Source organism: Ursus arctos, unplaced genomic scaffold (assembly GCF_023065955.2).
Source record: "Ursus arctos isolate Adak ecotype North America unplaced genomic scaffold, UrsArc2.0 scaffold_32, whole genome shotgun sequence".
NCBI lineage: Eukaryota > Metazoa > Chordata > Mammalia > Carnivora > Ursidae > Ursus > Ursus arctos.
In genome coordinates, this window is record NW_026623008.1 from 22,886,139 (window position 1) to 23,013,084 (window position 126,946).

The 126,946-nt window shown below is 45.3% G+C and overlaps 3 protein-coding genes and 1 long non-coding RNA gene across 5 annotated transcripts; 2 read left to right on the plus strand and 2 right to left on the minus strand.

Annotated features, from left to right (window-relative positions):
- Positions 1-3,361: 3,361 nt before the first annotated feature.
- Positions 3,362-38,109, minus strand: SNRNP40 (small nuclear ribonucleoprotein U5 subunit 40). Its single transcript, XM_026516834.4, has 10 exons — positions 37,919-38,109; positions 35,161-35,290; positions 32,759-32,852; positions 31,282-31,447; positions 18,926-19,048; positions 12,265-12,385; positions 10,231-10,313; positions 8,581-8,642; positions 4,619-4,722; positions 3,362-3,890 (listed from the first exon to the last, which is right to left on the minus strand). The coding sequence occupies exons 1-10, from the start codon at positions 38,060-38,062 to the stop codon at positions 3,841-3,843; spliced, it is 1,077 nt and encodes a 358-aa protein (XP_026372619.1). The 5' UTR covers positions 38,063-38,109; the 3' UTR covers positions 3,362-3,840.
- Positions 38,110-38,287: 178 nt separating this feature from the next.
- On the plus strand, positions 38,288-90,966 carry ZCCHC17 (zinc finger CCHC-type containing 17). The gene is made up of 8 exons (XM_026516832.4): positions 38,288-38,381; positions 47,377-47,497; positions 53,944-54,001; positions 63,968-64,068; positions 65,456-65,547; positions 72,803-72,903; positions 74,900-75,045; positions 90,059-90,966. The coding sequence occupies exons 2-8, from the start codon at positions 47,432-47,434 to the stop codon at positions 90,218-90,220; spliced, it is 726 nt and encodes a 241-aa protein (XP_026372617.1). The 5' UTR covers positions 38,288-38,381; positions 47,377-47,431; the 3' UTR covers positions 90,221-90,966.
- Positions 90,967-91,689: 723 nt separating this feature from the next.
- On the minus strand, positions 91,690-99,063 carry FABP3 (fatty acid binding protein 3). 2 transcript variants are annotated; one of them, XM_026516833.4, is made up of 4 exons: positions 98,908-99,062; positions 95,340-95,512; positions 93,382-93,483; positions 91,690-91,986 (listed from the first exon to the last, which is right to left on the minus strand). In XM_026516833.4, exons 1-4 carry the CDS (start codon positions 98,978-98,980, stop codon positions 91,933-91,935), a joined length of 402 nt encoding a protein of 133 aa, XP_026372618.1. In that variant the 5' UTR covers positions 98,981-99,062; the 3' UTR covers positions 91,690-91,932. The 2 variants fall into 2 exon arrangements, with proteins under 2 accessions (XP_026372618.1, XP_057161237.1); XM_057305254.1 differs by having other exon boundaries at positions 91,690-93,483; positions 98,908-99,063.
- A 12,512-nt stretch (positions 99,064-111,575) lies between these two features.
- Positions 111,576-118,363, plus strand: LOC113268387 (uncharacterized). Its single transcript, XR_006411457.3, has 3 exons — positions 111,576-113,083; positions 115,510-115,722; positions 115,956-118,363. It is a non-coding gene; the product is annotated as an uncharacterized LOC113268387 (long non-coding RNA).
- The last annotated feature ends 8,583 nt before the right edge of the window (positions 118,364-126,946 follow it).

A 126,946-nucleotide genomic window follows, 5' to 3' on the forward strand; every position in this document is an offset into this window, starting at 1 on the left:
TGGTGATGGGGTAAGAGCTCCAGCTAGGTTCACATTCTGGCTTTCCTACCTACTAGCTGGTTATCTTGGGTGTTTCTTCTCTTTGAACCTGTTGCCCCGTTTGTGACAATCAAATGAGATAATGCATGTACAGCCCTAAGCCAGAAAGAACAGCTAAGTAAATACTTAGGGGCAGCTATTAACGAGTAAACAGAAGCCTCTGTGGCTCTCCTAGGAAAGGTTACAAGTCTCTGAGCCTGTGGAGCCGTGGCTTGCCAGCTTGCATCAGAATCACTTGCAGGGCTTGTAAAAACAAATCACCAAAGACTTCCTTCCCCCTAAATTTCCGGTGCAGTAGGTCTCAGGTGGGGCTCTAGAATGTGCATTTCTAGCGTATTCTGTCTCAGGTGATACTGCTGCCGCTGTCCCAGAGAGCACACTTCGAGAATCACTGTTCTGGAGCAGGGTTTCTCAAGAGCATCACTGACATTTCGGAGCACCTAATTCTTCGAGCGATTCTGGCTCCTAGCCACTAGACGCACGTAGCATCCCTCCCTCTGCTTGTGACAATCAGAAGTCTCCAGACATTGCCAAATGTCCGTTGGGGGGCAAAACTGCTGAGTTGAGAACAACTGATCTAGAGGATAAAAGTTAAAGAAGATCTAAGAGTCTAGGTGGGTGTCAGAGGCAAGTGAAGAAAAGAAGTTGAAGCCTAGAAGAAAGGGAGTTTGGGAGAGCTCAGGGCTTGATGCAGAGGGGGTGGGTCTGGGATACTGAGACAATTGACCAGAGGGCAGAGGGCAGGCTCAAAGCTCAGACTCGGCTTCATTTAGTCCCACAAGAATAGGGGCTGTCTTTTAAGTCTGGCCCCTTCTTTTGTCCTGGAACACAGCTGTCAAGCCCTAAAGTCTCTTGGAAAGAGCAAGCCCTAAAGTCTCTTGGAAAGAGCAATTCTGTCCTAACTCAAATGGCCTAATGGCCTTTCCCTACGGCTCCACTGGCTGCAGCCCCAAATTGCAGAGCTCTCTTTCTCGCACCTCAGTTTCCCGTCCACGCACTCCTGAGATATTAACCAGCAGCAGACTCCAGGTCTATTTAGTGAGAAGCAAATAACTGGAATTTTGCTGTGAAGAAGCAACTCTGATCAGATTCCTGACCTGTCCAAATCCCCCTCCCTCAGAGCTCAGCCCACAAGACTCAACCACCCAGTGGGAAAAAAAGATTTGGCTCTTTAAGTGCCAATGGTATTAAGTGCTAGAGACTGTGGAAGTCATAAAGGGAAATTAACTGAAAACCAGAGATGCCATTACTCATTCGGGAGCAATCTATCTCTCCCAAAGTGAGAATACAATTTGCACCCTCTGGGGATGTTTTATACTCAAATCTTTATTCCCCAGGCTGGGGCCGCTATTCCCTTCAAATTCTAAATGGTGCTGCTATTTCCTGGTAATGGCTTCTATCCAGCCTGTGAAGAAGGCACTTGGGAGGGGCAAAGAGGCTGAGGTTAGAGGAAAGCCCTTGCAGTTTCCAGGGCCTTGGTTCCTCCCAGTCACAGCCAACTTCCCAAGGGACTGGTAGGCTTTGAAAGCGCAGTGCTAGGGTTCAAGTCTTGTTCTCCCCTAAGCCAAGAGAGAGACGGGGGTGGGGAGGGGCCTGGTGCTTGAGAGGGATTCAGGAGTAACGTATGAGAGTGCTACAGGTGTGAAGAGTAGCTTGCAAACCATTTTTGGCCAAACCTGTTCTGGTTAAAGGCATAACCTTCTGTATAATTATTGCTCATGCCGGAAATCTGAGTCACCATTTCCTGTGAAGATCCCTCTATAGTTTGTGTATGTTTTAAAAAAATATTTATTTGACACAGAGAGAGATAGTGAGAGAGAGCATAAGCAGGGGGAGCGGCAGGCAGAGGGAGAGGGAGAAGCAGGCTCCCCACTGAGCAAGGAGCCTGATGTGGGACTCCATTCCAGGACCCTGGGATCATGACCTGAGCCGAAGGCAGAGCCACCCGGGAGGCCCTATAGTTTGTGTTTTAAAGGCTCTGAGCAGTTCTGCAGTAAAGAAACTGATTGTACTTTAACCTAGTTTTCCCCAAACTTATCTGAGCATGGGCTCTTCATATACCAATGTCCCTAACGTATTGGGGAAACTGTCCTGTGCAATATACTTTAGGAAACCTTAACCTATAGGATCTTGTACATGAAGGACAAACTCACCAGGATTTGGCTCCAACTTAACTCTGCAACTTTCCTGTCCCCCCCTCTGACCAAGCTGAAATTCTTTTAGTTCAGGAAATGCACTAAGCTTTCAAGCTTGGGCCTGCAGTTTCTTGGAATGCACATGTTCTTTGTCCACTTGGCAATGCCCTTACCCATTCTCTAAGTTCCAATCTGAGCATGATCCCATCACCTGTGAGACTTCCTGAACTCCGGTGGGCAAAATAAATTACTTTGTTTCCAGTGCACTTTATTCAAATTTCATTCACTCTATTAATAAAGTAATTGGTTTGACAGCTTTACCATCCTGTTGGTTCCTTCATTAAGGACTTAAATAAATCTTGGACGTGTGCTCACTTAAAACTATCCTCTCTCCCTTACAACTTGAGATAAACAAATGATTCGGGTTTGGGAGGTAAATGTATAAAACCAAACATGTTCCAAACGGGGTAGATGTGAAGACCTCTGGGTTGAGACAGGAGGTTCCGAGAAGACACACCCCGTGTCCCCGTGCCAGATGGGATTCGTCAGTGCCAGTGTGTGTGCTGGGCGCAGTCATCCAGTGATCCAGGGAGACAGTAACCTGTTTTGAGGGTAAAAAGCAACTAATAGCATTTCTTAATGTCCCTGTCAGTTTAGGTAAGACAGACAAGGAAGCAGAAGCACGAAAAAGACCCCGACGATGTCATGGTTCAGTTACACCACAACTTGCTCATCTTCCTTCTGAGTTAAGTTTGCCGCAGCATTCCAGCCGGCCGCTCCTACTGGCTGAGGCTGCTCCCCATCAAATGCCCACTTTAGGGACCCTGACTGCAGGGACCGCTGCTCAGAACAGTGCTTTTGGCAGGAGGCAGAGTAGAAACAGATCCTGTTCATTAAAGATCATGTCAAAGTATACAAAAACTAGGTTCTTTTAGACTTTATCACCTCTTGACTGCTACGTGTCTAGTAGGAGAGAAATTTTTATGGATAATTATTCTCTGGGAATAGATCTTCATGGGAGTAAATCTAAGAAGATGAAAAGGGGTGGGGGGAAGCCCTAAACATCCCTGTAAACAGCATCTTGGAAGTTTAAATGGATTGTATCCACCTGGCCACATCATGCCCAGTTCAGATTTATAGTGATCAACGTTCAAAGACAAGACAGCAATAAATCCAATCCACATGGCTCTTGTAAAAAGGCATCTATTTGGTTTTTTAATACAAAATGACTCAGAGAAACACAGAAAGAAAAATATCATACAAGCCAGTTATTGAATTAAAAAAAATCCCCACAAATAAATTTCAGTCACATTCCCTGTTTTCGGTCTGGATCAGGAAACAGGAAACTACAAACCAACCCATGTCTGTCTCTTTGAAGAAATCTTACTTTTAAAAAAAAGAAAAAAAAAAAAAAAAAAAAGAGGAAAAAACCCAAACAGTCCCTGAAATCTGGCCGGTGGTTTTTGGAGGCCACCATCAGCTTGCCTTAATCATCCTGGTGGAATGGGATACCAGTGGTTGCTGGAATACGGCCACCTCCTCCTTGCTCTTTGTTAGGAATGATCTTCATCCAAAGGGAGGCTGCTGGCCTGGGCACCGTTGGATGCCACTTATGCCGCCTGAGGTCTCAGGGTCAAGCAGCCGTCGGCTCTTCCATTCCGTATCTTCACTGAATCTCCCCCATATACAGTCTCTTGTCGCTGGATGCTGAGAGAACTGAGGTGAAGAGAATGGAGAAGATAACGGGAACTAATGAAGGCTCAAGGAGACTTGGTGCTCAAGGGCTCTTGTGTCAAGAGCCAATTTTGGTATAAAAGAGCAATTGGATTTAGCTTAAATTCCCCTCGTCTTCAACACTAGTCACAGGAAACTGTAGCCTGGCTTTTCAATCCAAGTCCTCTTGAAACCACAAGGGTGGCCTGTGCTATGGGAAATGCATTATCAGGGTCTAAACCCTGATGTCCCATGTCAGCCAAACCCTGTGAAAAAGACCTTCTCAGCCATTCTAGGGAAGAATCAATGTCTGTGCCAGTCATTTTGTAAATGTGTTTCTGGTTGTTATAGTTAGCCCTGGAGAGAGTTACATTCTCTCCTTAAATTCAAGGCCCCCTGTTTAATTAGCCAGTCAATAAAATGTTAAGTTGCAATTTATAGCTGAATATTAAGAAATATTATGTATCCAAATACATCACTGAAACACAGACTTGAAGCACGTAAACTCAAGAGAACTAGAAAGAGATTAACCAGTCTCCCTCTGCGATTAAGAAGAAAATGGAACATGTTTTTCCCATCACCATTTAAAACCATGAAGAGACTGTCAATAACAGCCATAAAGACTACATGGAAACACATACAACAGATACCCACCTCTGCCTTTGTATTTCCAGGGCCCCTTTAGGGAGATTCCCACAGTTTCCCTTTCCCCAAAGTCAGGACAGACTTACTGATGGGCTCATCGGGGTGGAAAGCCACTTCATTGATGGAGCCAGCGTGTCCGGGCAGCTTATACAAAATCCTCCGGCTTGTGGTATCCCACACGTACACAAATCTGCAAGGTATCATAAGGAGCAACGCTAAAGCTACCTAGAGCTGAGGGGAGGGTAGAGGCATGGCTTTTTAAGAGAAATGGAAGCAAAGATTTACTTATTTACCCCATATTTACCGAACCGTGTTCTGGCATTTAGAAACTAGAAATACAGATTCTGAATAAGGGACGGACCCTGCCCTTGAGTAGCTGAACAGAGATACAGGAGTAACTAAAACTATAAGCATTACTGGTATTTCAAGCAGAAGCTTTTGTGATGGGAAAGAACATGGAGAAGAAAGACAGTTTTTCCTACGGTCCCCACACAGAAATCTTCAAAGAGCACCTGATACTCAGCCAGGAGGTCTCACAGGTAACCCAACTCGCGGCGGGCTGGGGGCCTAGGCCGCAGATCCACTGGAGCTTGTACTGCCTTCAAATCACAGAGCCCAGAGAAGGGACAGAAAATTTCTGCGATATAACACAACCCAAATACATACTTGACCCAATCTTGCACTGAATTCATGGGAATCCCATGACCAGGCCAGCTAGTCTGAACTCATTTTACAGATACGAAAGCTAAGGTATAGTGACTCTTCCAAGGTGACAACAGTTCATCAGTGGCTCAGTGGCAGCACTAAAACAAGAACTCTGAATATATTCCAGGATTCGCCTTTCTCTTACCACCCTCAAACATCTTCTACTTCCCCTCACCCCTCAGAAGTTCTTTTGACTGTCAACGTTGCTTGGGTCACTTTGGGCTGAAGGGTAAAATAACGAGACACGATCTTCATATGACCACGCAAAAACAATCTGTTGGTAAATTTAAAGGGCTGGTGGTTTTCAAGCAAGTTATAAACATTATTCGCAATTTGTTTTGTTAAGTCAACACCTAAAAGGGTACAGTCACCAGTACGTGATTATAAAATGCCTGGTGCTGATGCGGCATTACACTTTTGGACTATCGCACCGTTTAGCTCTCAAGGACTAGACTCCATAGGAACGAAATAAAACTTCCAAGCAAGATGGAGGGAAGCAGGAAGCCCATCTGTCTCCAGACTCCTTGGCTCTGATGTTCATGCTCTCCCTATGGTCTTCTTTCTTGCTGTGCGCAAATAATGCTCTCACGAACCCAGCCCAGGATGATACGGCAGAGTAACAAAGTCTGAGCTCAGGAGTCCGAAAGACCCGGGCTCAAGTCTCAGGCACCCAGTTACTCATTAAGTAACCTTAGACGAGTCTGTAACTTCTCTTGAGCTCCTCTCTCCTTAATCGCGATGCTGGAGATCACACTGAGCCTGCAGCTTGGTTGGGAGGTATGGTGAGACGATGGATGCGAAGCATGTGGCACACAGAACGACAGCTGTTGTGATGACGAATACATTCATCCTCACAACAGCCGGACATGAAGACAATAGGCTGACTCACTCACTCATGGCAGACAGACTGACCAGTCTTCCCACAGTCCTGGATGGGAACTGTTGAAGGGTTTTGATTTTGAACATGAGGAGGGAGGTGATTTGCAAGTAGAGAGGGGAAACTTGCCAAATCCAGGCCAAGCTGAAAAACAATTTTCTGAGGATACATTTCCCAGGCACATAAAAGCCAGCCGAACCCCAGATCTCCAAGGGTTTACTTGAAGGCCTCACTCTCCATGGCCACCAATTAGATGCTAAATTTAGAGGGGTTCCTTGTCCTCCCCTTACTTGGCACGGCCACATTCAGCAGGAACCAGGTTCCTTATATAACAGAGCTGCCTGTTGACTTGGGGCTAATTGGCGAGGTGGCCTGTGAAACGTCGCCAACCCCAGCAGGGAGACACACAGCCTGTGCCCAGACCAGAGCCATGAGGCCCACATGTCAGGTTTAAAGGAACAGTGGGGAGGGAAAGAGGGAAGAGGACACTGAAAGTCAGAAAGGGCCAATGGCAGAAACAAACTGCTCAGAAGAAAAGCTTAGGCAAATATCATTTGAAAGCTTAACTACATAAAAAAGATATCTGCTGAAAATGATGTAAAAACACTTAGAACGGTTCTTACTCTTCCAGAATGCACCTTAGGCTGTGGGCCTGTTTCTTAAGGCCTTCCTTAGCAACCTGACTACTGAAAATTCCTTAGATTCCCTCCGTAAGGCAGCTTTCTACACCACAAGGATGTAAACCATCAATGTGGCACTGTTTGACCTGGACCCTTGACCCCCAGAAAACACCTTACTACTTGTCCTTTTATCCCAGCATTCAAATTGTCAGGGGAAAAAAAAAGTGGACTCTGGAATCTTCAGATATGTTCAGCATTGTTCACAAGCAACAAGGTGTGGGAACAGACCAAGGTGAGGTTTCTCTATGGCTGTGCTAGGGTCCCAAATAGAGGAGAAAACTCTGAAACATGCCGAGAGCCCAAGCTAGTCCAGGAAAGGCCTCATGTTTATAAGATGGTGCCTGTTTTAGAAGGGTAGTAGGAAACTCTCTAAGTGGAGAGAAAGATGGGGTTAAGCTAAAAAGGGTTAGGACGTCTCCCAGTGGAAGCTAAACCCAGAGTCTGACATCAGAGTGCCTTATCATTCTTCACCATTCTGCACCTGTGGGCATGGCACCTGCATCCCCACTTCTGACTCCCTCCCAAGGACAGGTCGCCATAGACAGACCGAATGCAGCAACATCAGACAGAAGAATTCTCTCCCTTCTCTTTTTTTTTTTTAAAGATTTTATTTATTTATTTGAGAGACAGCGTGACAGAGAGAGAGCAAGAGCAGAAGGGAGGGGCAGAAGGAGAGGGAGAAGCAGACTCTCCACTGAGCAGGGAGCCTGATACGGGGCTTGATCCCAGAATCCTGGGATCACGACCCAAGCAGAAGGTGGACACTTAGCTGACTGAGCCACCCAGGCGCCTCATCTCCCTTCTCTTTCTAATTCATCAGCAAATGGCTGAGCCAGTTTAAACTGACAACTAGGAAAGTATCACAGTCTCTGAATTCAGTTTGGGATTGGAAAATACCTAGCTCACATGCTGCCACAACCCACATCTAGCAATCATGGCGCTTTTCCTATTGTACCCACACCCTGCTCTGAACCATCCTGAACACGGGCAGCCATTACCAACAGCTGAGTTGATATGCAGGCTAAGGTGTGACTGTCATCCTCGAGCTAGGAATTCATTCATGTAATATTCACTAAGTGCTCAGAACAGGTCAAATACCGCTCTGGGTTCCAGATGACTAAGACTCATTCCCTGACCTCTGGCAGCAAAAAATTTAGTGAGGGTGCCCCACTGTTTGTCTTACTGTAAAATGTAATGAATGCTGGTAAAGGTTAGATGTGTAAGGTGTGACAACAGTGCAGAGTAGAGAGATAGTGCTACCCCGCAGGAAAGGGAGAGAGGGGGCCGGGGAAAGTTTACAGACAGAACACAGAGGTGATTTCTAGAGAGATACAAAAGTCTAGAGAATGGAGAAGAGGCGACAGGAGAGAGAAGCCTGGAGGCACAAGGGGTGTTAGGACAGGGAAAGTTCCATGTGAGTGAAGTCCTGTGGCAATGGTGGGAGAGGTGAGTACACAACACGTATGTGAATGAGCTGAAACACAGCAGAAGAATCTGATGAAGGAAACTGGGGCCGGGAGGAGTCTAGATTTTACTTTGATGGCAAAGGGAACCCAACAGAAGTGAAGAAAGTGTTTAACCTCCAGGTCAAAAATGTATCCACGGAGCAGAAATGATGTGCTTGTCTGATGTGATCTTCAAGCCCCGCACACTGCACACGGCCAGCCTCCTCTCTGAGGACAGCTATAACGGTGTCCGCTCCAGCTCACTATCGACACTTAATGCATTACACACGACAAGGTACCGCGGAGCCATCATTCTTCCCCTCGCACCCGGTAATCCTTACCTGTCAGCTGAACCAGCTGCTATCTTGCTTCCATCAGGTGACCAAGAGCATCTCAGAAGATTCTATAAAGATGAATAAGCAGGAATTCAATGAATACAATAATGTATCAAACCCCTCTTTATTAGACTATAAAATCACGAAAACTTTAAATTTCTGTCTTTCTTTTTTTTTGAGGGGAGGAAGGGGAAGAGGGAGAGAGAACATCTTAAGCAGGTTCCACGCCTAGTGCGCGGCCCACTGTAGGGCTTGATCCCACAACCCTGAGATCATCATCTGAGTCGAAATCAAGAGTCGGACGCTTAACCCACTGAGCCACCCAGGCGCCCTCAGACTTTAAATTCTGTGGCCTTTATTCTCTTTATTCTGTGGCATAAGAACCATACTTTATTTCATGTAACATACAAACCAACTGTAGAAAATGCTTAATTTACAGTAAATTAAGAGTAGGCCCGGCAACAAAATTTTATTCTGCCTAAAATGGAGGCTCCCTTTGCTCCATTTATTTTGATCCTCATTAATAATTTTATTTTGAAGGAAAATAAAAATAAAACCAAACTCAACAAAAAATAAGATTTGATTTATTAAAAAAAATTTTTTTTTAGATTTTATTTATTTGGGAGAGAGAGTGAGAGAGAGAGAAAGAGTGGGGAGAGGGGCAGAGAGAGAAGCAGACTCCCTGCAGAGCAGGGAGCCCAATGCAGAACTCGATCCCAGGACCCTGGGATCATGACCTGAGCCAAAGGCAGACACTTAACTGACTGAGCCACCCAGGCGCCCTAAGATTTGATTTATAAAGTGAAACTTAATCAAACAGACTCTCGAAAGAAAACCATACGTCTCTATTAACAAATTATCTGGAGGAGAAGCTGCTATCAAGAGCTGACCTAGGACTTGAGAGTACAGAAAAAATTTCTCTCAAACTTTGGGCCATGGTCCTTACTGAGGAGAGGAATGTATTCTCAGGGCCCTAAGAGCTGGTCACTGGGAAGGTAAGAGCCAGGAAGTCTGGGTTCCATATGGAACACTGACTCGAGGGTCAAAGTTTCTAAGGAACTAAAAGGATAAGATTATCTTGTTGAAGTCAGAAATCTTAAATTAATCTTAAAATCTTAAAAAAAAGAGGGTCCCATCACTATCTACCTATGTGACTGTCTTCATCCCTATGCTTCAATTAATTTTATTTCTGGCAAGAACAATTTTGATGGAGAAGAGTGTTAACTGGAATGCAGCCCCTTCTTCGCAGAGCTACTGCCCTCTTTTTTTTTTTAAAGATTTTATTTATTCGACAGAGATAGAGACAGCCAGCGAGAGAGGGAACACAAGCAGGGGGAGTGGGAGAGGAAGAAGCAGGCTCATAGCAGAAGAGCCTGATGTGGGGCTCGATCCCATAACGCCGGGATCACGCCCTGAGCCGAAGGCAGACGCTTAACAACTGAGCCACCCAGGCGCCCCTACTGCTCTCTATCCTTAGCAACCCCCCCCCGAAGTGAGATATAAGTGACATAGAATGTTGTTTTAGTTTAGGTGTACAACATAATGATTTGATGTATATAAATATTGGTCTTAGCACCATCTCAAATGTATCTTTGGGTCAAACAGACTCAAACAGACAGTAAAATAGACAGTAAAACTCCTCTATGCAGAACTCACCTTCTCAAAGTTGTGCACATTTCCTTGAAATATCTTCACACACCTCTCTTTGGGAGCAAATGGCCGGACATCCCAGACCCGCACTATAAACAGAGCAAAACAGTTATGGGCCAGAGGCCTCCTGAAAATCCAGCTGGAATCAGTGTCATGTCAATGACAAATGCTGTTTTTCCTGGGCGAACGAAGGCCAACACGGTTTATTATAAGGTAGATGGTAAGGCTCTTTTTTTTCGCCCTAAAGACATAAAATGCATTCAAATTCCATTAACGGGGTCTAAGGACACAGTGGAAAGTGGAGGGGGCAGGAAGGGGAAATGCCAAATGCATTGTTGGGGGTTTGCAACAGAAAGTAGCTGGGTGTGACATTAATTTCAACTAAACATTGGCAAATGATTCCTCTGCCAACCCAAAAAAGCCACATCTAACAAAGCCTTAATATGACAATCTAAAAACCACTGACTATTGTGACAATCTATAGGACTGTCACAATACTCAGGACTAATTTTGCTCATAGGGACACCTGACAGTCTAAACTTGAGCAAGGTCAAATATACTGAGTACTAATAATTAGAAAAAGGGAACTCTGATTCTCATTCTAGCTCTGTTACACGTATGGGTGGTATCAGGTAAAAAGTGAGGTTATGTTTTGCTCTCCTCCGTAAAATGAGAATACTACTTGTTTTTTTTCTTTTTTACAAGAATACTTTAAGGATCAAATAAGACGATACATGTGATAGGGCTCTAAAAGAGTGGAGGTAATAGACAAAAATAAGGATTTTGTAATTTTATTATATAGCCATAACAAAAAATTATTATTATTATTATTTTAAAGATTTTATTTATTTATTTGACAGAGATAGAGACAGCCAGCGAGAGAGGGAACACAAGCAGGGGGAGTGGGAGAGGAAGAAGCAGGCTCATAGCGGAGGAGCCTGATGTGGGGCTTGATCCCATAACGCCGGGATCACGCCCTGAGCCAAAGGCAGACGCTTAACCGCTGTGCCACCCAGGCGCCCCAAAAAATTCTTATTATTTTAATAACCATTTAGGGAACCTCATCTTTCCTTACTGTGAACAATGCTAGAACTAGTCAATGGTAAATACATGAAAATCAGGATATAAACACGCATGGTAAGCAGTGGCTATAGCTGTTGTTAATAAGTGCTATATCAATAGTGGAATTCAAGTGATGTCATTTTAACTGAGTGTAATAAACGTAACAGTCCTAGGATTCAGATAGGCAGAGAAACTGAAGATAGGTGTGAAAGTGCTATGGAGCTGAGAATACAGCCAGAAAGTAAGGGTGTTCATTCATTCAAGAACTACTTATTTGGCTCCTGCTGAGCGCTGGGCGCAGTCTTCATTACAAAATGTCAGTGAAAGCATTTCAGTTTCTGACAAGCCTATGAACTTGTACATCAGAGGGGGGGCATCTCTAAGCTCTCCCAATACTAAGCATATAATCTACCCTCCTTTTTGTTATAGTAAACCCATCCTCCCACGGGGCAACTCAAAAACAAGCAGAGAAGAGTCTGTTTGTGTGAATGCAGAATGTTGCAATGTTTTATGGGGCATTTCCCATCCCACCAGCGCTTTGGAGCGGGGAGGACACACTGGCAGAAAGAGTGCAACTATACCAACGGCTCTACTCATCATTCAAGTCCGGTGCTCTCTACAGTGCTCGAGAACTGCTTTGGATGGATCCCAACAAACTAATAATCACCAAGAATTTCTAGTACACTGCCTGGCTCCACAGCATACCAGAGCTGAAATAGGTCTTAAAAGCTATATGCAAAGATGCCTGGCGATTAGATGGCATATCTGGGACTAGAATCCTGGCTTCTTGACAATATCTTCTAAAGCTTTTTCTATTACAATGTGTTCTCCCAACTGCCCTGGCAGAAACCTGTGAACCACCCCGACTCTTTCCTTGGGTCCACATTTATCTCAGTACACATTTCTAGCACCCAATGCCCGCTTTCCGTGCGGTCCACAGTGTCTGGGCCCTTGGAGAGCTTTCCTTTCCATAGTTACCTGTATTGTCCATTGCATTGGACAAGAGATAAGAGCCTTCAGAACTTAAACTCAGGCCAGTCACTGAATCTGCATGGCCTCTCATGGTGTAGGTTAGCTTGTTTTGGCGCAAGTCCCAGACCTATAAAAACAAAAAGGTGCCCCCAGAAATCAAATTGAGAACAGCAAAGAAACATAGTTACTAACGAGTCAACTGCCTGGAGAAACTGGTATCCCTTCTCAATCTAGCTGTGGACCCAGTATTTAGCACAAAATAGAGGATTTCTGTCAAGAGGAAAAAAGACTCTTGTCTTTTTTTAAATTTCTTTTAGAGAGAGGGCATGAGTGGGGGTGAGGGAAAGGGAAAGAGAACCTTTTTCTTTTTTCTTTTTTAAGATTTTATTTATTTGACTGAGAGAGTGAGAGACAGAGCACAAGCAGGGGGTGTGACAGGCAGAGGGGAGAGGGAGAAGCAGGCTCCCCACTGAGCAGGGAGCCCCAAGCGGGACTCCATCCCAGGACCCTGGGATCATGACCTGAGCCGAAGGCAGATGATCAACCAACTGAGCCACCCAGGCGTCCCGGAAAGAGAGAATCTTAAGCAGACTCCACACCCAGTGCAGAACTGGAGCCTGACGTGGGGCTCAATCTCACGACCCTGAGATCACAATCTGAGCCAAAATCAAGAGTCGGATACTTAACCGAGCCATCCAGTTGCCCCTCTTGCTTTTCCAAAAAGGGAGTCAAACTTACTATGTCTGACTAAAGGGCTATAAACTTATATAACCTTTATATATATATATATATATATATATATATTATATATATATATATATATATATTATATATATATATATATATATATATATATAAAACTTATATAGTTCAGGGGCGCCTGGGTGGCACAGCGGTTAAGCATCTGCCTCCGGCTCAGGGCGTGATCCCGGCGTTATGGGATCAAGCCCCACATCAGGCTCCTCAGCTATGAGCCTGCTTCTTCCTCTCCCACTCCTCTTGCTTCTGTTCCCTCTCTCGCTGGCTGTCTCTATCTCTGTCGAATAAATAAATAAAATCTTTAAAAAAAAAAAACTTATATAGTTCATATATATAACCACATATAAATTATATATAATATAAACGTATTTATTATACATAATATATTTATAATATATAATTATATATTTATATATAATTTATATTATATAATTTATATATAATATATATAATATATGCTATACATATAATTTATATATAATAATATATATTATATATATAATAAAGTTTAACAAAAATTAAGAATTTGCAGGGGTTATTCTTAAATCATAACAAAATGTATTAGGAATTAAAAAACTAAGTAGCATTTAAAATGCTTAAACTGGGGCACCTGGGTGGCACAGCAGTTAAGCGTCTGCCTTTGGCTCAGGGCGTGATCCCAGGGTCTTGGGATCAAGCCCCACACCGGGCTCCTCCGCTGGGAGCCTGCTTCTTCCTCTCCCACTCCCCCTGCCTATGTTCCCTCTCTTGCTGGCTGTCTCTCTGTCAAATAAATAAATAAAATCTTTAAAAAAATAAAAAAAAATGCTTAAACTATGATTCTTAGCAATTATAACTAAACTATTAGAACTACAGAAAAACAAGTGAACACATGATTTGAAAAGGGCAATACAATTACACGTAAATATATATAACAAGATAATACACAGAAATACAGATGCTTAAAATTGTTCATTTAATGTTATATGTACACACACACACACTACGGAAAACATATTTATTAAAAAGAAAGATAAATTATAGATTCACTGTTGCCTGGGTGGGAAAGGTAAAAGAAATAGTTTGGCTAAAAATAACCTATTGTCAAACAGGGAAAATAAATGGTTAAGTTATGGCCCATAAACATACTGCAACACTATGGATCTCATGCTAGAGATAGTAGAGCATGGGCGCCTGGCTGGCTCAGTTGGCTAAGCGTCTGCGTCCTGGGATAGAGTCCCGCTTCAGGCTCCCTGCTCAGAAGGGAGTCTGCTTCTCTCTCTGCCCCTCTCGCTAGATAGTGGAGCAGAGTGGAAAGAGTGAGGATTTAGGGTCAGACTGACCAAGTCCTAAGAGTTATTGGGCCACTCACCCTCACTAAGCCTGTTTCTGATCTGTAAGATGGGGAAAACAATATTTACTTCCTATGGCTGTTGGGAAGATTACAAACAGAATGCTTAGCAGATGCCTGCTACACAGCAGGCCCTCAATAATTGGGAGCTACTGTTAAGCAACTCCTAAAAATAACTCTGAGGACCAAATGTAAAAATGTTTCAATAATAAGCTATTAAGCTAATAGGAAAATACAAAACAGTATTTATATTTACATAGACTGCAACTATGTAAAAAAAAAATTGAAGTCAATAGAAACGATCTGGAATGTCATATGGAAAAAGAACAGCAATTTTGTTAAGGTCATTGGTATAATACAGAATTTCCTCCAAATTTGATTTATTACTGCCGTGTAGTTTTTCTAAGTGAAAATTTTTATTTTGCTGCCTGTTTAAGTAAGGAACTTCTCTTATCTAGAAATGAGTTTGGTGTTGTATGTCAAAGCAATACATAAAGCAGACAACTCCACTTTCCAGGTCAATGACGCACTCATGTGTGGAACCCAACACACTTTATATACAATCATTTTTGTGTCAGGATGTTTGCTGCCTCAATAATCAGGAAAGCTTGAAATGGCTGTTTTTTGTTCAAGCTATTGTTCCTCCTCTTCAGAGAAGGCATTGTTGAAGTCTTAAGCTTTTTTCAGAGAGGATGCAACGTGCCATCCCTTATAGCACTTTCAGACCTTCCTTCTTGAGGCCTGCACACATTGTTTGTTCACGGCCAATGTGTATCTGGGATTTGTGGCAGAAAGAACTAATTTAAGCAAAATATTTTGTAAGTGCCCAAATCAGTTGTCCAGTGAATGTTTGGGCATCTGATTAATGGGCATCAACACCATGAGTTTACACGCTAGAAAAAGTATAGCAGAGTAGAAAGTTTTCCTAAGTTTTTGGAGTACGTGTACATTCTAAAAAAAAAAAAAAAATTCTGGGGCGTCTGGGTGGCTCAGTCGGTTGAGCCTTCGGTTTAGGTCATGATCTCAGGGTCCTGGGATTGAGCCCTGATCTTTGCTCTCTCTGCTCAGCAGGGAGTCTGCTTTTCCCTCTCACTCTGTGCTCTTGCTTGCTCTCTCTCAAATAAACAAATAAAATCTTTAAAATAAAAAAAAAAAGTTCCTGAAAACAGAGCACTGGCAGAAAAATTTGAATATGTGTAGACAGAACAGACTTTTTATTTATTTATTTACTCATTTACTTATTTATTTTTTTTGAGAGAGAGATTGTGCACACACAGGCTTGGGGGAAGGGTGGGGGGTAAGCAGATTCCCCACTAAGCAGGGAGACTGACATGAGGCTCAATCCCAGGACCCCAAGATCATGACCAGAGCTGAAGGCAGACGCTTAACTGACTGAGCCACCCAGGCGTTGCACATGTGACTCTTGACCTAGGGGTCAAGAGTTTGAGGCTTACATTGTGTGCAGAGATGACAAAAAGATAAATAAACTTAAAAAAAAAAAGAAAAAAGAAAAAAACAACATATAGGGTAAGTAGGAACTAATTCACCAAATTATGCAAAACTAGAATCCGGGAACTTTTCAAAGAAATATGAAGGTCATTCATTCATTCATTTTCTAAGTAGGCTCCACACCCAACATGGAGTCCAATGTGGGGCTTGGACTCATGACCCTAAGATCAAGACCTCAGTTGAGATCAGGAGTCAGATGCTCTAGTGACTGAGCCACCCAGATAGCCCTGAAGGACGTCATTTTAGAAAAAAGCTAGTGATATATGTAATTACTGTACTTACGAAACTTTATTTACACATTCTCTATATTTGAGACAAATTTGGCCTTTAGAACAAAGCTGAGATTAGCTATCTGCAGAAACTGCTTACCCTGAGAGAAGGTGTAACATACAGTGTGTGTCTGAGAGGACACGGAAAACCTTCAAATCCTAAAAAGGGATCGGGTAACCCTTAAGGACTATAGCATAATTAAATATACCTGTTTAGAGAAGACCCAGGAACAGTCTAGGATAAAGAATGTGGAATAAGGCATACTATGTCATAAGAAGGCCTTCTTAGCACAAGAGCATTATTCTCAAGCTAGTCTATCCTCATAGTGGAGATGAGGGCATCAAATTCTCAGACCTAAAATAAAAGAAGCCAGTCTCAAAAGGTTACATACTGTATGATTCCATTTGTATGATATTCTAGAAAAAGGAACTATAAGACAAAGAACAGATCAATGGTTGGAATGAGTTAGGAACAGAAAGAGGGTTTGACAGAGGTGAACATTAGAAAATTTGGGGGGCGAGGGAAATTGTTCTGTACCTTGTTTGTGGCAGCCACACAAATCTATGCGAGCATAAACCTTCACAGAACTGTACACTAAACAAACATTTTGCCATATGTAAACTTTAATAATTTTATTATTTTTTTAATGGGAATTCTTTCTTTTTTTCTTTAATGTAAGCTCTATGCCCAATGTGGGGGGGCTTGAACTCATGACTCCTAGATCAAGAGTCACAGGCTCCACCAACTGAGCCAGCCAGGCACCCCTAATAATAATTTTAAAAGTATGAAAATTATAATAGCTTAATGTCACTAACCTACTGTCATGTGTATAAGATGCCCTCTAGTGATTCTAAAGCTAATGGGCTCCTAAACTTCTCTCTGGGAAATAACTGCATTAGCTAGTAAGATGATCTAATTAAGTTCCCATGCCCGATTCCACATTCTCCATACAGTTATAAGGTAGAAAAGGGATGAGAAGTTAAATTTTGGAAGTAGTCAATTTTCAAGTATTATGGGACATCCAAGTGGGGGAATGCTGAGAGGCTGGTTGTATACAGGGGTCTGGAGCTGAAGATCTGCGCCGGAGACAGTCAGCATAGAGACGACAAAATCATGGAATTAGATGAGAACTATCCAGGGAAAAGGTATATATGAGAAAAGCACCTAGGAAAGGACCTTGGGAAGTGATGACATTTAAAGTATATATAAAGAGAATGACTTGCAGAGGTATTTGAGAATGATATGCCAGAGGGGTAGGAGAATATGTTGTCACAACTGTTTAGAAGAAAAGACAAGACTAAAAGGATCTACTGAATTTAGGAAAAGAGAGGAGGATCATTGGTGACCTTAAAGAGAAGGGTGTCAATGAAACAATGGAGGCAGAAGCCAGACTGCTGAGTGATCAGGAGACATGGAGTGGAGGAATGAAATGGGGTGAGGAACTGAAGACAGTGAGTGTAGAACAATCATCAGGGGGCTTTTCTCATAGGTATTAAGAGCAGGACTCTGAAACCAGAGTCTGGGTTTTGCTGGGTTTCTCTTACTTTAGTTTCTTCATCTGTAAAATGGCATTAATAGCATTTATTTCATAGGGTGCTGTGAAGCTTAAACGAGTAAGAGAAAGCTCAAAGAACAATGCCTGACACTGACAATAAGTGTCCGATGGTAATGATAACATTATTATGGTCATCACCACAAAAGAAGTCTAGCTGGGAAGGGGAAGACAGGGCAACAACACGAGGAAGTGAAATGAAAGGAAGACTCCCCCACCCCAATGCCAAGACCTGAGCACAATGGAGTGCTGACGAGAAGACAGCAGAAGAGCAGGCTGAAAACAGAGGATCTGGGAAACCAGAGGGCATGAGGGCCCAGACAGGACAAGGAGTTGAAATCCTTCCACTGAAGGGACTACCTTTAGACAAAAGCAAGGACATTTCATCCACAGTAGCAGCAAAGGAGGCAGGGAGGGAAAGGCACACAGCATGATTTTTAGGTAGGGACAACAGGAAGCTGAGTATTTACCCACCAGTTCTCACTCTAAAGGTAAAACAGAAAGTAAGGACATCTTTGAAACACTTAAGGAAGCCAATATGTAAAGACAGACACAAATTGTATAGCCCCCCCAAAACACTTCCCATCCACTGTCATTTGCTATGTCCAGAAACTCTGCTAATGCTCTAATGCATTAAGTTCATTTAATCCCCACTACAACCCCAGGAGGTAAACATTATTGTGGTTATTAAGAGGTTTAAAGAAGTTAAAGAACTTGCTTGTAGTCCTAAGAAACTAGAAAATGACAGAACTGGGATTAGAATCCAAGTCAATTAGTCAAAAGCGTGAGCTACACTGTGCTGCTGCATGGATCGCCGCCACTCTCACAACATTGCCGCCTTCCCTCTTTCTTGGCTGTGGTCCCTCCAAAACTTCCTTTCCGCAGTCTCAAAGAGAAAGACACACTGAGAGGTCAGAGTTGATTCAATGCTATCTCAGCAGGCCAACAGAGTGAGGGGAAAAAGGCTGCAAATGTCTTGAGGCAGGGAACGCACTCTTCATGTTCACAGACTCCACACGCAGGGCCTCACAGGAACTGTCTGGTCCCTGATGGCATTTATAGGAGCTGGAATGCAACCCTTGCCTTAGAAGTCAATGAGGACAGGACAGAAAGAAACAAGATTTAAGTTACTATCTTCCTTGTAGTTGCTATAAAGTGCAAAGCTATCTCAATCTCAGAAGTCTGAAAAGACTACCTCTGTGGGTGGAGGCAGGTGAAGGCAGGTGTAACACAAATGTTAAACATACCTTGATATCGTTGTCTATTCCACCAGAAATAATCTGATCACTTGTATCATTGAAGGTCACAGCTAACACCTGGTAGGTGTTCTGAAATGTCTGGATGGCTGCTTTCTTCCGGATGTCCCATAGCTGAAGCAGAGGAATAGGAGGGTCTACAGTCAAACATCATTGTTAAGAAGTAATTGCATAGTACATCCTGAAGTCTAAGGACTTTGTGCAGGTAAATACATTTTTAACAGGGATCCCGTTCAGAAACTTGTCTGGATATTCTAGGAACATGGTGAGAAGTGACTGTAATTTTGCCAATGTATCTGAAAGTTGGGAGAACAAAATACTTTGTCGTATTTTTAGATCCCTTTGTTAAAGTACGAATAATCATAGTTCATCAACATGCCCTTAGAATGGAAATCCTCTACTTGCTTAGTTCACATGTTCTTTGCACAGCAAGGATGTTAGACCAGTGTTTTCAAACTGTAGATCCTAGCTCATTAATGGGCCATGGCTTACATTAAAAAATATACAGAGAGAGGTTACATCAGCGAAAATGGCAGAGTAGGGAATGCTAAAAGGTTGTCCCTCTACAAAAGCAGAGAATTATGTGGCAAAAAACCCGGCAGAATCAACTTTATCAGAACTCTAGAAACTAATCAAAAGTTTATAACAACCAGGCAAATGCTTAATGAGGGAAAAAACCCTCCTGAGTCTTAGTTAAGAGAGTTTTGTAGCGTTTTAACTTACCCTGTCTCCATCTCCTACTCAGCAAGAGCTTTGAAGGCAATGGCCCACATTCCCTGTATAGGTTCCTAGTACCAGAGGAAGCATTCTCAAAGAATTGTGATTGTTTTTAACTGTCTGGTGGCTCCCTAAAGGATGAACTTAAAGGGTCTGACTTTATTTTGCCTAACCAGGGCAGAGGCATTTGTCTAAAACCTTTAAAGGCAAATAAATGATTAGCCTCTGCTGTCTGGGGCCAGGGATGACAGCTGGGGCAAACCACAGACAAACCAAAAAGCTTGGGAGGAAAGCTGGGGAATGACACAATTTGTAGAAAAAGGCCTTTGAAAAGCTGACATATTTCTAGGACCCTAGAAGGCCATTTGCATGCCTGTGTCTGGCACACGCTTGGAAAAGACCTGAGATGGCCCTAAGCTCTCCTCTCACTGACCTGCACGGGCTCTGCACAAAGTTGTAAACTGCCTGGTAAAGACAGACCCAACACACACGCACTCGCGCGCACACACACACACACACACAGTGAATCTGCAAAGACTGGGGAGAGGCTTTTTATTCACAAGTGATTAAGAAAATCTCTGCCAAATCATTAGTGAGCTACCAAGCTAATGAAATAGATATTTCAGTGGCTACACATGGCAAATAATACAGACTTTACAAAATCAGTTCAGAAAATTCACTCAATAGGGGCGCCTGGGTGGCTCAGTTGGTTGCGTAAGCCACTCCAGGTTTTGGCTTGGGTCATGATCTCAGGGTCCTGGGATTGTCAGGCTCTGCACTCAGCAGGGAGTCTGCTTAAGATTTTCTCTCTGCCTCTCCCTCTGCCTCTCTCCCTGCTCATGCTTTCTCTCTCCTCTGAGAATAAATCAATCTTTTTTTTCCTAAAGGTTTTATTTATTTATTTGACAGAGAGCCAGTGAAAGAGGGAACACAAGCAGGGAGAGTGGGAGAGGAAGAAACAGGCTCCCAGCAGGGTGCCTGATGTGGGGATCGATCCCAGGTCCCTGGGATCACGCCCTGAGCTGAAGGCAGACACTTAACAACTGAGCCACCCAGGCGCCCCGCGAATAAATAAATCTTAAAAAAAAAAAAGAAAAGAAAGAAAATTCACTAAACAAACAGCTACAACAAGCAACAACAACAAACCCTTGGAGAGAATCTAATTTCCAGAGTTACCACATTATAATATTCAAATGTTCAGTTTTTAACAAGAAATTATGAGGCACGAAAAGGAGCAAAAAAGTATGGCCCAGGGGTGCCTGGGTGGCTCAGTCGTTAAGTGTCTGCCTTCAGCTCAGGGCATGATCCCAGCCCCGCAACCAGCTCCTCCGCTGGGAAGCCTGCTTCGTCCTCTCCCACTCCCCCTGCTGTGTTCCCTCTCTCGCTGGCTATCTTTCTCTCTGTCAAATCAATAAATAAAACCTTCAAAAAAAAAGAAAAAGAAAAAGAAAAGCAGACTAAAAAAAAAGAAAAAGAAAAAGAAAAAAGTATGGCCCATACAGAAGAAAAAAGAAGTTAAGTCTTTTTAAAAAATGATGATGGGACAACTGGATAACCATACCCAAAATAATGAAGGCAGACGTTTATCTCATACCATATGGAAAAATGTACTCCATGTGGATCAAAGACCTAACTGTGAAAGTTAAAACTATGAAATTCTTAGAAGAAAACACAGGGGTAAATCTTCACGGCCTTGGATTTGGCAATGAATTACTAGATATGACACCAACAGCCCAAGTGACACAAAAACCCGTAGTTCAACAACAACGTTGGGAACAGCCCAAGAAATGGGCAAAGGCCCTGAATAAACATTTCTTTTCAGGTGGTATATGCATGAGAAAAGATGCTCAGCATCATAAATCATTTGGGAAATGCAAATCAAAACAATGATTAGAGATTGCTTCACACTCGCTAGGATGGTTATAATTAACAAAAAACCGAAAAACAAAAACAAAAACAAAAGAACCACAGAAACTAAGGACTGATGGTGAGGAAAAACTGGAGCCCTCAAGCATCACTGGTGGGAACATAAAATGATGTGGCTGATGTGGAAAAGCCTGGATGTTCCCCAAAAGGTAAAGTATAATTACCATATGACCTGGCAACCCTGCTCCCAAGAGAAATGAAACAAAAACCTGTGCACCCATCTTTGCAGCAGTGTTAGAAAGGAATGAAGTATTAATACATGTTACAACGGATGAAGCCTGAAAACATTAAGTGGAGTGAAAGAAACTGAACACAAAAAGGCCACTTATTATCTGATTCTATTTATATGAAATGTCCAGAAGAGGCGAGTACATAGAGACAGAAAGGAGATTAGCTGTTGCCAGGAGCTGGAAGGTAGGGAAAAGTACTGACTGCTAAATGGGTATGGGGTTCTTTTTTGCCCTCCTTACCTCTGTCAGTTCCCATCTCCCTACAATGGACTGCTCCCATCCTTTTCTAATTTTTATGGGGGGTTCTGGTCTTGGATCATGGTGATGAGCACACACATTGTGAATGTACTAAAAGCCACTGAACTGTACACCTTTTAAAATGGTTAAAACGGTAAATTTAACGTTATGTGAATTTTACCCCAATTAAAAAATATATAGAAGAAAATGTCCCATATAGAAAGGGCTGGTTCATAAACACAGATGTACTGAGGGGAGGATATTCTGGGTCATAGTATAAAATGTACTGCTTACTGCAAATTGTGATTTTAAAAATGTTTAAAAGTTACTACATTTAGGCCATCTAATGTAATCCCAACTTTTATGGATGAACAAACTAAAGCACAAAGAAGGAACTAACTTGATGAAAAACACCCAGCAGGTCAACGGCAAAACAAGGACTAGAATTTAGTACCATCCGATTCCATTACATTCATGTTGAATTTACTAAAATGTGTGTTAATTTCCTATAATTGCTAAATATATGCTTGTTTTAAAAAGTTAACATTTATTTTCAATGGGTGTTTGATTTATTAACAATAAAAGATAAAGATTAGCTACAATTCTAGAACTCTATACTCTAAACAACTAGGATCTATTTTTTTTTTAAATAAACTTACATAACATGGATCTACATTTTTTAAAAATATTTTTTTAAGTTTCTTTATTTTTAGTAATCTCTACACCCAACATGGGGCTCGAATTCATAACCTCAAGATCAAGAGTTGCATGCTCTTCCGAGGCGCCTGGATGGCACAGCGGTTAAGGGTCTGCGTTTGGTTCAGGGCGTGACCCTGGCGTTATGGGATCGAGCCCCACATCAGGCTTCTCCGCTATGAACCTGCTTCTTCCTCTCCCACTCCCCCTGCTTGTGTTCCCTCTCTCGCTGGCTGTCTCTATCTCTGTCAAATAAATAAATAAAATCTTTAAAAAAAAAAAAAAGAGTTGCATGCTCTTCCGATTGAGCCAGCCAGGTGCCCCTAAAAGATTCTATTTTTAAGTAATCTCTATACCCAATGTGGGGCTTGAACTTACAACCCCGAGATCAGGAGTTGCACGCTCCACTGACTAAGCCATTCAGGCACCCTCGAGTCAAATATTTTAGAATATTAGTTTCAGACAACCATCATTTTTAAAGATTATTTTACTTTGAAATACAAAAATGTTAGAAGTAAAAGAGAACATTTTTGCTGCCTGAATCATCTGAGAATTGCTGACCTAATGCTTTATCACTCCTAAATACTTAAGTGTGTTTGTCTTATAAAGATAAAAATAATAGGGGTGCTTGGGTGGCTCAGTTGGTTAATCGTCTGCCCCCGGCTCGGGTCATGATCTTGGGGTCCTGGGATTGAGCCCCGCATCTTGCTCCCTGCTCAGTGGGGTCTGCTTCTCCTTCTCCCTCTGCTGTTCCCCCTTTCCCTGCTCATGCTCTCTCTCTCTCAAATAAGTAAATAAAATCTTAAAAAGTATCTATATAATACAAAGAATATATATACATATATAAAATCCTATATAATCTTAACCGATCAGAATGAAAAAATTAACACCAACACATTATCACCATCCAATCCTCAGATCTCATTCAAGTTTCACCACTTGTCCCAGTATGTCTTTTATTGCAAAGAGATTCAGTTCAGAATCATGTGTTGAATTTACAGGTCATGTTTCTTTAGTCTCCTTCAGCCTGGAAGAGTGTCTCAGACTTTCCTTGACCTTGACGCTTCTCTAAATTACAGGACAGTTATTTTGTAGAATGTCCCTCAGTTTGGGTTTGTCTGATGTTTCCTCATGATTAGATTCAAGTTATGCCTCTTTGGCAGGGATCTCACTGCAGTGATGCTGCATTTTCATTGTATTTTATTGAGTGGCTCACGATTTTGATTTGTCCCATCATGGATAATGTTCAGTTTGATCATCTGATAAAGATGTTCTTTTGACAAGCATTCTTGCACAAGATGTTCCAAGTTCATCTTGTACTTTCCCTGCCCAGTCCTGAAATAAGGAGTCCTGGTTTCCTTAGTGGAAAATGGTGTTTAAAGACCAAGACGTGCATAGATGTGCTCATTGCTATCGGGGTATTATTCTTAAACCCTCTCAGTGGACAGCTGCTAATATATGCACACATAGGCACATACACATCTGTGAACATATTCACACTGAACAATATTCACACGGATACTCAGTTCAATGCCAACAACACAAGATGCATTTTAGTTCTCTCTCCTGTAGTGATAAATCCTTTCTCTGACAATGAGAAATCTGCCTTCCGTTATACTTATTATACTTAGCTGATCAAGCTTCCTGTATGTAATCGATGTCCAACAACCTTTTCTACTCTTCTCCTTCATGGAGGTTTTCCTTTCTCTGTTTGAACTGTGACTCCCATTCCCTATGTGGATCCCCACCTCACCCCACTTGGGCTATCCCTTTGTATGAATGCCCCCTTCACTCTGCTCTGGCTCTAATATCCCCCTCCAGGCTGCCTTTCCTCAGGAATGCTATCCTCAGCCTCAGACTCCCTACCTAAACTGCTCCCACCCCGCGTGGACACCCTCAGCTCAAGCTCTGACACTCATACTTTCTCCCCCACCAACGTGTAGATGACCCTTTTACCCTGCTATGGCACTGACTCTTGACGTTGGGCTGCTCCCTCCTCCAATTCCCCATACTGGGCTACCTACTCCGTGTCATGTGGATTCTATCCTTACTCTTGTCAGTCCCCATCTCCCTACGATGGAGCAGTTCATTGAGCCCTGGCACTCCACTCTGGGGCACAATGGCCCACCGTCACCTCTAACCCAAACACCTTCCCGGCTTTGGTCTACGTAATGGCACCAGGACAAAATTGTTTATAAAAGGGAACAATTTATATTCATACACACACACACACACACACACACACGTTTACATATGTAAAAGATATAATTATACACTTTAAACATATAGATAATATAAAAAATTATTTCCTTTAAAAAAGTTTTTTTAAAGATTTTATTTATTTATTTGAGAGACACAGAGAGAGAAAGCACGTGTGCACAAGCACGAGCAGGGGGCGGGGCAGAGGGAGAGGGAGAAGCAGGCTCCCCCCTAAGCAGGGAGCCTGACACGGTGCTTGATCCCAGGACCCCGGGATCATGACCTGAGCTGAAGGCAGACACTTAACTGACTGAGCTACCCAGGTACCCCTAAAAAATGATTTCCTAATTGCTTTATTAGAAAGAATGGATTGCTAAAAACAGTTTGAAAACTAATAGTATGGAGAATGCTCAGGATGCCACTTCTAGACTGAAAATGCAAGAATTACTAAAAGCTTCGTTTTCTGTTGAGAATTCTGATGAGTAAAATGCAACACGATGTTTTCCCCCTTAGATACGCAGAGGTTATTAAACTCCTACACTTACAAACCTAGAACAGGAAACAATTAACAAAGCATTCCAACGTGGCAAGTAACTAAAAGGCAAATATAAAAGGCTGTTCAACAAAGAATTAATTATAAGTAATATGTTAAAATTAAGAATAATGAACTGGTTAAAAAGCAGTCACCTTTAGGTGATGTGACATACTGCACATTAAAATAAATATTACCTTCAGTAATAAAATATTTATTTCAAATCATGTTTAATTAAGGGAGAAGAGAAGCAAGAAACTGAAAGAAGGATAGAAAAGAGACATACAGGGGCGCCTGGGTGGCTCAATTGGTTGAGTATCCGACTCTTGATTTCAGCTCAGGTTATGATCTCAGGGTGGTAAGATTCAGCCCCATGTAGGGCCCCACCCTCAGCAGGGAGTCTGCTTCTCTCCTTCTCCTTCTCCCTCTGCCCCCCCACCCTGCGAGCATGTGCGTGCTCTAATAAAAACAAAAAAACCCAAAAAAACAGACAGACTTTCACAATGGAGAGTAGCTGAAAAAAGAAAAGCCAAGTAAAGACAGAAAGATAAACATGAAGAAGGAGATAAAGAAGAAAAGATGAAAGAAAGTCAGAGAAAAGGTAAAGGCAGGAAAGCTGGAAATAAACATGAGTAAGTTCCTAGATGCTTATTATAGCAGGCCCTTGATGAATGTAAGTAAAATTCTTTAGGGTATTATCATTTCTTACTGCCTTTTGAAAGGCCAATGAGTAAATTAGTTACTGTTAAAGACTCTCCAACTATGGCACATGTAGGTTAAGAGCTCTGAGCTTTGGAACCATTCCTAAGCTGCAGACTCTTGTCCTAGCCAAACATCAAGGGGCCCCAACTGATTGGGTTTATTATAAAAATGATTTAGTAGGAAAAAATATGATTCAGTAGAAAAATATGCCAAAGCAGATGATTCAGTATGTCAGTGTCACCACCTTTAACTATGAAAAGAAAACAAATTCATTTAAAAAAGCAACAATCACAGGTTTAGTGTGGTTTCTCAGATGTACTACTTTGAGGTCCTTCCTGGTTTAACCATTAAAAGACTACCCAGAGGGGCACCTGGGTGGTTCAGTTGGTTAAGCATCTACCTTTGGCTCAGGTCATGATCCCAGGGTCCTGGGATCGAGCCCTGCGTCAGGCTCCTTGCTCAGCAGGGACCTTGCTCAGCAGGGAGCCTGTTTCTCCCTCTCCCTCTGCCTGCTGTTTCCTTGCTTGTGCTTTCTCTCTCTGTCAAATAAATAAATAAAATCTTAAAAAGAGTATCAGAATCCAAAATTAGAGCCAAAGAAAGAATAAAATGGTTGGTCCTACAAAGTAGTATGTCCTTATGTGCCCTTGAAATAAAAGTTACTATTTTTAGGCCTCATTTTCCTCATTTGAAAAGGAGGGTGCAATGGTGAGTATAGCATAATGTATAAATTTGCTGAATCACTATGCTGTATACCTTTATCTCATTTAACATGTATCAACCACACTCAAATAAAAATAATGATAAAAAAGTAAAATGAGGATGCTGGATGAGATCAATGGCTCCCAAATTGTTAGACCTGCTACATCAAATCATATGAGGAACAGGTTTAAGAATTCTGGTTCTTAAAAACACAATACCATTTACATTAGCACCCAAAAAAGAGAACTATTTAGGTATAAACTTAACAAAACATGTACAGGACTTACATGAGGAAAACTTCAAAACTCTGATGAATGAAATAAAAAAACCAGATAAATACAGAGATATTCCACGATCGTGCATAGGAAGACTCAATATTATTATTCTCAACTTTATAAATTCAATACAATTCCAACCAAAATTCTAGTAAGTGGTTTAATGGAAATCAACAAATTGATTCTAAAGTTCATATGGAGAGACAAAAGACCCAAGACTGCCAACACAATATTGAAGTAGAAGACCAAAGTTGGAGGACTGATGATACCTGACTCCAAGACACACCATAGGGGCGCCTGGCTGGCTCAGTCTTAAGAGCATGTGACTTGTGATCTCAGGGTTACATGTTCAAGCCCCAGGTTGGGTGCAGAGATTACTTAAATAAATGTAAGTAAATAAAGAAATATTAAAAAAAAAAAGACTTACTATACAGCTACAGTAATCAAGACAGATTACTAGACAAGATTACTAGAGAAAGACTCTATCAATGGAAGAGAAGAGAACAGAGAGCCCAGAAACAGACCCCCATAAATACAGTCAACTGATCTTTGACAAAGGAGCAAAGGCAATGGAGCAAATGAGTTTCTTCAACTAATGGCACTGGAACAACTGGACATCCACATACAAAAAACATGCATCTAGACACAGACCTTGCACCTTTCACAAAATTTCAGAAAATTAACTCAAAATGGATCACACACCTAAATGTAAAGTACAATTTTTAGAAGGTAACAGAAGAAGACACAGATGACCTTGGGTATGGCAATGACTTTTTAGATACAATAACAAAGGCACAATCCATGAAATAAATAATTGATAAACTGGACTTCATTGAAGTTAAAAACTTCTGCCTATGAAAGACAATGTCAAGAGAATGAGAAGATAAGCCACAAGATAGGGAGAAAATATTTGTATATCTGATAAGGGATTATTATCCAAAATGTACAAAGAACTCTTAAAACTCAACAGTAAGAAAACAACACTATTAAAAAATGAGATAAAGGGGCGCCTGGGTGACTCAGTTGGCTAATCGTCTGCCTTCGGCTTGAGTCATGATCTCAGGGTCCTGGGATCAAGCCCTACATTGGGCTCCCTGCTCAGTGGGGAGCCTGCTTCTCCCTCTCCCTCTGCCTGATGCTACTCCTGCTTGTGTGCTCTTTCTCTCTTTGCCAAATAAATAAATAAAATATCTATATATATATTTTAAAGATTTTTATTTATTTGACAGAGATAGAGACAGCCAGCGAGAGAGGGAACACAAGCAGGGGGAGTGGGAGAGGAAGAAGCAGGCTCATAGCGGAGGAGCCTAACGTGGGGCTCGATCCCATAACGCCGGGATCACGCCCTGAGCCAAAGCCAGACGCTTAACCTGCTATGCCACCCAGGCGCCCCGATAAATAAAATATTTTAAAAAATGCGCTAAAAATCTTAACAGACACCTCACCAAAGAAGATACATAGATGACAAAAAAACATATGAAGAAATGCTCCATATCATATGTCATTAGGAAAATGTAAAAAAAAATTTTTTTTAAGTGAAAAAAAATTTTTTTTAAAGATTTTATTTATTTGACAGAGAGAGACAGCACAAGTAGGCAGAGAGGCAGGCAGGGGGAGAGGGGGAAGTAGGCTCCCTGCTGAGCAGTGAGCCCAACGCAGGGGTCGATCCCAGGACTGAGCCAAAGGCAGACGCTGAACCGACTGAGCCCCCCAGGTACCCCAGGAAAATGTAAATTAAAGCAACAGTGAGGTACCACTACATACCCATTAGGGAAGCCAAAATCTGAAGCACTGACACCACCACATAATGATGTGGAGCATCAGGGATTCTCATTCACTGCTGGTGGGAATGCAAAATGGTAGAGCTACTTTGGAAGACAGATTTGTGTTTTTTTTTTTTTTTTTTAAAGATTTTATTTATTTATTCGACAGAGATAGAGAGAGCCAGTGAGAGGGGGAACACAAGCAGGGGGAGTGGGAGAGGAAGAAGCAGGCTCATAGCAGAGGAGCCTGATGCGGGGCTCGATCCCGTAACGCCGGGATCACGCCCTGAGCCGAAGGCAGACGCTTAACCGCTGTGCCACCCAGGCGCCCCTGTGGTTTCTTTTTTAAGACTTTATTTTAAGTAGGATCGCCTGGGTGGCTCAGCCGTTAAGCGTCTGCCTTCAGCTCGGGTCATGATCCCAGGGTCCTGGGATCGAGCCCTGCATCAGGCTCCCTGCTGGGCCTCTCCCTCTGCCTGCTGCTCCCCCTACTTGTGCTTGCGCGCTCTCTGCCAAATAGATAAATAGAATCTTAAAAAAAAAAAAAAAAGATTTTATTTTTAAATAATCTCTACAACCAATGTGGGGCTCAAACTTAAAACCCCGAGATCAAGAGTTGCACGTTCCATCAACTGAGCAGTCAGGCACCCAGACTGGCGGTTTCTCAAAAACTAAATTTGCTCTTACCATATGATCTAGCAATTGGGGTCCTCAGCATTTACTCAAGAGAGGTGAAAAACTTAAGTCCACACAAAACTCCCACATGGATGTTTATAGCAACTTTATTCATAATTGCCAACTCTGGGAAGCAACCGAGATGTCCTTTAGTAGGTGAAGGGATAAATAAATTGCGGTACATCCAGACAATGGAATATTATTTGGTACTAAAAACAAATGAGCTACCAAACCAGGAAAGACGTGGAAGAATCTTTTTTTTTTTTTTTTTTAAGGGGATAGGAATTTATTGAATACACTGTAAGATAGTGGTGGGCAGGAGAGCAGAGGAGAGACTGCAAGACATGGAAGAATCTTAAAATGCATATTACTCAGTAAAAGAAACGAATCTCAAAAAGGCAAAATTATGGAGACAGTAAAAAGATCAGCGATTGTCAGGGGTGGGAGAAATGAATAGAAGGAGCACAGAGGACTTTTAAGGCAGCAAAAATACTCTGTATGATACCACCGTGATGGATACATGTCATTATATGTTTGTCCCAAACCACAGAATGTGTAACACTAAACGGGAACGCTAATATCAACTATGGACTTGGGTGATTATGATGTATCATTGTAGGTTTATCAATTGTAAAAAATGTACCACTCTGGTGGGGGTCATGGGGGAGGCTGTGCATATGTGGGGGCAGTGGTATATGGGAAATCTCTGTATCTTCCTCTCAATTTTGCTGTGAACCTAAACTGCTCTAAAAAAGACTTAATTTAAAAACAATCCCATTCTAGACCTACTGAACTAGAATCTATTTTTGTTTTTTGTTTTAAGAGTTTATTTATTTATTTGTCAAAGACAGAAGGAGAGAGCAGAAGCAGGTAGAGCAGCAGGCAGAGGGAGAAGCAGGCTCCCTGCTGAGCAATGAGCCTGATGTGGGATTCGATCCCACGACCTTGGGATCATGCCCTGAGCTGAAGGCAGATGCTTAACCGACAGTCATCCAGGCATCCCAAGAATCTGGGTATTTTTAACAGGTTCTTCGGGTAGTCTGACATGAAGACAAGTTGGAAATCACTGGACTAAATGACCTTGTTACTAAACCATATACTGACCTTTTCATATAGTGACTAGACTTTAACAACAGCTTTGTAAGACAAATGTATTACTGTCACTATTCTAAAGACTGAGAGGATCAGAAAAGTGAACTGCCTGAGATCACATAATTAGGTAAACAGCTCACTCAAGAATCCAATTCAGATGGTCCATTTCATTCCAAGTCACAGTGGTTCAACATGGTTCTAACATTCTACAAGATACTTAAAAAGACCTCCGTTTTTGGGGGCACCTGGGTGGCCCAGTCAGTTGAGTGTCTGACTTTTGGTTTTGGCTCAGGTCATGGTCTCAGGGTTGTGAGACTGAGCCCTACATCAGGCTCCACATGCAGCATGGAGTCTGCTTGTTCCTCGCCCTCCCAATCTACTCCCGCCACAACTCACTCTCTCTAAAATTAAAAAAAAAAAAAAAAAAAAACCACACACACACACACAAAAACAACTAAAAAAAAAGTAAAATTAAAAGACCTCTGTTTCAGGAAATGACCGCTAAAACAAAGTTGTGGAGAGGAGGCTACACCACAGGTGGAAGGCAAAATAAGTTCACATTATGCAACCTCAGAAACTGCAACATACAGACAACACCCACCTTAACTGTCCCATCATCGCTGCCAGTGCAGACAAGCTGGGGACCCCTCCTGGCCGGATAACAGGAATTCACAAAGGAAGTATGTCCTTTCAGCCTTTTAACCCTTTCGCCTGTTTCACTATCCCACACTGCCACAGTTTTATCTGTGGATGCGGAGAAGAGCATACTACAAGAGGAAGAACAAAAAACAAGTGAAGACGAACAATAGCCATCCATCCTCCCCACTTGCCAAAATGTGCCAAACTCTTTAAGGCTACTGACATGTTGTACTCTTGACAATCTTGACACATGATGCAGGCATGCCGCATCCTACCTACCAAAATCCTACTGGTGCTCTAGACAGGGTTATGAGGTCTACCCCATAAAAATGTAAAAAAAAGTCTTTCTGTCAGTCCCCATGATATATTCCAACCTAATACAGTAGTTTTCTCAATCTTCCCTCCATTTTGATGGACAACGTTTTAGATACTTTCCCATCTGGAAATGTTTAATCATTCCCTGCTAAAGAGGGAAGACAGACTCGTAATTCCTGACCCAGTGACTCAGTAACTTTAACCCTTTCTCTAAAATTCAGTTTTTTTATTTCATCTCTGAAAAAAAAAATTTTTTTTAAAGTATTATTATTTAAGTAATCTCTACACCCAAAAAGGGGCTTAAACTCATGACCCCGAGCTCAAGAATCGCATGCTCCTTGGACTGAGCCAGCCAGGCGCCCCTGACAATGATTTCTAAGTTGTAATTGATTTTATAAGGCTTTCTTTACTCAAATATTAACAGGAAAAATGTATACAAGGCTACGTACCAGCTGATTCAGGGACCTTAGGATTTTAGAGGTCAGAGGTATAAAATAATGAACGTTTACTGAAATACTTAATGGGATTAATTAACTCTGTACAATTACATTTCTATATTACATACAGTTATTGTAAAATTACGTGATCATTAAAATGTTTATGATAAATGTATAAATGATACATTAGCTGAATAATGTTAAATGAAAAAAAGCAGCAGAAAAGATCATACATGAAACTCTAATGCACATGTAAAACCAAACAGCTTTAAGTAGGAAATAAACTTGAGAAAACCGTATCAAAATATTAACAGTGATTATCTTTGGATTGGTAGGAATATGGGCTACTTTTTTATTTATATGTTTTTGAGTTTCTCAAAAGAAATATTTTATTGCTTGTATAGTAAAAATTGCTGATTTCTGCATATAAAATTACATTTTATGTCTTAAAAAAGGAACAAATTTGGGCTGCTGCTGTTAGATGACAGAAATGTATTTACAAATGCATACATGGAACAAGAAATTGGGTTGACAGTGATAGGATAATAAAGTAGCTGCCCAAAATGAGGTCGTTTTTGACAGCAAAGTCTCCTGAGAAAGAAAACTAAAGGATGAAATGTGAAAGGATGCCAAGAAAAATTAGTATGAGAAGCAGCTGTCATTCCATTATGCAGACTACTTACTCACCTGCCATCAGTGTTATAATGCAGCTCCATCACAGCCCCACTGTGTCCCTTCAATGTGGCATAGTTATCACAGTCACCATAGACATTCCACAACACTGTTAGGAAGACAGGGGTTCTGTGATCATTACTACACAAAAGAAAACTCACCATTAACCATGGAAAAGGTACTTACAAATTTACCACAACAGTTTTGAGATTACACTCCCTTGGACACTATTGGCTCTACTGGCTGGACCAATTTTCCTGACATTAAAAACAAAAATAATGCAATATTTTCATATTTCATAAGGTTGACAAAAATTAGTTAATAGATACAATTTTGGGGGGCACCTGGGTGGCTCAGTCGGTTAAGCACCTGCCTTTGACTCAGGTCATGATCCTGGGGTCCTGAGATCAAACCCCACATCGGGCACTCTGCTCGGTGGGGAGTCTGCTTCTCCCTCTGCCCTTCCCCCTGTTTATGTTCTCTCTCTGTCAAATAAATAAATAAAATCTTTAAAAAAAATAGATGTAATTTTTCAAATCTTAAGCTTTTTGCTGTAATGTTAAAACAGTTGGTACTCACTACTACATGTTGGTTGAGTATGAAGAGACTGCAAAATGATGGCACTTACAGAAAACCCAGGAAGCTGGAACTAACTTGAAGGTCACATGGCAACGACTTTATACTACATTTACTCGTTCCATATATACCATATACCTACAACATGCCAGGTGCTAGGATAAAATGAGATAAACGAATAGACACAGTTCCTGTCCTCAGGGAACTTGGTCTAGCAAGGAATGAACTTTGATGAGTGTTATTAAGGAGCACCTGTATATGTAATAAGGTACATAGATATAGTAGTTATTTTTCTGTTGATAAACTGTTTGTTTGATGAAATAAACGTATCCATTCAACAATGTTCTGCAAAGACTACAAGTCTTCCAGATGCTTGGCCAGCATTAAGTTTAAGGATCACAGAACTAGAACACCTAAATCAAGACAGCCAAGACAGCTATCATCCACAGACTTATAAGCAAAGAGCTAAAGGACTCACTTCATCTCACAATGCAATAAACGATGCCAGAACGACTTTTCTAAAGTGATTTCTTCAACTTACTTCTCAAAAATGGGTATTGCCAACTAGCAGCTCAGAATCTTGATGCAGATTTTTAAAGATTTTATTTTTAAGCGATCTCTACACCCAGTGTGGGGCTTGAACTCATGACCCTGAGATCAAGAGTTACATGCTCCACCAACTAACTGAGCTAGCCAGGAGCCCCCCATTTTTTTTAATCTTTATTTTAAGTAGGCTCCACACCCAACATGGAGCTTGAACTCACAGTGCCAAGATCAAGGGTTGCATGCTCTACTAACTGAGCCTGCCAGGTGCCCTGAAATCTTTTTTTTTTTTTAAGATTTTATTTTTAAGTAATCTCTACACCCAACATGGGGCTTGAACCCACAACCCCAAGATCAAGAGTTGCATGCTCTACTGACTGAGCCAGCCAGGTGTCCCTTGGATGCAGATCCTAACGATCTACAGGTAGATTATCCAAGTGAGTTGCCACTTTGGGATCCCCAGCTCCCCTTTCTTTCCCATATGCTAGGATTCTATGAGTGGATCAAGAGGAAGGCCTCACATCTTTGGGAAAAGGAAAAGCTATCTTTCTCTTCATTACTTCCATTAATCCAGTATGCCTAGATCTCTTTTCTGGCTGAATAAGCTCAAGATTTGTCTCCATGATGAAGATATTCTCAAAGCAGGGCAACTCACTTTCCAACTAGTAACATAATCCCTTCTGTATTTACCATATAGACCTTGAGGTCTATACCCAAGATCATTCAACATTCTTATTACACCGTTTTAGCATGTTAGCTACGTAGTTTGTGATATGACCAATTCAGACTGATACCTTCTTTGGCACTAAAGGTTTTTTTTTTTTTTTTTAAGATTATTTATTTATTTATTTGACAGAGATAGACAGCCAGCGAGAGAGGGAACACAAGCAGGGGGAGTGGGAGAGGAAGAAGCAGGCTCCCAGGGGAGGAGCCTGATGTGGGACTCGATCCCGGAACGCCGGGATCAGGCCCTGAGCCGAAGGCAGACGCCTAACGACCACGCTACCCAGGTGCCCCCATGGCACTAAAGGTTTTAAAAAATAGGGGCGCCTGGGTGGCACAGTGGTTAAAGCGTCTGCCTTCGGCTCAGGGCGTGATCCCGGCGTTCCGGGGTCGAGCCCCACATCAGGCTCCTCCGCTATGAGCCTGCTTCTTCCTCTCCCACTCCCCCTGCTTGTGTTCCCTCTCTCGCTGGCTGTCTATCTCTGTCAAATAAATAAATAAAATCTTTAAAAAAAATAATAATAATCACTATTTATCAGACAGCAATTACTCCAAATTCAAAAACTCTCTCTTACATATCAGTCGATCAAATCCTGCAGATGCTAAGGTGGATCCATTGGGGTGAAACTTGCAGCAGTACACTTCCCCTTCATGTCCTGAGAGCAGCATGATTGGGGCTTGAAGGGAAGAACACCTTGGAGGTCCCTAAACAAAAAATAGAAGTACAGGGTAGTCATTACACACAGGCAAAGGAGGGTGCAAAAGACATGGGAAACAATAATTGAGTAGATTTCTCCTGATTTAGAAAATGGCAACTCTTCTCATATTAAATGATGCCTCCAATTTGATCCCCTCCTGCTGTAGTGTCCAGTGTCTACCTGTTTACTAACTACTCCCTCCCTCTCCTCCTGTCCCATAGCCAGCTTTTAATTGCTCAAACATGTTAAGCTCATTTCTGTCTGAGGATCTTTACACTTGTTGTTGCTCCTGATTGGAATCCTCTTCCCTTGATCTTCTTGTGTTTAGCTCCTTGCAGTTTCCTCGTCAGAAAGTCTTTCCTTTTTTTTTTTTTTAAGATTTTATTTGTTTATTTGACAGAGAGAGAGAGACAGCCAGCAAGAGAGGGAACACAAGCAGGGGGAGTGGGAGAGGAAGAAGCAGGCTCCCGGCAGAGCAGGGAGCCCGATGTGGGGCTCAATCCCAGGACCCTGGGATCACGCCTGCAGCCGAAGGCAGACGCTTAATGACTGAGCCACCCAGGTGCCCCCAGAAAGTCTTTCCTTGATCACTCAAACTCAAGCAACCACCACACCTCTCCTCTGTATTCCATTAATCCTACTGTACTTTTTCACAGCACTTACCACTACCGCAAATTACCTTCCTTATGTATTTGTTTACACATTTGTTCTTTTTCCCCAATAGAAAAGCACCCTTGAGTGCAGGGACCTTGTAAGTGCTTGTGTCATTCACCACTGTTTTCCCAGTCTCTAGCTCATTTCATTAATGACTGAACTGTGCTTCCCAACCACCCAGCAGGGTACATATTACCCAGGAAAGTAGTTTTGATTATGGTCTCGACACTAAGCCTATGCTTGGACAATTCAATGAAATCAAGGCTGATATTCTTTTCAGAGAGAAGCACTGGTACACTATCAATAGTCTCCAAATGTCTTTAGTAGTTACCAGTTCACTCATTTATTTAAAAAAAATATATTATGTGCCAGGCACTGTTCTAGGCACTGGAAAAATAGTACTGAACAAAATAAACAATGGAGTTTGTGTTCTAGTGGAAAGGAGGAAGAGGAGAGAGGGAGAGAGAAAACAAATAAAACATACAGCAGGTGGTAGGTGCTATGGGAAAAAAAAGCTATGTGGATTAATGCATATGGGGTATTGCAATATAAAACAGGGTAGTCAGGAAAGCCCTCACAGAAAAAGTGATATCTGAACAAAGATTTGGAGGAGCCGAGTGTGTAAACCATGTGGATATTTTGAAGAAGAGCATTCTGGTAGAGTGCAGCAAAAACAAAGGCTTTGAGGCAAGAGCATGGAAGCCGACAAGACTGGAGCAGGGTGAGCAATGAAAAATAGGTAAATCTGAGAGGTAAAGGGAAAATGCGCAAAAGATTCTAAGGATTTTGGGGGCTCTTCGGTGGCTCAGTCGTTAAGCATCTGCCTTCAGCTCAGGTCATGATCCCAGCATTCTGGGATCAAGCCCCGCATCGCTCAGCGGGAAGCCTGCTTCTCCCTCTCCCACTCCCCCTGCTTGTGTTCCCTCCCTCGCTGTGTCTCTCTCTGTCAAATAAATAAAATCTTAAAAAAAAAAAAAGATTGTAAGGATTTTGGTTTAACTCTGGGTTATGTGGAAAGCCACTGAAAGTTTTCAGCAGAGGGTAACACGATCTGATGTTTAGCAGGATTCTCTGGCCGCTGGACTGAGAAGAGGCTGACCATACAAGGGCAGAAATAGGAATACCAGTTAGGACCTTACTACAATGCCAGTGAGAAAATAATGGCTTAGATCAGAAGTTAGTGATGGAGGTGGTAGAAAGGTTAGCAATTTGGTATATATTTTGAGGATGGTGCCAGCAGGATTTGCTCACCGGCTGGTGGAAAGGTTGAGAGAGGAGACACATGTTATTTCTCGATCTGAGCCTTATAGCACAGGGAGAGGTGTGATCATTATCTCCATCTCACAAGAAATGCAGTTAAGAGCATGGACTCGGGGTTTAAAATCTCTTTCTATCATTTGCCGGGTAGGAGTTTACAAACACTACACTAAGAAGTCCTAACTCTTAAGCTGTTACGAAGATTAATGGAGTTTTCATACACAGAGGCCTTATAAGGTACAGGGACTCAACGAATGTTAGCGATTGTTTGGTTGTTGTTAAGAACAGTACTAGTGCTGAGAAATAAAGGGGAGAGCAACTTGCCCCAAGTCCCAAAGGGAGCGGGTCTCATTCATTTCCTCCCTTCATTCATTCATTCATTCATTCATCCATCCATTCTGCAAACTTTTCTGAATGTTTACTCTATGCCGGATCCCTGTGGAAGATTAAGTATGAAAAAGCCCTGGTACCGGTTTTGAGTTCAAGGTCTTTTAACTCTAATTCTCACGCCACCTCACCGGGTGGTCGAGACGCTGAAAATGGGCATCCAACCGGGGAACGAATGAAGAGCATCCGCGGGGGTGTCGACCGCTTTAACGGTGCTTCCCTACTTTAACCGCAGGTAGCTAGTCTCTTTCCGCCCCCGCAGTGCGGGATCACGGGTGCCAGGCTCTCAGAGGGGAAGATGAGCTGAGGGCCGAAGGCCGCCTGCTACTTCACTTACCGCTTGCAGCAAAGCTCCCGGCGCCGTCTGCTGCTGCCCGGCTGCGGGGCCCGACCCCGCCGCTCCCAACAGCAACTCATGCCGCTGCCGCTTGACTGGGACCAGTGGCAACTCTGGGCCTTTGCGCTTTTGCTGCTCTATCATGGCGGCAACCGCTCTCCTCAGCGCCGCCACTGACCGCGCCGACACTCTCAGGCAGCGCGCGATTGGTTCCAACTTAGTTCTTCCCGGAGAATTTCCGGCTTGGAGAAACCAATCGTCTTCCAATAGTCCCCTCTGCACCGCCCCCTAAATGCTCTTCTTTTATTGGTCAGCTCTTGCTAGCGTCACGAGAGTACTGTGCCAGGATTGGTGGGTGGAGCTGGAGTCCCACCTAGGCGCGCTGTGTCTTGTGGGTGGGAGCGCTGTCTCGTTTTGGCGTTTTGCTCAATGCTGCGGCGGGGAGACCGGGAGCTGACACAGAGTGAGTGGAAGGAGGGTGGGGGGTGGGTGGCTGCGGCATCTGGAGGCGGCGCCTCGGTTGTGTGACCTGAGCCTGGCCCTTCTCAGCTGAATATTTTCAGGGAGCCAAGGCGGGCCTCGAGGTCCCAGCGCCCGCGCGTAGCTGCCTGGGTTCCCCTTCTCCGCTGGAGCAGAGCGTTGGGGTCTCTGCGGCCGCCTGAGGCCTTCGACCGCTGACTAGTTCGTCCTGCGCCTGTCGTGTCCAGCCTTGTGTCTGTGACTGTGCAGGACGCCCCCCCAGGGAGGAAAGGCCTGTCTCCCAGCTCCACCAGGCTCTTCTCTGGCTGGGGAGGCCGACTTGTTTCTGCCACTGACTGTGCAGCCTTTTACTAGGGCCTGCTCTGTGCCTCTGAGAGAGACAGAGATGAGAGGAATATCCGACTCCTGCTTCTCCAGAGCACGGTCTTTTGAGAAATTTGGATTCATACCTGGGAACTGGGTCTCCTCCTTAATTGTCCAACTGGTATTTATTGGAAAGAGCCTTGGGGATCCATTGTGAACCAAAGATGGTCCCTGACCTCAGGGGTTTGAGTCCGGGAGGGCAAACACGTTAAACGGTGATCTCACTAAGAACTGTAAAATACGTGCTGCCTAGGAGAGATGCCTGATGCTATGAGTGCCTGAAATAAGCAGAAAGGCATCTGTGAGGAAAGATGCCTGAATTGATACATGAAGGAAGAATTCTGATTACTTGGGTCAAGGGAGGGAGGTAGAATGTTCCATATAGAACAACATGAGCGGGGGCCATGTGGCAAATGGGAGGAAAATGACTAAAAGGCAAAAAGAGGCCACTGTGGCCAGTACAGAGGGAATGAAGGAGAGTGTCCTACAGGTTGCAGCTGGAGGTGGGTAGAGGGGCAGGACTTTTACTTCAAGACTGATGAGAAACCACTGGCGTTATTTTTGTTGTGGGAGAGCGTGCTGTGGTGGGAGAGGTGGCTGTTCAGTCTCAGTAGCATGAACAGATTGGAGGAGAGATAGATGCAGATAGACCACTTAGGCGAGAGATATTAGCAATGAGGACTGACATATTGGTACAACTGCAGAGATTGTACCAATCTCTGGACAGATTCTAGAGATAAGGAGGTAAAATCAGTAGAACTTAGTGATGGATTGGATTCAGGGAGTGAAAGAGAAATCAAACATAACTCCTAGGTTTCTGGCTTATGCAACAGGGTAGTTCTTTTTTTTGGAAGGGGAAGGGAGAGGTCATTCATGACATCCAGGAGGCAGTTTGAGATACAGCTTTGGATCTCAGAGAAGTTTTGGGAAATATTTAGTTGGGAGTAATTTGCATATTGGTGATAATTGAGCCATAGATGTGGGTAAGATCATCTAAGAGAACCTTGAGTGGTCCCAACATGTAATGGCCAAGAACAGGAGCAGGAGTCCACAAGAGAAACAGAAGAGCTAGAGTGGAGGACCAGAAGAATGTTGTCTCAGCAGCAGGAAATGGTGTGTGTTAGAAAATCCTGAAATTTAAATATCATGAGAATTGAAAAATGTCTGCTGGCTTTATCTTCGTGGAGCTTATGGTGTCCTTCATGAGAGTTGGTGTGATGGACCAGAAGCCAGATATGAGGCAAAGATTGAGAGAAGGAAATGGAGGCAGTGAATCTAGAGAGTATTTTTCATACATATGATTGTAAAGGAGATGAGAGGGTGTGGAAGCTGAAGGAGATGAGAGATCACCAAGGATCCAGTTTAAAGAGTGATGGAGAAATTGAAAACATGAGAGAAATTGGGTCATTGATAGTGTTCTGAGAACATGGGAATGGATGGGATCCAAAGTACAGCTGTAGATAGCAGTCTTAGCAAGATGGAAATTAAGGACTTTTTCCAGGGGCGCCTGGGTGGTGCAGTTGTTAAGCGTCTGCCTTCTGCTCAGGGCGTGATCCCAGCGTTCTGGGATCGAGCCCCACATCAGGCTCCTCTGCTGGAAGCCTGCTTCTTCCTCTCTCACTTCCCCTGCTTGTGTTCCCTCTCTTGCTGGCTGTCTCTATCTCTGTCAAATAAATAAATAAAATCTTTAAAAAAAAAAAAAGGACCTTTTCCAGTCAATAGAAAGGAAGAAGAAATTGAAGGCAATAGATAACAGGTTGTTTGTGTGTTTTCTACTGGTAAAATGAGTTTCTTTCTCATGGCTTTTATTTTTTCTGTAAAGCAGGTGATGGTATCATATACTTAGAGTAAGAGGAGGTCAGAGATTTGAGAAGATTGTAGAAAGTGTGAAAGTCATTGTAGATTGTGGGAGAATGAGTAGACTGGAGAAATGTAGACTTGTCTTGCAAAATTAAGGGCCCATTGAGGTCGGAGATCATATTTTTTTTTTCTAGCAACATCAGGCTATTCCGTGTAGGCATGGAGAAAACATAGCCAGGTATGGTGAGGACTGGGGATTTGACTTGCTCAGCACACTTTTCCACCTCTTAATGTGCCTTCTCTTACTGAAAAGTTTGGGATGCTAAAAATGATTTCCTAGACTCCTTTGCACCTAAGGTGAGAATTGAATTTGAAACTGAGTTAGATGTGGAGACAAAGAGGATGAGAGCCATCCAGTTTTGCTGGCAAGTATCATAGCAGAAGCAGTGGATTTTAGTCAACAACTTTATGGTTTAGTGACTTTCTGCAGTGATAGCCATAACTTTCCTGGTCATGGCAAAGACTTATTTTGTGGGTTAAGACTCGTTTCTGTAAGTTCTGAGAGAGCCTTCTCCTACAGCCCTTCAAGTAATTTTGTAAGCCACATAATAACCTGGCAGTAACTCCCACTCTGCTTAACTTAGCTAGCATGGGTTCTGTTGTCTGCAACTATACTCCACTCATGCCAGAAAGGTGAGCTGTAAAGACATGGAGTTAAAACAACAACAACAACAACAACAACAACAAAAACAAACAAACAAAAAGACATGGAGTTAAAGGGAGGTCAGGGTATTAGTGAAATGATGGGCTATGGAATCCAAGCTGGAGAGGGCTAATTGGTTAAGAAAGTAGAGTTCAATAGATTAGGGTTCTAATGAGGTCAAAGAACAGTATTGTCTGCTATAGGACTTCCATTTATCCTTAAAGTCCTATTCAGTTGTCACCTCTTAAACTTCCCTATGTCCTCCAAACCCTTGCTCTCTCTTATTTTCTGAGTACTTTGAACCTAGCCACTATTTTAGCACTGATCACACTGTATTGTAATTGGTTACCGTTATCCCTACCAGAGTAGGAAGTCTTTGAGAGATAGGGACTGTGTTGAAAGGGGTGGTTTAGTGGCATGTGTGTGGCCCTTGGAATGGCCTAATATTTGTCTCTTTCTAGCTATGAGTTTTGGGTAAGTTACTTCATTTCCGTAAACAGGGATATCTACTTCGTAGAGTTAAGGATTGAAAGGAGGTTTATGAAGTGCTTAGCACAGGACCTGACATAAACATCAGTAAATGTACTGAATTGATGAGTTAACTAACAATTTAAAATAGGATAAAATGAAGTACTTCAGTACTCAGTTATAAATGTCAATGTGCCTTACACTGTGCTAGACACTGGAGATTTGGGGAGGAAGGGTATGATAATATGTAACACAAGGGCATGCTTAGAAGAATTTCACAATCTAGAAAGGGAAGAAAAAATGTTCGTAGGATTTGAATGTCATCTCCATCATTCATAGTTTTGTAATCTTAAGCAAAATACTTAGCTTCTTTCATGTCTTAGTTTCTTCCTCTATAGAATGGCAATGATAATTGCTTATCTTGTATTGTGGTCAAAAAAAGAATTAAGTAAAGCTTTTAGGTTAATGCATGGCAAATAAATACTCAAATACTAGCTGTTGGCAAATAAACACTCAAATACTAACTGTTGTTATCAGAGGTCTTGGAGAGGACCTCCAGGATTATTGATTGTAACAACAATGTGGGACAGGAGAATTCTGGTCATGGGGTCTAGTGCCAACATGGTTAACTGTAAGTAAGCAGCCTTTGTCAAATCACTTGACCTTGTTTTTAGTTAAATAAAAGTAATGGGCTAAATGAACTCCATAATTCCCTTTCAGCTTTCACATTTTATGAGACCATTTTTGTGTGTTGTGTTTTGTTTTTTTTCATTTTACTGTTCTTTCTCTGTCCTGCTTTTGGACGTTTTCTCAACTGACCCATGACTGAAGTTCAAAAAGGAAGAAACACTGTAGCAATTTGGTGGGAAGGAGGAATTTTGGCTACCGGTCTCCCACCTTCTGATCCGACCAATATATTGGGCAGAACTCATTTCCTCTGCATTCTTTAGACCAGAATGCTGTGTCTCTCTTCTTTCTCTACCGGTGTTTGGCGCATAGTGAGGCTTTACTCATACTCATTCAAAAAAAAAACTTTGAGTACCTACTGTATACCAGACACTGGGAAGAGAAAACCAAATAAGAAATGGTCATTGGTTACAGTTTGGATGAACGAATCCAGGCCCACCTCATCATTACCTCCTCCATGAATGATGCCCTTCTGATGATGACTCCTCATTGGATCTCTAATGTTGGGACTTAGTTTGTGTTAGAAATTCTTACAAGATTTAGATGTGCACTGCAAATTCTTTTTGAGGTAGTGTAGAATAGTGGTTGAGAGTGCAGGCTCTGGAGTCATTATTCTGTCTGTGCTCATAATCCCAATATTTTTACTTTTCAACATATTCTCCTCTCAATTCTTATACACAGGTTAAAAATAAATTAGAATTCGTTTAACTCTCAGGGTTCTACCCAGTTAGTATTATTCTGTAGCAACCACAACAAATCTAAATCCAAACAAACTTAAATACAACAACAAAAATCTTGGCCAGATCAGTAAGGTGACACATGAAATGAAGTTCCAAAGGTGCTTTAAGTACCTTACCAATTTAATATTGTTCTATGGACTTCTCACTGCTTGAGAGAAGGGAGAGCAGGGTATGTTTGGTTTTTTTTTTTTTTTCTTTTTCAGTTGCATGCACATTAAAAAAAAAAAGCAGCTTTGAAACAATCACAATATTGTGGAGGTACAGTACAAATAACATTTTTTTATGAATCATTTGAGAGTTAAGTTGCTGACTGGATGCCCATCATCTCTGAATACTTTAGTTTTCTTATGAACAGGACATTCTCTTATATAACCACAATATAACTACTATAATCAGAAAGTTAACATTGCATTACTACCTCTAGTCTCCGGGCCCCGCTTCTCCATTCTTGGGCACTGATTCATCTTTCTGGACAGCCCAATATGTGGATGCCATCATTACCCTGCTCTTTTCCACACTGGGTTGCTCTTCTTTGCAGATTTCCTCCTCACCCAGCATAGGTTCTGACCTCACTCTGGGCCACCGTTCCTCTGCTACACCTCCCATTCCTACAGTATACTTTTCTTGCTTTGTCCCTTGCTTTGGGAAGTAGGTGGCTAGTAACTGGGTCCGTGTTGCCCTCTTACATATTCTATTATAGTTTAAGACATTCAAGGAAAATGAAGCACTTAAGGAAGATATTCTGCTTCTAGAATTATTGCAAAGCAACTCCAAATGATGTACCTTAATCTTTGTCAGTTTACTTGCTCTTTGAAGTCTACAGATGTGGTCCTATTTGACTAGACTATGTCTCAATGTTTTATAAACTTTTTTAAAACAGAAGGACTCTTTTTTCCAAATGAACATAGAAGCTTAATAGGTAAATTGGATCAAAGCAGAATACACTGTTATTGAAAGTAGGCCCTTCTCCTATAACCTCCACTCCTTCTTGCTATCATGGTCCCCCCCGAGGCTGGGAAGGCAGATGGGAATCAGCAATAATCAATCACTGCTTATTACTAAAGAGACGCTGCTAGCTTCACAACTGCTCTGGGCTGGACCTATCCGGACTCTGGTTTCTTTGGGGCTGTGCTCCTTCTACCTTTGGTATGGAGGCTTTCCTCTGATTGGTTGGCCTCAAGCCCTACTTCTTTGGCCTTCTTGAACCCCGTGGTGCCTAGATATTTCAGAATTGAATGTTTAAAAATAAACTTGGGGTGCCCCTGGGTGGCTCAGTCAGTTAAGCATGTGATTCTTGGTTTCTGCTCAGGTCATGATCTCATGGGTCATGAGGTCAAGCACTGCTTCCAGGCTCTGAGCTCAGAAGGGAGTCTGCTTGAAGATTCTCTCCCTCTGCCCCTTCCCCCATGCATGCACATGCTCTCTCTCTCTTAAATAAATAAAAATAAATAAATCTTTAAAAAAAACACCTTGGATTAACTGAGGAGCTTCTGAATAACCACCATAGAACTCTAGGTTTCTTTTTTTTTTTTCCCTCTAAGATTTTATTTGAGAGAGAGAGTGAGAGAGAGAGCAAGAGCATGAGCACACACAGAGGGAGAGCGAGAAGCAGACTCTCCACTGAGCAGGGAGCCTGATGTAGGGCTTCATGCCAGGACCCTGGGATCATGACCGAAGGCAGATGCTTAACCAAGTGAGCCACCCAGATGCCTCCAGAACTCTGGATTTCTATAGAACACAATTTGAAGGAAAATTTTAAGTTCCATTTTTTAAAACGGCAACCCTCTACTTTCCTGAAATTGTAAACCTATTACTGTTATATTTCAGGATTTCCCTCAACAATGGATACCGCTTTCCTTCCTGAAGAACTGCATAGGGTTTCTCAGGCTACTGTTCTATGGAAGGAGCCAATAGGAGAGCATTAAGTTACATGGTCATACACTTATACAGCAGAAATCTGTAAGAATCAACTTAAGATTGTTTCTGCCTTTATTGCTCTTTCCATGACCTTTGTGTAGAAGGAACAGGTGATAGACTAAAATGTTTGAGCTCAATTTGGGTGTCTTAGCTGCTGATGCCTGTATAGATTCTATGTTCCAAGAGCTGGAGGAAAGAAGGTCTTTTGATAGAGCCTCTGGCCTCAGGTCAATAACCTTTGTTCTAGGATATGGGGTCAGAACTGCTAGTCGAGGGAGGGAAAGATTGGAGATGAGCCTGCATAGCCGGGAAGTGGGAGAGGAAGGATGTAATCAGGGTGTGATACTTGGATTTAACCTGTTTATCAGCCATTTTTCAAGAACTGACAAATCTGCCTCCATTCTATGTGTTATTAGTAAAGAAGTAAAAACCACCTGTGGCTGATCTAAGCGGAAAAGGGCAGGTTTATTATAAGGATACGAAGTTGTCTTGCAGAACTGAAGGACAAGGATCACCTGGGTCTTCCTGAATTCAGGGGGGTGATACTAGAACCAGGATTTGGAAGACTGATAAGATTTCCTCTCATTTCTTTCTTTCTTTTTTTTTTTTAAGATTTTATTTATTTATTTGATGAGAGAGTGAGAGCACGTGCGTGCACAAGCAGGGGGAAGGGCAGAGGGAGAGGGAGAAGCAGGCTTCTGGCTGAGCAGGGAGCCCGATGTGGGGCTTAATCCCAGGACCCTGAGATCATGATCGGAGCCAAAGGTAGATGCTTAACCGACTGAGCCATCCAGGCGCCGCCTCTCTCATTTCTGTTTTAAGTGAGGCAGTTCAGTTAATGGATGGTCCTGTAGATCAGGAAGACTTTTTTCCCAAGACTAGGACCCGAAGTCGTCATATGAAAGTGAGGGGGGTTGAGGAGAGAAGAAAGTATTTGGTTATGAAAATCTAAGGAAACTAGAGTTTCAAGTCTTATGGTAAGCAAGTATAATTGAGAGGAAAAAGAGAACTGAGGACAGTACCATTAGATTTATCTTTATGTAGCAGTGATTTATGCAGCAAAGTGCATGGTTAAGAGCTACTAGACTGCTAGTTCCCTCTCTGTTTAAAACAGGAGACTGAACAAGAGTATCTGTAAGGTCCTTTCCAACTCCAAAGCTGTAAGACTTGCTACTCAGGCAGCATCAGCATCATCTGGGAGCTTCTGGAAATGTACAATCTCAGGCACCACCTCATTTTAACATGATTCATAAACAGTTAAGTAAATTTGGTGCATCCAAGAATGGATTATTTTGTAGGCATTAAAAAAAAAGAGGTGTAGGGGCGCCTGGGTGGTTAAGCGTCCAACTCTTGGTTTCGATTCAGGTTGTAATTTCAGGGTCGTGAGATCAAACCCCACATTGGGCTCCATGCTTGTCGCAAAATCTGCTTAAGACTCTCTCCTCTCTCTGTCCCTCCCCCTTGTGTGTGCGTGTGCCCTCTCCTCTAAAATTAAACAAATCTTAAAAAAGGTATATGTGCATGTGTATGAATTATTAAAATATACAAGAAAATGGCTGTTAATTAGTGATTAATAATTTCATCATTCCATTAAAAAACCTCTTCTGTATATGAAAAGGTTTTAAAGTATATAAATAAAATTGAATTATGGATGATTTTTGTCATGAATGTATTGTCTGAACTCTTAAAATGAGCATGTGTGTTTTTAATTTTATAAAGAAGTGACTTCAGATTAACCCTCGCATAGTGTTTAAAAGCAGGGACTCTGGTGTCAGCCAGAGTTTGACTCCACTATTTCCTAGCTTTTTGACATAGGCCTAGTAATTTGACCTCTGGAAGCCTTGGTTTTCTCACTTATATAAGAACATAACCTACATTTTGAGAATTTGAGATATTGAGATAAATGAGATATTGGCCGTCTGGTGCTTAACACAGTACCGGGACGTAGTAAATTCTTGATAAATGTTAGCTCTTATTACTATTATTTTTCCCTTTTTAAAGATTCATTTTCATACACACATCTCAAAAGCCTTCCTTTGACAGAATAGTAACAGTAGCAATTACAAAAGGAAAAGCAAAACAGACTAATAGTGTTAGGTAAGTATCAAATTGGAAAAAAAGTAAGTTCAAAGTTTCTGCAACTCCTCAGGATCACAGCGGGCAAAAGAGATGTGGATCGAAGTGCGCGGTGTTAAACCTAATGCTACTATTCTGTGGAGACTAGCTGTGGGTAATGTGCACATTTCTTCTTTAATGCAGATGTCTTTCACATTGTTGTCCGTCTTATTTCTTTGTGATAGGACACTTGAATTAGCTTCAGCAGAAGAGAAATGGAGGAGCCATAGAACGTTAAGGATGAATTCAGGAAGACCCGAGACCATGGAGAACTTGCCTGCTCTCTACACTATTTTCCAAGGAGAGGTATACTCTCTTGGCCTTAAAAACTTACCATTTGTGTTAAGCGTGGCTGAGGGGTGAAAAGCAGCTGGGTTGGGAGCTCCCGTCCGCCTGAGAATGTGTGGAGCGTCACAGTTCAAACAGGAAGGACTAGTGGAGCTGCTATTTGTACCTCCTCTAAGCTCCAGACTCCTAACTGCATACTTGACATCTTCATTTGGGTACCTCACAGCACGTCTGATTTATGTTTTAAACTGAATTTATTCTTCGCTTGCTTGCTTGCTTCTTTTTTCTTTCTTTCTTTCTTTCTTTTTTTTTTTTGAAGAAATTTATTTATTTTTTAAGTAATCTCTACACCTAACGTGGGGCTCAAACTCATGACCTGGACATCAAGAGTCAGATGCTTCACCGCCTGAGCCACCTAGCGCCCCTGAATTTTTTATTTTTTAACCAAATCTGTTCTTTTAGTCTTTCGCATCTCAGCAAATGGAACTACTATCCTTCCACGTACCCATGCTAAATGTCTGGGTATCATCCTTCATTTCTCCTCTTGATTTGATCTTGATTTTCCCTTTCCCTCCAGTCCATAAGCAAGTCATACTATTGCTACCTCCCAAATATATCTCTTGAATGTATACTTCTTTATCCCTGTGTCACCCCATTAATTCAAGCTCTCCATTTCTTGCTTGGCCACTGGGGTCTCTATATCTATTATAGTCCCTCTTCAATCTGTTCTTCCTGTTGCAGCCAGAATAACATCTAAAAAGCAGACTGAACATATTGCTTTCTCACAGTTCTTCTAGGCTTCTCGTTATACTTGAATTCCTTCAGTCTCATTTTCATGAGCTCTATATGACTTGGCCTCTGCCTACCCAGACTGTGGCTTTGTTCTGTACTACTCACACACCAGCCACACTGGCTTCCTTACCACTCTGAGCATCCTAAGCTTGCTTCCTTCTCAGGACTTTTGCACATGCTGTGTCTAACTATCCCACTCTCCCACTAACTTCTCTTCATGTTTTAGGACTTAACCCTAATGTCTCCTCAAGGATCTTTTCCCCACCACAAATAAATAGACTCGCCCTGTATTTGTGTGCTTGTGTAATGTCTGTCTTTCTCACAAGACACTAAGCTTCATGAGGGCAGAGCCTTGTGTGTTTTGTTTGTGGTTGTAGATCTCAGTCCCAGGTAGGTGCGTAGAAAATAATAGGTGCTCATTACATCGTCAGTGACTGAATGATCAGCCTTTGAAGAAGAAGGCATTGTATTTGGAGAACAGACAAAACTTGGGATTCCTGTCCTAGTGCTTTTACTTACTGTGTGATTCTTGAGACTGCCTCTTACTCTCTTTGAGTCTTGGTTTTCTCATTCGTTAAATGGAGACAATAATTTCTTCCATAGGATTGCCATGATGGTTAAATAAGCTATCATCTATAAAAACAATGCCCGAGATAGAGGAGGAATTCATTAACATTATCTTCTTCCTCTCAAAGTGAAAGTAAAGCCAAAAAATTGTTTTCAGTGTCTTATGAGTGCCTGTAGTATTTTAACAGTATCATTCTTACTTGCTTTATGGTTGTTCATACTTGCTTTATGGTTGACAAAAGCTTCATCTTCTAATAATGGGAGGCCTTTGACGGCAAACTTTGTGTTTGTCAGTTGGTTATAGATAATTGTGGCTCTTGACTTCTGTTAAGTCAGTCCCAACTTTTAATATAAAGTCAAGATACAAAGGATAATAACGTTCGAGCAAATAGTAAACAATTCTGCTCTTCAGAACCTTTGTCCTTTTTCTTTAAGACCTGTGGTGTTCCCAAAGATCAGTGAGGTACCGGGGCTCAGAAAAGGAAGTAAGTAGCTCTAGGATGAAATTGATTTTTCTGATGATAAAGTTCGTTTGTCAGGTATTGCACAAAAGGCAGAGAAGAGTGCTGTGCCCTCCACAAACTGACTCGGCCACTTCGAAAGTGGCTCCTGCCCAACAGCTGCTTAAATGAGGTGGGACTTGAATTAGTGTAGGTTTTATATGTTACTGCTAAGGATGGATGGGCTAGGGTAATGTTTGGGGAGAACTTAGTAGTTCTAGCTTAGTATTTCAGGAGCACATTTGGAAAAATGATGGTTTAGAAATGACTGGAGTTAGGGAGAGAGAAGTTGCTTGATAAATCATAAAGAAGAAACCATTTTTCAGAATACTCATCCACAAACATTTAATGAGTACCTAATATTTCAAAGAAGACTCGGTTACGTTAAAATTCAAAAAAAATTGTAAGTCTAACGTATGTCAGCACTTTTACACATTCTGTGTCATTGACTCTCCAAAAAATTGTTACCCTCTTTTATGGATAAGGAAACTCCTCTCAGAATTTAAGTAGTTGCCCAATGGTTAATAAATAGCAAAACTGGGATTTTATTTTATTTATTTTTTAAAAAGATGTATTTATTTATTTTGGAGAGAAAGTACTAGTGTGGGAGGAGGGGCAGAAGGAGAGGGAAAAGGGAAGCAGACTCCCTGCTGAGTGCAGAGCCCTACGCTGGCTGATCTCACAACCCTGAGATCATGATCTGAGCTGAAACCAAGAGTCGGATGCCCAACCTACCGAGCCACCCAGGTGCCCCCAAACTGGGATTTTAAATCAAGTCATCTCTCCAAGTCTCCTTTCTGCTGAACTGCCCCTGGGGTTGTCCAGCTGCACATAAATGCATGGTGGAACCACAAGAACCTTAAGAGAACTCTTTTAACTGAATTAATTGATAGAAGGAGGGTAGATGGTAAATCTTGTTGTTCTAGTTGTTCTAGTCATTTGGTTCCCAGTAACAGCATTTATCACAGTCTGTCTTATATGATTGTTACTTGTGTATGTGTTTGTCTCCTATACTAGAGTATGAGTTACTGGAGAGGAAGGGGCATGGTTATCTCATATATCTTGGTAACTACTTCAAATTTATTTAAAAATAGGCTGGACATTTTTGTAAAGTGTTTTTATTTCGCAGTACCTAACATGGTATCTTGCATATAAGTGCTCAGCAAATGTTTGAATAAAATTGAACCCAAGCCCCTTAGGACCAGTCTGCCTTGAAGAAACTGGTGGTGTAGCCCATAACCTAGCAGTTCTCTTAGCAGGCTCAGCAGGGCTGGAGAGTTCAGCGACTGAATAAGTGAGAAGCCAATATTCATCCTTCTCTCATCGTCTGAGAGGTTGTCTTGGTGCTGGAGTCAGTGAAGCATGGTAGCAGGTGTAAGTGTAGCCGTGGGAGTTGGGATTTGGCTCAGCCCAGCCATAGCCAAAGAAATGCTGAAGGGAGATTGGTGTTGGTGAGGTGGAAATGGCATTGAACTAGAAGTAGAAAGACTTCTGTTCTTGCTACTTTCTACCTTTGTGACTTTGGACAAGTAACTTCGGTCTCTGAGCCTCAAGTTGCTCATTCACATTATGGGATAACTAGTTTCAAGGCCAGTGCAACCTCTACTCCGAAGATGGTAAATTCATTTTACCTAAACCCCGAGTTCAGTTGAGATAATTACTGAATTTTTCCCCCTGAGTTACTTGACTAATTATTCTTGGGACACCAGGCAGACTGTGTGATCATCTACAGCAGGTGCCATTCTGTTCATTTCAACTCTGACTGCACCCTGGGAGACACGGTGATGGAAACACCTGGTACTGGAAATAGGCAAGGATGCCTTTTCCTGACTGAACAGTTGAGCGCATCCATTCTGGAGCACATTAACTTTTCCTTTTGGGAGAGGCCAAATTAAGGTCTGTTAATGATATTTCCTCAAAAGATCATAATGTGACACTGGAATTTCAGGATTGAAAAGTGAGATGGTCTTAATTTACAGCAGCAAGGTGAGTTGGGCTCCAAATTCCAGATGCTTCTTTTAAGTTTGTTAGATAACTCTGCCCTTAATAATGTTATGCAGTATGAAACACCTTAGCCCTTTTTATAGAACTGTGGAGCAAAAATCAGTTACTAAATTAAAGCAAAAGCTGAGGTGCCTGGGTGGCTCAGTTAGTTGGGCTTCTGACTCTTGATTTTGGCTCAGGTCATGGTCTCAGGGTCGTGGGATCCAGCCCTGACTGGGCTCCGTGCTGGGGATGGAGCCCGCTTCGGATTCTCTCTCCCTCCGCCCCTCCCCACTCCTTGCACGGATGCGTGCACAAGTACGTTCTCTCTCTTTCTCTCTCTTAAAAAAAAAAAAAAGTTTAAAAGCAAAAGCCTTTAGTTGGTCCAGAAAGAAAGGATTTGCTTTTATTGTAATTAAAAATTTACAGTCTTATCTTTATCCATGTCGCCCTGTTTTACGGAAAACAACTTGCTTTGTGAACTTGGGTAAGCACTTTGTGTCTCTGGTCTTCACTTTTCCTCATTCGAAACATGATAGGATTGCACCAGCTAATCTCCGACGTTCTTCCTCCAGTTCCACTTACCTTGATTTTAAGTACTAGTATCTGCCTCATTGTACTGTTTCTTTGGGACTGTTTGGTCCCTACCCCACTATAGCATATTCATCAGTATAAAAGAGGACTTTAGAACTTTGGTTCTTGGGGCACCTGGGTGTTTCAGTCGGTTAGGCATCTAACTTTAGCTCAGGTCACGATCTCAGGGTCCTGGGATCGAGTCCCTCTCCTGGCTCTGTGCTCAGCAGGGACTCTGCTTCCCTCCGCCCCTCCCCCCCGCTCGTGTGCGCTCTCTCAAATAAAACCTTTTAAAAAAAAGCTTTTGGTTCTTAACCCATTAATGCTGTATCATAGAGTTATTTCAGGTGCCCATTTAAAAATATGAGGCAAATGGAAGTTTTTGTCTCTTTCCATCCTAACATTGAGGTGAGTAATGATATTTGGTGGAGTAAGAGGCACTGGACTAGGTGTCAAGGGATCTAGGTTCTGTGCCTTGTGTCTCAGTTAGTTGGGTTTCCATTAGTCACTAACCTTTTTTGTGCATCAGTGTCTTGAACTGTAAGTTATTAAAAAGCCACAATTTGTTGAGTGTACATTAGGTGCCAGATATCACTGCGAGGCACTTTGTGTACAGCATGTGTTCTCTGCAAGAGGAAAGTGACTATACTTGGAAACTTACGCCCTAAAAGGCAAGTTGTATTCAACATCCCACAGCTAAGGAGTGGCAGAGCTGGGATTAGAAGCCACATCTTTTCACTCCAGGGCCTGTGCTCTTTCTATACCTGTACTATGGATTCTACCTCATCTGCAGCAGAGGGACCTACCATGTATACTTCTGAAGATCGTTCCCAGGAGCAGATAAAATGTCAAATGTCACATTGCTTCTGCATTAGAAGTTTCTAGTTCAAGGGAACTCATGAGCCATTCTAGTATAATTAAGACTCATTGGGTTCAAATCCCAGCTCTGCTGCTTACTGGTTTTGAACATTGGGTAAGTTACTTAGTCTGTCCATCAGTTTGTCATCAAATGAGAATAGTAAGAGTACCAATAGCATATGGTATCACGAGGAGTATGTAAAGCACTTTGAACAGCGTTTTATACGTAGTGAGTAGTCAGTATATATTAGTGAAACAATAACAGTGCAGCAGGGCTTGTCCTATTCACTCCCCTTCTCTTAGTTATGGTGAAGCTGGAACAGTGAGTACCCAAGATGAAACAACTAATTAAAGTCACTGAAAAAATAGAGCTTATATCTATAAGATTATATTGAATACTTTATAAATAATATTTTGTGATCAATATGGAATGTAGTGACAGTTTTAATCCTAATCCATGGGTTGGAGGGTAGGCTAGAGGATGGATGGGAGGCAGAGATAGAGTCTGGTATAATGTTTTATCTGGCAGTGGTTCCAGACCTTTCATTACTATTACCTATTACATAGACCCATCAAGCCTCTAACTTATGCATCTTAGGTCACCTCTATTAAAGACTTGGGGACAACTCTTTTTCTCTCTGATTACATCTTTTTAGGTTCTGTCAGATGTCTGTGTATTGATTTTTTTCTGTAGCTGTCTTATAAACCTGAGACTGGTTTGGAGTTAAATAGAGCAGGCTATATCATCTGTTTTGACTTGAAGTTTAGGAAAAAGGGATGTTCTATATAATCCATCCCAAATTATTAAAGTTCTCTATATTGGGATTGGGGGCCTCAGTCCCAGCTAATAGAAAGTGTAACTTTATTACTTTATTTCCTGCTGTGTGTTCCCTTTTCTCCAAGTACCTCCTTTGGGGATTTCAGTAGGTGTGGGATTTGGACACCCTTAGATTTTGTCATACCATCTGACAACATTCCAATCCCACCAGTGTTTTTAATGTGTTCACACATACCTGCCAGTCTAAATTTCAAAAAGAACAGAAAGAATATTTGACAGAACATAACTTTTAGAGAGCTTTGCAGCAGTCAGTGCCAAGTAGAAATTCAGGGAGACTAGGTTAAATGCTATGGAAGAGAGATTCTCATTTGTGTGACATTGATTCTTTTTTTTTTTTCCCTTGGTCTTTATAGGTTGCTATGGTGACAGACTATGGAGCCTTCATCAAAATCCCAGGCTGTCGGAAGCAAGGTGGGAAACTGTCACTTGAAATTCAGCCCTTCTGTTCCACTGTCTTCTCTCACCCCATCACATCCTGATTATAGACTCTTTTTCAAACAGTAGTTTTGTTTTTGTCTTTAGCGTAGAGGTATGAATGTAGACAAATGCTGATAGTCCATGTTTTCGTAGGTCTTAACTTCAGAAGAATGATGCTCTCTGACTTGGTGGGGAGCTGGGTGTAGCCACTTGGGTTCACTTCTGGAACCAGCTCTTGTCTAAATTTCACCTGTGACCCTAGGCAAGGCACTTGACCTCTTTGGTCTTAGGATTTGGGGTAGGGCAAGCTGTTTCCTCTCTGAGGCTGACGTTGTGAATTTTCTAGTATGTGGCACATGGAATGGGAATAGTGTTGTAACCAATACGAATATTTCATATATATCATGCTTTAATTTTTCTTTTTAAAGTGATAGGCATTTGTTGAATATTTCTTGAGAATCCCCTCCGTATCTATAATCTTATTTGTTTCTTAAAATAATTGTGGTAAGTAGAAAAGACAAGTTCTACAGACTGGTGGCCTGCTGAGAGTGATTTAGCTAGATAATGGCACAGCTAGGTCTAGAACCTGAGCCTCCTAATTCCTAGCCCGGTGGGCTTTTTACCGTATCATAGTACTAGTAGACCCAAAAACTCAGCTTGCTAGTTCCTCATGCTATAATAAATAAGGATTTATCAAAGATTTTAATGTAAAAAAATTAACTATAAGGATATTATTAGAAAAAATATAGAATGATATTTGACTTCATAAAAGTAAAAACTTGTATTTCAAAAATCATAAGCAGGGGGCGCCTGGGTAGCACAGTTGTTAAGCATCTGCCTTCAGCTCAGGGCGTGATCCCGGCGTTCCGGGATCGAGTCCCACATCGGGCTCCTCCGCTGGGAGCCTGCTTCTTCCTCTCCCACTCCCCCTGCCTGTGTTCCCTCTCTCGCTGGCTGTCTCTCTGTCACATAAATGAATGGGATCTTTTAAAAAAAAAAAATCATAAGCAAAGTTAAGTTGGGAAAAAGAATTTGTAGGACACATGACAAAAGACTAATAAAAAAAGGGAAAGTAGGAAAAGGAGCTAAAAATATGGAAAGAATTCACAGGAGAAAGAATAGCAATTGATCGATAAATACCTTAAAAGATGCTCATTCTCCGGATTGATTTAAAACTAACTTAAGTGGCGCCTGGGTGTCTTAGTTGGGTAGGTGTCTGACTCTTAGTTTTGTCTTGGGTCATGATCTCAGAGTCCTGGGATTGAGCCCCATGTCCAGCTCTGTGCTCAGGGTGGAGCCTGCTTGGGATTCTTTCTCTCTCCCTCTGCCCCACCACTTTGTGCGTGCTCTCTCTTGCTCTCTAAAATAAATAAATCTTTTTTTTTTTTTAAGATTTTATTTATTTATTTGACAGAGACAGACAACCAGCGAGAGAGAGAACACAAGCAGGGGGAGTGGGAGAGGAAGAAGCAGGCTCCCAGCGGAGGAGCCTGATGTGGGGCTCGATCCCAGAACGCTGGGATCACGCCCTGAGCCGAAGGCAGACGCTTAACGACTGTGCCACCCAGGCGCCTCTAAAATAAATAAATCTTAAAAAATAAAAGAAAACTAGGGGCTCCTGGGTGGCTCAGTTGTTAAGCGTCTGCCTTCAGCTCAGGTCATGATCCCAGGGTTCTGGGTTTGAGCCCCGTATTGGCCTCCCTGCTCAGTGGGAAGCATTCTTCTCCCTCTTCCACTCCCCCTGCTTGTGTTCCCTCTCTCCCTGTCTCTCTCTGTCAAATAAATAAATAAAATCTTAAAAAAAAAAAAAAAGAAAAGCTAACTTAAACTGTGGCACATCTATGCAATGACTGCTACTTGGCAGTAAAGAGTAATGAGAATCAAGTGTGGATGTATGCAACACTCTGGCTCAAGCTCCGGAGAATTATGTTGAGTGAAAAAAGCTAATCCCAAAAGGTTGCAGACCTTATGATTCCTTTTGTGTAACATCCTGTTTTTTTGTTTTTTGTTTTTTTGGCAGTTTTATCGAGAAGCAATGCATATACCGTGCATTTCACTCAAATGTACAGTTCAGTGGGGTTTGTTTTTGTTTTTTTTGTATATTCACAGTTTTGCAACCATCACTACAATCTAAAGCGAGAACATTTTCATCACCCCCCAAAGAGAAACTCCGTACCTATTAGCAGTCACTCCAAATTAGCATCCCACCTGCCCGAGCCTGAGGCAGCCCCTAGTCTACCTTCTGTCTTTATATGTTTGCCTCATCTGGACATTTCTTAATAAGTGGAATCAGACAACATGTGGTCTTTTTGACTGGCTTCTTTCACTCAGCATGTTTTCTAGGATCTTCCATGCTGGCATGTGTCAGTACTGCAGTTGTTTATTGCCATTGCAAAATGTGGCATGTCATTAACCAGTTCTCCAATTCTCTGATTCTCTGACACCAGCTGGGTATCCTACAGTTTAATTCAATTCTGACACTAACTGCCCAGAGGTAGCGCCCGACTCCACAGACTTTAGGGCTGTGTTCCACAAGACTGCCCTCACGTCAGACGCCAGTTACAAGCATCGAGTCCCCAGGTTACCCACACTACTGTCAGACTTGGCTACACATTTGAATGTTCCCACACCACCCCCCCAGTTTTGATAATTTGCTAGAACAACTCAGAGAACACCAGAGATGCTATACTTACAGTTAAGAAGCTGGGTAAAGGGTACCCAGGATTTCTCTGCATTATTTCTTTTGACTACATGTGAATCTAAAATTACCTCAAGATTTTTGAGATTAACAAATGTTGAAGACATTGCTGTTACCCTGTATGTTAACTAACTGGAATTTAAATAAAAACTTAAAAAAATTGCTGTTAATAGGGGCGCCTGGATGGCTCAGTTGTTAAGCATCTGCCTTCGGCTCAGGGCGTGATCCTGGTGTTCTGGGATTAAGCCCCACGTCAGGCTCCTCTGCTGGGAGCCTGTTTCTTCCTCTCCCACTCCCCCTGCTCGTGTTCCCTCTCTCGCTGGCTGTCTCTGTCTCTGTCGAATGAATAAATAAAATCTTTAAAAAAAATTGCTGTTAATAACCAATTTTGGAAGTGGGTATTTCCAATAATAGTTTTATTTACTGTTGGGAGTATAAATTGTTATAGATTTTGGCAATGTCTATTCACATTTTTAATGTGCTTCCCCTTTAATCCAGCAGTCCTTTAGCGGATTTAGTTTGTAGCGTAGACTTAGATAAATTATGTACATTTAGGCAGTGGACTATGCAGATGATAAGAAGCATGATACTTTGATGCTGGTGCCTTCTTCATTTTATCAGAAAGGACCTGTGAGAAGTTTTGATACAGCTCCCCCTACACTGAGGCCTGACTGAGAGCCTTTATAAGATAGCACTGGTTGTCGGAAGCATTCTTATTTCAGAGATGGTAAAGTGAGGGCAGGAAAGTGCCTCTTAGAATTGATGAAATGGATGCGTCCCAACTTACTGAAATGGAAAGATGTCCAAGATAGATGAAAAAGCATGTTGCAGCAGAGTTTGAAGAACATGACCTTCCTGCCTACATTAAAAAAAATTGTTTTTTAAAGATTTTATTTATTTATTTATTTATTTATTTATCAGAGGGAGAGAGCACAAGCAAGGGGAGAGGCAGGCAGGGGAAAAGCAGGCTCCTTTCTGAGCAAGGAGCCTGATGTGGGACTCAATCCCAGGACCGTGGGACTCGATCCTAGGACCCTGGGATCATGACCTGAACTGAAGGCAGACACTTAACCCACTGAGCCACCCAGGCCTTCTGTCCCTACCTATATTTTAAAGCATGTGTATATTAGCCTATGTAGTTTTTGAATTATTGCATATGTTTAGAAGAAAGCCTAGAAGCATACTCAACAAACTGTTGACAGAGGTTACCTCTGGCTGTTTTAGTTCGCTAGGGGAGACATGGACATGAAATAGGGACTTTTTCTTTGTGCAGTTTTTTATTTTTTTTAATTAATTTTTTAAAAAGATTTTATTTATTTATTTGACAGAGAGAGAGAGAGAGAGAGAGACAGCCAGCGAGAGAGGGAACACAAGCAAGGGGAGTGGGAGAAGCAGGCTCCCAGCAGAGGAGCCCAATGTGGGACTCGATCTTAGAACACCGGGATCATGCCCTCAGCCCAAGACAGACAGCTTAACGACCAAGCCACCTGGGCACCCCTGTGCATTTTTTAAAACAAAATTTTTCTTTAAAAGTAAGTCCAACAGCTGATTTTTGGATAACGAAGCCATGCTTCTAGCCTTGGAGACTACTTGCCACAAATTGCATCTTGGAATTAGAAAGGGCTCACCAGTGGTTTCCAAGCTAGCAGTCAGCAATCTGTTATAAAGTTTCTCATTTTATGTCGTCTAGGATTTAATGAGGGGGATCTCATCCTGGTCCCTATGGGCATGCACCTCTTTTGGTCTGAAGACAGATTTTCTTGGTGTACTTGCCATAGCTCCCAGTACTTGAAAGTCCCATCCTTACCTGAGCACTTATGTGGCACTTTGGGGACCATGTGGAGATGAGGGCCTGCCTCCTCTCAGCAGTCAGTCTTCAACTCGCTCATGTCCATGCCCTGTCAGGGGATGCCTCTGATTGTGGCTTCCTGCTTACAAGTGATCTGTGAGTCTGACAGCTGGCGAGACAGGCCTCAGAGGGAGAGCTCAGGAAGCCAAGTAATTAGGTGGGAACTCTCTAATCCTGGGCTTTTCTGGGGGTTTACTGCATAACTTGAACAGTTGTATTTTAGCTTCTTTACTCTCAAAGGGGAAGGTCATTAAGTCCCGTGCCAAAAGGACTGAGCTAAAAAAATAATTCTGGTCTCCAGATTTTAACATTTTGATTCAGGAAGGGAGACTCTTGAGTTGTTTTTCTCAGCCTTCTAGTCTCAGAATTTTTACCACTACTTGAAGACCCCTTCCTAGTATTCAGATCTAAACTAGACTTTTCCCCCATCTCATAGTGGTACTTAATAGAACTATCTGTGATGATGGAAGTGTTCTCTATCTGTTCCAGTGTGTTTTCTGACACTAATCAATTCTCCGGATTCCAACAGCAGGTGTCTTAATTCAGTTCTGACACTATCTATCTGGAGTAAGCGTCAGATCCCACAAGTTAAACTTCACATGACAGTCATAAGTCCTGAGCCACCTGTACTTCTGACTGGTGGACTATGAAGCAAGGCTTCCCCATGACCCCCTCCTCAAGTTTGATAATTTCCTAGAATGGCAAGGTATGGGTGGGGGGGTGTACTCTCACCTTATGTGTCTTCTCTGACACACCACCCTCCCAATAAGCTGATGTGTTCACTAACCTGGAAGCTTTCTGAATCTCGTCGTTCAAGAGTTTCTATAGAGCTTAATCTCTAGGCCCTCCCCCTCTTTCCTGGAGACCAGTGGGGCTGAAAGTTCCAACCCTGTCATCATTTGATCTTTTGGAGACTTGGCCCATCCAGAGACATCTAGGGGCCCTACCCTAAGTCACCTCATTAGCACAAACTCTGGTGTGATCAGAAGGGGCTTATGAATAGCAAAAGACTCTCCTATCACTGGAGAGATTCCAGGAGTTATAGGAGTTCTGTGCAGGCTGTGTAGGATCCAGGGACAAAGACCAAATATATTTTTGTATTATAGCACATCTGTGCTGTCCAGTAATGTAGCCACTGACTTTTAACTTCATTTATTTTAATTTAAATTTAAGCTTAAAACAGCAACATGGCTAGTGACTATCATAGTGTCAGTGTAGTTTTTTTATGAAGTTCTTTTTTTTCTTCTATCCTCTGCCCCACCAGCACATCAGATTTGGGGATCAGAGGTTGTTCAGTGTTATACCTTTAAAGTGTTTTGCTTATGGTAGAAGTTCAAATATTTTTACTTTGTGGAGCCCAACGCAAGGGCTTGAACTCACGACCCTGAGATCAAGCCCTGAGCTGAGATCTAGAGTCAGACACTTAACCAACTGAGCCACCCAGTCACCCCGAAGCTCAAATATTTTTAGCAGTGAATTCAGTTTAGCAAATAATTCTTGAATTCTGTTATCTGATCACTACGTTAGGTGGGAACACAGAGGTAAGAAAACAGTCCCTGCTGCTCTCAGATTGTTCATAGTCTGGAGATACGAACAAATTACAGTGTGGTGTAATAATATAAGTGAAGTTGCAGTTGTCCCTGAGCTGTGAAATGATGGGGCCTAGAACAGTACCTGGGGAATAGTGGGTATTCAGTACATTTTATTAAATGAATAAATTCTAGTCCCAGCTGTGCCATTTATTGATTTTTGACTTCCATTTGCTTTGGACTTGAGCCTTAGTTCCCTTATCTGTGAAATGGGAATGATGTGCATATTTTCGAGTTTCTTGATTGGCAGGATCGTATCTTACTTGTCCTTGAATTCGTTTTTGCCTATGATATTGTGGATATTTAGTAACTGTTTGAACGAATCTATAATCCCAACAAGATAAAGGGTGTGAACGCACTTTAACTTGTGGACTTACATTATTGTCATACACCACTGATTGGTGATAACTTATTTGAACATTCTAGAAAGGGAATTCAGATCCCCCAAAGATAAAGGGGACCTTTTATTTTGACAGTTTTGGGCCATAGCTGTTCTCTAATGGTTTATAATTTTCACCTCTTTATATAGTCAGTGGGAGTTGTAGAAGAAATTAAGGTTGAACAACACATTTGGGAGAATATTTTTAAGGGAATAATAATAGGCTACCTCTGTTTGTTTTTTATATATAGTGACTGAGATGCTAGCTCTTTCCAAGTTGTCAGAATTTCTTTTCTTTTACCGGCAGACATTCGGATGGGATTCAGTCCAAGTGTCATGTTGGGTTTACTAAACATGATGATGGACTTGATATGCCCTTTGGGCATTTATGGCTTCATGTCAGAAATACAGGCACAAACTGCTCTGAAGAGCTCCCTTCCATGTAGACGGACAAGGAAAGCATTTTCGTTGTTTCTGTTCATTTTGGAGCATATGCTGAAGCAGCATTAGATGTGTTTCTACTACTTGTAGATGAGACCATCTTTTTTTTTTTAAATTGAAAAGATAACACAGACCAATAATAAAAAAATGGAGAAATATCAGTGTGTTGTAGAAGACCCTACAGACTCATACTTGAATTGCAGTTCTTTACTAGCTTTGTGATCTTGCACAGTGTATTTAACTTCCACAGTACTTGCTCGTGTGAACCTACGTCACAGGGTTGATAGAAGGGATGAATGGGTGGATGTACTGTATTTAGTGAGGTATCCGGCACAGAGGGAGGGGGCCTCAATTATGTTATTTGGTGCCCTTTACCATATGCACTTGATTCAACTGTGGGTAGCAGAGAAATACCTCCCAAGAATATATACTGTCCTCTGAGAATGCAGCTGGTGATGAATTCCCATACAGAGTGTGGGATTAGCCATAGATAGAAATATACCAGGTAATTGCCTATAAGTCTGTGACTAAATAGATGAGAGCACTGGAGAAGGTGACAAGATAATCTTGAGTGTGATTCCAGAGAAAAGGGATTGGAATGAAATTATAATTTAGGAGACTGAAATCTAATTGACTATATCATTCTATCTAGGGGGAGATTATGTGAACAGGGCAGGTTGTCAGCTTGGAACATAGTAAAAGAAAGCCTGAGTATCTGAAGTTGGCAGTGTTTGTCTTGCCTTATGTAGAGCAGAAATGGATCTGATGCTAGGAACTAGAGAGAGGTGGATTCTTTTATGAGGAAGTGATAGTCCATTAAACTTGTGGACTGGAAACCTATCTTAAACCATGTGTCTCCATTTGTTCTGATTCTGGTTGAAGCCATTTCTGATCACTTATCCAAATTTCTAGGTATTTGGTACTGGGAGCAGTGGGTAGTTTATTAGGCAAGGACTGGGAATTAAAAAAAAGTATATCCTCGGGATGCCTGGGTGGCTCAGTCATTTAAGCGTCTGCCTTCAGCTCAGGTCGTGGTTCCAGGGTTCTGGGATCAATTCCCGATTTGGGCTCGTTGCTCAGTGGGGAGCCTGCTTCTCCCTCTGCCTGCTGCTCCCCCTGCTTGTTGTGCATGTGCGTGCTTTCTCTCTCCCTCTCTCTCCCACGAATAAATAAATCTTTAAAAAATATATATATATATCTTCTGTTGTAAATTAATAAATTGGTGAATTGTGTCTGTCCTTGTACCAATCACTAAATTTACAATCTGATTAATATATTTTATTTTTATTATTTTAAAAGATTTTATTGAGAAAAGTACGTATGCACATGAGAGTATGCACATGAGAGCACAAACGGAAGGGGGAGGGGCAGAGGGAGAGGGATACTGTATATAATTTTCTGTTGTACTGTTGTTATTTACATGGGAAAATGTTGGTTGTCTTCAGTGCTTGACACAGAGAAGGCAATCAAATATTTACTAAAGAATGAATTACAGACATATTCTTATATAATCTTTTGAACATCGTTTTAAAAAAATTTTTTTTAGAAGATTTTATTTATTTGAGATAGCTTGCAAAAGAGAGCATGAGTGGGGCGGGGTGGGGTGGGTGCAGGAGAGATAGAAGCAGACTCCCTGCTGAACAGAGAGCCCAACTTGGGGCTCAATCCCAGGACCCTGAGATCATGACATGAGCTGAAGGCAGATGCATAACTGACTAAGCCACCCAGGTGCCCCTAGTTTGTTTCTAATTTTTCCAGTCTTCAAAATACATTGAAGGGGACAGAAACACAGTTGAGAAATGTTTTGGCTATTCTCACTGTGGGGTGCAGAATAAATCTAGCTGACCCCAGGGCTGTATCAGGTGCTCAGATTACACCCACAGGGCTTTGTTTCTTACCTCTGGCTAGCTCTTGCCACCTGGTGGTAAAGATGGGCATTGGTGAATTTTTGTAGTTTATTATCCTGACAGATGTCTTGAAAATGATGAGTTGATTTAGCTAATCACTCAGTGGGGTGAACTATCTTGATTGATTAAGCATGTGTCGTGTGCCCACAGTTGGGGGTTATGTCAGCTTCAACCAAATCACATGGACCAGAATAATTTTAGAAAATAGGGAATGTGATGTTGATTAATACTTCAATAATTTTATTCATAAAAATCTGAAATTGTGTATTAAAAAAAAAGTAGGGAAGATCGTTCTCCCAGGAAAGGACTTTGGACAGATAGGAAAAGGAGATCTATTATAAATATTTTAAAAATTATTTAATACTAACGCATCATTTAACTTTTAATTAGTTTTATTAAATATTTTTACCACTCTTGTTAGTGATTGCTAAATGATTTCTAAAATTTTATACTAGCCTTGCAATATTTCTTATTTTACTACACTTTCACCCATGGGTATTATTTTCTCAGTATGTTGTTAACTTAATAGATTAAAAATAGCACCTTGTTTAGATTTTCTTTTTTCACTTAACGTCTATCATAATTATTTTCTGTAATTGTAATTTAATTGGCTGCTTACTCTTCTATTTGATTGCTTTACCATAGTTTACCAAGCTTATTTTCCAATTATTGGTCATTTAGATTGCTTTATAGTTTTTTTTAAAACCTTTGTAGGTAATAATACTACAAGTATTTTTATAAACCCATAGGTTTTTGGTTTTTGCCTCCGTTGAGTTTTTTCTTTTGGAAAAATTCTAATGATGTTATTCTTGCATCAAAGGTATAAACATCTTGATGCCCTTGCTTTCAAAAACTTCCACTGACTTGCGTTTTTACTAATGTGTTGTCTTATATCACGTTTGCTAATGTTGAGCATTATTTTTAAAGAATATGTTTTGATTAAGTACAAAAAGTGATCTCAGATTGTTTTAATTTACAGTTTTAAATTAACAGACATTTTTCAGTGAGTCCTCAACTCCCATCTTTTCCTTACCTCATTATTTGGAGTATAAATACCAGATATACCCTGTGCTTTATTTCATTTCTTTTGTACCCAGGTCTGGTCCATCGAACTCACATGTCATCCTGTCGTGTGGATAAGCCCTCTGAGATAGTAGATGTCGGAGACAAAGTGTGGGTTAAGCTTATTGGTCGAGAGGTAAGGTTCTGTGCAACTTTCACGTTGTTAGAAAGACCGAGGAAAAGCTGGGGGGGGCAGTGTTGGTATTTCATGATGGTGAATGTGGATATATTGTTAACTGTGGCTGATGATCTTATTTTTGAATCCTGCCACTGTATTCTGTCCTGAATTGAAACCTTCTGGCCGGTTGTCCTGTAAACTCAGAAGGGATGTGCTGTAAACTATAATAACTGTGGTGCAATAAGTACATGTTTATAGAACTTTCCTCCCTGAAGTTTATCCAAATGGTGGGTAGGAAAAAAAAAAAAAAAGAAAAGAACCAAAAAGACAGAAGAAAACTTAATTTGTGGAACTGGTCTTTATCATAAATTTCAAAGAATAGCTGCCAGGTACACTTCAGTTTGGACCAAAACAATGAAAAGACACAGAGGTTACCGTTATTGCTCCTAATACCTGGCACCATGTGGCGCGAGGCAAGTGAGAAAGGTGTGAAGGACCCTGTTAACAGCAGCTCACTTGAGGCATGAGGGCTGTGGATGTGGGCAGCATGCTCTTGTCCCAGAGAATGGCAGGGGAGAGAGGTCTGAAAGAGATACTATTCAATAATAGGTACTAGTCTGAGGGATATAAGAGTGAGCCAGACCTAGGTGACCTCAGCTGTTATGGAGCTCGTATAGAATGTAATTGGACGAGACAAATATAAAAGTAAGCAAACATACATATAAAATAATCGTAAATTATAAGTGCTGTAATGGGCTCAAGCAGTATCAGCAGTAGATTTAGATAAAGTGGTCAGTAACAGGCTCTCTGTGGAAATGATGTGGGAGCTTAGACCTAAAGGAAAAGGCACTGGTCATGTGAAAAGTTAGGATAAGCATATTCCAGGCAGGGAGAATAACTGGTGCAGAGACCCTGAAGTGGAAAAGGGCATCAAGTGTTGGAGGAAGCAAAAGAAGACCAACATGGCTAACAATTGCCTTCATGTTTAAAAATGTACTAGACCAAGTCCAAAAAGGGATCTAGTCTAGTCTGGAATGTTTGGGAAATGCATTCTGGGCTCATGGATCTCTGAACCTATCATTATGCTGAACTTACCTGGAAAAAACAGCTTTTATTTTCTGCCTGGTTACCTGTGTTGGCCTTGAATTTCTGAGCAACCATTTCTGTCTTTCCTCCCGAGAAGGACAAGAATGAGATAAAAACCATTTCCTAAAGTTATTCTGCCACAAGATCTATTTATAATGCTCATTAGTACCCCCAGTGTTCCTAGTACAGGACTCAGCCATTAGAGGAGCTCAGTGTTTGTTATAATGATAAAGCTTTGATGCTTAGTTAGATAATTTTAGACCAGCAGTCTAAATAGTGTACTCTTAGCTCTTGGTGACTTTGCTTTTGTCTTTTACAGATGAAAAATGATAGGATAAAAGTGTCCCTCTCCATGAAAGTTGTCAACCAAGGGACTGGGAAAGACCTCGACCCTAACAACGTTATCATTGAGTAGGTAAAAGGTTTGGAAAGGCTACAGTCCTGCTTCTCAAACCACAGAATGCTGTAGTGAATCAGGCTGACCTAGGAACTCTACCATTTATAGTCTCTGATATTGATGAGTTATGTAGCCCTTGTGATCCTTGGATTTCGGTAACACCATACTGCATAGAGTTCTAAGATTGGATGCTAACATGCAAAGCATAGAAATTCTCCATCAGTGGTTTTGTTTCCTTCCCCTTATTCTTTGTCTGCCCTTTAACCAGTTAGCCAACAAGCATTCATGAAGCACCTGCTACTTGTCTCTCTCCTAGCACAGGGGCTCAAAAAAGATAAAGACCATATGGAAGAGTAGGGTAATCTAGAAGCAACGCCAGTGGAGTTTAATGCATCTTGGGATAACTGTGTTCTGAATATGACATTTTACTTTCATTGGCTCTTCTGACCTTTCGTTTAGGAATGGAAGATTTGCTATCCATGGAGGCTAATGTCTGGTGATATAAGGAATTTGCTATCGGTCTCAAAGTTTTTCTTGAATGTATGCCAGTGATTTCTGATCAGGGGTTCCTAGTTCCCTAAGGTTCCGTGAAGGGTTTCTGAACTGTTCCCAGGGTTTCAGAAAGCTAATCAAAATCATGCATTTAACTTCAGGTTAACCATGACTTTATTGTATTGTTTTTGATGTTAAAATACCACATTGTTTATCTCATGCTAATCAGGTGTTCTCAGTGGTTGTTATGTTATTGATTAATTTATTTTTTAAAAAGATTTTATTTATATATTTGAGAGAGAGAGGGAGAGAGAAAGCACGAGAGGGGGGAGAAAGGGTCAGAGGGAGAAGCAGGCTCCCCGCTGAGCAGAGCCTGATGCAGGGTTTGATCCCAGGACCCTGGGATCGTGACCTCAGCTGAAGGTAGACGCTTAACCGACTGAGCCACCCAGGTGCCCCGCCCTCTTTTTTCCTAAAGATTTTATTTTTGGGTGCCTGGGTGACTCAGTCGGTCAAGCATCTGACCCTGCTTTTGGCTCAGGTCATGATCTCAGGGTCCTGAGATCGAGCCCTGTGTTGGGCTTCCTACTCAGGGAGGTATCTGCTTGTCTCCCTCTCCCTCTGCCTCTCCCCGCGTGTGCACTCTTTCTCTCTTTCTCTCTAAAATAAGTAAATAAATCGTAAAAAAAAAAAAAAAAAAAAAAAGGTTTTATTTTTAAGCAATCTCCACACCCAATGTGGGGCTTAAGCCCACAGCTCCAAGATCAATAGTTGCATGCTCCACTGACTGAGCCCGCCAGACATCCCTATATTCCTAGTTTCTATTTTGGTGCTTGGTGATAAGTAGTTTCCCTGTGGTTAATGACAAATTATAGTGGGTCAAGGACCTGAACTAGGACATTGAAGCTAGGGCCCTTTTTACCACATGATGCTTCTAGCTGTTGTATGTGAATTATTTTTTCCATATTTCTGTAGTTTCATCTCTAAATATTGACATATTTGTAAGTCTGATTATTGACAAAACACCTTTCAGTTATAATAGAAATGTTTTATAACTCAGAGCTCAGTAATGTTATTTAAGTCTGGCTTTTGCTGATTACATTATAATAAATTACTTCTGCTCCAAAGAATCCTGTGCTATATACAGACTCATTAAAAAGCAATGGAATTTCCCAAAGTCACCCTTGTAGGGGCAAAATGTAAAACAAGTAAAATAAAAGAGCTACTTCTCTGTCTCAAAACAAGGGTAGAGAAGGGAAGGGGCTCCCTGGTTTTGGGCTGTACAAGTCTCTATGTATAGGCTATTTCTAGTAATAACCAAGTAGCCAAACAGTAACTTTTGTTATAAACTGTTTCTAGAGCTGCATCCAGGAAAGAAAATATAGTGGAATGATGAGAGGTTTTAGTGCTAGACGTAAATCAGAAAGAGTCCTAGTTCTGCTGCAAACTGGTATATGACCTTGAGCAGACTCCTTCTCTTCTCTGACCCTCAGCTTCTTACTCTCAGATGGAGGGGATGATGCCTACATCTCAGAAATGATGGAATGATTTAAATACAAGCTTGTTTGTAAAGAGCCAGATTAGTGTCTAGTCTATGGTAGAAACTTAGTAGATGGTAGCTACTTGTAGTTACTGTTTTAAAAGATCTCTTTGTTTTTCTTCTGTGATTATCACACCTTTTCTTGTGAAAGAATATATAAGACCTGGGAGAACAGGGGGCACACAGCTCTTTCTTATCTCCCAGAGTGCCTGATGTGTAGCAGTTGTTAGTGGTTTCATTTACTCATTTATTCAGCAAATGTTTTTTGGGTTCATATTCTGTATTAGGTACAATGGCAATACCAAGTTTTCTGCCTAAGGGCCTTACTGCCTAGTGTAATGAGATAATTATGTAGATCACTTTAATATAAGGCAAATGTAATAAATGCTAAAAGAGTAGGTTAGGGGCGCCTGGGTGGCTCAGTCGTTAAGCGTCTGCCTTCGGCTCAGGGTGTGATCCCGGCGTTCTGGAATCGAGCCCCACATCGGGCTCTTCCGCTGAGAGCCTGCTTCTTCCTCTCCCACTCCCCCTGCTTGTGTTCCCTCTCTCGCTGGCTGTCTCTCTCTCTGTCAAATAAGTAAATAAAATCTTAAAAAAAAAAAAAAAAAAAGAGTAGGTTAAAGAAAGGGTTCTAGGAATTAGCTTGAAGAGGATGAGTTGATTTCAGACCCTGATGGCTAGAAGAGAGGTGGCATTTGAGCTAGTTCTAGAAGAATGGATAAGATTTTGTCGGGCAGCAGGGGAAGGAATGGTGTTTCTGACAGAAGAAATGATTTAAGGAAAGGCACGAGGTAGTAAAGCACAGGGCACATTAGGAGTCTTGTTTAAGGCAAGAGGAGGGTACAGTCAAGTACTAGAATGTAAGGCTTGAAAGGTATGTTGGGGTCAGATTGTGGAGAGCTTTGACTTTGACTGTCAGTCAAAGAGCGTTAATTTTTTTTAAAGCCCTGGGGCGCCTGGGTGGCTCAGTCAGTTAAGCGTTTGCCTTCAGCTCGGATCATGATCCCAGGGTCCTGGGCTTGAGCCCTGTGTCAGGCTCCCTGCTCAGCGGGGAGTCTACTTCTCCCTCTCCTCCCTGCTTGTGCTCTCTCTTGCTATCTCTGTCTCAAATAAATAAATAAAATATTAAAAAAAATTTTTTAAAGCCCTTGAAGGGCAGAGGCTCCTGATCAGATTAATCTCTCCTTGTACCCCATTCCCTGACCTCGCCCTGTTATGCTCAGTGTCTTAGTGCTGTCTTCAGCCACCCACAGTTTGTCAGCTGCCTTTCATTCTCCATCAAGATCTGTCTTACATTTCATTCCCCCAGTCCCAGAGTGTTAAAGGGAATCTGTAAATGGAAAGGGGAAAGGCAGTTTCCAGGCAGTTTCAGCCAGCATCGCATGGTCTTTTAGAAGAGTGTTTGTGGCTCACCAATGTAATTGTCCACCTGTATGTCTCCCTCCACTGCTAGACTGTAAGCTCCTTGAGAAGGACCCTGTTCTGCCTTTTTGACACACTTACTCATCATTGGCAGTGGTGCTTGCCGCTTAACAGTTGAACTGAACAAAAGAAAGAGTAATTCAACTATGTGCCCTCAGTGGATGGGAGGAGAAAACTTGTTACTGTGTAGATGCAAAGTAGCGAGGCCTGAACCAGCCTGGCAGTGAGCACAGAAAAGGGAGATAGGCAAGTGACACATTTGTTGAGTATGGAGTGGGAGTTATGATTTGGCTTGTTGTATGTTAGAACCCACAGAATATTGGAATTGATTATAATGAGGGTTTGTTTAAGCTGTAACTCATAGCCACTTGAAACTCAGCTCCACAGATAAGGATATCTGAAAGCCATGGAGTTTGTGACTTGCTCAAGTTACGTCCCCAAGATCCTGCCCTAGTTTTTATTTTTTAATTTTTTTTTGAAGATTTTATTTATTTATTTGAGGGAGAGAGAGTGAGCACACAGAGGCAGAGGGAGAAGCAAACTCCCTGCTGAGCAGGGAGCCCTACGTGGGACTCGATCCCGGGACTCTGAGACCATGACCCAAGCCGGAGACAGATGCTTAACCGATTGGGCCACCCAGGTGCCCCTTCTCTACCCTTTTGTAAATAAAAAAAATTATTTTATTGTGGTGAGAACACCTAACATTAGAGCTACCCTCTTAACAAATTTTTAAGTATTGTTGACTAGGTACAGTGTTGTATAACAGAGCTCTAAAATGTAGTTCTTCTTGCTTAACTGAAACTTGATGCCTGTTGATAAGTAACTCCTATTTCCCTCTCTACCCCCCACAACCTTGGTTTTTCTTACTCAAGCTTTATTCTTTGAAAGGACCCTTTCCCATGACCCATACGAGACAGTTGACCTCCTGTCCTTTGAAGATTATGCTAGGGCAAAACCTGGGGATTTGAGCAGGCATTTTCAAAACTTAAATCATATACTTGTCTGCACTGTCCCACTGGATAGCCACTAAGTTACATATGGTTACATACGGTTATTTAAATGTAAATGAAAATTAAAATTTAATCCAATTCCTCAGTTACACTAACTACATTTTAAGTGCTCAGTAGCCACAGACCTAAATATTAGTCAACAGTACAGACATAAATTTATAGAACTGTCCATCATTGCATTCTGTTGGACACTGATATGCTAGATGGTGTGCTTACTGCTTAGATACAGAAAAAAATAAGATACAGACTTATCCTTTTTTTAAAAGATATATTTATTTATTTGAGAAAGAGAGCATGAGTGGGGGAGAGGGAGAGAGAGAATCTCAAGCAGACTCTGCACTGATCTCAGAGCCCGATGTGGGGCTTGATCCCACGACCCTGGGTTCAAGACTTGAGCCAGAATCAAGAGTCGGATGCTTAACCGACCGAACCACCTGGGCGCCCAGACATAGTCTTTATCTTTGAAGGCCTATTCATGGTACAGAGGGTGAGCCAAAATGTAAACAAATCTAACAAAATGACCAGAGAGTAAAACGCTGTGGGAACACAAGAGTAATTGGCTCTTCCTGTGGTGGCAGGGGACATTGTAGAGAAGATGTGGTGTATGAGCTGAGCTGAAGGACCAGGACAGAATATGGAATATCTTGGTCTTTTCTGTTTCCTCCCTTGAACCAGTGTATCCCATGAAACTGTTAGCTAAAATACGTGAGATGGGTAGTTTTGTTCCGCTTTGATATTGTCGTCCTGCCTTTCTCTGGGTAATGTGGCTTTTTTGGCAGAATATTTCTGTTTTTGCTGGACTCCATAGAGACTTGGTGAATAGTTGGAAAAGCTTAGGTGAAGTCAAAGTTCAAAGTTAAAGAGGTTCAGGTAAAGAAAAAATATTTGGTATCAAGAGCACAGAAATTTTTTTTTTTTTTAAGATTTATTTATTTGAGAGAGAGAGAAAGAGGGCATGAGTGGAGGGAGGGGCAGAGGGAAAGAGAATATCAGGCAGAAGCCCTGCTGAGTACAGAGCCCGATGCAGGGCTTGATCCCATGACTCCGAGATCATGATCTGCGCCGAAACCAAGAGCTGGACGCTCAACCAACTGAGCCACCCAGGTGCCCCAAGAGCATAGAAATTTCAACAAACATTTATTTATTTTATTTTTTAAAAGATTTTATTGATTTATTTGACAGAAAGAGAGAGCATAAGCGGGGTGAGCAGCGGGCAGAGAGAGAAGCAGGCTCCCTGCTGAGCAGGGAGCCCAATGTGGGACTGGATCCTGGGACTCTGGGATCATGATTGGAGCTGAAGGCAGATGCTTAACTGACTGAGCCCCCCAGGCATCCCTCAGCAAACGTTTATTGATGCTGTTGCTTGCCAAGCTTTGGGCTAAGGTGTGGAGAAACAAACACAAGTAAGATCTTGTAGAAAGGGCTTACAATCTAGAGAAGAAATGTTAATGTATCAGGCAATAAAGTTGATGTGTGCTAGGACTGCAGTGTGTATAGACTACATTTTGAGTTTGAAAAAAAAAGTGATCGAGGGTGACACTCTTCGATCAAACATTTCTGAGTACCTACTCTGTGCAGGTATCATGTGTTATATCGTAAAGGTCAAAGAAAGAGCCATGACAACTGGGCTGCTTAGGCTCTGCTGCTGGCAGGAGTGTAATTGGTAAACACTACGGAAAACTGGCTGGCGGTGTCTGCTACAGCTGATGCCCTACAACCCAGTGTACTGTTCCGCTCCTACCTGGAACGAGGCATTTCCCTACAGAAATGCATACATATATCTGTCACCGAAAGATGTGCTAGAAAGTTCACAGAAGAAGCACTGTTCATAGTAGAAACTATTCAGATACCCATCAACAGCAAAATACTTATGGCAGTGAGAATCAGTGATCCATAACTGCACATAACAATGTGGATGAATCTCTCAGATGAGTGAAAGAAGCCAGACACAGAAGGGTCCATGCTGTGTAATTCCATTTACATAATTTACAAAAATCGATACAACTAATCTACGCTGTTAGAAGTCAGCATAGTGGTTACCCTTGAGGGCGGCCTGGTGACTAGAGGCGCCTTGGAGGTGCTGGCAATGTTCTGTTTCCTTCGGAGTGTTGGTTTCCTGGGTATGTTCAAATTATGAAAACCAATCAAGCTTAAAATTTTTAAGAAACGCTATAGGAATGTGAACAAATAGATGGATTCTGGCTGAGGGGCTCAGGAGAAGACTTGATAGAAGGAGAGGAGGTGACTAAGCTGAGCCTTGAAGTGTTTGGGGGTGGTGAGGTGGGAGGAGAGAGGGGAAGCAGCATTTCAGAGAGAGGGAACTGCGTGAGCAAGGGCAGTGAACCATCTGGAGAAGGTCGGCTAGTCCTGTTTGGCAGCGCATCTCATGCAAGTAAAGTTGGAGCTGGAGAAGCGGGTTAGAGACACTGTGGAAGGCCTCGAGTACCAAAGGAAGGAATTTGAACTTCAGGTTCTAGGAAGTCTTTGAAGGTCTTTTAAACCCGGGGGTGACCTCATCTGGGTTACAGGGGGCTTAGGAAGGTAAGTAATTATATCTTCATTCTCTGTGCATCAGTGAGCTGAAGTCGTCTCATTCATAATTATTAATTCAGAGCTTGTCCTGAATGAAAAAATATGTTTCATGTTGCTGTTTTCACTACTTGTCTCCGCACGCATGACACTTTTCCTTCTTTCTCCCTCGTACCTGCCAAAGACAGAACAAAAACCCAGCATACAGCATTACCGCCTAGTATCTCTGGCCACATCTCTTAAGGGGGCCAACAGTCAGTATCCTTTTCGTTACAGGCAAGAAGAGAGGCGGCGGCGGTCCTTCCAGGATTACACTGGGCAGAAGATCACCCTCGAGGCTGTCCTGAACACCACCTGCAAGAAGTGCGGCTGTAAAGGTAAGGTGAAGCCTCTGCCAGGCCAGTCCTTCCTCCTTGTGCTGGCCCCTTACTAGGTGGGGGAGACCGCCTGCTTTGGCTGTGGCTCACCGAGCTTTTTAGTCAGTGATGGCCTCACTTGCTCATGCTGTTACTCCTCTTAGACTCTTATCAGAGTTCATTCCCTTTCTGTGTCCTCTTCTGAATGCTGGCCCTGCCAGATACTCTACTGTCACCCCACCTCTCCCCCGCTTTGCGGTTGATGCCCTGTGTGGGCAAGATCCCCATGTACTGCGCCAGGAGGGGTAAGAGTGTTAGCTTATGGTTAACACTGTAAATTTTTATCTCCAAGGACCATTACCATTCTGCTGCAAAAGTGAAGTAACTTGGAAATACATTCCTCAAGGATCCAGGTCAAACCCTTTCTTGCTCTTCTTTTCTCTTTGACTTCAGACTTCTGAATACAGTATCTTTAGTAATGAAAAACACAGGCTAGCCACTTGCTCAGGTTTCTTCTGGTCTTACTCAGGTGTTCAAGAGCTCTCTCAGCCTGACTTCCCTTGTCAGAGCTATCACGAGAGGGATTGCCAGCATCTCATTTTCAGAGTGATCTCAATTTGTCACCCCTTTTCCCTTGCCTTCCATTTACCCTGCTCTCTTGATTTTTCTACAACAGTTGGTAGCAGATTTGTGCCCTGATTGATATCGTGGGAGTTAAGCCCCTACTTACCATTAATGTAGAGGGAGGAAGGGGGAAAAAATTGAAAGAATACCTCCTCAGGGGAATTGTGGGACCATTCCAGATATTTGGAAAACTGTATGCTGTATTCCCCTTCCAGGCACCACCTAGCCTCTGGATTCAGAGTTGCAAAGCAGTCTACACATAGCTTTTTGATGATCTCATGTGCTCCTCTCTGCCCCTGAAATAGGGTCTATGCAAGCTCGGACAAAACCAGCTCTGTGGTTGCTGTTAAAACCAGCTCTGTAGGGACGCCTGGGTGGCTCAGTCATTAAGCGTCTGCCTTCAGCTCAGGGCGTGATCCCTGGGTCCTGGGATCGAGCCCCACATCGGGCTCCCTGCTCCACTGGGAAGCCTGCTTCTTCCTCTCCCACTCCCCCTGCTGTGTTCCCTCTCTCGCTGGCCATCTCTCTCTCTGTCAAATAAATAAATAAAATCTTAAAAAAATAAATAATAAAACCAGCTCTGTAGTAGCTGTTAAACAGACCCTTGATAACCCTATAGGTTCAGGGAGGGTGGGGTCATCTTCAGCTTACGTCCACCAGGTGTTACATGAGGCAGAGAAGAATAATGAGAGATGGAATTTGGTCTAGTCAGCAAAGGTCAGGCCCAAGGGGGTTGGTTTTGGTGCAGCAGGAAGAGAACAGAACAGGAAGGCATGAAACCTGGAGTAAGTTTTAGCTCTGCTGCTCTGTGACCTTGAGCTACTTTCCTACTCTGGGCCTTTATATCTGCACATGCAGTATTGGGTTTGATGATCTCTAAGGCCCTTGCCAGACCTGACAGTCTGAATGTTGAGTGCCCCTAGGTGACTGCCTGTCTCTCAGTGTGTTAGCTTGGATGTGAATGCCACCTTCCTGCCAGCTGCCTGAGAGCTATCTTCCTGTAGGGCTTGGCCTGCCACTCGGCTCCCTCTGCTAAGCATTCTGTTCTCTGGAGCAGCCTTTCAATGTCAGGAATAAGTTCCAAACAGATCTTTAAAAATTACTAAGCCCCATTGCTAATGGAAGGCAGCACAAGCCTGCTTCCTCTGCCATTTCCAAAGCAGTGCGAGTGTTTCCCACAGCTCTAGGACCAGCTGCTGGTCTGGCTTTGGTTGAGTGGGCAATGCTGTCTTGAGGTGACAGAAAATCTGCTCGGAACCCAGCAGCTGCTCTGAATGAACTCAGTAATACTTCTTCAACCAGCTAGCCCCTTTCAGGAGCCTCAGGGGAAGACCCACCTGCCAAGAGGAGAGGCTCCTTCTCCCCTCCCTACCTTTCTGCCTCTCTTCTGCAGGCCACTTCGCAAAGGATTGTTTTATGCAACCAGGAGGGACCAAATATTCTCTGATACCTGATGAGGAAGAGGAGAAGGAAGAGGCAAAGTCAGCAGAGTTTGAGAAGCCTGATCCCACGAAGAATTCTTCTAGAAAAAGAAAGAAGGTGAGTGTTATCTTGCTTTCATTTATCATATTTTTTTGAGTTTTAAAAGAAAAATGTACTAAAAAAATAAGGTAGAATAAAAATGTACTTTTTGAAGAACTTTTAGGAATCCTGAAAACCATAAAGAATTCTAGGATCTCCTGTAATCTTTCTATCCAAAGAGACTTACAGTATTTTTGGTACATTCCAATCTTTTTGCTAGGTAATGATTAATAGATAGCTACATCTATATTTAAACACAAAATTATGGTTGTACTAGGTTTAGTTTATATTTTACTTTTTTCGTTACACTTATCAGAAATCATTTTGTACTTGTAAGTGTTCAAAAACTTGATTTAAGAGCAACATACAGTATTCTACGCTATGGCTGTATGATGGTTTATTTAATAATTTTTCTATTGTTGGATATTTTTATTACTTCCAGCCTAAATGTTTGGCCACATCTCTTACTGTTTTCTTTGGATAAATCCCTAAATGAGATTACTGAGTTAGGGCTTTAAGGCTCTTGATACATTTTATCAAATTGTCTTTCCAGAAAGTACTTATCTGTGCCCAGTGGTGGATAAGAGTGCCTGTCTCACGGCGTTCTGTCTCCTGTGTACTGCTTACAGCAGAACAATTCATAGACTTTGTTGTGGTGCAGAAAAAGGGCATTTGTTGCTTGCCACCCAGAGAGGGAACGGAAAAAAACTATGCTGTAGTTTGGTCAGGAAATAGTTGTTCTCATATCGTGTAGTATTTTTCTAATTGTGTCCAGTTATTAGGTTTTTGTTGCATTTTGTTTTTTAAAAGCTTCAGCAGTCTTTTGTTGAGTGGTCTTTTTGTTCCAGGTAGCGCAACCCTAGGAATACAAAAATTGTGATCAGGTTCTTGCCCTCAGTGGGCATTCCCTACAAATTAAGCATTACTTCATTTTATAGGGGAGGAAAAGGCCCGTTGTACCATTGTGAGAATTAGCCAGTATATGAATAATAATTTATTGATCTGTATATTCTCTCCCTGAGTGATCACATCCCTCCTAAGACTTCAGCTGTCTTGATGACTCCCACATCCCTGACCAGTATTCCACGGGTACCTCAGACTTTGGCTCAGAGTCTGTCAGACCCAGGTTTGAGGCCCTCTGTGCTGTAGACCATTTGTGTAACTTTGGGCCCTCCTTCATTTTCAAAGTAGGATTGTTGTGGTCGTTGATGACAGTGTTCTTTGTGAAGGCATGCCCAGCTCCCCAAGACAGATAGAAAATACTGACAAGTACGTGCCTAATTAATGTTGGCTGTCATGACTACCATTCTGTCTTCTTCAGCCCTCCTTCCTACACACACACATACACCCCACTATAAAAACAATACCAAAACCCTTGTTTCTGTTCTTCTATCTTGTATTACTTATTTTAATGACAGCAATAACCTGCGCGAAGGAAACCAGCATGTCGCTTATTTTCCTCTCCTTTCCATCCCACATCTAGTCAGTCACCGAGTCCTGTTAGTGACACCTTCTAAGTATTCTTTTTTTCTCCTTCCTCCCACTCCTTCTACTGTGTGTTGCACTCCCTCCTGCCTTTCACCTCTTTGTTCCGAGTTCCCAGGAGTTGGGTCTAGGCATCTGATTTTTTTTAAAGCATCTCCTTTATCTCACTGCTTGATTCTCTTCATTATTATGATTATGATTTTTTTGATTATGATTTTTTTGTGCTCTGCTTTAACTCTGAATGTTGGGGTGGTCCAAGGCTGCCTTGTTACTGCCTTCTGTTCTCTAACTACCTCCTCTCTAGGTAATTTCATCCTGTCCTATGGTTTTGAATACTACTTACATGCTTATAATCCCCAGATTAAGTATTTATATCCTTATTTTTGTCCAAATCTGTGATTCTGTCCCTGACTTTTTTTTGGCATTTCAGATTTAGAAATCCAACTGCCTACTTGACATCTTCATCTAATTGTCAAGTTTGCATCAAGCTTCACACACCCCAAAACTCTTTAATTTTTCTATCCAAAGCTGCTCCCTCCACATTTTGCCTTATCTCAGTGAACAGATCACCATTCACTGAGTTGCTCAAGCCAAAATCTATAGGCTTTGGCTTTGGTATTACTGTTGTTTTCTTTAAATTGTGGTAAAGTATCCATAACATAAATTTTACCATCTTAACCACTTAAAATTTTTTTGTTTAAGTTTTATTTATTTATCTCACTGCTTGATTCTCTTCATTATTATGATTATGATTTTTTTATTATAATTTTTTCACCCACCCAACATGGGGCTCAAACTCATGGCCCCAAGATCAAGAGTCATGTGCTCTTCCAACTGAGCCAGCCAGGTGCCCACCATCTTAACCATTCTTTTTTTTAAAGATTTATTTATTTTATTTTAGAGAGTGAGCACGTGCACATGTGTGCGTGTGTGGCAGGGGCAGAGGGAGAAAATCTCAAGCAGACTCCCTGCTGAGCGAGGAGCCAGATGCAGGGGCTCAATCTCACCATACTGAGATCATGACCTGAGCCGAGATCAAGAGTCGATGCTTAACCAACTGAGCCACCCAGGCACCCACCATCTTAACCTTTTTTTTTTTTTTTAAGATTTATTTATTTATTTATTTTAAAGAGAGAGAGAGAGAGAGAGCGAGCATGAGTGGGAGGGGCAGTGGGAGAGAGAATCCCAAGCAGACTCCGTGCTGAGTGCAGAGCCCCATGCGGGGCTTAATCTCACACTCTGAGATCACGACCTGGACCGAAACCAAGAGTTGGCGCTCAACTGACTGCACCACCCAGGTGCCCTTAACCATTTTTATGCAATTCTTTGGCATTAAGTAAATTCAGATTGTTGTGCAATCATCACCACCATCCATCTCCAGAACTCTTCATTTTGCAAAACTGAAACTCTGTCCCCATTAAACACTAACTCATTCTTCCTCCCTGGCAGCTGGGAACCACCATTCTACCATCAACTGAGAAAAGGAGGTGAAACTGAAAAACAACAAAGGCCTTTATTTGGGGTCTCAGAATTGCAATGGGGGGCCACAGATGTGTCTCACTCATTTAGGGAAAGCCAGGGGTTTTTCTGAGAGAGAAGGAATGGGGTGATTACATGATTAAGATGAAGAAGAGCAGAACAGACCCTGCTAGTTTGGTGCTGACCGGCTGAGCCACTTCTGATGCCTCTCTTCTTGATTATTTTATCAGTGCTATCAAGTGAAACTGTCACTGGCATGTAATAATTACCTTCACTGTCCTCATATGATCCAAATACCAGTTGCTCTGTTGGAATGTTATGAGCAACTGCTTGTACAACAATTGCCGCTTCTGTCCCAGTTCAAGAGTCCATCAGCTTGGAAAGGAAAATGGAGCTTCGAAATGGAGTCTCTTACATCTAGAAATTTTAGATAATTCCACATGACTTTTTTCTCTATGATTTAGACTACCTGGGTATCTCCTGTGAGTGGAATAACACAGTATTTGTCGTCATCTTTTTTTTTTTTTAACTATTTATTTATTTGTCAGAGAGAGAGCACAAGCGGGGGAACAGCAGGCAGAGGGAGAAGCAGGCTCCCCGCTGAGCAAGGAGCCCGAGCCAAAGCAGACAACCGACTGAGCCACCCAGGCATCCCCAGTATTTGTCTTTTTATGACTGGCTTATTTGACTTAGTAAACTATCCTGAGGGGTCATCCATGTTATAGCATGGGTCATTTTTCCCTCTTAAGACTGAATAATATTTCATTATGTGTACACGCTACATTTTGCTTGTCCATTCATTTGTTGTTGGCCCTTAGGTTTCTTCCACCTTTTGGCTATTGTGAATAATGCCGCTCTGAACATAGTTGTACAGATATTTCTTCAGGACCTGCTTTCAGTTCCTTTGGGTACATACCCAGAACTGGAGTTGCAGGATTGTGTGGTAATTCTGTTCTGATTTTTTTTTTTTTTTTTTTGAGGAACCATTGTACTGTGTTTCACAGTGACTGCGTCATTTCACATTCCCACCAATAGTGCACAAGGGTTCCCTTAGGGTGTAGTATCTGCTAATTGTCATTTAGGTAAAAGTAGATGATGGTGATGTTCAGTTGCTCGGTTCTTCTATGTCTTTTCTAATTTTTAAAAAATTTTCCAAGAGAGGGTTGTTAAGATATCCAATCAGACCACGTCTTCCTATTTAAAATCCTTCAGTGATTTTCCACTGTACTTAAAATAAAATCCAAACTGCCTCCTGTGAAAACAAACTGTCTAACCCCACCAGCTACTGCTTTTAGCAGGCAGTAAATATATCTGGCCAAAGCATTGTGTTTTTTTTTTTAATGTATTTATTTTTATAGTTACCTTCTACTTAAAGCATGGGATGCAGGCTTTCTATTTATAGTTGTTGTTATGAGGTTTCCCTTTTAAATAAAACTGTTTTGTTGTTTTTTTAAAGTAAAACTTCTTAAAGTAAAAAGAAATCAAATTTTAAGAAAAATTTTAATGGATGCCTGGGTGGCTCAGTCAGTGAAACATCTGACTCTTGATTTCAGCTCAGGTCATTTTCTCAGGGTTGTGGGGTTGGGCTCCTCACTCAGTGGAGAGTCTGCTCGAGATTCTCTCCCTTTCCCTCTTCCCTTCCCCCACACCATGCGTGGTCTCTCTTTCTCTCTCAAATACATAAATCTTTAAAAAAAATTTTTAAGTAAAAAATTAGCAGTTTGTAAACACATGGAGTAAAAATTGTGGCAATATTATAGGAATGGCACTTGGAAAACACTGATTTAGAGCATTGGGGATATTATTTTAGTTTGATACTATTCTCCTGTGAACCAAAGAAATAGAAATTTATAAAAACCCCTACTTACTTCAGGCACTGCCTTCCAGAGGCCTCTGCAAACCTTCAGCATTGCCAGATTTAGCCCAGCTCCCTCACAGAGGCAACCCAGACCCATGCTCCCTGCAGGATTGCTTATTTTTGAACACAGGGCTTGGACATGCCTTTGTTTTTCATGCTAGTGTTTCTAGAGCCTTCTTCATAGAGGTCTGAGGACCTGATTTAGAGAGGGGAAAAGGGGAGTTTCCACTATTTATAACCTCATTATTGAAATGTACAACAAAAGAGAGGCAACCCATAACCTCACTAATGACCAGGATCTGTACTGGTGGGGCACGGTTTTTTCTACCAGCTCTTTTCAGATGCATGTTTTACCTAGATACAATAAAAATGTACATACTGTTTTATTTCCTGCTTTTTTTTACTTTGTCATGAGCATCTTTCCATGTTTGCCACACAGTCCTGTAGTCCTCATTTGCAGCGCTATGTAGTATTATGTCAGGTGGGTGTGGAGGGATTTGGGGAGGCAGTAGAGAGTGGTGCTTAAGAACCGGGGCTGTGAGACACATTGCCTGGGTTCTGATCTCAGCTCAGCCACCTCCTCGCTGTGGAACTTAGTCTAATTACTAACTTCTCTGAATCTGTTTCCCTATTTGTAAAATGGGAATAATAAGCATCTACTTCACAAGGTTGTTAGGATGAGGTGATGCATGTAAAACTCTGAGCATCGTGGTGGCATACAGCACAGCCCAGCGCATGTCAGCTATGAGTAGCTGATGCTTAAAAACAGAGGCCTTGTGGTCAGAGACTGGGTTTAAGTAGACACTAGGTTCAAGGAGTTTATATATTCTAAATATCAATCCCTGATTAGATTCGTGACTTCTTGCACATATTTTCTTCCATTCTGTGAATTGCCTTACTCTGTTGATAGTGCCTGTTTTTATTCTAGATTTGCATTTTTAAAAAACACACCTGAAACTACCATGTTAGCCACTTTGAAGTGTATGGCTTTTCATGGCAGTCTTAAGTACATTCTCATGATCATGTGTTTTGATGCACAAAAATTTTAATGTTGAAGTCCAACTTACCTATTTTTTCCTTTTGTTTCCCATGCTTTTGGTGTCATACGCAAGAAACCATTGTCAAATCCAATGTCGTGAAGCTTTCCCCTGTTTTCTTCTAAGAGTTTTGTAGTTTAAACTCGCACATTTAGGTCTTTGATCCATTTCGAGGGTTTTTTGGTATGTGATGTGACTCCAACTTCATTTTTTTTTTTTTTTTTGCATGTGGATTTTCAGTTTTCCCAGTGCCAGTTTTTCAAAAGAACGGTCCTTTCCCTACTGACTGGTCTTGGCATCATTATTGAAAATCATTTAACCATGTATGTGAGGTTTTAGTCCTGGCTGTCTACTCTGCGCTATTGGTCTGTACGTCTGTCTTTATGTTTGTGCCACACTATTTCGATGACTCGTTTTTTTATATAATAATTTTTTATTATGTTAGTCACCATACAGTAAATCCTTAGTTTTTGATGTAATGTTCCATGATTCATTATTTGTGTATTACACCCAGTGCACCATGCAATATGTGCCCTCCTTAATACCCATCACCAGCCTATCCCAGTCCCCCACCCCCCTCCCCTCTGAAGCCCTCAGTTTGTTATTTTGATGACTCTAACTTTGTAGTAAGTTTTGGAATCAGGAAAGGTCAGTCCCCTAACTTTGTTCTTCTTTTTCAAGATTATTTTGACTATTTGTGGCCCCTTGAGGTTGCAGATGAATTTTAGGATGGATTTTTTTATTTTTACAAAAAATGTTATTGGGATTTTGATAGGGCTGCATCAGATCTGCAGATTGCTTTGTGTGGTATTGGCATCTTAACCATATTAAGTCTCCCAATCCATGAACATGGGTATTTTTCCATTTATTTGTGTTAGTCTTAATTTCTTCCAGCAGTGTTTTGCAGTGTACAAGTCTTTTTGCCTCTTTGGTTAAGTTTATTCTTTTTGATGCTATTGTCAGTGGAATTGTTCTCTTTATTTCCTTTTTGGATTGCTCATTGTTGTGTGTAGAAATGCAGCTGTTTTTGGGGTTTTGATTTTGTATCCTACAGCTTTGCTGAATTCACTTATCAGTTCTGACAGTTGTCTTATGGAATCTTTAGGATTTTCTGCATATAAGATCATGTCTACAAACAGGTAATTTGACTGTTTAATAGAGCTGGATATTTAACAGGTATTCTATTTATATGTTCCAAGGATTATTCTTTCTCTTTTAACCTTTCAGTGAGTAAACGGTATTTGTCAGATTCCTAAAGCAGTTTTCTGGATATTTTACTTTTGTGGGTCTTTGGTTAAGTTGGTTTGCACTGCTTAATACAACTGATGCAATTAGTTATTGCTTTGTTTCTAAAGCTGCTTTGAAATATGTATTTCATTTCACCAAAACAATTATTAAGGATCTGCTAGGTATGAGGCTGTGTATGAGCTGCTTAGTCAACCTGTTGTCCTACCCCTCATCGCTCTTCACTGAGTAGAGGAATGTCTGATGAGCCATGGCAGTAATAATCATCATGCCATATTATTTTCTAAAGTACCTATGTGTATTTGGACTTCTAACTCATGAGTTGTCTTTGATTAAAAAGTGCTCTAGGGAGTTGAAACATTTAAAACTTCCCCCTTGATCCCCTCCACCCCCTCTTTCTACCAAGATCTCATCTAGCATCATTGTCTTTTCACCTCATTGTTAATCCTTTCATGATCTTTGATGCCTTGTATTTGTTCAGTGCTGATGGTTTATAAGATATCTTCATGTTTTTTATTTTGTTTTATCCTTATATACTCCTATGAAGTAGCCAGAATAGGTGTTATTGTTCCATTTTACATATTAGGAAAATGCAGAGGAAGAGAAATTGTCTCACCTGAAGCTACGCAACTACCAGAGATAGAGTTAAAATAAGAAGCCAGGCCTTCAGATTGCTAACCCTGTGTTCTTAGTGCTCCAATTATTTACTCAACACATATGTACTGAGTACCTCATGCATGTCTGTTGTGCATTGTTTGGTGCTTGACTTATCAGGACTCATAAGGTCAGTTTTGCTTTGTCGCCAGCTACCCTTAATGACTATTTGATGTTATCTGTTGATCTCTTTCTTTTTTTTCTCCCTGTGGATCTGTTTCTGTTCATAACCGTAAGCCAAGATTCTAGGCCTCCTATCTGTTTCCTTTTACCCTCTAAATATTTTTTAATAATTTTTTAAATTTCCTTAAGTAATATCTAAGACCAATATGGGGCTCAAACTCATGACTCTGAGATCAAGAGTTGCACGCTCCTCTGCCTGAGCCAGCCAGGTGCCCCTACCCTCTAAATCTTTGATTCTAGTAGATTGGCTTTCCTTACCAATGGAAACTTCTGGAAATGGATGTTTTGGGGTATGTGAGAGTGGCCGATTCGGATACCCATTCCAGCACTAGTTGGCTCTGGGAACCACATGTGGAACTAAGTAGGTTCATCTGAAGGGAAATGCCTTCAGCAGTCCATGGTGCCGGATAAGTTAGTGGGTAGCAGGAATGCTTCAAGTGTTTGGAAGGCCTATGTGATAGGCAAGTCACATGAATTAAAGGTTATGCACAATACCTACACTCAAGCAACTAATAGCATGAGGAGAAAGATGAGCACACAAGGTATTTCTGGGGGCAAAGGACAGACACCCACTCCAAGGGAGTTATTAGATCGCATAGAAATCCAGCAACAGGAAGTGAAGTGTGGTTGGGCCACTCAGAACTGGAACCAAAAAGTCAGAAATGGACTATTGGCTTCTCACCTCTGCTTCTTTACTAGACTGCTTCATTGTCCCAGTTTTTTTGCAGTCTGGTGAAGAGAATGTCTAATGTAAAGGAGAAGGTGCTAGGCATGTTGGGAAACCAGGAAGTGGCCCATGATAAAGAAAGGATGTCACCTGTTCCACATAATGCCTGGCACATAATAGGCATGCACCAGCTGCCTTAGAATAGACAGCATCCATAAGCTCTGCTAGCTGTAGCTCCTTAGGTTCCTTCACTCAGTGAGACCTGCCCTCAGTTGGGAGAGTAACAGAGACTGACTCCTGTTGCTGCTGGAAGGTAATAATGAAGGGAACAGGGGCAGGAGCATGGGATTCTTGTAGCCCTGAGGCCCCCACCTTTTTATCAAACGTACACGTAGTGAATGCACGTACTGTCCAGATACCGAGTATGCATTGATTTGGTCCTGTATATCCATTCAGTACCATGACAGGTTTTGTCCAAGTGCCTGAAAATTGTAAGTCATTTTTACTGGGCATAATTAGAACAAGAGGAAACTGTGTTGAAAATGGAAATGGAGGGGCACCTGGGTGGCACAGCGGTTAAGCGTCTGCCTTCGGCTCAGGGCGTGATCCCTGCGTTCTGGGATCGAGCCCCACATCGGGCTTCTCCGCTATAAGCCTGCTTCTTCCTCTCCCACTCCCCCTGCTTGTGTTCCCTCTCTCGCTGGCTGTCTCTATCTCTGTCAAATAAATAAACAAAATCTTAAAAAAAAAAAAAAAAAAAAAGAAAATGGAAATGGAGTATGAAGTGGTTGGCAAAATAGGAATAGAGGTTTTCGTAGTGAAGCCCTGGGTAATCTTTCCATGAATCTGTGGTCTGTACCTTTCTGGCTTCTTTCTTTCACTTATCATATGCCATCATGGATCTTTCTGCATAAGAGCTATGTTATGAGAAAGCACGTACATTGAGGATCAGGCTGCCTACTAATTATAGTGGAAATCTAGCTAAACTTGATCCAGAATATAATTTTCTTCTGATGTGGCTACTGTATTTACTGTCTGCTGTACTATATATAGAAGGGACAGATCTAGGAATGTCATCCCTTGGCTGCAATGCTGGCTTTGTCCTCTTGTCCAGAGAACTTCTTCAGGTGCCTATCTGAGAGAGAGAGGTTGCTAGTCCTGGGCCTGTTCCGATAAAACAGAGTTGTCCGGGGTAATCTGCTGACAAGCCTTGTGTAATTCCCCTTCTATGGAATAAAGTTTGAGTTCCTTGAAGATTCTTCACAGTCCCAGCATCATCTCTGACCAGTTCCTTGCCACACACAACTGTTCTTTAACCTCACTCGTTAAAAGAGTGTCTATGTGCCAAGCTCTGTTCTAGTCACTGCAGATACAGTAGTGAACAAAACACGTAGAGTCCCTATCTTCATGGCATTTTCATTCTAATGGGGGTCACAATGAACTGGTAAGCAAATACAAAATAATATTAATATGCCAAGTAGTGATGAATGCTGTGGAGAAAAATTGATTATGAGAGATAGGGAGTGCTGGAATGGGGGTAGCAGGGAGAGGTGGCTCACCATCATAGATAGAGTGGTGAGGGCAGCCCTTTCTCAGAGCGTCATTGGGTGGATGTTTGGAGGAAGAGAGGAAGCAAGCTCCTCTGATAAGTGGAAAGAGTATTTCAGCAAGCGATAGCCAGATGCAAGTGCAATAGCCAGATGTTGGGAATGAGCTTGGCTTCTTTAAGGAACAGTAAGGAGGCCAGAATAGCTGGAGTGAAGCCAGTGAGAAGAGAGGAAGTTAGGGGAAACCAGATCACGGAGGGCCTTGTAGGAGAACATGAGGACTGCAGCTGTCCCATTGGAGGGAGATGGATATCGTTAGAAGTCTGACCAGAGGGATGATGTCATATGGCTTCCCTTTAAGGAGAATTACTCTGGTTTCTGTGTGGAAACTGGGCAGTCAGAAGGCAAGGCAGAAGTGGCAGACTTGTTAGTAAACAATATTAATAAGCCAGGTAAAAGATGGTGGTGCTGGAGGTGGTGAGGGAGTCGAAGTGGGGATAGTTTTGAAGGCAGAGCTGACAGAATTTGTTGAGGGATTGGATGTAAGGAAAGAGAATAGTTGAAGATAACTCCACAAAGTTTTTGGACTGAGTAACTGGAAGATGTGAGTTGAGAGGAGAAGGGATGCAGGAGTAAGTAGGGGCATGGGGAGCAATCGGGGTTTAGTTTGAGGTGCTACCTATGAAGATGGGAAAGAAAGCCGGAGGGTGACGGCGGGGGGGCGGGGATGCCTGTCAAATATCCACTTGCACCGACCCAGGAGAGGCAGCTGGATGTGTAGTTTGGAGTCCAGAGGAGAGGTCCTGGTAAGAGATACAAATCTGGGAGTCAGCACATACAGATGGTATTTAAGTAAATACATGAGATCGCCTGGCGAGTAAATACAGGGAGAGGCAGGGCTTTGAGGACTTGAGCCCCAGATTGTCCCAACTTCTAGAGGTTATGAAGGTGAGGACAGACTAGCAAAGGAGACTGAAAAGGTGCAGCCAGGGATGTTAGCAGAGAAGTAAGAGAATGTGGCGGAAGTTAGGGAGGAGTGTGTTCTAAGACAGATGGACTGTCAAGATGCGACCGATGGATCAAGTAAATGAGGACCACGGATTTGGCCCTGAGGAGGTCACTGGTAACTCGGACAAGAGCCATGGTAGTGGTAGGGTGACAGTGTGGTTAAAGTTGTTCAGGAGGTTTTTTTCAATGGGAACTATTATCATGTATTTGTTTATTGGTGGGGATGAGCCAGTGAGGAGGGGGAGATGATACAGGAGAGAGAGGACGATCCTCACATCCATGGCTTTGAATACAAGAGCAGGGATGGGATCCAGTGCATAGTAAATAGCTACACAGGATGTGATTTGTCGCTCCCTGAAAGATAGTTCAAGCATTTGCCTCATTCTGTCTTCCCTCTGGCTGGAAGGCTCCACTTCCCTTCTTGCATCAGCACTACCACAACCATTCCACCTGCCAAGACCATATTCATGCTTCAGAAGCGTAACACCTTACATCTCTTTCATGAAGCCAACCTCAGATTCCTCAGACCTGATGGATTTTTCCCTTGTGTGTTAATGGCATGGTTTTTGTACTTTTCTTACATTACTGCCATGTACTCCCTAGTATCTTAGTTTTTATCTTTGATTTAGATAATTTGTTTCTTGAAGGCTCATTATCCCTGTTTTCTGACATTGCTCAGCTATTTTAAGAGAGATTAATTAATAGATATTCCTGGCTCTTAGAAGGTACTCAATAAATATTTGTTGAATGAATGTACTATATAGTTACAAGGAGTCATTCTTTCCTGGTTTGATGAGGTTGGCTCAGGTTTGGAGGAAAGGTGCCAGGCTCCACCACTCAGTGGGGTAGTGGGTACTCTGAATTCTATTAAAAATTGGTGTATTCTCCTTATCTTCTAAGCAACACGGTATGCAACTGTGGCTCTGTAAAGTGCTTTGTAGGTAGTAAAATTAAATACGTATTTGTGAGTTGATTGATAGACGTTTTTCTTCTGGTCTTACCCTTTCCAAGCTCTGGTAAACTGGTGCATTATGGGTAAATTCTGTCCAGGAATTACAGTGTGTCATACTTCCCAAAAGTTTACCCAGTGAACTTCTCAGTTTGAGAATCAGTCATTTCTCAAGAGTAATTCTTAAGAATAGATAAAGAATAAATGCTTGCTTGATTGATTTTGGGCCAAAATGAGTGCCTTTTGGTTGGGAGGTGCTAAGTTAGGTGCTTCCTGTAATGCAGACAGGGCTAAAAAGAACATCCACTTTGGGACCCAGCTTGAGTCAGATCCAGGTTCTACCACGTGGGCAAGTCACTTTGTCTCAGTCAGCCTCTCTGAACTTATCATTTTCTTTCCTGAAAATACAGGGATAATTATGCCCACCGAATAGATTTGTTATAAAGGGTAGAGGAGATATGTGTGCAAAAGTGCCCAGCTCAGCATCTGGAAAAATAGGTACTTAATAAATGTTAGCTGCTGTTATTCCCCTTTCTCAGTTTTTGTTTTTGTTTTTCTCATGCTGGGCTGCTGCTAACCTATTGCAGAATGAGAGAAAATGGGTGGGCCAGCTGCTGTCACCAGACATTGGCTTTTCCTGGGGAGCAGTTCTGAGCAGTGGCTTCTTTCCCATGCCCCTCCTGGCCTGTCTGCCAGCGGCTCACACCCAGGGTCATTTTTTTATCCTTTATCTTCTGTTCTACTTCCCCCTTGAATGAAGTCAAGGGACCAGAAGCTAGTGTCACCTCTGGTATTCCATCTTCTCCCCTGTCCCAACTCCCAACTGCTGAAGTGATCGACGCCACCTGCTGGAGGACTAGATTTTCTTTGTTCAGAGATTGAGGTCTACAGGGCCATTCCACCGACCCCTCCCCGCCACTCCTTCTTATTCTAGCTGGAGTCCTCGTCACAGCCTATGACTTGTTTTCCTCTTTCCTCCTCTTGAGCCTGCATCTTGGAGAGGGAAGAAAGTGAAATAATGCCAGACTCTGAGTTAGAAAGCACACTGTTTTTGTCACCTGAGCCTTGGTCACCTCACTTTACTTCTCTGAGTTGTAGTTTCCTTATCTGTAGAATGGGAATAATAATTCCTGAATTTTGGCCTTGCCAGATTATTATTATAAGATAAAGGATGCGAAAAGCTTGATAAACTAAAGTGCTATTTGGATGTAAAAAAGTATTCTGCTCTCCTTCCTCATTTATTTATGAGGGGAGGGGCGCCAGACTCCACGTGTGCTTCCTCACTTTCCCAGGACCCTGCCCTACCTCAGGGGCAGAACCTGGTGAGGCACCCCAGCCCTTATATCCTGTGATGAGCTTCTATGATCTTGTCATCCAGAAAGTGCAGCACCATAAGCCAAACCAGCGGTTTGCCAGCTCTCAACTGCCCCCAGCCGTGGTTCCTACTGCTTGGTAATAGGGGTCTGAGAAACTTTGTTCCGCTCTCCCTACTCCAATGGAGACTTCAAGAAAGAATTCCGGTCTAATCTCCTTTCAGAACTTTGACTCATCTGCTGTGGATACATGGCTAGACTGTCAGAACATTCTGGGAGTTCTCTGAAATGACAGAATAATACTTGTAGCTATGCAGAGTGCCTGCTGTGTGTCAGGCACTTAGTGCCTAGTAGTTAGTATTTATCTTGTTTAATACTCGTAGCATCCTTTGAAGTAAGTATTTATTATTTGCAGTTTACTGAAAAGAAAGCTGAGGTTCACAAGTTCCAAGTTACATAGCTATTAAGTGGCAGCTGGAATTTAAACTTTATTCTGCCTTATTCCAAAATCGTTGGCGCTGACCACCGTACCACGAGGCCTGCCACTGCTGTGCAGGAGGAGGGGCCGGCCGTGAGCTTCCGAGGAAAGCTCAGGAGATTTCCAGTCGTCCAATCTGTGCGCAAACCCCAGCCCTGCCCATGTGATCTGGGGCAAGTGGCTTTCAACTTCTTGAGCCGCAGATCCTACCTCATTACCTCTTCACCACAACGTGCGGCATAGGTGCTCTTCCCATCTCCGTTTTACATGTGAGGAGAATACGCCTCATGAGATAAAATGACTCGCCCTAAGTTACAGAATAGTAACCGGACATGGCGGAGCCAGAACTCAAGTCTGGGTCTAACGCTGGTTCTGTGTTCTGTCCCTCCTTTCTCCCAGCCGGCTCCCGAGACCTGGTGTAGCTCTCAGACACACAGCTCTCTGCGTGCTGGTTGGGAGCCTGTAGGGGGAGCAGGAGCCGCAGCTCTTCAGCTCCTTCTCTTGCTCCTCCCTTAGTCTCTCCTCCTTAGAAGCCTTACTGAGCAGTATTGACAGTTGAAATTCAAGGAAAGGGTTATGCATTGCTTAAAACTGCTTGAAGCCCCCCCACAGAAGCCTAGGAATCTGCCTCCCATCTTTTGTGTGAGTTTGTGTTACTACTTTGGCAGCACGGTGTGGTGGTTATAGTTTGGAGAAAGTTCTTTCTGATCTTTTCTCTTTATCATTATAATCTTACAAGGTGGTTGTGTTGGAGATGACATAGCAAGGGCAGCGGCTGGAGCCGTACTAATTGATGGCAGCTGTTTTCCCGGGCAGCAGGCTGTGCTAGAAACCAGAGCAGGAGCCCAGGGTCCTGGGGCTCTCACCTCCTTATTGTGTGACCTTGGGCATATGAGGCACTGTCTCCAGGTAGACTGGGTGACCTCTAAGGACTCCTTTCACCTTTAATATCCCGTGTTTTTTAAAAATAAAAGTAAGGATGCCTGGTTGTTTTTTTTTTTTTAATCTAACTGAATTGTAATTTATTTAATGCTTTATAATTTATTAAATGGTCCCCTATTGATTATATGCCATGATACTTTAAAGCAAATGTACACATACAACGTTGCTTTTAAATTTTCTTTTCAGGAAAAGAAGAAAAAAAAACATAGAGACAGAAAGTCGTCTGACTCTGACAGCTCAGACTCTGAGAGTGACACAGGCAAGAGGGCAAGGCACACATCAAAAGACAGCAAGGCAGCAAAGAAGAAGAAGAAGAAGAAGAAGCACAAGAAGAAGCACAAGGAGTGAGAGTGGAGAGAGTAGAGGGGGTGGTTGAGAGAAGGAGGAACCAGGGGCCTTGTGCCTTGAAGCCCTGGCTCCCGGAAAGACTCAGTAGTGCGAGTATGGCCTCCCACCCCACTGACTTCGTGCCCACGGGAGATGGCTTCCCCTCATGCAGCAGGCAGGTTTGGGAGTTAGATGTCAGAGCATCTGCCTGAATGAGTTGTTGTTAACTTATCATTCCTGGTCCCTTTGCAAGTGACCCCTGCAGCTCACCCATTCATTCACTCAATCCTTCATTCGGCAGGAGGTCCTATTACCCTCTCCAGCTGCCACTGCCAGAGCCAGATTCCTGCACAGGAGTCCAGGCTGCAGCCACAGGTACTGCTGTGGAGGCAAGTCTGGCTGTAGTTGGAGAACAGGAATGGGCCCCTCCCTGTTGGGTCTGCCCTGGGCTGATTGGTGAGTGATCCCTGCGGCATCCAACACCGGGGCCGAGGGAGACCGGCAGGATGAGGGGGAACATGGTAAGAAGTGGTGCTCACTTTTTCCATTCCCCCTAACGTGATTCCACCATGCTACAAGTGACAGCCAGAAAACCACTGTTTGCAGTGACTGAGCTTGTGTGTGACATTCTGCCAGACCGCTGAACCAGATAGCTCAAGCCAAGATCATTGCTTTACTTTGTATTTACTACTGTGTGAGTCAATTGGTTCCACTTCAGGTCTCTGCTTAAATTCCTGGCACTAAATGGACGTGTGTTTGGTTTTAAACTTGCTGAATGTTCTTACTGCTATAATCCCTCTTCCTGGGTCATTTACAGACTTACAAGTCACTGAATCTGCATTCACTGACAGAAAAACATTTAATATGTTACTTCAGACCTTGGAGAGAAGCCCAGCTGAGGTACAGAGCCAGAGGCACCAACAGGTCACAGTCTTCTTAGGAGATCACTTATAAGCCCTCTCTTCTGTAATGATTAGATGACCTCTTCCCCCAGAGCTGATTAGAGAAACGGTAAGAATTTGTAACCATGACTGGTCCAGGGCATAGGTGGGAGCTTAGCAGTCATCTTGGCCAGAGGGCATTGGCTCCCACCACCAAGGCACAAGCCTGCATCCTGTGTCCTGAGCCTACATTCTGGAAAGAGAGACCACAGCATCCCACAAAGAGCAACTTTCCAAACCCAAGGGCCTACAGTGCAGGGTGGGCCTGAGGTGACAGTTCAGTAGCTGAGCCTGGGGAAGCCGTGCCACTGACTGATTATGGACTAGCTCATGTGGCCGTGCGGAGGAGCAGTGTGGAGGCAAGGTGTAGGAACAGCTGTTTTATTACTGGGCATGTCAGGTGACCAGCTGCCACTGCCCCGAGACCGTCCATTTCAGTCTCATCCCGTGCTGCCTCTGAGTGACCTTCAGGCAGTCGTTTCCGCCCACTCTCCGACACACAGGGAAACCGAGACTCTCAGAGTCATGTCACCAAAGGCAAAAAGGCAATTTGGTGACCTTGGCTCTGCTTTATTGACCTTAGAGCACCCTTTGGATGCAGTTAAAAAAACAAACATACACAGTGGGAGTCGGAAGTGGACCCAGGCTGGTGCCACCTGACCCCAGAGGAATTTCCCCAACTGCACCAAGGTGGATTTATACAAAATCCCGGAGGAAAAAAATGAGGCAATCTGGTGCTGAGTCCAGGGCTAGCCGATTGGCAGAGGAGCAGACAGTGAAGGAGCGGGCAGGTCATGCCTCTTTCTCGTAAGTACGAGTGCAAACTGCACTTCCATGGGTGAGTGTCTGGAAGGAAAGACAGAGCCAGATTAGGGCAGGGGTGAGGGCACCGAAGGTCTCCAGGGCAGTCTCCATTCTGATGGGGAGAGCCTCTGCCTTCATCCCAGTAGCCTTCATTTATTGACCACCTACTATGTGCCAGGTACTTTTTTATATTTTTTTCTGATACTTACACCAAGTTTTTCATTTAGTTAGGCACTTAATTCCTCTGTTAAGAGTTTTGGGAAGATGAGCTGTGAGAGGGGAAGTGACTCGGTCAACATCCCAGGCAGTCTCTCCCTTTTCCTTGCACCATTCCTCTAGTGCCTAAGATGGTGCCTGGCTCGTCGTAGACAAATAGGTGAATAAGAATGTCCAGAGACTCTTGGGGGAAGGGCTGTCTTAGGCTATTAACTCTCCATTCCTTCCTGACTTAGGGTGGTGCCGGAGCCAGAGGCTTGAGCCACCATCATCCTTCCAGCCTGGCATCGTAGAGCCAGGCCCATGGCCTCACCATAGTCCGACTGCCCAGTGAGTATTTGGTCCTGCGTATCACATGCCAAAGATAGACACCTCATTCTTGACTGTGCAGGGACCCTGCTTATGGTGATGCAAGAATGAAGGGAGCAGGTTACAGTGACCCAAGAAGGTCTGCAGTGAAGATGCTGGGGCGAAAACCTGAGGTCCTACAGAGTCAGGAGGCAGAGACCACAGAAGCTGCTACCTCTGCCCCGGATCTGGGGGTGTTCAGTCATGGCTACATTCTTCTAGTGAAGTCCCCAAGTTTGTCCCTAAACAGACTGATGTGCCAGCCTGGTTGTCCCTTCCTACCCAGGCTGTCAGTAGGCCAGGCATGCAAGACACTGAGAGGCAGTGGGACTGGAATGGGGTGGAAGGGACTGGACTGTCATTGCCCCACCATCACCAGTCTGTCCCTGCCCAGAGGCTTTCTCTGTGGCAGCACAGTCCCAGGGAGGAGAGGGGAGCCTCTCCTAGGAGCCTGGGATCCAATGTGGCCCTGCTTTCTACCTCTCCTGGGTGGGGCAAGGTGGCAACACAGAGGAGTAGACTAAGGTTGTGGAGCCCCTGTTGGTAGCCCTCTGCCTCGGCTCTGTGATGCTCTGTGATCTGCATCACGGTCTCCTGCCACCCCAGCAGCCCCCAAGGTTGGTGTTGCTAATGCCCATTTTACAGTGGGAGTTGGAGAAGGGACTTGTCTGAAGTCATGTAGCCTGTAAGCTGAGATTTGAAACCAGACCTGTGTGACTCCAAAGCTACCACACAGAATATTCCCATCTAATACCCCAGCCCTGCCTCTACCCTCCATTGATCCCAGGGGAAGATCCTGGCTTTCACAACAGGCTTGACTGAACGGGCAGTAATGGTAACCAACGAGGGAGGCTCCAAAGTTGTCTGTCTTACCAGGATGAGTTTCCCATCAACTAGCTCCCGCACAAGTGTTGTCTCTTGTCCGTCCCACTTCTGCACATGGACAAGTTTGCCTCCATCCAGTGTCACGGTGGACTGTGAAAAGAGGATAGAGGCCTGAGCTATGATCTGAGCCAGGATTGAGGGACAAGATGGTGTCTGGTCATTGGGGCCACAGAGGACTCCACCTCTGCCCCAAACTAATGATGGTGCCAGGACCGGAGCTCAGGTGGCCTACTTCCAACCTAGCCGCACAGGCTGTCTCGTTCACCTCCAGCCTCTGCTCCACGATTGCCTGGCTGAGGCCTTCAGGTGTTGGGCAGGTAAGGAGAGGCAGGCAGTATGGTGAGCCAGACAGCCTGGCTCTGAGAAATGCCACTAGCCTTCAGAATGGGCACTTACCCATCCTCTACATGATACCCACAGCCCTAGAGTCCCTAAGAGACGGGCGTGTACCATCCGACATCCCTGGGGAAGATCGGTGAGGAGGAGTCCTGAGGCTCTCCAGCCTAGTAGTGACCACACATAATGTCTAACACACCTTGGGGATGGAAGGCATTGGAAAATGAGACTTCCCGCTTTGTATTCCTCTCTCTTCTTGGTCTACATCACGTGGCCCCTTCAGCTGACAAGTAGACAGCAACTGCCAGGTCCAGGGACTGGGTGCCCTTGGAGTGTTCCAAAGCCCTGGTCAGATGCCCACTTAGTCTTCTGGGCTCTGCCGGCGTGCATCAGCTGGTTCTCATTTGGCAGCTCTCCCGGATCTCTTTTCTTCAGGAATTTGGGGGCTCTAGGTCAGGCTAGGGGACTCTGGCTGAGCAGGGTTCAGGAGGAGAGTCTGAGAAGGCTGTGTGTGTTTGGGGCTGCATGAGGAAGGGTGTGCATCCTTGCTACCACTTTACTCCTCATGCCCATCCCCCAAGCCTTTTGCCTACTTAGAACAGATTATTTTTAGCTTAGGGCATCCCAGAGCACTGTGTTTAATTAGGGTTCTTGTCCCTCAGAAAGGTGGGCTAGGCAAGGAGGCAGACGCATATGACAGGCCAGCCACCTCTCTCTAAGGTAGGATGACATCTTTGGGCACCATCCCAGCTATGCTGCCAGCTTCCTCCACAAGGAGACCAGACCCTATCCTGTCTTTCCTGGGGCAGTTGTGAGGAAGCAGAAACAGCTGAGGGGCAAACTGATAGGGTCAGCCGGAGGATACTGCTATAGGGACCCCCTTTAGAGGTCAAAGTCCCTTAGTTCTGTCTCTGACATGCCTGGCCTAGGGGCTGGGAGGCCTGAGGCAAGCAGCAAAGACAGAGCCACCACACAGTGGTGACAAGCCCTGAGACTGGAGGTAGTTGTTCCCTCCCTCCTTGGGAGGAGAGGGGCTAAGGCTTGGTGAGAAAACGTACAAACACCTTAGGCGATGCCCTATCCAGAACATAGCTGTTCCTGCCTGTGGGCTGGCAGAATTAGAACTAGTTCCTCAGGCATCTGAGTAGGTCTCCAACTTTTGTGCCTAGCTGCCTCCTTTGCTGCTGGAGGCCAGAATGACCTGCTCACTCAGGGAAGAGCTCTGAATTCTCCTGGGCATTGTTCCTAAAGTACTGAGGTCACAGCCATGGCCACATAACTCTCCCGTCTATGGATTGGAAAGAAACCCAGAGCTCTTGCATGCCATGCACAACGTCACCCAGCTGGAGCTGGAGTCGACACCGAGGTCAGAAGAACACCCTGGCTCTGTGCTGCCCACTCCCAGAGGCGCCGGATACTCCCCATGGAGGGAGGGAGGAAAGCATGAGGACAGGGCTGGCGTGCTCCTAGCACCTGGGACATCCCCGCACTGCACAGGCTTTCTGCACCTGTTTCATTTCAATCCCCCCAAATCACCTGCCCCTCAGGGTACAATAATAGGGTGCCAAGTTTCAAGATCTCTAATCCCCAGACCCCCTTTTATGACTCACCTTGACCTTCCTGTCATCTGCTGTTGTCTCATCGAACTCCACCCCTAGCTTGAAGCTGATCTCTGTGTTCTTGAAGGTGCTGTGTGTTTTTATGATGATAGTGTCCCCATTCATTTCGATGACTGTGGTAGGCTTGGTCATGTTGGCCACCTGCCTGGTAGCAAAACCCACACCTAAGGGCAGGGGGAAGGTTAGGAGCATGAGTGGAGTGGAAAGGCAGGGTACAAGGACCTCAATGAACAACTCTCAGGCCTGGATTTGGGCAGAGGGAAGAGGAGTAGAACTCTCAGAGACTCTGGCTGTTTTTCAAATTCAGTTTTCTTGTTAGTTCTGTGCAGTGAAGCGACACCTGATTTCACTGGGCAGATGAGAAGTTTAAGGGACAGGCATGCCACAGCAAGTCGTAGCAGATCTGAGATTAGAACAAGCTACTTTCTGTGTGGTGAGACCTGAACGTGTGTTATCGTGTTCAGCCCTTCCTATCTCCCTGTGGAGTTAATAGCATCTCTATAGCATGATGCTATTATCTCCACTTCACAGATGCACAAACTGAGGGTTCAAGCCCAGGGTCGCAGGTCTGGAATTCGAACCCAGAACCGGCTGACTGAAGAGCTCACGTAACTGCTCGACTATACTGTCTCCCGAGGCTGGAGCACAGGGCTCCCTTCCAGGGCACCTGAGCAGCTTTCTAGCCACAGGCTGAGGAAAGAAGAGAAATGTGGACTTTGCCTTCCAAAGCCTGAGGGACAGGCATTTCCTACCTTTGGAAGTTTTTGCCCTGAAACAGTGGTGCACTTCTCCCCCATGAATGGCAGCAAAATATTTTCAAACCCTCTTCTCCGTGACCTAGGTAGGAGGTAGGCAGAAGGGAGTGTGTGTCTCAGGGTACAGATTTAGAAGAGGCCTGAGTGCTAGTGCAGTCAGGACTCAAATCCAGATCTCCTGGCTCCTGGTCTGAGGCCCTATGGGGACCCCCTCGGACTAAAGCATGGCTTCCCTGGGTGCTGGGCAAAGCCTTCCCTGAGTGTCCTGCAACAGTGTGAAACAAAAGAACTCCAGCCAAGCCTTAACCCCTTCAGGTTATAGCTTCCCTGAGATCTGGCCTTCTGCCTCCAACCTCCCATCACAACTGCCTGCCCTTCTGCCCCCGCAGCAGTGGTGAGCTGTCTTGCAGAGCAGAGGTGAGGTTGGAGCAGCCCAGTGTGGGGAGGTGGTGTGCCAGCTACACTGCACTTGCTGGAAGCGAGATACTTAGCCCGTGGCCTGTATGGGTTTTTTCACTTAATGCTCATAACCTATAACAGCCCTGAACAGTAGGGTTAATTATCCCCACTTCACAAATTAGGCTTGGAGGGAAGTGACTTGCCCAAAGTCAAAGAGTGCGTGATGGACCGGGATACGAATCTAGGCTCCAAAACCCGTTCATTCTTTCTCCTGGGCCATTCTCCGGGCAGGAACTTCCTCCTGGCACTGAGGCCTGCAGGTGTGCCTGTGATCACAGGTACTAACTAGGCTGGGTCTGTCTGCCCCCTGAGGACCCTTGGTCTAGAACTAGAGGGACGAGGGCAACTTCTGCCCTGCCTGGCCAGTAAGGGACTTGGCCTTAGCCCCTGCTGTCAGAGTGAGTCAGGCTGATCCCACTCCCCAGAAGCGAGCAGGGCCTTGTCACCATACAAGGAGCTCTGTTTGTTTAGGACCTACCCAGAGGTGTGGTGTGTTTGAGAAAGGAAACAACTGTGGGGTGATTGGGGGACTGAGCCAAGAGAAACTGAGACCGAAAATGGGGCTGATGAATTGGAGGCTCAGAAAGAGCTGGGTTCTACTTAGAAATGAAGTGGAGGCTATTTACAGAGAGCTGAGGACGGTCTTTTCTCCTCCATGGACCTCTCATCTTTCCAGCTGTGTATGGAGAAAAGCAGACTGGATAGATTCTCAGCCCTGTAGCCCAAATTTGCCCCTTATTTGGGGCAAAATAAGGGAACAAGTGTGGTAAGGATGTTGCAGCTCACTTCAGGGACACAAGATCTTCAGCTGGAATGTCTGCTATGGGAGGCTTGGGAGGAGGGGCTAACTCTGGGCATCCCAACTTCCCAACAGCTGCCCAGGGCCCACTGCTCCAAGATTGGCTTCTTTCCTAGAGTCAGTGGGCATAGTACCCAGCATATTATGGTGGGGCATGAGAGCTTTAGCCTCAAGAGCCAACACTTACAGTCCCTATTTTAGGAAAGGGTTAGGAACAGAGGGGAAAGGTGGGTCCTCCACCCCGTATTTGGGTATCTGCCAGAATCAGCCCCCTCTCCCTGGTAGGAAAGCATGGAATGTAGCTCAGCTTTGAACAATATTCTGGTTTCCCTGTCCCAGCCTGGGTGACTAGGATAATCTCATAGCTGGGGATTTAAGAGAAAGGGTATCCACCTTTTCCATCTAAGCCTATCCTAGGAGGGGAAGGGCTGAGGTCAACCATTAGCTAAGCAGTTCCTACCACTCCCACCCCCGGGGGTTCATAGTGTAAACTATTCTGGGTTGTGCATCTAGAAATCTAGGTTATCGTATCAGCTCTGCTATGAGATTGATCTGACCAGTTTCTACTCTCTCTGGGTCTCAATCTCCCCATCTGTCAAACTGGGCAAGGCATGGGGGATCTCCAAGGACCTTAGGCGTAAAGACTGCATCTTTATTCTTCCCCATCCCAACTATCACACCCTCCTAGACCAAAGACCCTCCCTGCCTTTAACAGATCTTGGCCTTGCTCCAGGACCCTGCTGCACCTCCAAAGTCCAGTGGTTTTCCCCACCAGACCCCTCCCCAACAAGTGTCTGAGCCAGCAGGTGATGGGTCCTCTTGCCCCGCCCTACCACTAGGCTCACTGACAGTGATTAAAGCCTGGTTACACACCACTGCAGGACAAGGTCAGAGACCGCATGGTGAGAGGGAGGGCATCCTCCAGCAACCATCCTTTCTCTAGTTCAGCATGGAGGGGCCGGGGTTGTTGCTATCTGTGCAGGGCCCCTATCTTGCCTTCTCCTCATTTCCCATTCACCAGCTGTTCCCCTCTCTTCCCATCTCCCTCCTCCAAGCAGTTTGCTTCTTTACAGCATAGTACACTCCCCATCCGCCCCATTCCCTTTCTGTATTCACACTTTCCAATCCCTAAACCACCCATGTCCCTGCATTTTCCTCCTCCAGCTAGTCTCCCACCTTCTGGGATGGATGCTCTCTTTTTATACAAACCCACCTCTCTCCAGATGCTGTGTATACCCCCCTTCCTCGAAAGCACCTCCGTGCCCCAACATCGACCGGCACATCTTACCTCCTTGCGTCTCCCTACCTGGGAATCCCTCTAGCCAGGTTCAGAATCCCTCTAGCCGGGTTCAGACCAGAAAGCCCCCTTCCCACAGGCCTCGCGTGCCCTAGGCCAGGCTACCCCCTTCTCCGCGTCCCCTGCTCCCCAACCTTGAGCAAGAGGGATGCAGCAGGCGTGCGGGGGTACTAGCCAGCGCCCGAACGCTGTGCAGGACTGCGCACGCGGCCAGGCCCTCTCCAGCCCAGCATCCCGAGTCGCGCTCACCAATTGACTTCATGTAGTCATCGAAATTCTTGCTGTCCACTAGCTTCCAGGTGCCCACGAAAGCGTCCACCATGGTGAGGCTGGGCTAGGCCGAGAAAGCAGAGGCGACAGAAGAGGCGTGCAAGGACTCCGGGACCCACGGTTCCTAGCCCGCGCTGCCGCTTTAAATAGCCCTTGCATCACGTGGTGAGGCGTGGCCCACACCCCCCAGCTCCCGAAATAGGAAGCCTCCGGCTGGCGCTCACCCGCCCGGAGCTGGCAGCCCATCCCCCGACCCGCAGAGGGGGAGGGGGCAGCCAGTGGCGCCCGGCACGCCTGCGTCAGCGAGGGGGCCCGGCCTCCGAGTCCCTGCCCCGCGCTGGCAGGACCTGCTCCCTTCTCTGGCCTCAAGGCGCTCTTCGCCATCTGAGAAGGAAGCAACTGGGGGCACAGTGCCCGCGAGGCGGGGCGCACGCCACCGACATCTTCGTCCCCCAGCGTACCCGAGCTTGGGGTTAGAGCAGAGATGAGAGACTAGAGGAGAAAGGAAACGCCCTTGGGCTAATGCCCGCGCCGGGAGAGCTCTGGCTGACTCTTCGTGGCTCAGGCATCTTGGTACTCATTTTGCAGGTGAGGAGTCCAAGGCTCAGCGGGGCACTTAAAAGGTCGCCGGAAATAAGGCGAGGGTTCATTGGAGCCCAGATTGCAAGCTGGTCTAGGTGGCCCTGGAAGCCGCGCTCTCCCGCCACTCCCCACTCGCTGGTGGCGGGAAGAGTCACCAGGGGCACCGTGGGCGGCTAAGCTGCCCCTGTGCCCTCCCTCTGCCTGCTTGGGGCGAGAGCGTGACCCATCCCGCCGCCGAGCCCTTGCCGCCCCGCACGTGCTCGCCCCTCCGTGTGGAATGTCTCCTGCGCCCGCCTCTCCGCCCCGCAGTGCCCCTCCCCGTCCACCTTGCCAACGCTTAGGGCTCCTTTGACCTCTACGCGGGGCTCTGAGCATTTCATCAGGTCATTTCCCTCCTCCCCTCCTTCAGAAATCCTGGCCCTCCAGCCTGCGATTACAGGCCCCAGGGCAGCTCTCCACCTGCCGCCCTTCTCTGACCTCTGCACGCCGGCAAGCTGCTTGCACTTCCACAGACCGTCACTCACCTGCCTGAAAGAGCTCCCGTGCGGTTCCCACTTTACAAAGCGCTTTTAATAGTAAGGTCACCTGGTATTGATATTTACTTCATGCCGAGGGCTTTAAGTGCATTTTCGCATTGAACTTTCACAACAAAGTTCGCGAAGTAGGTTTTATCATTACTCCTGTTTTACCGATGAGCAAACTGAAGCTTGGAGGAGCCCATTCATTTCTTAATCCAGCAGTTGTTAAAGCGGCTACTTTTTGGCCAGGCCTTGGGCTAGGTTAGGGAGAGACAACCATGAGGGACAACATACTCACATCGATCACTTTTGGGTAGACAGACACAAAACTGGTGTGATTCTGAGGGGAGACTTCCCAGAGAAAGTGAGGGGTAAGCGAACGCCTAACAGATAGGAGGCTCTGCATAAGGGTGTGGTGCCCCACGGAACCTCAGCCAGCAGACGACCACGGTTGGGGGTAGCGGTGAATCTAGGAGTCACGGGCACACCAGCCCTGGGGTCCGGTCAGCTCATTACCTGCCGACCCGCCTTTCTGGGCCTCTGTTTCTCCGTGTGGAAGTGGAAAACAGCTGTCCCTACCTCTGACTTTCTGGGAAGAAGCCAGGGAGGAAGAGCCCTCTCTTGCCCCAGGTCCTGGTTCTTTGGGACAGGTCCACTTGCCAGAAGACAGGGACCTATTTCTGCCAAAGCTGCAGGGACAGGCCTTAGGGCTGGGCATGGAGCCCTGCTGACCTCATTGCCGGAGCAGGTGCAGGGGAGGGGAGGGGGGAGAGTGGGATGGTTTCTAAGTCAAGGTCACAAACTTTAGACACTGAACCTCCTCTCTCAAGGACTGAGTAGCTGGAGACCCAGGGGCCAGAGCTGTCTCCCTCCATGGTCCTCACGACGCCGCCGGGGAGAGCTGGGGCTGGGGCAGGTAGCTGTGGGCAGGTATCTGTGTGCCAGTTCTGATTCCCTGCGGTACTCGCTGTGTGGCCGTGGGCGATTCACTTAAGCCATTGTAAAAATGGAGGTAATGACAGTATTTACCCCTTGGAGGTGTTTGGGGTTCAAGTGCTGAGTATGGAAGACCTCATGCTCGCCACCGCTGCTGTTACCGTTCCTATTATCCATGGACAGTGCAGGAGTCTCAAACCTGCTCTCAGCCCTGCCCCTCACCTGCTGGGCCCCCCACAGCAGATTGCTTGGCTTCTCTAAACCTCAATTTTCTTACTTCAAGACAAGATTACATAGAACCCGCTGCCACGGTGAGGAAGGGGCTGCAGAAATCTTCGGGATGGGTCAAGGGGGACACTGCCAGCAAGTCCTTTTGACCCCTCTCTCGGGCCCTGCCTTGGCTGAGCAGCATGGAGACAAAGCCGAGACCCACTAGCCTTGCTGCCTTACCCGGCCCCCCGCCCCCCATGCCCAGACCAGGGTCACCGAAGTTGACTCCTAAGCCACACCCTATCTGCTTTGCCCTGGGCTTTCATTATTCTCCCTCCCAAGTGTGCACAGCTTCTCATCCCTCTCACTACCTGCATCCTCCTTGCCCTGTTCTACTCACCACCTTTGGGGAATGAGGGGCAAGGGTAGGGAACTCGAGCCCTTCCCTTTCCCTGCCTTTGGCAGATCCAGCTGTGAGTACAACATCTGGCAGGCAGCAGGACCAGTCCCTGCCAAGAGCAGCATCTCCCCAGCCCTAGCCCTGCGGTGATGTCACTGTTCTGTGTTTCCACGGCAACCACAGGCTGGGAAGATGGAGAAGAGGAGAGCTGAGTAACCATGAGCGAGCCAATGAGAGGGGCCAGCCGCACCGGGTGATCCATGGGGCCATGGGGCGGGGCGGGGGGGAGCTCGGGGAGCTCGGGGAGCTCTTCTCTGGACCCTCCCTGCCATCTGGACGCCTCCAATAGGAGCTACACTGCTGGCATGGGGAGAACTGTGGAAGGTAGAGGCCAAAGAGGCTGAGCTGGAGCCTCCACTGACCCAGGGACATAGAGACAACCCCCCCCTTGCCCCTTCAGGGCCTAAGTCTGTGGATGCTGACTGCCCCCATGCCACTCCACCCCCAGTACCTGCAACTGGGAATTTTTTCTTTGGATGGTAATGGTGGTGCAGCTCTCTGCCGTGGAATCAAGTTCTTAACCCTTCTCTCTGCACCCTCCACACCCTCCCCGGCTTCATGATGGGTTCAGAAGCAGCATCTTTGGAAAGAAGCCTGGTTCTACATCCCAAACCAAGTGAGTCTCACTCCAGAGCTCCTAAAGCTTGAGAGGAGATAGATTCACTCACTGATTGACTCATTCATCTATTCATTCAGTATTCCATATACTCACTCATTCATTCATTCAATAATCTGTATACTCACTAGCCACTTACTAGCTAGAGACTAGGAGCCAGTGCCTTCCCCTTCCTCTCCTTTCCTCCCAAATGGAGGACGGTCACCTACTCTCAGGGTTGACATGAGGATTAAAAGAGCTAACATATGGAAGCCTAACACACATGAATACTCACTGAAGGGTGATTCCTTTCTCCCTCTGGGTCTTCCCAGGGCAGTTGTCCCACAGATACACATGAATGAGCTAAGGCTCTTTGAGACATTGAACCAATAGCAAAGGATCCAAGTCTGTCTCCTCACTTAGGTCATTGAGTGTCTTCAGAGACCCAGAGAAATTTCCACATCTCTCCCTTTCTCTCTCTTTAAATAATCCATCCATTTTACCAATCTTTTTTTTTTTAAGATTTTTATTTTTATTTATTAGACAGAGATAGAGACAGCCAGCGAGAGAGGGAACACAAGCAGGGGGAGTGGGGGAGGAAGAAGCAGGCTCCTAGTGGAGGAGCCTGACGTGGGGCTCGATCCCATAACGCCGGGATCACGCCCTGAGCCCAAGGCAGACGCTTAACCGCTGTGCCACCCAGGCGCCCCTCCATTTTACCAATCTTAACTGAGCACCTCCTGTGCCCAGACACTGTGCTGGGCTCAGTGGGGATCCAGGGGGGAGCCACAGCCCCTGCCCTCCCTGAGCTCACTGTGTAGGGGGATTGCAGCCACTGTGGCAGGAATGTGGTGTTCTTTCTGCCACTAGGAAATCACTTCCTCGTTCCCCAAGAGTTCTAGCTACTCCGAGGCTGAGGGAACAAATGATGGTTTTAAAAGATAGGGATTTACTCAACACCAGTTTGCTTCTGAGAAGCTGCTGCCTGTGGCACATGCTCCCTGGAAGGAGAACAATGGCCCTCTCTGCACAGGGAGGAGAGGGGCCAGCTTAGAGTGGTGGGGCAGGCACCTTTGCTTTCCCAGAAACCAGCTGTCCTCCCTGCTGGCAGAGTAAAGGTCAAAGTGTTCCACCTTGCTCCATCTGTTTCATTAGTCAAATTTATTACTGAAATCCTGTTCCAGGAATAGTGGCTGTCAGATAGTAGGCATAAATGAATAAATATTGAATGAACGAATGAATGAATGAATAAATGAACGAGCGAATGAATGAACTAGTATATGGAATATTGGATGAACGAATGAGTATATGGATTATTGAATGAATGAATGAATGAGTGAATGAGTGAGTGAATCTATCTCCTCTCTAGCTTTAGGGGCTCTGGAGTGAGACTCACTTGGCTTGCAATCCTACACCTTACAGACCAGCTGTGTGACCTTGGGCAAGTCACTGTTTCTCTGGGTCCATATTTCTTTATCTGAAAAAAAGCACATCACAGTTCCCACCCAGCCAGCCTCCCAAGGACTCTGAGAAGATAAGGTAGGATAAGCTTGGGAATGCAGTACAAAGGTTAATTGTTTCTCTTCTACCCTCCACAGCCCCAGGGCTCTGGCCCCGCCCCGCCTGCCTCTGTAAGCCCTCCTCCCTGCAGCCACTCTGCCCTTTTGTATCTCAAGCGGGGGTCCTGTTTGCCTCTTGTGTTCGCCTAGAGTACTCTTCCTCCGTAGCCACTACTCCTTTAGTTACTCCTGCTGACTCTTCAGCTTCAGAAGCCCCATCCTCCCTATTAGAGCACTGGCCCTGCTTTCATGCGGTCCCCTCGGCTCCGAGTCTGCCTTTCCTATTACACCGGAAGCCCTGCGATGGCTGGGACCCAGTTGGTGTGGCTGGCTGCCATGTCCACAGAGCCTAGTACAGAGCCTGGAATGGATCTGGGGAGTGGACAGACAGTCTCTCTAGAGCAAAGAAAACCACTTGTCCTCTTCAGTGTTCTCTGAAAATTTTGCCCCTGGCCCTGGTTTCCTAGGACTCTTTTCTCCTGCCGAAGTATCCTGTCTTGTATCCTCCTTTTCACACCGTCCCTGAGGGTCACGAGACTGGCTCATTTTCAGTTGGTGGTGGGGCTCCAAGTGCTCCCACGTGAGAACTGCCCTTCTGGGCACATAGGTGTAGCCAGAATCGCAACTGTAGCTCTCTTTGTTTATTTTTAAATTATTAGTAGGAGGAGGGGGAGGAAGAGGAGGAGTACTATTTTAAGTAAGTTCTACCCCTAGCGTGGGGCTTGAACTCACGACCCCAAGATCAAGAGTTGCATGCTCTACCGACTGAGCCAGCCAGGTGCCCCTACAGTAACTCTCTTTAGGGACAGCTCCAGCCCAGGAAGTAATCAAACCAGATCCCAGACTTGGGGCTGCCCCTGGCTCCTTCCCCACTGCTCCTCTCTCAAATGAAAAATTGCCTCTGCGGAAGTACAGCTAATATTAGATTAAATGCAGTATAATTAGAAGGGGAAAACTAATGCTCACGAAACAGCACCTCACTCCACCCTGAGGTCTGGGGCGTGTTCAGGCGCCATGTGACCTGGCACCCAACAGATGGTTGGTTCAATGGTCACTCCCCAGAGCATCCTTCATTCAGGAACAGCTTGCTCAAGGTTCTGGAAAGAGTCAGGCAGCTCCAGGAGACCTGATGAGCCTAGCTGGTGTGGACAGGTGACCACTGTGTGTCCTTAGGTGAGGAGAGCTGGGTGGCAAGCCCTGGCAGGGGGCCTGGCAGAGAATGGATCTTGGACTCGGGAGTCTGGGGCCAGGTGTGCTCCAGAAAGCAGGTACACAGACAAGGCTGTTAGGCTGGCTTTGGCTTTTTTTTTTTTCTTGGACCTGGGATCTTGGGTTTGGCTGGAGCCGTGGGGGGGGGGGGGCAGCATCTGTGGGCTCTGTGGTAAACAAAGACACCAGATAGGAAAAGGAAGGCGCTGTTAACGGGAAGAACTGGGTGGACTTGGGGAGGACCAGGACTGGAGCCTATGGTGAGAGCGTTGCCCTCCTAGAGGTGGGAGGTGAGAAAACCAAGAGATTAGAAGGCTGGGACCAGAGTCAGGGGGGTTTGATGTCAGATGAGCAATGGGGTGGTTCAGTGCCGGGGTAAGGAGAGCCCAGGGGAGCATCAGGAACCAAAGACGGGCTTACGCACGGTCACTCTGTCCACTTGACGAGTCACTGGATGAGCTGTCAGGAGCCAGGAGGAGGAGGTGGAAAGACCACTGACAGGGCATTTGGGACACGTGATACCAGCTGTGTGAACTTGACCAGTCAGTCTCTCCATGCCTCTTTCCTTTTCTGCATGATGGAGGTAGTAATGCCTACCTTTCAGGGTTGGAGGAAGGAGCCCATGAGATCGTGGGGGTAGGAGCCTTCACACTGACCTGGACACCACTGCAGTGTGGTGCAGACAATGATTGCTGTCTTATGACGTGCTGGACACTGGGTTCAGCAGCTTCCAGCCTTTAACACTTCTAATTCTGACCGTAACCCACTAATGCAGGCACTTTTGTTCCCATTCCCCATTTAGAGATGAGAGCCAGGATTTGGACCCAGGACCCTGAGCCCAGATCTTGTAGAGCCTACCACTATTCCACACTGCCCTTCCCCGTGGTAATCTTTGCTCTGTGACCTTGGGCCAGTCTCTTCCTTTCAGTGACCCCTGTTTCATGGCAGGAGGTTGGGCAGATGAGCCCTTTAGTCCTTCAAGCTTTGGCACTTGGTTCAGGAAGGGAACTTCCAAGTGGGGAAGAGGGTGAGGTGGGGCAAGAACCAGGAGAGGACAGACTCTCCCAGCATCCCTGCTCCAATCTTGTCGCTTCCTCAGTGGGTAGGCTGGCAGGCTCCCCTTTGCCCTACAAGCTGTGGGGCCAAGGAAGCAGGTGATGCTCAGCCCTAGCCTGAAATACTCACTGGTCACTGAGGGTGACTGAGGTGCAAGTGCCAGGACTGTCCACTTACAGGCAGGGCCCATCTGCCTTGGCTAGCAGACCCCAGAGGTCAGTAGGGCTTCCTGAGTCATAGCCCTTGGTCTCCACCCACCCCCCCATCTCCCCCAAGGTCAGTTTATCTGGGGATCAAGCCTGGTCTGGACCCAGGGATGTGGCTATTTCTAAATGCCCTCCCTGTCTCCTTGGCCTGGGCCTCCAGCCAGCTCAGGACATGTACACACAGATATTCTCTGTCTTCCTCTTTCTCTCATTGAACTTGACTGCCACGGGCTTGGTGCCTGGACCTGTGCTAGGTACTGAAAACCAGCAGATGGCCTAAACTTGGTTCCCACCCTTACAGAGAGAGGGGAGAGGTGAATGTGTCTAGAGGTGATGACAATACAGAAAGGCTATCATTGTCCCCCCTGCAGACTTCACATGGACTGCAGACCAGAGGACGGAGCCGCCCACTCTGCTACGACAGTCAGGAAAGACTTCATGTGGGAGGTACCCTTTGGACTGACTCTTGAAGGTTACATAGGAGTCTGCCAGGTGTGGGGTGAGAAATTGGGAAGGCAGAGGAAGAAGAGATAGTTAAGGAAGGATGTGATTTTCCTGGTGAGTGATCTGGGCTGAGGGCAGAGGATAAAAGTGGCAAGTGATAAGGTGGGAAGATAGTTTCGGGCCAGACAGGAAAAGGCCTTGCCCACCATCAAGGAGGCTGGCCTTTCTTCCAAAGGCCATGGGGAGTCATTGAGGGCTTGGGCAGGGGAGCATGAAGATCTGACTTGGATTATGCTAAGAGTTCTCTGGTTGTCGTGTGGGGGCCGGACTGGGCACTGGTCAGCTAGGAGTCTGTGGCAGCTGTCCCAGGCTCTCACCTATGCCAGCAGCCAGCAGGCAAGGGAAAGGAGGGTGGACCCACCTCTCCTAATTAAAGACATGACCTGGAAGCTCACACATCTCTCTCAGCCAGAAATTAGGCCCAGGGCCACATGTAGCTGCAAGCGAGACGGAGAAACATGGTCATTATTCTGGCTTGCCTACAAGTCTGGAAAACGGAGAGGATGGCCATCAGGGGATGGGAGGTCCCTGACACAGTGGTTGAAAGTCTCTCTCTGAAATCAGGTTTCCTGAGCTAAAGTCCCACCTTACCACTTACCAGCTTCGTGGGCAGATTACATACCCTCTCTGTGCCCCCGTCACCTGGTCGAGGTACAGTGAGCTAACGTGCCAAGTCTTAGAGTAGAGCCTGGTACATAGTGAGGTCTGGAGCTGTCTTCAATTTCTGAAAGAAGGGGATGCTCTGGGGACAGGTTCTGCCCGAGTGCCCCGGGAGAGCCAAAGTGCCCATGTATGGGTGGGGCAGCTGGGACTATCCACCCTCCATCCCTGACATCAATGGTTTAGCTGAGGCAGATATGCTGGGAGCAGGGCCTGGGGGCCCCGGGAACAGAAAGTTTGGTTTTGGAGGGAATTCACCAACAGGTGGCCCAAGAAGAGCTACCCCTTGGACTCAGGAGTTTCAGAGGCAGCCCAGCCCCGAGCTCCTCGTAGGACAACAGGTCCCCCAGAACCAGGAGGAGGTGGTTAGATTTGAGTCAAGGGTGCTTGAAGCAGGGCTCAGACTCATAGCTGTTCTGTGACCCTGGGGCCTCCAGCCACCATCACCCCACTCTGGACCAGGGTCTCCCCACCCCAAAGGGGGAGATCACTTATCCCTGCTTCCGGCCACATGGCTGTGGAGATTAGACTTTAGTCCTGGCTCTGAAATTGGGCTGCACGTGCAGGGCTAAATGCCCAGGAGGGTTGGGTCATGGAAGGTGACCACGTGACCCCTCCCAGGAAGGGGGAGCATTGTAGCTCCGTCCTGCTAAGCCATTTACCTGTCCTACCTTCTCCCTCATTTGGCCCGTGTTCATCTTTCCAGGCTACTGCTGCTGTAAGACAGGTGGGGCCAGAGAGCTAATGTGGGAGGGGGAGGAGAAGAGCCCAGAAGGTTGGGGGGTAGATAGAGCAACTTCAGGGGAAAGGCAGCGTGATAAGACTGAGGGAAGGTGAGGAGCTTAAAGTGAGGGGTGAGGTGTCTAGAGTTCCCTTTGAAGCGAACGCCCCATAGTGAGGCCCAGAGGGGGAGATTCCTGAGGGCAGTGCGCCTTAGGCATTTCTCTGTCCCCCTCATAGGGCAGCACCTAGGTACCCCCAGAAAACCCCAGACTGAGCCCCCAGTTCCAGGCCTACATGAAGCAACCCCCCACCCCTGGCCCTGCTTAGGGGAAGATCTGAAAGGCAGCCTTGTGGGGAAGGAGATGCAGCTGGGCCCCAGGCAAGCCTCCCTCATCTCACTGCCTTGCTCTGGGACCTGGGACAAATCCCTTGGCCTCTGAAGCAGTCTCCACATCTGAGTAATGGGGGGTGGGTGGCAAGGGGCGGGCAGGCAAGTGAGCTACTTTTACACCAGAAAGTCCTGTGGTCAAGCAAACGTTTAGAGAAAGTCTAAGAGATAAAAGAAATGAGAGGGAGCTGTTCACGGGTGGCTGCTGAGAGGGGGCCTAGCCCCTGCTTGTGTGGACCTGGGGGCCAATAGGGCCAGTGTGAAGAGTGCCCAGCGGATCTCTGGGCCTCGGTGGGCCTGGCTGCCCCACCTGTGCCTGCTCTTGCTGCAGGGGTGGGGTGGGGATGGGTGTCCCACAGCTGTGGCAAACAGCAGGCAGAGCCCCACCCCAGGTTGCCCTTCTATCCCTGGGAGCCGGCATCACCCACGAACACACCTTGGGTCCCTGGGCTAGAGGGAGGGGCCGCAGAGAGAGCCCTCCCGTGCCAGGCCTCTGGAGGCTCAGCAGGCTTTGAAGAGCCGACTCGAGGAGAACTGAGGGGGAACCATGAGACTTGGGTCAGGAAGCCCCTGATCTGGAGCCACGTGATCTGGAGCAGCCACTGTACCTACCCGGGTCTCAGTTTCCCCAATGGAACAATGAAGGATGAGCTCAATGATGTGGATGTCCTCAGGCCCATTCTCATTTGTGGCCGGAGGGAAGATGGGGGTAGGTGGAGACGGGGCTGCAGGTGCTGAGCTTCCCCAGAGAGACCCAGAAGCTTGTGGCTCAGAGGCCGTGATGGTGGGCACAGCATCAGAGGTGTGTGGGGGGGGGGCAGGGATGGGGGCAGGGTTGGCAGGAGCTTGGGCTCTGCTGCTAAGTTGGTGTGTGTTGTCCCTTCTCAGGGCTACACTATCTCCATCAGTCTAAGGGGACCAGATGCTCCCACATCCAGGAGTCGGTGACTGTGTCTGGAGTCAGAGACTGGGGCAGGGGTCTGGACCCCCGGCGAGGGTCCCCTTGTGCGGAGCCAGGAGTGGCCGTCTAGCCAGAGCTGATACTGAGGGTCAGGTAGGATGCAAGTGCGGAGGGGAACTTAGGGGTTACAACTTCTTTGGTGTACAGATGGGGAAACTGAGGCCCAAGAATGGCAACCTGTTGTCCAAAGTCCCAGAATGGGTTGGAGGCAGAGCCAGGACCAGAAGCAGGACTCGTGACTACCCGTGTCAGCTTCTCCTTACAGGAAGCCCTGGTCAGGAGGTGCGGGGAAATAGCCACGTCGGGGCAGTGGGGAGACTGACACCTCCCTGACCCTGGGGGTGGGGGCACGCAGAGATGTCACAGTGACACCTGGTGGAGATTGTGGTGCACAGCGTGAATGCAGCCAGGTGGGTTCCGCTTCCTCTCCTCTCCCTGCTCTCTCCCCAGGACTGGTGATTTCGTTACTCTTCCCATCTTCCCACAGGGGCAGAGCTAGGGCGCGGTGGGGTTAGGATTTTGCAGAGACAGTGGGGTCCTGGTGTGGGGGTGTGAGGTTAGGCTGGGGGTGCAGGGGGAACTGAGGCCAGAGGCTTTCCCGTGTCTTGGTTGGTGGGGTAGGTTATTCCCACAGAGACTAGCATTCTGGTCCCCCGTCCAGAGGAAGACACATCCCAGACATGCAAGCACACACATCCACATAAAACCCCGTGTGACCTCACACACACCCGGACACGTACACACATATCCCCTACCCTTGACCGGTTAGGTAATTGGTGGGCCCACCGCAAAGTGAAAATATGGGCCCCTTGTTAAAAAGAAAAAAACCTGTTAAGAATTTCCAAGACAGGGGCGCCTGGGTGGCACAGCGGTTAAGCGTCTGCCTTCGGCTCAGGGCGTGATCCCGGCGTTCTGGGATCGGGCCCCACATCAGGCTCCTTCGCTAGGAGCCTGCTTCTTCCTCTCCCACTCCCCCTGCTTGTGTTCCCTCTCTCGCTGGCTGTCTCTCTCTGTCACATAAATAAATAAAATCTTTAAAAAAAAAAAAAAAAAAAGAATTTCCAAGACAGTGATAGCCAAGCATTAAACCGAGAGCAGAGCCCTTCGAGCAGAAGGCACTATCAGGCTGCACATCCCTGAAGTGGGTCCCATATCCAGTACATTCAAATCACTCCCTGGGGGACCCATAGTCCCACAGACATCCGGCCAGAGACACACTCACCCACAGACAAACATTCACACCCCAGACACGCCACTGCCCCAACCCCTGTGCCGCCGGAGCCTCTCCCTGAGCCAGGGCCTCTCCCACGGGCCAGACCCGCCACCTGCAGGGCCCTTATCAGGGCTGCGGCTCTCTCCTGCCCTCTACCCCACACAGCTCCTCCCCCTACACACACCAGCCTGCCTGCTGCCTTGGGAGTGGATGACAGAGAGGGCAGTGCCAGCCCGTCTAGCCGCTCTGTATGCCGGTCTGCAGGGGTGCAGCTGAGAGTGGAATGCTAATAATACCCAAATAATAATAATAATACTTAAGATATGAACATTTACCACATGCTAGGCACTACTCTAACACTATAAATACAAACTCATTCATTCGTCACAACCATATGTGGTAGGGGCAGTGACTTATCTCCATTGACAAATGAGGAAACTGAGGCACAGAAAAGTTGTCACTTGTCTGACGTCTCACAGCTGGTAAGGAAGCCGGGATTTGAACCCAGGCCAACGGCTCCAGAGAGTCTGCTCTGTCGGTTGTTGCTGTGGGTCTGTACCAGGAGTGTGGACCCGGTGGTCCAGGGGCCCACCCCTGGGAGCTCAGGGCCTCTTTCGAAATGAAGGCAAAATGTGAGTTTGATGCAGCAACACGTTGACCGGGATCCATGGGCAGCCCTGGGAGCCGCAGGATGGTCACCAGACTGCGGAAACAGAGAGGAGTGTCTTGTATGACATCTCAGGATTTAGAAGATGTCTGAGGGCGAGACATACACCTGTGTCACCTCTTTACAGACGAAAGTGTCAATTTATTTTAGAAAGAGAAAGAGGCGGGGCGGGTGGGGGGGGAGAGAGAGAGAACCTAAAGCAGACCCCATGCTGAGCGTGGAGCCTCGACTGGGGGCTGGATCCAGGACCCTGAGATCATGACCTGAGCTGAAACCAAGAGGGGGAGGCTTACCCGACCAAGCCACCCAGGCGCCCCAATGCTGTAAGTGAGGCATTTTTCAGTGACAGCAGTGTAGGTGGGGGGAGAGTAGACAGTGCACGTGCTGGCCTGTTACCCGGAAAACCTTCTCACGGATGGGAATAAGGAGAAATCCGCCCAGCCAGGGAGTCCTGGGCATCGCCTGGCCTCACCTGTGACCTCCTTTGACACCGGAGCCACAGGGCGCCTGCCCGGCCCATGCCCCACCCTCCTTCTCCGCAGAGTTGCCCCTCCCCGCGCGGTGGCACTGCCCGCGGAGGCCAGGCTGCCTCGTGTGACCCCCGCCGCTCCACGCCCATGGCCACGCGGATTGGTCCGGGAGTGCCTACCTGCTCCATGCGGCCCAATCAGATCCTCTGGGGATTATGGGTCGGCCCAACGGGCTGGGGCCAGTCCCTGACCTAAGCGCAGGTAAACCTGCCGGCTGTAAAGCAAAGCCTTTACCCTCACTGCTGTTTGCACAAGAGAAGAGCAGCCGGAAGCTGTGTACAGGCAAGGGCAGGGGGAAGTCGGGGGAAGGTTTCGCACTCGGCCTCCCCTACTGGGCGCTTCGCGTAATTCCTGCTTTGTTTCAATGAGCCTGAGAAATTGCTGTTACGTGTAGTCAAATGGCCTTATTTGAGGCACTTAAGATGGAAAATGTAAGAAAACGGAGTACCACAAAGGCCCTGAATGTGGTGGTTTTATTGTCATTGTTGAAAATGGCGGACCTCAAAGTCACAGAGCTACCTGTGTCAGGGAAGCGTCCACAATGGAAGCGTGAGGTCATCTGTCTCTTCGCCCCGAAATCACTTCCCGGCGTACCTACCACATGTCTTGTGCAAGAGGAAATCTGCTTTGAAAAGGACTTTATTACGTTTGGGTTTGGATTTGTTCCGTGGTGGGCTGGCCAGTGTTTGACAGCTGGTTCTTCAGAATTCCAAAGGCATGCATTATATATGTACGTACACTTATTATAAATTTCACTGATACAAGGAATGCGTAGCACACAGTTTACAAATAACAACACGCTGCATGAACTCTTGACTGTGCATTCCATATCGGCAACTGATTTCACAGAATGCTTTTGTTAATTGTTGCCAAAGTCTTGTATCTCTAGTCCGTCTCTGGTTGCAACTCAATCAAAATTTGCAGTGGGTTTGCATTTCAGTCTACTAACTCTTTCCCAATAAATTATTGTTATTCAACCTGATACACGAGCTACTGTGACACTCTGTCTCACTTTTATCTCACTCTCCTAGGAAGGTATTCATTGAGCTGAAACCTCTTTGAGCGGCAGCCCTTCAGTGCAGTCTGTGCTAGTAACATTTTGTGCATCACTTTCTTTCGTCTAGAAAGTCCAAACAGCAAAACAAGCCCTGATGTGTAGAGTTTCCAGTTCCCCGGTGGTAAGTATTCCCGCCTCGGCCAATTTCAAGTTACCAATGTGGTATCACTAAACACAGAGCTGGGAAGAGACGTGCGGAAGCAGCACAAGGTTCGGTCAAGCTTCCCTTACATACCACGGATGTGGACAACCTCAGGAGACTAGATAATGGTAAAATGTCCTAAAGTCACGAGGAAGTAAAGAGTTTTGAGTATTATCTTTATTTTAATGTATTTGATTGTAAATGTAGGTAATTTAAATTTTAACAATGACTGTCCAAAAACCGATTAGCAAAATTCCTGAGCCTCCAGCAACTGGCCCTTGTGATCTGGTAAGGCAGCTCTGGCGCCTGCGGACATGTCTCCACCCTAAGGCATCCCATGGGACGCTGTCAACAAGAGAGACCCCACGGCTGGAAGGACCGTGGTGAAGCCATTTGCCCTGGAAAAGTCTGAGCTGGTTTGTGTCTTGGAGCAGAGGAAGAAACTTGAAAGGAAGAGATTTAAGGGCAAATTTCAGGGCGGGACATACCATCCCCATGGCTGGTCCATTGTGGCCATTTTCATTCCTCCGTACTGAAATGTGAGATTGTCGTTTTTTTATTAGTAATTGCTCAGTGAACATCTCTGACCCTTGGCCTCAGCCCATCTCCGCACCCCACCCTGTGTCTCACACTCACACAGCTCATCATGGTCGAGGGTTGCCTGTTCTCACCCCGGGCATCTAGAGGAACAGCCCGGCTTATTGGTTAGGTTTTCTCGCCCCCATCACAACTCGCTGGCCCTCTTTCCCCAGGGAAAGGCAGGGCTAGCCCGAAGATCGGTATCTTTGCACAAGCCCCTATGGCAGGAGGGATTGTTTAATTTTAAAAGAATGCAGCAATGGGACGCCTGCGTGGCTGTCAGTTAAGTGTCTGCCTTCGGCTCGGGTCATGATCTCAGGGTCCCGGAATCGAGTCCCCGCATTGGGCTCACTGCTTAGTGGGGAGTCTGCTTCTCCCTCTCCCTCTGCTGCCCCCCTCCCCCGCTTGTGCGCTCTCACTCTCTGTCTCTGACAAATAAACAGATAGAATCTTAAAAAAATAAAAGAACGCAGTGCCTGTTATACTCTTCTCCATTCTTCAAAACCCTACTCATGTCACCCCTCCCCTGCCATCTCATCTCCCAACAGTGCTATGGCCAGGACTTGTCCGTATTTCTCTTGTTACCTGTTCAGACAAGAAGGTGAATGTTTGCTTACTAATCAGCACCCTTGACTAGGCTGTACATTTTCCTCAAGGGCAAGGACTGTGTCGATGTTGTATGTTACTGTGTAGACTGTCTAGTGCAGGGTCTGAAACTGAGTAATTTCTCCATAAATATGTCAAGTTAAAAAACCCTGAATATATTCAATGCCATGTGGACTCCTATTCGCCCAGGGAGATGATTTGGACGCAGTCCTTCCCTCAAGGAAGCTCCCTTGGGGTCCCTTGCACCTCCTCTTCATCTCCCTAAATACAGTTCCCACTTGGACCCCCGAATGTCAGAGCCAGAGAGGTCCTGAGGCCCTTTGGTCCCATCAGAAGGTCCAGAGAAGGGCAGGGAGTTGCCTAAGCTCCCACAGCTTATTCAAAGGATGGAAACCAAATCTTACTCCTCCCGGATCAGGATTTCCTTAGAGACAGGGAAACAGCCCTAGAGACAGGAAGGTGAGCACAAACTCACACGGCAAGTGAGGGCAGAACCAGCGTCCGAGAATTCTCCGGGCCTCCCCAGATCTCCTCAGCACCATCCTCCTCCTCTTGGGACCTGGAAATGAAACTTGAGGGTGTCCCCAACATGCACTCAGGGTGAAGAGGCGATTCTGGGGGTCCTGGTTTTAGAGCTGACCGGCGCATGCACCAGTTTGTCCACCAGGGGGCACTACAGCATGGTCTGCTCACTGAGCCCGGAGCCCTGGCTCATCTGTACTGGGGCCAGACGGCACAACCGAGGTCCTGGGAGGAGAGGGACTTGCCAAGGTCATCCTGAGAGCCAGAGACAGAACTGGCACTTGACCCGGGCCACCTGACGTCGGTCAGATGGATAGCCAAATGTGGCCCGGGGCTGGGTCTACCGCCTTCCGAAGGCCCTCCTGGGCCAGGCTGGGCTGAGCCACAGCCCTGGCTGGCGCAGCCTGGCACCTCTCCCTGGCATGCTGACCAGTGCGGAGCCACACCCTGCCTCGTCCCTGCTGTGCCCGGTGACGTCCCCCGCCCCTGTCAGCCCAGGTGTGTGGTTTAGGCGACAGGGGCGTTCTCAGCGTTTCTGCCTTGTCTGCAGGGAGGAGGGGGTGGGCCCGGGGTTAGACCCAGTGGGTGGCAGTCACACCAGCGACTCAACCTCAGACCAGGCCGCCCATGCCTTCGTGCGTCCGCTTCCTTAACTGTAAAGCAGAGATCACAGTCATTCTTTTTGTGGTTTTTTTCAGGTTTTATTTAAATTCAAGTTGGTTAACATACAGGGATTACATTAGCTCTTACCTCAGAGTTGTTGGAAGGAGTAAGTGAGAGGCACAGCAAGTCCCCGGGAGCTTTTTCTCACGACTCAAGCCTGCGCTAGCGTCCTGGGATGGGAGCAAAACCACCTCCACCTTACCGACGGCAGCCGAGGTGCAGAGACATCAGCAGGGAGCAACAGTCAGGTAATGTTCTGCTGGGCACCAGGCGTGATGGGCGGCCAGCACCCAAGGGTGGAGCAAATCGAACTTTCTTTTTCCTCAGTGAGTTTTGTCTCAACTGGGGTGGGAGATGAACTGACATAGAGCTAAGGCCTGGGTGGGCCCTTGTGTTTCCCAGTCCTGGGTCCACACACATCACCTGGGTGACATCGTTGTCCCTTTGGCTTTGAATGGCTGACGTCTCTCTGCATTTCCAGGTTGTCCTGGAGGACACGAGAACCGTTCTGCTCAGCTGGGGGTCGCCCTGCGGTTTGGGGTCATTCTGGCAGGTCCCCCCTCTGGACTCTGGCTGCTCTCCGTGGGGCCACGGATTCACCACTCGCTCCATCCTTCCTCCCGTTCCATCCTGGGGGGCGGGGGAGGCTCTCACCTGCCTCACAGACCACCTGCTTGTAGCCAGAGGGGTAGCTTCGGAAAAGGGCAAAATACCAGGAGAGAAAGACGCAGATGGGTTACCTCGGTACATGTTTCTGGGGCGCCTTTTATAGGTGCCATGCACAGTTCAGGCCCTGCGGTTGCAGCTACGGGCAAGCAGACCCAGTGCCTTCTCTCGACGGGAGCTGGAAGGGCCTGACGGTGATGGTCCTCGTGGCTGTTATTTATGGAGACCTACTATGTGCCAGACCCCGTGTCGTCCCATTCACTCCCTCCAACAACATAATGATGTAAGTTCCCCCAGGTATCCCCACTTCATAGGTGGGGAAATAGAGGCACAGAGAGGTTTGGGAACTTGCCCAAGCTTGGAGATAGTAGGCCTAGGAGGCTGGCCCAGGCAGTCCGAAACCTTCACAAGGTCATGAGGCTGAGAGGGGCTGCTTACGCGTCCAGCTGGGGAGGGCGCTTACAGGTTCACTGGTGAGGCGGTGGCGTTTGAGCTGAGACCTGCCTGATGACCAGGAGCCGCCGTGCTAGATCTGGGGGACAAGCATCGCAGGCACGGAACAGCAAGTGCGAAGGCCCTGGAACGAGAATGAGCGTGACTTCTCCAGCTCATTGGAAAGAAAGCCCCCGTGGCCAGGAGGATGGGAATGAAGGAGAGAGGGTGGTGGGAGCTGGGGAGGAGTTAGAGGGACCCAGATTGGCAGTATAAACCCCTCGAGGGTTTGTAGCCAGGCAGGGCCAAGCCCTAGACCCATAAACCCCATTATCTCTCTGCCTGGCAGCTGGGTACTCACTGCTGGGGCCTCTTTCAAACTCTCATTGGTTTGGGGACACTGGTAACCTCCAGTTCCCAGGAGAAGGGGGCCACCATGGGGCTTGAGGCCCAGAGAAGCTTTTTTGCTCATAGGCTGCTGGGCGGGTGGTGCTGACCCGTGAGTCAGAGAACCTGAGGTCTGGCCCAGTGGTGGCAAAGGTATTTTGATTGGAGTCGTGAAGATCGCCCAGCCTTGAAGGCCTGGCGCTGAGCCAAGCTGTCCCATTGGCTTCCCTCAACTTCCTGGACTGATTTCTCCTACCCCCCAGTGACCGGAGAGGCCCCTGTGAGGGCTCTAATTAACACCCCCTCTTCTGGATTCCAGGGCTTTCTCTCTGCCTACAGACAGGGAAACAGCTCCTGCCAGACAGCAGGTATCACCTCCACCTCTCCCACTTCCCCTAAATCCTGGGGGTTCAGCTGAGGTCAGTGAAACCACATTTCTCGGGTCATCTGGTTCTGCTCATGGGGAATTTTCACCCATGAGTGCCTTTGCTCATGCTGTTCCCTTAGAATGCTTGGAATGCCCTTTCCACTTCTGTTTGCATGAAAACGCCTCCTACTTTATTCTACAAGGTGTAACAGACGAATTCCTTCTTTTTCCTTTCTCCCCTTCCTCCCTCCCTGCCTCCCTTCCTTCCTATCCATTCATTCATTCATTTCATTCATACATGTTGGGCGTTCATTCATCTGGTTCTGCCAAGCACTGGGGGCACAGAGAGGGTAGGACAGACCCTGAGGTCAAGGAGTGTAATTATCTTGGGGCACCTGGCTGGCTCAGTCCGAAGATGTACGACTCTTGATCTCGGGGTCGGGAGTTGGAGCCCCACGTTGGGTGTAGAGATTACTTGAATAAATAAATATATTTTTTTAAAGGAGTGTATTATCCTGTGCAGGAAGGAGAAGGCAAACAATTGGGACCAGCTATAGAGTTGGTGGGTCTCAGTGACAAATAAAAATGCGAGATCCTGGGGCACCTGGCTGGCGCAGTCGGTTAAGCGTCTGACTCTTGATTTCAGCTCAGGTCATGATCTTGGGGTACTGGGATCAAGCCCGACTTAGGCTCTGCGCACAGCGGGGAGTCTGCTTGAGATTCTCTCTCCCTTCCCATCTGCCTCTCTCTCCCCACTTTCAAATCCATAAATAAATCTTAAATAAAATCCTCAATAAAAATCTTAAAAATACGAGATCCCTTGTTAAAAAATTATAAAGAGTTTCATAACAGGGGCTCCTGGGTGGTGCAGTCGGTTAGGTGTCTGGCCCTTGGTTTCACCACAGGTCATGATCTTGGGGTCCTGGGATCGAGCCCCGACTCAGGCTCTGCGCACAGCGAGGAGTCAGCTTGAGATTCTCTCTCCCTCTCCCTCTGCCCCTCCTTCTTGTGCTCTCCCTCTCTCTCAAATAAATAAAGCTTAAGAAAGAAAAGAATTTCAAAATTAGTGACTGCAGAGCATTAAATCAGTTGCGGGGTGGCTCCTGACAACAGGGTCCTTCTGCAGAGGTCGCATGCCCGTGGAGCTGGCCCTGCAAACAAGAGCTTCCACCAGACACGTGTGGTGGCAAGTGAGCCTAGGAGCCATTCAGGACGAGGTGATACCCACGAAGGGCCGAAAGCAGGAGGAGAGAGGGTGAAGGACTCTGTGTGGAGCCTGACTTGGGGCTCCATCCCATGACCCATGAGATCATGAGCTGAGCCAAAACCAAGAGTCAGCTGCTCAACCAACGGAGTCACCCAGGCACTTCCAGATTCTTCTTTTCTTTTCTTTCTTTTTTTTTTTTTTAAATTTTATTTATTATTGAGAGAGAGAGTGAGAGAGAGAGAGATCATGAGCGGGGGGGAAGGGTAGAGGGAGAAGCAGACTCCCTGCTGAGCAGGGATCCCAATGCAGGACTCGATCCCAGGACCCCAGGATCATGACCTGAGCCAAAGGCAGATGCTTAACCGACTGAACCACCCAGGTGCCCCAGATTTTTCTTTTCAATAAGAAATACAGATAATAAACATATGAAAAATATAAATAATACATATGAAGAAGGTTCAACTTCACCAGTAATGAAACAAGTTAAAACAAAGCTAATTTTTTGTATGGAACCAGAAGAGACCCTGAAGAGCCAAAGGAATGTGGAAAAAGAAGACCAAGTTTAGTGGCTTCACAATCCCAGACTTCAAGTTCTATTACAAAGCTGTAATCATTAAGATAGTGTGGTACTGGCACAAAACAGACACATAGATCAACGGAACAGAATAGAGAACCCACAAATGGACCCTCAACTCTATGGTCAACTAATCTTCAACAAAGCAGGAAAGAATATCTGATGGAAAAAAGACAATCTCTTCAACAAATGGTGCTGGGATAACTGGACAACCACGTGCAGAAGAATGAAACTAGACCATTTCCTTACACCATACACAAAACTAGACTCCAAATGGATGAAAGACCTAAATGTGAGACAGGAATCCATCAAAATCCTAGAGGAGAACACAGGCAGCAACCCCTTCGACCTCGGCCGCAGCAACTTCTTGCTAGACACGTCTCCAAAGGCAAGGGAAACAAAGGCAAAAATGAACTATTGGGACTTCGTCAAGATAAAGAGCTTCTGCACAGCAAAGGAAACAGCCGACAAAACTGAAAGACAGCCGACAGAACGGGAGAAGATGTTTGCAAATGTCTTCTCAGATCAAGGGCTAGTATCCAAACTCTATAAAGAACTTACCATACTTAACACCCAAAACACAAAAAATCCAGTGAAAAAATGGGCAGCAGATAAGAACAGACATTTCTGCGAAGAAGACATACAAATGGCCAACAGACACATGAAAAAATGTTCAACATCATCGGCACTGGGGAAATACAAGTCAAAACCACAATGAGCTACCACCTCACACCAGTCAGAATGGCTACAATAAGGAAGTCAGGAAACGACGGATGTTGGCGAGGGTGTGGAGAAAGGGGAACCCTCCTACACTGTTGGTGGGACTGCAAGCTGGTGCAGCCTCTCTGGAAAACAGTATGGAGGTTCCTCAAAAAGTTAAAAAGAAAGCTTCCCTATGACCCAGCAATTGCACTACTGGGTATTCACCTCAAAGATACAAATGTAGTGATCCAAAGGGGCACCTGCACCCCAATATTTATAGCAGCAATGTCCACAATAGCCAAACTATGGGAAGAGCCCAGATGTCCATCAACAGATGAATGGATAAAGAAGATGTGTGTGTGTGTGTGTGTGTGTGTGTGTGTGTGTGTGTGTGATGGAATATTACTCAGCCATCAAAAAGAATGAAATCTTGCCATTTGCAAATGACATGGATAGAACTGGAGGGTATTATGCTAAGCAAACTAAGTCAATCAGAGAAAGTCAATTATCATATGATTTCACTCGTATGTGGAATTTAAGAAACAAAACAGAGGATCATAGGGGAAAGGAGGGAAAAATAAAATAAGATGGAATTAGAGAGAAAGACACTCCATAAAAGATTCTTAGCTCTAGGAAACAAACTGAGGGTAGCTGGAAGGGAGGTGGTTGGGGGGCTGGGGTAACTGGGCGCTGGGCATTAAGGAAAGTACTTATTATTATCATCAAAAAAGCATTGTTTCTGATATCAAAACTTGGGAAGTGACATTCCGTATGATGGGGCCATACACAGCGTGTGGCCTTTTGTAACCGACTTCTTTCACTTAACATCGTATTCACATACGTCAGGCTGGTGCATGGTCCTCGCAGGTCCTGGGAGGTGTCTTGGGGTCCCCTGAGCCACATAACTGACATCGGGCACATTCAAAGGGGGTTGATTTTATTTGATGATAAGTAATTTCGAATGACATTTTTATGTTGGAACAAATATGGCACTTCACACCACAAAGGAGGCACAAATTAAAAATACAGACAGTGGCACGTTTGGACAAGGCTGGCCTGCCTCACGATAAGGCAGTACCGTAACAGGGGGCAGAACCTTGGAAGACAGTTTGGCAGTTTCCCGATTGCTAACTAGAGTCACCGTGTGATCCAGCAACTCAAGAGAACCAGAAACCCCTGTCCACACAACAACTTGCTCACGAGCCTTCATGGCAGCGTTACTCTTAAGAGCCAAAAAGTGGAAGCAAGGTAAGTATCCATCAGCTGGGGTACCAGTAAATAAAGCGATCTAGCCACATAATGGAATATTATTGGGTGATAAAAGAGAGGGAAATGCCGTCCCCGACTGCAGCATGGGTGAACCTTGAAAATACGATGTTAAGTGAAAGAAGTCGGTTACGAAAGGCCACACGCTGTGTATGGCCCCATGATACGGAATGTCCAGAGAAGGCACGTCCGTAGAGACGTAAAGTAGCTTCGTGGTGGCCCGGGGTGTGGGGGTGGGGAATGGGAGCTGCTGCTCATGGGTTTGAGGTTTCTTTTTGGGGTGTTGAAAGGTTCTGGAATGAGATGGTGGTGTGATTGCACCACTTGGTGAATGTACTGAAAACCTCTGGGTTGTACCTTTTAAAATAGGTAGATTTGTATGGTACATGGTATGTATTTCAATAAAGCTGTTTTTTAAAAAATCATGGGTACAGGGTGGTATAGAACAAGGGTGACCAACTGTCCCGGTCTGCCCAACGCTGAAGGTTTTCCTGGGACACAGACTTTCAGGGCTTAACCCCAGAAAAGTCCCTGGCAAAACAGGACGAGGTGGTCACCCTGATGAGAATGCAAGCTTTACATTGATTTTAATGATAAAATAGGAGAATTTAAAGGCATTTCCTGCTTGTAGCCCATTAAAGGTGCCGCAGGGAAAAGTTTCAGGGGCACTGACCTAAATGTCCAACAACAGGAGGTAGTTGAATTCAATCATTTGTTCGTTATTTTGCTCATTCATTCATTCCTTCCCCAGTAGAATGTAAGCTCTATCAGGGCAAGGGGTTTTGTCCGTTTCAGTATCAGTGTACTCTCAGGGCCCAGGACTATGCCTGGCCCCCACTCCATCGATGTCTGTTGAGGGGACCCGCGTGCCAGGTACTAGGGTGTCTTAGTTCCTCGTGTCCTGGAGCTTAACCTGCCCCAGGGACAGTGTAACAGGCAGGCCCACATACGCTAGTGAACAGATGAGGGAAAGGAGAATTTCATATATGACAACGCCCTGAGGAAAATACAGTGATGTGGTTGGAGAGCTCATGTAGCCTCAGGGGTCCCAGGAGCCTTGCCACGAAGGTGACTTCTGAGTGGCTGACGCACACCGATGAGCCATGCTTCGTGCTGTTCAGAAGTGGTTTTGATGGCAAGAAGTGCGCACTGTGGACTGTAACATATGAAAGGCAGGACGCAAGCTGTTTATATAGTGTGAACACAGATGGTTTTCAAAAAGTGTCTAAGCATTAAAATAGATCAGAATAAGATATGCATATATTTTTGTAACTTTTATTTTTTTTTAGAGTGAGAGCGTGAGTTGGGGTTGGGGGGAAAGACAGAGGGAAAGGGAGAGAGAATCTCAAGCCGACTCTGCACTGAGCAAGGAGCCTGATATGGGGCTCGATCCCATGACCCTGAGATCATGACCTGACTTGAAATCAAGAGTCAGACGCTCAACCGACTGCACCAACCAGGCGCCCCAGATAAATGTATATTTTTAAGTCATCTCTACGCCCAATGTGGGGCTCAAACTCACGACCCGGAGATCAAGAGTTGCATATTCCTCTGACTGAGCCAGCCAGGCGCCCCTAGAATAAGATACATGAAAGCTTGTAGAGGGTGGGAATTCACCAGCGATTTCTTTTTATTTTTTTGAAGCGTTCTGGTTTTTCCCCAGTTTCCTAAGATTCATGTATTCCGCCTGAGCAGTGCCCCCCAGAGCACACGGGGCAAACCGGACAGATGACTCCCTGCTCTCGGGGAACAGGTATGACTTTAGAATTGGGAGACATGAAACCCAGAGTAAAGAAGAAAAGTTATTTTGGAAACAGACGAATAAAATTAAGTGGGTCGGTGTGCCAGGGAACCAGCTGGAAGCTTGGAGTCTGGTTCGGAGGCAGTGCAGCCCCCAGGCTGAGCAGGCTGTGGGGGCAGGGCTTCCTTGGGAAGGAGCAGAGAGCCGGGAACACAGCTGACACCCACCGTGTAGGTCCCTTCCCCTGGCTGGGCCTCAGCTTCCCCATCAGTTAAACGAGAAGAGACAGGAGATGTGGCTTTTGTTTGTTTTTGATAATTGCCCATTCGCTTCTGCCCCCAGCCCCTGGCAACCACCCCTCTATCTTCTGTCTCTGTGAGTTTGACCACTCGAAGGGCCTCATATAAGTGGAATCACACAGTTGGTCCTTTGGTGACTCGCTGATTTCATGTAGCAAAATGTGCTCCCAGCTCTTCCATGTTAGAACATGGGGCCGAATTTCCTTCCTTTCAGAGACTGAATCATGTTCCGTTGTATGTATGTGCAAGGGGAGGGAGGTGAGCTTCCTGCAGCTTGGACATGGTAGGATTCTCAATGCCGAGTCTCTGTCCTCCTGCAGGGAAGATCGCAGCCTGGTGGGGTGGGGGCCCTGGCTCCAGGCAGACTTTCCCTCCCTCCCTGGGGAGGGCCCTGGGGATAAAAGGCTTCAGCTAAATACATACCGCCTTCTCTCTGGGGCTTCTGCAGCCAGGTCGGGGCCTGGGGCAGGGCAGGGGTGGGGGAGCTAATGATGGCCTGCTGGGGGCTTGGTTGTCCAGATGAAACGGACCCTGCTCCACAGCCTGGCCTGATTACAGGGAGCCTTGCGCTTCCCCTCTGCAGGGCCCCGGCCTGGGGCTGGCCTCCAAGCAACCTCTGCATGCCCAGCTGTTCCGGAACAGCTGTGGAGACAGATGGGCTGAGGAATTTAGGGTAGCAGCTGCCGAATGCGTTGGCTTTGGGGTCCAGAACAACAGCTAGAACTCATGGTGAAGACAGTGGGCTCGTGCGTGATTCTCATTGGGGTAACTAGTCATAACAGCCACTGCGGCTCCAAGTTTTAATATCTTCATCATGTGCAAGCACTGCAAGTGAATCATTTAATCTTACACAGCCCTAGGAGGGCGGTATCGTTACCCCCATTTTACAGAGGAGCAGACTGAGGCCTGGAGAGCCTTGCCTGAGACCACGCCGCTGGTCGGTGGCGTGGCCAGAATTGGGCCCTGGTTCCGCGCTGAAGCCTGATCTCTTCTCCACTGGTCCTCGATTGGGTGGGACTTTGTTTGGCAAGCTTCTCGGGGGAGGGCAGGTGAGGGGCCGCGTGGGTGGAGATCTCCTTGCCTTCCCTGCAGGACTAGGGCAGGGACTCTTGTCGCTGCTGGGGGATTCTGCTTCAAAGCACGGTGTGAAAGCCGCTGCTATCGTTCACATGCTACAGATGGAGAAGCTGAGGCCGGAGGGGGACAGGGGGCTGTCCAGAGTTGTCCTGACAGAGCTGGGATTAGAACCTAGGTCCTGCCTCCCAGCTGCACGCTCTTTCTAGTGCCTGCATGGCCTCCTGGATCCCATATGTGACCTGCACAGGCAGGAGGGCACTCTGGGGCCTCACCTGCTGGGTCTGCTGGGCCTGGAGGCCCCTCCTACAGTGACCGAAGAAGGGACACACAGAGGTGACAGGCGATGGGTGGCGAGAATAGAGCCCAGGCTGGGTCTCCGTTCTGACTCTGCTGCTGATTTGCTGTGTGGCCTGGGTGGCTCTATTCTCTTTTGGCCTCAGTTTTTCTATCTGTACAATGTGTGTGGGGGGGGAGGGGTTGCTGAGAGTTGGGCCTCCAGGCCCTGTGCAGGGGAAGAGGAATGGCCAGATAGGAGAGAAATGTGGGCGGAGGAGGGGAGGAACCACAGAGCCCCAGGACATTACCTGTGCCCCAGCTCCTCCGGGAAATAGCCTGGTTTCTGCCGCCCACGCTGCCACTGCTGGCCAGATGACGCGGCTTGGCCTGAGCGTGTCCAAGCTTCAGATGACAGAGCTCTCGGTGCCCAAGGCTGCCCTGGGGCTGCCGGCTGCCCTTCCTCAGCCCCGAGACATCCCCTCGCCCCGGGAATGGTGCCAGCCTCGTAGGGGCTTGGAGGAGGCCAAGCTCCTAGGTGGGGGGGCTCACATGGGCCACCAGCTCAGTCACCCAGTGTGCTCACATCCCTTCCTATGCGCGTATGCACAAACCCACACACCGCGCAGGCAGCAGGGACTCCCAGAGTCCAAGAGAGGCCCGAGCAGTTCTGGTTTTTTGAAGATCCCCATAAGTTAAAAATGAAGAAATGCCTGAGGGGGTTGGTGGTATTATACAAGTTTTTACTTAACAAATTAACCTCTTAAAAAAAATTAACCTCCTTAACACGCACACACATACACACACAGTCACAAACCCAACACAGTGCGATTGAGAGAGTCAGAAGATCGTTGCAGGAATTACGATGGGTATGCATTCACGTCCTGCACGGTCCAGCGGCGGGATAGGAGTTTAAAACCGTACGATGAGCGTCCTGTTCTTTCCATCGTGTGCACGGCTCTCTGGGACGAGACATCCAGGCCCCTTGGCACGCGCATTGTTTTCTAACATTTTATTGTGAAAAATGTCAAGCCTCCAGAAACGCTGAAAGAATTGCATGGTGGATACCCGTGCCCTCCCCACCTGGGATCTCCAGTGAACATTCTGCAGTATCTGCTTTATGTCGTTCTCATCGTTCTGTCCCCTCCTTCTATCCATCTGGCCGTCGGTGCATCTGAATCCAACCTTGCATCTATTCATCTCTCCTCTATCCACCCGTCTATTTTCTGATGCATTTTAGAGGCTCATGAATGTGAGGCCTGGGCCAAATGACAGTGCTCTCTCCTCCTTCTCCCCGACAGTAACAGCCCCTGTACACGTACCCACACACCGCACACACCTACATGTGAATCTCTCCCATGTGCACACACCACGTGTGATTCATCCATGCCCCCCGTTCACACTCGTTTACTCCATATACACGTATCCACGTGTGCAAACACCACACGCAATCACCCTTGCACGCACACGTGTGCACACACACACACACAATTCCCACATGGGCATTCATGGCAGACCCTTGATATCTGTGAGGGAAGCATCCAGAGACCTTTTAGAATCCTCGGACCTCTAACCCTCATGGAGTCCATGCCAGGTGCCGGCCGACTCCCCACCCCTCATTTCTGGCAAGTGTCAGGGGCTCCCCTGCAGCTCCCGCCCGGCCCTGTCCCACCTTTCCCGCTTTCCTCCATCTTCTCTCTCACCTCCTTGCCACATGCCACAGAGAGCACCTCGCACACAGATTCCTTCCAAGTGTTCCCGCATCTGGGTGCACAGCCCCCCAGACTGTCCGTCTGGGAGGGCAGGGACTGTGCTGGTCTTGTTCACGGCACCTGCCCAGCCCCTGGCGCTTGGCAGACCCCCTCAGGTGTGGGTTGGAAAAGGAACAAATGCGGCACGAGCAGCCTCGGGGGCACCCGCCACGCTCACCTCCATGTACACACAATACGCGTGCGCTCATCTGTGCTCACACACACATCACACACGCATCTGCACACCTGTGAACGTGCACCGCGTGCACACACCTGTCTGCCTGTTTCCCGTGCTCTCCAGATGGAGTCCATTCCGCTCCCTAGGGCCTTTGCCCAAGCCTTGGTCGCCTAAGATCACTGTGAGCTCATGTGCCAGCTGTGAGGTCCACGTGTGGCCCCCTGACCACGTGCTTGGGGCTCCTGGCTTGATCCCGTGTATCTGTGTGGCAGGAGTGAGGAGCACCGGCTCTGGAGTCCGACAAAACCGTGTTCCATCCTTGCTCTGCAGGTAATCACTGTGTACATTCTGCACCTGGTTGACGTGTGCATTACTTAACTTCTTGGAGCACCAGTTTCCCTATCTGTTAAATGGGGAGAATAGTTTCTACCTCAAAAGCATCTTACGGGAAATACCCTTAGCAGGGTGCCGTGTTGTAGGCCCTTCAAGATGGTTGCTGGAGGTACTATTATTCTTGTCAGTTCACTCTTTGCCCTGAACTCCCATGCACCT

What these genes read in the sequence shown, in the direction of transcription:
- ZCCHC17 (XM_026516832.4), top strand. Translation starts at nt 47,432, where the DNA reads ATGAATTCAGGAAGACCCGAGACCATGGAGAACTTGCCTGCTCTCTAC. An exon ending in ACACTATTTTCCAAGGAGAG is followed by an intron (nt 47,498 to 53,943) that starts GTATACTCTCTT and finishes TGGTCTTTATAG; the next exon opens with GTTGCTATGGTGACAGACTA. An exon ending in CCTAACAACGTTATCATTGA is followed by an intron (nt 65,548 to 72,802) that starts GTAGGTAAAAGG and finishes TTTTCGTTACAG; the next exon opens with GCAAGAAGAGAGGCGGCGGC.
- SNRNP40 (XM_026516834.4), bottom strand. Translation starts at nt 38,062, where the DNA reads ATGATAGAGCAGCAAAAGCGCAAAGGCCCAGAGTTGCCACTGGTCCCA. An exon ending in ATGTGCACAACTTTGAGAAG is followed by an intron (nt 8,643 to 10,230) that starts GTGAGTTCTGCA and finishes TCATCTTTATAG; the next exon opens with AATCTTCTGAGATGCTCTTG. An exon ending in GCAGCTGGTTCAGCTGACAG is followed by an intron (nt 4,723 to 8,580) that starts GTAAGGATTACC and finishes GATACCTTGCAG; the next exon opens with ATTTGTGTACGTGTGGGATA.
- FABP3 (XM_057305254.1), bottom strand. Translation starts at nt 98,980, where the DNA reads ATGGTGGACGCTTTCGTGGGCACCTGGAAGCTAGTGGACAGCAAGAAT. An exon ending in TGACTACATGAAGTCAATTG is followed by an intron (nt 95,513 to 98,907) that starts GTGAGCGCGACT and finishes CCCTGCCCTTAG; the next exon opens with GTGTGGGTTTTGCTACCAGG. An exon ending in CAGATGACAGGAAGGTCAAG is followed by an intron (nt 93,484 to 95,339) that starts GTGAGTCATAAA and finishes CTCTTTTCACAG; the next exon opens with TCCACCGTGACACTGGATGG.